Source organism: Globicephala melas, chromosome 14 (assembly GCF_963455315.2).
Source record: "Globicephala melas chromosome 14, mGloMel1.2, whole genome shotgun sequence".
NCBI classification, from domain to species: Eukaryota; Metazoa; Chordata; class Mammalia; order Artiodactyla; family Delphinidae; genus Globicephala; species Globicephala melas.
In genome coordinates, this window is record NC_083327.1 from 37,996,093 (window position 1) to 38,140,271 (window position 144,179).

At 39.9% G+C, this 144,179-nt stretch overlaps 1 protein-coding gene and 1 pseudogene across 2 annotated transcripts; one reads left to right on the top strand and one right to left on the bottom strand.

Annotated features, from left to right (window-relative positions):
- Positions 1 to 46,632: 46,632 nt before the first annotated feature.
- SEC63 (SEC63 homolog, protein translocation regulator) lies at positions 46,633 to 117,939 on the bottom strand. Of its 2 annotated transcripts, none has more exons than XM_070043457.1 (21): positions 117,675 to 117,939; positions 96,639 to 96,738; positions 90,314 to 90,428; positions 88,643 to 88,755; positions 84,725 to 84,786; positions 84,076 to 84,134; positions 82,551 to 82,601; positions 81,413 to 81,521; positions 79,693 to 79,787; positions 79,461 to 79,593; positions 78,017 to 78,109; positions 77,196 to 77,350; positions 75,704 to 75,851; positions 74,286 to 74,368; positions 65,829 to 65,888; positions 65,450 to 65,620; positions 62,107 to 62,265; positions 60,236 to 60,337; positions 55,037 to 55,135; positions 51,333 to 51,437; positions 46,633 to 50,393 (listed from the first exon to the last, which is right to left on the bottom strand). In XM_070043457.1, the coding sequence occupies exons 1-21, from the start codon at positions 117,796 to 117,798 to the stop codon at positions 50,250 to 50,252; spliced, it is 2,280 nt and encodes a 759-aa protein (XP_069899558.1). In that variant the 5' UTR covers positions 117,799 to 117,939; the 3' UTR covers positions 46,633 to 50,249. The 2 variants fall into 2 exon arrangements, with proteins under 2 accessions (XP_069899558.1, XP_030738762.1); XM_030882902.3 differs by having other exon boundaries at positions 65,450 to 65,623; positions 117,675 to 117,938.
- LOC115866873 (large ribosomal subunit protein uL23 pseudogene) lies at positions 96,830 to 97,949 on the top strand (annotated as a pseudogene).
- Positions 117,940 to 144,179: the final 26,240 nt, after the last annotated feature.

The window sequence follows — 144,179 nt, forward strand, 5'->3', positions numbered from 1 at the left end:
GGGCAAAAGGCTCATATGGCCTTTTTCATTTCTATTTTTGCATATATTTTATAATATGTATACTGCATTAATACACGTGTATGTATATAATCTATGACTATACGTATACTGGAAATGTGCGCCCATGGAATTATTTGTGATGGAGAACACAGTCCAAACATTTGGCACCTACTGATGTAAGCAGTGGAGTCTATGTGAGATGTTTAAGCAGCTGAGTGACTAGAGTGGACCCATGTGTTACAAAGGTAACCTTGCTGCAATGCACGAAGTGAGTGACGGGAGGAAGAACTAGGGAGAGGAGCAGGGCTGAAGCCCATGGTCCAGGAGAAGGGTGACAGTGAGGGCCTGAGCAAGGGCAGTAGAGGGTGGAGGGAGAACCTGAAAGTGCAGGAACTCTTTTGGAAGTAGCATCAATTAGAACTTGGTTTCTAGTTGGAAGGCATGGGGTGAGGAGAGTTAGGGATTCTGAAACTGTTATCTTGGGTAGCTGAGGAAGCAGTGATCGCTTTCATGAAGTCAGAATAAAGGAGAAGGAGAGGATGTGGGGAAGGGAGCAAATAATGAGTCCAGTTTTGGAAATGTTGAGTTTAGGGTACCTGTGGAACATGTAGGTGGAGATGTCCATTAAAACAGTTGAAATTCCAACCTGGAAGTTGGGAAGCTAGCCAAGCAAGTCTTTGGGTGCATAACCCCCTCATGTAACCACCCATCCCCCTTTCTGTCCATACATCTCCTTCGATCCCTCCGGAAAACACAGGGAGCAGCTCCACGCCAGGCCCGCTGCTCTCGTGGTCCAGGGAAGGGGCGGCTAACAGAGAGGCCATTCCTGGGCTGATAAGGCACTAGCCACTTCAAGCATGGCCTCTGTCCTGGAGGCTCACACAACAATCCTGATGCTATCACTATCAGCTGAGGAGCTCAAACACAAGGGCACTCATTCTCACTCCCCTCACTGCAGCCTTCTTCACACTGCCTGCCACATTGGAGCCAAGAGTCACCGGAAATCTTCAGTCAGGGGCATCAAGTGGTATGCAGATAAATAAAGTCACCCCAAAAGCCCCCAAGTAAGGCAGCTATCCCAGCGCTTTCCCTCAATGCCTGGACACCAACCGAAACCATGACAGGCCAGTCAAAGCCAATTCACACCGCCCAATGTGAGTGAGAAGAGTGCTTGGGCTATATGTTATAGCCATGTATTTTCAAACTTCTTCATGCACAAACATCACATATTGCCCATCCTCAAATCAGGGATTCTAGGAAAACTTTACAGGTTAACGTTGACAGTGGCTCTGGCCTGGGATTCAAGAATGCAAGCTCTCCATCCTAACCCTGCTACTGTCATAGACCCTACAGCAAGGGCGCATCAGTCTCCTTGCAACGAAGCTTGTTAATCAGTGCACATGCATCCCAACATCAGTGTCAAAATTCAGGTCACAATAATTATTATTCATTTTCAACAGGTTAATCTCTCGAGAATAAGAGGGAACTCCCAGATTGAAGAGTTCAAGAAAATCTTGTTAAAGGGATGAAACTTAGATTAATTATTTCCACTTGAATAGAATCTGTATCCTCAAGACTCCCCCACCCAACTGGTGCACAAAGCATCTTAGGATGTCTCCTAAGACATCCTAAGATGCCTTGTGTCCTACTGGGAGAGGTAGAATGCACAGTGGGAGCTGCGTCCACAGCATAAACTCTGAGGTGCTATCAGTACAACCCTCCTTGCTGAGTTCCATCAACTTCACGAACTTAGTGAACTTGCACCGCTGGGGGAAGAGGAGAGAGGGGGAGACTCCAGTTGACATTTAAAAAGAATTTGGAGACATCAGATCACCTCCTCTGCCCTGAGGAGAGAGTTGGAACCTTTGTGAGGTGGATCCCCCGGCCATCTGGAGTGGGTTCGACAGATATGTGACTGACCTAAAATTCAAAGAAATGTAGGTGTTTGCTAAGTCATGAGAGACCATCATGAGGCACATTTAGCATTGATAGTTTCCAAGGAAATAGATGAAAACTGTCAGTTGAAATCTTAAAACTGCTGTGCACTGAACTGTACACCCCCAAAATTCATATGTTAAAGGCTTAACCCCCAGTGTGATTATATTTGGAGAGGGCCTTTAAAGAGGTAATTAAGATTAAATGAGGTCATGAGTGTGGGAGCCTGATCCAATGGGACTGATGTCCTTACAAGAAGAGGGAGAGACACCAGGGCTACTCACGCACAGAGGAAAGGCTGTGTGAGGACACAGCAAAAAGGTAGCCATTTACAAGCCAAGGGAAGAGGCTTCAGGAGAAGTGAAACCACTAACACCTTGATCTTGGACTTCTAGCCTCCAGAACTGTGAGAAAATAAGTTTCTGTTGTTTAAACCCCTCAGTTTCCGGTATTTTATTATGACAGCCCAAGCAGACTAACACAGGCACTATGAATATTTTCTTCTTTAGTACCAGAAAGAGATCACTGCTGTTTTCATCCTATAGATATATAATCAAAATAAATACAACTTGTTTTTGTGAACTTCCTTGTTTTCTTTATTGTACTGTTTGCTTCCTGTTGTTCCTCATGTTACTTCTGAATCAACCTCCCCCTACTCCTTTCTCTAGTCCGACCAGAACTCATCACTTCAGGGAATGGAAGTTCCATCCCTCTCTCAGACATCGAAGATAGGGTGAAGACAATTACAGGCTCTGCTGATTTGCAGCACTTCGTGTAAATGAGGGCTGCCCAGAATGCCCCCCGTCAAAAGGCATCCTCCTGGAGAAAAAGATGTGTCTTCTGCAATCCCACTGAAATGCCCACCACTGATTTTCTGTTCTGCTATGACACTAAGCCAAAGAGGTCAAAGAGATAAAAATGCTGCCCTAAAGACTTTCTATTCCACTTCCAAGGGCAGTTTAGACACAAATTCACGGAGAGGGGACAGTGGGTAAGTGAAATTGATGGTGCTACAGAGCATCATCCAAACGAGCCCCGCCCAGAGGGGGACGTGAAAATGTTCAGCTCCCTTCATGGTCATGAGACATGGACCTATCACAGCTCCTATGATGTCACATCGTATACATCACGTCTGAGCTCCTTGTCACCACTGAGCCAGGCTTCACGTTACATATTGAGACAGGGTGTCCAGCGAGCCTGACTTCTGGGGCAGACATTCTCTCACCAGAGGACCAAGCTTGCTGTGACATACAATCCTGCGCAGGAGCTGGCAGGGAGCCCGAACGGCAGCTGCAGAACTGTGGGCAGCCCAAGGCACCGACAGCAAACATGGCAGCTAGCTGGGAGAGGCAGGGAACGGCCACTCCCAGGAAGGCAGCCAGAAGTCTGAAGGGTGGCTCAAACCTCCCCAGAAGTAGAGTCACCAACAGGGACATTCTCTAAAAGCTGCTCTGAAGCCAAAGAGTAACTCTTCCAGGAGACACTATGGGAAGGATTCAGAGGATCGCAGTCTCTGTGGGTGAACTAAGCAATATCACCAAGGATTTCAGCTCCGAACCCTCAGACCAGAGACAGGGATGGCCTAGGGCACAGTGGAGCGCTTAGCAAACTTTGGATCCTTAGCTACAACCTTCGCAATATTTGTCATGTCTGAACACCGCCTATGGTGGTTAATTTTAGGTGTCAACTTGACTGAACCGTGGGGTAACCAGATATTTGGTCAAACTCTATTCTAAGTGTATCTGTGAGGATGTTTTTGGATGAGATTAACATTTGACTCTGTAGACTGAGTAAAGCAGATTTGCCCTCTCTAATGTGGGTGGGGCTCATCCAATCAGGTGAAGGCCTGAATAGAACATAAAGGCTGAGTACGAGGGAACTCCTCCTGCCTGGTGGCCTTTGAGCTGGGACATCATTTTATTCCTGCCCTCAGACTTGAACTGAAACATCAACTCTTCTTGGTTCTCAAGTCTTCCAGCTTTCAGACTGGAACTACACCATTGGCTCTCCTGGATCTCCAGATTGCTGACCACAGATTGTGGAACTTCTCAGCCTCCATAATCATGGGAGCCAATTCCTTTTTTTTTTTTTTTTTTGGCCGCTCCACATGGCTTGCAGAATCTTAGTTCCCCAACCAGGGATTGAACCGGGCCCTCGGCAGTGAAAGCACCAAGTCCTAACCACTGGACCACCAGGGAATTCCCTGCCGACATCTTATAATAGATCTCTATCTCTAACTGTCTGTCTATCTATCTATCTATACTATTGGTTCTGTTTCTCTGGAGAACACTAATAATACACCTCCTGTACCATATTTACTTAACACCTACTCAATCTTTAAATAGCTTATTTAAATAAATGCATTTTAAAATGCAACTGTCATATTGACAAGTTTAAATCAAATATTTTTGTTAAAAATATAAATATATAAGCTAACTGTAAAATTAAATACACACTTATTAAAATAATAGTTTCCCTGAAAACACACACTTCTGATGGTAACTGTATATGGCACAAAACTTCTGTCTCTCATTTCAGTCCCTAGCAAATGGAGATCAGCTATATTTTATAGTGAATTTTACCCTACTTTCAAGTGGAAAATCCTTTCCTCTTAGGCATCAAAAGTAATACTCAATACACAATACAACAGAGAGAATGCCACCACTGTGTGCTTCAGTTATCAGTTGCTACACTTACAACTACTCCAAGCTTTGGCTTATTATGTAGGTCTCACCGTTTTGTGGGTCAGGAATTCAGGAAAGGCTCAACTGGGCAGTTTGTCTCTGATCCTTGTGGCATCAGCTGGGGAGGCTGAGACAGGAAGATCCACTTCCAGGATGGTATCTTCACTCACATGTCTAGCGGCTCCGTGTTTCATGCCTATTCCTCTCTCCCCTTGGTGTCTCATCCTCCAGCGCCTCTCCACAGAGCTTTGACTTCTCGTGGCCTGGTAGCCCTGGGGCAGTCACACTTCTTATGTGGCGGCTCAGTGCTCCAAGGGCGAGCATTCGGAGAGTCCCAGAGGTTCCTCCTGTCTGTCCTGGAACGTGACTTCCGCCACATCCTATGAGCCAAGGAAGTCACTTAGGACAGCCCAGAGTCAAAGAGAGGGAATTAGCCTCCACAGCTCCACGGTAGGAATGTCAAAGAACCTGTGCCATCTTTATTCCTTCACCCCATTCTTATGTACTGAAGAAGGAGAGAGTCCTCAGACACAGGATTTCCACATCATGGATAAAAGCGTATCGTCTAAGAACTAAGGCAGGAGCCAGGTCACACGGGAGCAAAGGCATCAGTTTGAAGTCAGGCACACCTAGCTTTGACACCAGTTATACCACTTGCCGGGTGACCTTGAGTTTAAACTCACTGAATCTCGGGGGTGGGGGAGTGTTGTCTGTAAAATGGAATAATGGTATGTTCCAGGGCTATCCTGTGGATACCTATTTATAAGCCTTACTTTAGTCAGTAAGAGTTAATGCTTTTAAGCAAACCCAGAAAAAACTGATGATTCTACAAAGGTATTTTTAAAATACTGTATTTATGATAAAACCTATTCATACACTGAAGGAGAATGAGACATGATACAAAGAGCCTTCTCACTTAGCTTAAAGCTGCAGTTTTTGGAGGAAATTCGCTAGCGAGCATCTTCTCAGAATGTCAAAGTTACCCCCAAATTCCTGCCATGATATTTGAGATGGCTCTGCTTAGTAATCATGTAGGGAGCTAGCAAAACAGAACCATCTTTTTTCTAGGCCATAATTAATCAGGTGTTTGGGGAGGGAGGAGAGAGTGAAATGCATGGCAGTTGGCATGCTCTGATCCACAGGTGTGGTGATCACACCCCTGCAGAGGGGCATTTTGGAAATGCGCTGGTCCAATGCAGGGGGCAGGGTGAGCATTACTGTACTTGGAGGGCAGAGACGAGGGACGCTGGGTGCACGCAGCTGTCGCACATAATGAAGCACTTGCTCACCGTATAGTCACGTAAGTGAAGACCTCGTTTTTCTGAATCTAGAACTAACTTCGTTTTGCGTATAAACATAATGTATTTCTATTCAGCGATAATATTTCCAAGAATTCAATCAGTACATAAACCAAGGAAAGACTGTCTCTATTTTGTTCAGAATTCCAAGAGTTGTTTACCATTTTGGAAAATCATGTCACTGGCAGCAGCACAAGCCTGTGCTATCCAAGTCTCCAGTATCACTCGCCTGTTTTAGCTGCACTGGAGGTAGCAAATGTCAAGCACCTGATCACGTCACTGGCATCCAGAGCCAGGCACCTGCACTGGAAGTAATTACAAATTACGCTGCCTTCGTTCCTCTTTGGATCTCAGGTATGACGTCATGCTGATTTTTCTTAAATTGTGGATGTGGGTGGGAAATTCACTTCAGGATTGTAAACAGGGCATTAAAAATATTTGTAATAAAAATGAGGGTTGAGTGTGACAGGCCTGAGAATCCACTGCTTTAAAAGAAGTTTGTGTGGATCAAAAATGCCTTTCCAAGTGGAAACACCAAGGAATCATTTCCTTTCTGGAACCTGCTGGACCTAGGAGCAGCCCAGCCAGGCCAAGGAGGAGCAGCTGGCGTTGAGGCATGAAAGAACTCTTGCTCTTCAGCCCTCACAGGTGAAAAGACATGGATGCTTCATCAGCTTTTCAAAACTTAAGGCAAGACTCAGCAGACTTCACATGGCCATGTGACACACAAGTTAAGCCTCAGTTTCCTTATCTGTGTAATGGAGATAAAAATAGCCCCTCCCATATTGACTTCCTATGTGGATTAAATCCAACAAATGAGATAAAGCATGATTAGTGCTTCCCTCAGCACCCCTGAGCATACAGTGCTCAATAAATGGAAACATGAATTTATTATTGAGATAGGCTGGGACCTGGGACCTGGAACCCTTTGCTGCAGTGCTTGCACCCGGACAAATGTCTCCTGAAGCAACAAAATACAAAGAAACTATAAGGGACTAAAAATAGCTGTGTGCATGTGCAGCTGGGGCAAATCATGGACCAAAAGACCAAAAACCCAACTGCCACTTCTGAAGAGCCAGGAGCAAAAGAAAGGTGTTGGGAGCAAAAGCAGGGTACTGCGCATGCCCCCTGCACACACCACCACCAAAGGGGTGGGCAAACCACCTAAGCTACCCCTCCAGCCTGACCCCTGGACACACCCCTTACCCTTACCCCATATAAGGAACCAGCTGGCTTGCCCTCAGGAAGCGAGCAAGTGAGCAAGGGAAACTCTTACTTGTCCTCGCTCCCTCCTGCTGCACCAGGGGCTCCAATTAAAGCCTTGCCTGAATTTCTTGTCTAGCCTCTGATCAATTTCCATTGATTAAGGAGGCTAAGAACCCTCGTTGGTAACATTACTGTTCATACAGCACTTTACAGTTTATAATGCTCTTTTCTATATACTGTCTCCTTTGAACTTTATATACATTATCCCAAGTAATCTTCCCAACTTCTGAAATATTATATCCTATGATCTAGTAAAGTAGGGGTAACACCAAAGAGTGTGCATGCCCTTTCCACAACACTATGCTGCTTCCACCCATGCCGACATTATTCATTTACTCATTCATTCATTCATTCAACAAATATTTATTGAGCACTTGCCATATTCAAGGCACGGGGCCTCAGCAGTGGGGACTAACAGGAATACCATCCCTGGGAGGAGGGGACGTTCAGGGCGGCCCAGAGTTGCCACGATACTTGAACTGGGTCACACTGGTAGCCACTCAAAATCCATGCTGCTCCATTTAGATTTATTATGTGCAGCTCTGAGGACAAAAGAACACCCTCACAGGAGGAAGAATTTACTGGAGGAAGAAGCCGAGGGAACTCCTGGGGGAAAGATTCCCTTGCTAACAATTGGAGCTTCCAACAATGGAAGGGGCAGCCCCTTGAGGATGTAGGCTGCATCTTTTGCAGACACTAGGGGAGAGATTGAGGCTGCCCTGGGAGGGAGGCCTTCAAAACCCATTCAGTTAAAGAATCTGGGAATCACTTAGAGATCACTTCTCAGAGTAGAGGTTTTTACTTTTAACTCTTCCCTTCGAATGTCAGATGTTTTTCCCTTAACCTCATTATTTAGGTTATTACTTTAACCTTCCAGCTTCCACAGAGGGGTGAACTGGCTAGAAAATGGTCTGGGACTTCAGTGGATCCATGGTCCCAGTGTAAATTGTCCTTATCCTGTCCCAAATCCGTATTCTCAGGGATGAAAAACAAAACCCCCTGGAAACTGATAATCAGTCTACCAAGTACACAAGCAGAATACATGAAATCTCAACCAAAGGGCAGCCTGGGACTGCTTAATTTTGCCCAGGAAGCCATGTAACTGTCCACTGTTAGAAATCTACAAAGACTGCCTAAGTCTTTGGTCCCATGGAAATATTTTTTCCTCAGGCATGAAAATGCCAAATATAATCATAAAAGCAGTGGCCTAACAGAAATAGATTTTTTAAATGATTATACTTCCCATTTATTCCACCCTACTCTGGTCTCAAGCCAACGAATAAGAACTCAATTTCTCCACACTTGACCCTAGCAGATTTGGGCTGCTTCCAGGGAAACGTGTGTAGAAGACAAACATTTCTGAATGTGCTTTTTCTTTGCTCTGCTATCAGAGAACTTTTAGGTCCTTTATTCTTTACTAGGTTCATGCCAAAAGACTTCTTACTAAAAGGAGGGCAATAGAAAGAAAGGACCAGTCCATTATAGCATCGCGTATCTTTGGCCTCCACACATCATCACACACCATTGCATCCCAACTTCAGTTTCTGACTTCAGTTCCCTGGAGACAGTTTATATTCACCTGGTTTCATTAATACAATACACATTTGTACTGTGCTAAATACTTAGTATTAATTACATTACAAACACTCAATACAAGGGCTATATTTTCACACTGTAGGTGGTGATTTCAGGCGTTAGAGCCAGTTGGTTTTTTTTTTTCCTTCTCATTGTTTCTATGCTTAATTTGTGCACCAAAATTTAAAGCTTTCTACAGCTTTCCACTTGAAGCATCTTTGCAAATGAGGTCTTAAAGTGATATAATCAAACATGCTTGAGTATCTTTTGGCATCTGTAAGGGGGAATTCTCAGTAGAAGTGGGAATGCACTGATGGCTATTGGATTGACTCCCAAATTTCATGGCAAAGTCCCCTAGCATAGGCAACAAGGGCAACAGTATGAATCAAACCAGTGACCATAGGTTTCTCAGGACTGAAAAATGACAAAACTCTATTCCCACAGTGGAGTTCTTTCCTGATCAATAAACCCAATGCCTCACCCAATGTTTCTGAGTTATTTGCTTTAGGTAAATAGCATATCTTAAAAGCTAATTGTTTGATTAAGCCTTGGCATCATCATAATTTCCCAATAGTGAGAGCACTGAATCCTAAAGGCTGTGAAGGAAAGAGGTCAGCCTCTTTTCTGGAAGGCCACAAAGAATGAGAATGATTCTTATTGGCTTATAATAGTTTAGAAATGGCTAGGCCCAAAGGAATTAAGTAACACAACCTCCAAATCCTGGCTCCAAAACAAAAAGTGTGAATGCCCCGAAGCTGGTTTTCACCTTGGGTTTTTCTCCTCAATTCTTCTTTTTTTCTTTTACCAAGGCCCTGTCAAAACGGGATTCAAATCCTGAGGCCAGTTCCAGGCCTGCTCAAAGACAGCATTCAAGGCAGACCCTCACACATGGCCGCTCTAAGTGTTAACATCAGTCTGGTGAGAGGGCTCAGGGCCTGCCTCCGGACACCAGAGAGAAACACACTCCTTGGCGTTCCACCCCGGTTTTCTCATCAGAATGATGATGTCCCAGGATGACTTGTGGACAAATGTGAAAGGGAACATAGAAAATCTCTCCTTCCAAAAGAAAACGAACGACCTATAAAGCTCTGTGAGCTGACAGCCTTGTACTACTGTTGGCTATTACTGAATCCTTTCTGAACTGCACCAGGGGATGTAGGAGGGAGGGTGATGCCCAAGTCCTCATTGGAAGAGGGATGGAATAGGCTCTCTCCTCTGGGTTTTATCTTTGTTCAGTGCCATTTCCCCTGGGCTGGACTAGGACCTAACCAGAGTAATTCTTTGCTCTGCCCAGATCAGCATTTGCTCCCAAGTTTAGTGCCCATCTTCATGAAAGGCTGTATATTTCTTTAGAATGAATTTCAGCCATATGTGTGTGTTTTGAAAGAACTGGGGCTTTTGCTCTAGAATGGTCAGCACAGAGAGACAAAAAGGGCAAAGTCTTTTGTTACCAAATATTCAGCTCACAAAAGTTGAGTCACCATCACAGGGCGAACCAGACAACGTCACCACCTTTCAAAGCACAGCGTTAATTTTCTCACAACAGCCAACTCCACTCCTCTGCTTCTGCACTGAATGCCCTCTGGAGACAGTAAGGCCACCACTCCTCAGTCCAGCCCCTTCCCCAAAGGGCTCAAAGGAGTGTGCAATCCTTCCTAAAAAGCAGCGACACTGGGACCAAGTTCCATTTATGTGATCAATAAATGAAGCTGATGAAAAAGAATGCACACCTGCCTCCCCACAAATAAAAATTTAGGGAGAACGTGTCTGAGTTTGTAGGAGAGTAAAGAGGCGTTTATACAGTTTGGTGCCACCAGATTCTCTCTAAATCACAACTGGTCAAACAGTAACAAGAGCAATCCCAGGGAAGCCCACGACGTGGATCTCGGAATATACTCCTGTTACTCCAGGTGTCACATAGACTCAGTGGAATGACTTTTCAGCCTAATGCAAAGTGAGGATTGCCACTGGGTAATAAACTCCTTTCTGTCCTCAAATAATCACTGCAAGAAGCAGTGATAGTTCACGAAGTAATCACTTCAAGAAGCAAGAGGTGTTTTATCTCCTCAGTGGTGGCAAAGTGCCTCTTCAGATTGAAAAATGCTGATTTATAACAGAATGCAGAAATCCTGCTGGCTGTTCGTCTCCGTCCCCCGCTCCTGAAGGCAGCGATGTTCTTGACTGTGTCAGAACTGCCAGGTTAACCCAGCAGGAAGTTTTGTCTCCAGGTCTATTAGCTGAGAGAAGCAACAGCTCACCAACGCTAACATTTGAAGAACCCAGAGGGTGGAGAGAGAGGTCTGACTCCTGGAAGGAGTGATTTGCACACATCGCCACTTGCCTTCCAGCTGCTGTGGCCAAATAGCAGCGTCCCTCCTCAGGTTGCCCCTGAATGCCACCCACAAGTGACCAACAGCACTGGAGAGTGGGGCACGGGGGTTTTGCTGTGGAGCAGGCTGCTCTGAAGTGCCCAGAGCTCCTCTACCTCCTCAGACATTTATACACATAGGTCCGAATAAGCCAAACTGCAAACAGCCCCGAGCACGTCTCAAATGGCCTGCAGCTCCTCTTCTTTGAGCCTCAGTCTGAATCTCAGCATCTGACAACCCCAGGGTGAGAGTCTGAAGACGTATTAAGGAACGAACCCTTGCCAGAACTGAAGCCTAGATGAGCGCAACAATGAAAAACACTTAGAACCTCGTGGGCTCGCAGCCAAACACTCGAACTTGGTTTGAACGTACCGACGAATGCAGGATTCGCCACAGCGATTTACAGCAGAGACTAGCGTGTGGTGCTCCTGCAAATGCAGAGGTTTTGGGGGGAAAGGTAGAAAAGGAAAATGAAGAAAGAGAAAGCGACAGATGCAAATGCAATCCAAACACTCCGAGCCACTCATTCAACCTCAGAAATTTTACAATTTGAGTGATCCTAATGGTCTTTGAAGCACATTGGAAAATGTCGCAATAGATGTTTGAATTAAAATCCAGTAGGTCTGCCAAAAGACCAATTGTTAAAAATTGGCAAGATTCCAGAGAACTTACTAGGCTGCAGACTGCCCGGGGCTGAGAGAATTGCTAATTCCAGAGAAAGTTAATTATCACCTTATTGATAAAGGGGTAATTTTTAAAGCTTATGGTGTGGCTTTTGTGACTCAATTAAAATTTAGAGTAATTTACTAGACACAGTGGTGGCTTCTGTTACATTATATAGTATAAAACCATTTGATTTTTCTCCCAGGGGCTGTTTTTTATCCCCCTCGCCTCTCCTCACCTGTCTGCATTTGAAGGCAACAAAAACATTAAAAACATGTAAATCTCAAACTAGCCTTTTGAGAGATTGCAGGATTAAGAAGTAAGATGTCCAGGAGGCACTTAAACAAAGCTCTCTCCTCGAAATGTCAGATTTGTCCACCGAAATTAAGAATCACATGTGCTCACACCAAAAGGGACTGCTTTCACAAACTTCATTTCCAAACTGTGAGACCTAATTTTATGCCCTTTGTTAATTTGATGGGAAAAGAGTCTTTCCTCATCTCTTTTCCCTTCTCTCCCACACCATCTGCAAATAAAAGCAGACGCTCCGTGGAAGAAAAGCCTCACGGAAAGAAACTGGAGGTGCTTGGGCTGTCAAGCTCCCAGGCAGTGTCGCCTCCTGCTCTCTCCAGGACGTGTTGATCGGGATAAGCACACCGGGCCATCTGGCGTCAGTGTGGCGCTGCGACTCCCATGGGTACAGACTCGGGGGGAACCTCGTCCCGCAGAGCCCTGCCCGGGGCCCCAGGGAGCCAGTTCCGAGCTCCACCCCTCCTCTGCCTGCCAGGACCCCGTGTTCGCTCTAAAGTGTCTTCAGGAGCGAGTGAACGTGTGTGATGTGTCAGCCAGCCACGCCGAACTGCAGACCTCCAAAACACTCTAAACTATAACTTCCCACGTGTGCGTAAAGATTATTTCTCTCTGAGCATTCCTTGTTTTGATTTAAGGGCACTTCAGCAATGTTTCCTTAAACTTGTTTAAATATTTAAGATCCAAAATTTAGATTAAAAAATACATAAAAGCCGCCACAATATGAGAGGTTTCTGCTTGTGATTTTTCACATCATTTAAAGTTTAAAAATTTCTAAAAATTCTATCTTTGTACTCTGGGGCATCGCTCGAATTTTATAATAAGCAAATGTTATTTCACATTTTAAAAGTCATTATTCTTTCAAATTTTCAATATAAAAGTTTTACAGCAGAGACAGTACCTGGGGCTGGCTTGTGTTCTAACAGCTGGTCTGCTTGTCTTACCTGATGTTGGAGGAGCCCCTGCGACCCCAGCCCACAGAAGCCAAGAACTAGAAAGTGAAACTGCTTCTGCTGGTTTCACTTGCCTCAAAAACACACTACCAAAAGCAGATAAATGACCCAAAGCAATTTACTCTTGTATCTCTTATTGTTTTCTTTCTATTATTGTTCATTTACTTGTCAGTTTTTTTTATTCTTGCTGTTGTCATGGTTTGGGGGGGGTGGGTCTTGGCAGCAAAACAGAAGTCATTTTAGTGGCATAGGAAGAAATTTCAACACGTTAAACATAAAAGAACTGGGTGTTTGCGGAATTTTCACTTTTCTTATAATTCCACAAATCAAGCAGACCTAAATTATTTACCAAGATATTACACAGCCTCTCCACACACACAACGATAAAGAAAACACATTCATATTTTTTTAAATATCTGTCACAAATATGTTTGAAAGGTAGATTGTGAAGCCACCAGACAACTTCCCTAAAACTGAAGGCGCTACATTCACATTTTATCTGAGTTTAGACGATTCACTACTGCTTTTCTAGGTAATCTTCACCGAGCGCTGTTGCTCAAATACCTGCTTCATTTTTTCGGGCTAGTTCTACCAAGCAACACACAAAAAAATGCTGCACATGAATATTGCGCCCCTAGCTAGTTTACTTTTCCACACTATAAATTCCTTCATAGTTATTTTTATGCTTTCACTCCAAATATCCTATCTTATATATATATATGTGTGTGTGTATATATATATATATATATATATTTTTTTTTTTTTAAGTCTTGAGGAAAAAAAAAGCAACTATGTTTCTCACTCTTCAAAAATGGTTCCTCTGGTTGAAAAGGAAGAAAAACACAGTATACAACAAACATCTGGATTCTGAAGTGACTGGATTACTTTCTCAAATACCATAATTTCTGAGACCAACCAAAAAGCCACTTTCTCAGGAAGCTACTGATTGTTGGACCCGCTCGAGTATCATCACAGAATCCAGCGCCTCCTCTCCTTCACTCTCCTTCACCATTACAGGTAATGGAAAGAAATTTTGAGCACCTCAACCATCAATCTAATGACTGCCTGCAGCCTGCACCTCACCCTCATCCACTGTCCTATCCTGCTCAGCAAGCAATCATGCCCCTGGATTCAAGTCACACAAAGCCCTACCTGGGAAGGAGGTGACTCTGTATTTGAACTTGGGAAAACTGCTTCTGACACTGCATAGTCACCTGGTTTTTATCCCCAATACTAACCAATACCAGCAACTAGCAATAAATAGTATTCTCATCTATCCTGGTAAATTAGGAGAAACTAGTACAAAGACATAAAAAATATTCCATCTGAGATATAAAAAACAAAATTCAATTTTAAAAACCACTCTTACATGTTCACAACATACTGATTATAAAAATTAAATTTTAGGTAAATATTTTTATCCCAAGACATACTACAATTTTTTAAATTAAAAAACAGAACAAAGCAAAGGGAAATCATCATGCCAAAAAAAAACTAACCAATTATTTGAGTGCACATTTGGGAAAAAAAATAACTTTCTACATATTCAAATGCAGAGTGAAAGAGTAGTATATGTACCCCAGATTGATAAACTATATAATTCTATACTATGTCTTCCCCTCTGAGATCTGGTCAAGAAATCAAACACTGTATTTTGAGTAGGAGGAACTAAAGTTTACCTGCCTGCCTCAGCGGTTTTAGTGCAGGACACTCGTGCATTGCCGTAAATGTAGGCATGCAATCCAGAAGAACTGAAACAGGTAATCTGTTACGCTTATAGTGAAAAGAGAAGGATCCCATGTCAACGGCACACCCTCCGATTGTGCATCTCCCTTACCTACAGCTCGTTCACCAGAGCCCTGATCAGGTTCTTTACCAGGCCGGGAATGTTGACTCAGAAGACAGATGACTTTCAGTACATGCAAACCGAGTATTGCAAAAGCTAATCTTCCACCCGTGTGTTAATAGCTCACAGTTAGTCTCCAGCAGCCCTGCTCTCCGGCTGCAAACATCTCATTAGACTAATGCATTCAGCACAGGCAGAAAACTCGATTTACCATAGCTACAGCAATGAATTTCCATTACGATGACAGCTTCAACCACATCATGTCCAGAAAACCAGCCAACCACTGGCTTTTAAAGAACACACACATTTTACATGCAGAAAACGAGGCGCGCGAGTGTGTGTGTGTGTGTGTGTGTGTGTGTTTCCTTCCTCTTAGCAGCCCAACTAACAGAAATGTGCAGTGTAGCTTTTTGCTGACACGAGCTGCGAGGTAATGACACTTTTGCTTCTTTGGTAGTTACGTCCTTGTAATAACCTGAATTATGTCACAATTGTCAGAATGGGTGTTTCCAACATTTCGGTTTTCATTACCCCTCCTCTGTTGCCATAGAAACCAGACTGTAACATCATCTCTTTGTCCCAGTCCTGCAGCAGTGTGCCAGCACCGGGCTTATAAGATACTGGTGATCTGAAGGCGTGAATGCTTGACTTTGAACAAATAAAATAAAAAGAATTATTCTAATGACATCGTTGTTCAGGAGAGACTGTGTGTTTGCCAGAGGAGTGTGCCTATACAGGTGAGCACACCATGCTCATACGTACTGACTCTACAGCTGCATACAACACATATGGTTAGTTCTTTTAAACGGGGCACTGACTTGGGCTCCAGATCTGTGTGTAAGTGCAGAAGTGTAAACATGGTTTACACTCATAAACATGAGGCAGAATGGTCCTCACATGGGATAAGGGCTACTATTCATCCTCCATGCCCTATTGTTTTCTCTGTGGCAAATCAATTTATAGTGGTAAAGGGACTTTTTCTTCTTTTCTTTGTAAAGTGGAGCAAGGCTCCCAATTGCCCATTTCATTCACCCCACTCTGGCATTTTATTCCCAAGTATTTCCTACAAGATGAAACATCTGTTTAATATGTGACCACCTGCAGGCTTATTCCTGGGGGTGAACAACAAGCAAATTTAGCCAGGACTAAACATCTACCGGGGATAATCAAGGTTTAGGCCACAACTTGGACAGTTACTGAGAATGAAAAAAATGAAATTACAATTTGAGGTTTTTCGAAATACATATACAGAGTCACAAAAGAAAGAAATAAGAAATCTCTCTCCTCAAATTATAAACATAGAAAAAAATTAAAATTTTTTTGAAGTCAAAGCATTGTACTTATTGAACTTAAATTCACCACTTAATCATCTAATTTTGCTGTTTTGTTTTGTGTGGGAAAAGGCAAGTTTGGTAGTTTTTCATTTTGCTCATTTAATATAAGTTCATTTCATTAAAGGAGGAGGAGGAGAGGAGGGAGGGAGAGGAAGATGAGGAGGAAAGAAAACAGGACCCAATGGATGATTTCAATTTGGCCAGCATTTCTGCTGCAGCCACAGTGGTAGTATTTATGCCCATGGCCTTGAACAGAATCCTACACTACACTCAGTGAAGCACCTTGGCCTGAGATGCTAGACCAGTCTTTGCTTTAAAATATTTCTTCAGATAAATCAAATAAAAATTTCCTAGATAATCTAGAATATTTCCCAATTTCTGTAAAAGAAGAAAAAGGTTTGTCAAGATCTGCCTGAAATAAAGGAGTTTTCAGTTTTCCTACCCAGCTCTAGAGAAGTTGTGATTCTGGTCCTTGGGGTGCACAAGACCTGTCCTTAAGTCAAGTGTGTCTGGGATGCAGGCACTGGCATCACAGGTCAATTGCACAATGAGGCTTAAAATGGAAATTAACTAAACCTGACTTGCTTTTAAAAAGTAGATAGATGCTTGATGGACAGACAGATAGATAGATGATAGATAGATAGGTAGGTAATTTTACTGGGATTTCTTTCTTTATACAACCATGACTGTGGGTCCTAAGTAATTAAGTTCATGTTTTTAAAAATCCTCAATGTTTTTAATTCCAAGAAACATTTAAGTTAAACATGTAAGAGAAAGGAAATTCGGTGGGATGGCTGCATACAAGCTAAGGGGTCTGTTGACAAGACAAAGGGCCCTTCCGAGCTAATGTATCTCCAGGTTTTATACATCCCTGGGCTAGGACCAGGATGCTTAGGCTATGCCACGTTGTTCATTTTCTTTGGTACTGTGGTTACATTTCTGTCGCAGACCACAGGCAGAACGCTCCACCCTTTCTACACAAATGCTACTGGGTTGGTGGTTGGCAAGAGGCGGCCAGAGGGAACAGGTTAATTTGGGGGCATCCCAAGTGCAAACCTACTTAGAGTAGCCTCTCTCTGAAGAGTAATCCCTATGTCAGCTGCTGGTAAAGAGTTCTGGTTCCAACACAAGAATCAGGTGGAGAGGGCTGTGTCCTGGACAAAGGAGTCAGTGCTATGGGAAAAACCATAGCACAGTGCTATGATAAACCTTGTTATCATAATAATAGCCAACATTTACTGGGGAAGTATCATGTACCAGCCCTCTTCATATGTTATCTCATTTACAACAACCCTATGAAATAAGTATTATGAGTACCATCCCCATTTTACAGAAAATGAAACTGAGACTTGAGGACTTTAAATAAGTTGCTTGGGCAACTTATTTAAATACTTATTTAAAGTACGCAGCTGAGAAGTGTTGCCTACAGGACTGACCCAGGCATTTTGTCCCCAAAGACACAGTACTTAGTCATTTGGCCACATGGCCTCCTGGCACTGCCCCTTGTTCCAGCTCTGCCATTAACCCAAAAACATTGGTCGAATGTTATTACACTCCCCTTCTATAACATGGGGATGGGAGTAGAAGACTAGGTCACCTTTGTGGTCTCTTATGGTTCTGACATCCTACAGTCCAATGAATTGCTTTATCTGCTGGTCTGGAACAGGCAAATGCTTTGGGTTGGAGGAGAACTCACTTATGGTTGTGGCTATGGCCATGACTACTGAGGGGGAAAATAACACCCTCTCTTTCATTAGAATAAGATCTGATAAACTAGTGCTTTGGACTGTCAATTTGGGATGGAGATAGAGGGGAGAGAGCATAGAGAAGGAACAGGGAAGTTTTAATGGCCAAGATCCCATTCCTGAAGTAGCAAAAGGAAACCAGTTTCCCACAATCAAGAAGCCCCATGACACTGCTTCCACATCATTCAACACAGAATTTTCCCTGAATGTTCCTGAAAATTTGAGAAGTTTCAGGGTTATGGAAAGTATGAGGCTTATGATCCCATTTTGCCAGAGGGGAAATCAAGGCAGAAAATTGTTAACCTGATTAGTCAGACAAGAGGTAAACAATTAGTAGACCCAGATCTCCTAGTTCCTCCAAACTGCCACTTCTTCAACCCAAAGCCCTACCTTCCACAGGGCCAGATCTTTGTTTAAACTACACAAGCAGGAATCTTTCAAAATTAGAAGCAAAACTGTTCTTTGTAGTGAAGTTAAACGGGAAACAATCTCAATGTCCAATAAAAAGAGATTATTTAAGTTAATGTGTCATGTGTCCATACTATAGAATATATAATGTAACCACCAAAAATGATGTCATAGAAAGCCATGACACGAAAAAACGTTCTCAATATATAGTTGCCAAAAAATGCAGGTTACAAAAGAATATGCAGAATAGAATCTTATTTTGAAAAAATAGAAAAAGATTTGCAAAATACTGGAGCTATGGTAATAGTGATGATCCCTTGGTGATAGGATTATGAGTAATTTTTACCTTCTTAAGCTCTCTTTTTTATATTTCCTATAAAGGAACACCTACTTTATGTGGTAATAAAAAGTTAATGTGAATTAATTGATTAGTGACAATTTTTCCTTATCACATCTGCAAACATATTTGCTTATAATTCTCATAAATCTTAAACCTCAAATTTCTTTTACGTCAATGAAATAAAAATAAATCCTGTGCCTGGTGGTTGTAGGCTACATTCAGCCTTGGCCTTAGCCAGTGCTTCAAGCTTGAAGACTGCTCCCCAACTCTCTCAAGTTATCCTGTTGTCCTCCACTCTGGGCTTCACCATCACCTAATATCTTTGAGCCCATGCAGCGTATTCAGCGCAACTAACACAAAGTCAGGGACAGACTCCCTATCCTTCTATACCCAAGGGCTCCCACGGTCTGTGGGGTCCTTTCACACCTGATGATACTCAGTCTTGTTTTAGTAAAGCCATATTCTAAAGATAAACGGCTTGGTGAGGGGAGAAGGTGATCGAATGAAGTGAAAATCACTCCCATCCAAGGAAAAAATGACTCATTAAAATTCTCTTGGGCCTAAAACTTAGTTCCTTTCAGATGGGGCCTACTGTATTTGTGGCTCTGGGCCTGTGGCCCTGGCTGATATTCAGGGATTGACTTAGTGGAAATATTTGTCTCAGGGTCTGGCAGTTTTGGTGGTAGCAAGTCCAGTGACCCTCATCCCAGGGGCAGTGTCTGGTAACAGGGTTGGTCAGTGAGGGCATGTGCTGACAGCCAGGAGAGCTGCGGGGGACAATAGCCAGGACTTTTCTTTGGTAACTAGTGTGTAGATTCCAAGCTGCCAAGGAAACAGTCTTGTTCTCCACTGAATCCCCAACATGTGTCTGGTCTGTAGTAGGAAATCAACAAATAATTATTGCTTAATGAATAAAAGAAACTAGGGGTTAAAAAGGTGACCTAATCTTAATCAATATTAGTATAGGCCTTTAGACCTGATCCCTTCTCCCTCCCAAAAAGTGACTGACTTTGGATATCTGCCATCAGAAAAAAAAAATCCTAATCTGTTAAAACTGAAAGGATGACTTCCATTTCCTATCTCCCTCTACCTTTATGCTCTAAAAATGCTGTCTCCTTGGGATCACTTCTGCTTTGAGCCATGTTTGTTTGAAACTGATGAATTTTTATTCAGCATTCATAAAGGTGATCTCCAAATACTTTTGGCTATTTGATAGGTTTCCTTTTAGCTCCTAAAATATTTTCCCCAAGTTAAATATGAGCGATCAATGTTGGAATGCTGAGAAACTCCTAGAATTAGAGAAAGTGAGCCTCAGCCATACCTGTATGTATATTCCAAAGAGACAGAAAAAGAGACTTCAAATAAAGTAAAGAGTATATGCAGTTTACTCTTTTTTAACCTGAATAGCCAAAGCAATCTTGAGAAAGAAAAACGAAGCTGGAAGAAACAGGTTCCCTGACTTCAGACTATACTCAAAGCTACAGTAATGAAAGCAGTATGGTACTGGCACAAAAAAAGACACACAGATCAATGGAACAGGATAGAAAGCCCAGAAATAAACCCACACACCTATGGTCAATCAATCTATAGCAAGGGAGGCAAGACTATACAATGGAGAAAAGACAGTCTCTTCAATAAGTGGTGCTGGAAAAACTGAATAGTTACATGTGAAAGAATGAAATTAGAACATTCCCTAATACAATATACAAAAATAAACTCAAAATGGATTAAAGATCCAAAGGTAAGACTGGATACTATAAAACTCCTAGAGGAAAACATAGGCAGAACACTCTTTGACATAAATCACTGCGATATCTTTTTGGATCCATCTCCTAGAGTAACAGAGATAAAAACAAAAATAAACAAATGGGACCTAATTAAACTTAAAACCTTTTGCACAGCAAAAGAAACCATAAACAAAACAAAAAGACAACCTACAGAATGGTAGAAAATATTTGCAAAGGATGCACCTGACAAGGGATTAATTTCCAAAATATACAAGCAGCTCATACAGCTCAATATCAAAAAAAAAACAACCCAATCAAAAAATGGGCAGAAGACCTAAATAGACATTTCTCCAAAGAAGACATACAGATGGCCAATAGGCACATGAAAAAATGCTCAACATTGCTAATTATTAGAGAAATCCAAACCCAAACTACAATTAGGTATCACCTCACTCCAGTCAGAATGGTCACCATCAAAAAACTACATATAATAAATGCTGAAGAGGATATGGAGAAAAAGGAACCCTCCTACACTGTTGGTGGGAATGTAAATTGGTGCAGCCACTATGGAAAACAGTATGGAGCTTCTTTAAAAAACTAAAAATAGAGTTGCCATTTGATCCTGCAATCCCGCTCCTAGGCATATATCCGGAGAAAACTATAATTGGAAAAGACATACACACCCCAATATTCATTGCAGCACTATTTACAATAGCCAAGACGTGGAAGCAACCTAAATGTCCATTGACAGATGAATGAGTAAAGAAGATGTCATGTATGTATACACACACACACACACACACACACACACACACAAAACACACAATGGAATATTACTCAGCCATAAAAAAGAATGAAATAATGCCATTTGCAGCAACATGGATGGACATAGAAATTATCATACTAAGTGAAGTAAGCCAGACAAAGGCAAATATCATATGATATGGCTTATATGTAGAATCTAAAAAAAAAGATACAAATGAACTTATTTACAAAACAGAAACAGACCCACAGACATGGAATACAAACTTATGGTTACCAAAGGAGAAAGGGCAGGAGGAGGGATAAATTAGGAGTTTGGGATTAACACATACACACTACTATATATAAAATAGATAAACAACAAGGACCTACTATATAGCACAGGGAACTATACTCAGTATTTTGTAATAAACTATAAGGGAAAAGAATCTGAAAAAGAATTGATATATATATATATATATATACACACACATATATATACACACACATATATATACACACACATATAACTGAATCACTGTGCTGTACACCTGAAACTAACACAACACTGTAAATCAACTATACTTCAATTTTAAAAAAAGGAGTATATGCAACTTAGCTGATAACAGTTACTTCTTCTGGACCCAGTTTCTACAGAAAGGGGTGTGTGTGTGTGTGTGTGTATGTGTGTGTGTGTGTGTGTGTGTGTGTGTTAAGTAGGAAGGACGTACCAGGGGGCTCAGCTAAAAGAAACTCTACATTTTAAAAATGTCATTTAGAGAATAGCCCATTGGGGGTTGCCTGCAGTTTCAGTTTCTAGAATAAAGTCATTGATCACCTGAAGCTCCATCTCCCTTTATTTGAGGGAAGATCTCCAAGATGGGCCCTTTAGTTACCAGAAGGCAAGAACACAACCATTGTCCTTGAAACAGAACTTGAATGCAGATGATGCCGTCTGAAATTTTTCACTGTCTTTAGATTAAAAAGTAGCTGGTTGGTGAATAAAAAGCAAACGGTTGATGAATTCCCTGTAAGGATAACCAACTTTAGTATGGGCCACAATTTTAATAAGCCCACTTGGTTAGAAGCTGAACCCAGAAAACTGAGTCTGGGGCCAAGAGGAAGGAAGAGAGAAGTAAGGTTGCATTGACAGTAAAAATAACTCAGAGCATTCACTGGCAGGGAGTCCAGTGATCTTTCAGTGAGGCTGACCCAACTAAATGATATGACAAAAATCCTAGTCTGAATCATCCTATGCCTGGCTTCCCACATGGTCACAATATGGCTGCCACTTGCTTCTAGGCCACATACTTCCCCGTTCACATGCAACACAAAGGAGAGCTTCTCCAGGTACCTTCCACAGAGGAGCTAGGAAGCTTCTTTCCTAGAGCAACCTGCTAACATCTCTCTCATCTCATTGGCTGCAATTAGGCCATGCCCCATCCCTGAACTAATGACAGCCACTAATATATGCTGATTGGCTTAAGCCCACCTTTGGAGGGAGTGGGAGGTGGATTCTGCTTTGCCCCAGGGACAGGAGCTGCCTGGGGAGGGCTGGATACCTGAATAATTGCAGTGTTCTTGGCCAAAAGGAAAAGGAATGGGTGCTAAGGGACCATAACCAGCAAGAAGCGACTGATTAGCAGAAGGTAGGGAGGGGGAGATCTGGGAGGAGAGAAGAGCTTGGTGGGTTGGGGGACAAAGAGATGGCAGGATGCTGTGCGCTGCGCACGTGGCCCTCACTCCTACAGCACTCTCAGACATGATCTTCAGGAAAGACCACAGAAATTGTGAAGTGCTTGATGTGGTTGAAGTTCTTGTAGAAATTGGTGAAGATGCTGAGTTTTGCTCTGTTTTGGTGAAGATGTTGAGCACATGAGAAGCCAGGGACAAATACCAAAGGGATTCAAAAACTGTTAAGCCTGGGGAAGTAGTTAACTGTTAAGCCATATGGGGAGAACTCTGGACTTCCCTGGGATGTGAAAATCAGGAATTTAAGGGACAGAAAGGCAGCCAGCTGACAAAGGGGCTAGAGCCATGTAAGTTGGGTGTATATTCAGCTATATTGCACTCTTAAGTAAGGGGGAGGGATCTTCTGGAGATCCTTGACTGGAATTGGTGCTCTCCAGATGAGCTATTCAAGACTGAATGACTCACACTTTGAGAAGAGTGTTGTGAACTATTGGGATTACCTTAATCTAGCTGCACAGTTCACCCCTAAGCTGCATGCATGTGTTTTGTGAGATGAGAGATAAAAGCCAGGCCCCGACTGAAGGGAATCAATGGGAGGGTTGGTTCCATCCTCTTGAACAATGTAGGGGCTGCAGGCAAGCCTCGGGAAAATGGCCAGGTGGAAACTGAAGGAGTTCCAACAGCTTAGGGCTCAAGGGATGCTGTAGGGACTCAGAGGCTACCTGTTTTTGGCAGTGACAGGACATGTGGCAGCACCATCTGGGAATGGGTCCTTTACTGACCTTCCAGTGATGGAGACCAGGAACAACCTCTGGACTAGTACAAAACCCAGAGAGTGTGGGGGACTCTCCAGTGAGGGATGCCCATCTTCTCCTGGTTTGTGGGAGTTATATTCATATGAACACTAAAGGAGATGGGAATAGCAAAAACTAAAATGAAAAGAAAATTTAACAAGAAACACACAAGTTTTATGTGAAGCTCAGTGGCTCAGAGCAAGTATTCTGGCTTGACCCCATCTGTGACCTTGGGTGAAGAAATGCAACTGCTCTGTGCTTTATTTAATTTCTCTTGTCTGTAAAATGGGCATAGTACTACTGTTGTGAGGATGAAATGAGTTAGAATAGATAAAATGTCAAGCTGTTAGAATAGTGCCCAGAATGAATGAATGAATAAATACATAAATAGCTATAATAAGGAAAAGGGAATCTAAATGGCACAAACACACTTGAGAAACAGGAGAAAAGAGGGATAAAATCAACAAAATTGTAGAAGCTGCAAAGCAAATGGGCTGATGGACGAGAGGGATCTGACCTGGTGGACCCACGATATCTGAACCTTTATTCTGAAGTGAGGGGTCCCAGGATGCACACACTTCACACCATGAAAGCCTCTGAAACTGGAGGCTTAAGGAACCTCCAAAAGTGGAAGTGAGAGGGGACTAAGAACAAGAAGACCAGACCCCCACCCCACCCTTATGCTGCTGGTGATGGCCCCTCAATCCTGACCAAACAAAGGATTACTCTATCCTTGAGGACACAGGCCCGCCTGAGGGCAGAGGTGCTGTCCCCAAAACAGGATTCAGAAAAAATTCATATCCTTAATCGTGGGACCCACAGAGCCCGCCACGACTCAGCTGTCAGACTGTTTGCAGGGAGACTTAGACTCCCAGGCAGGACATCAGAGGGAGAAAAGATCTACACACACTGACAGGTGGGGTTCACGTGAACGGCCCAGCAAGATCCCCCTTCAGTGAAGCCCACCAGTGACAAGGCTACCCATACGCAGAAAGCTTCCAATCACATTTTAAGGGGCTCACTAAATTTGATTCTCTGGCCTGAAAGACAGAGACTAAAACCAACAAACAGCAAGAAAAGGAATCTGGAGGAAAAAAAATTTTTTTTTAATTATGATTAATGTCCTGGAAGACATAATACAACATATTGCATCAATAACATGAGAATGGGTTGCTATTTTTTTAAAAAGACATTAAAAGGATAAAAGAGGATCCTTGGAATTAAAAATATGAGAGTAGAAATGGAAAATGTAATAGAAAGATCAAAGGATTTTGTCAAGATAAGAAAGAAAAGCTAAAAGAAGGAATCTAGAAGAAATTAGGGGATCAGTGTAGAAGATGCATGGCAGGCTGATGCCCCCTAAGAAGTGAGATGCATGTCCCTCCTGGCTTTACCCTCCTGCAAGTTTATTTCAGCTAGTTTTTGGCTGTATTTGGATGTCTTCTTGGGAAAACAAGGGTTTTGGAGCTTCCTAGGCCATTGTGCTGACGTAAATAATCTTCAGCAAATTTTGATTGCAGCAATTTTTGTTCCTGTGCTTTAAGATGTATTTTAGAAACAGAGAATAAATTTCTTAAGGCAGATTTATACATCCTTTTAAAAAAACATGCTGTTTTGGAAAAGTATGTTAATTGGAATATTGTTGCTCTCTCATTTGAAAATACTTTAGCAGAAGTACTCTAGAGACATATAGGTGAATCTGGAGCTGGCACAGAAATGAGTCCTGCAGGTCAGAGTTATCCTGTCTCCTTATTCTCAGAGTTTTAGCCCTCACCCACTCAAAGGCCACATCATCAACATCTTAACTGATAAAACTACACTTCAGGTACCACTTTAGGTAAAGTCTGATTTCCAGATGCTAAACCTCTAACCACATCACAAGACCTAGGGACTTTCCACCCAGGACTTACCAACAACATGGGGTGCCCTCACTGTCTCTGGACCTCCCAAGCACTGGCCACAGCATACATCATCGTCCAATTCTTTAGTCAGGGATGGGAGTAGCTCTCCCACTAATAATTTTGATTGCCCAGATAGGTGTGGTGACTCCTCAAACAGGTGATGACATCTGTTAATATTTCACTACAACCAATTTGTACAAAACAAAGCACAACACACATTGTATTACATAAGCTCCCACTTTCTCAAAAAAATGATCATCAGGACCACATATCCCAGGACTCACTCAGAATCCGCCTAAATTTAGCCATTTCTTTATATGCTTGCCTTGCTAAATCCTGTATATTTGGGAAGTTGTCTGGCATACAAATGCCACAGTCTTCCCCACAATATCACATACTCCTCCCTTTTCAGCTGGGATATGATCAGGGCCGTGAAGTTTTGGAGCACCACATTTCTCAGAGCCACCATTCTTACAGTGATATATGCCCAGTCTCTCATATGGTTTTGGTCCTTCCATACATTGGGATTTGTATATTCAAACACTGTTCTGGAGCATATCCTGGGTTCTTGATTCCTAGTCTTGATTTCCCTCCCCACCCACCATCTTCAGGGAGCCATTGAACATCCACAGATGTCTCACATGCCCAGTAGGTAGAAAAAAGGGCAGGCTGCTATTCCTTACCCATTATCAGAGCCCACTCCGTGGGATCTGCATTGAGAGGTGACAGGATGGAACCATCAGGAAGCATCACATGCTCCAGGAACTGTGCCCTTCCACTTCCGCCTGGGCTTATGAAATGTGTATACCCTAAACAAGGGAACAGCCTTATCGGGTGGGTATCTTGGGGTGTCTGAGGGTTAGATTGCCAATCATGAGCTCTGGGTGACCAGTTTCTGGGCATTGTGGTCCCCAACCCTGGATGTCCAGAAATTAGTAGGCCTACTGTGCTCCCACCCACACCCCATGAGTTCAAGGTTTTGGTCCCCCATCCTATAATTATGAGTGTTTTTCCTGACATTTTCTCTTTGTTTATGATATTTATCAGGTGGACCACTGGGGACAGATCACCCAGAGCCATTGATAGCCTGTGACTCTTGTCAGGTTTAACACCAGATACTATGATAGCCCATCCTTCAGAGATTATGGAGTGAGGGGTCTTTCAAACCTGGAAGGGTATTTTTGCTAAGCATTTTCTTGATGTAGATCAACTCTCTATCAAGGCCCTGATCGTCCTATGGGTGCCATAGCCCTGCCTACTAGGGCCATGATTACATTATCTCTCAAGTCATAGCTGGCTCCCTACATTAGCACTGCACAGTGCTAAGGCGAGCTGATTGGCTTAAATCTTATTCCAACTGGTATCATAGCCCAACATGTCCTAGATTAACCTCACCATCATTAAGAGAGAAGCAGGGACTCCTTAAGTTTCTCCCCACAAATAACAGTGAAGGGCTAGTGCTGGCTCACCACCACCTGGGCAGGGCTTGTGGCCCTCCAGAGTCCCAGAGGTGACCACTCAGCCTCCTTTATCCCCAGGCAGCAAACAGAAGTGGTGATAAATGAAATATGAGGTCAGGTCTGCCCCATCTTCAATTCTTCCCTAGTGTCCTCTAAGGCTTGGTTCAGGAGTGTCTGAAGAAGGACAGATCACCAGAGGCAGCTGGTAAGAGTGATTAATTCCAGAATAATGGTGATGGGAAATTCCAGAATGACAAATATCAACGGACCTCGTGAGCTGCCCATCCTGGAGGCATGTCACCAAAGGGGGGGGAAAGAAACTAGGAGGTAAGGTAATGCTTAAACATAATGAAAGTGTTACAGTGCTGGCAGACAATTTGGGGATAAATTTGTGATAGGTACTTAGAAAACCAAGCAAACAAAAAATAGAGAAAAAGAGAGAATTATTAACTCAGAGAGATAAAGAGAAAGAAAAAGAAAATATAACTGTAGTTCATTATATGATTCAATTCTAAATGATATATACATTTACAAAACAATATTATCACTAAGTATTGATTTCACTAAATATTATGTCATAAATTTATTGGGAGGATGGAAGGAGAAAAAGGTGGGATGAGGTCTTCAAGCTAAACCCTCATCTTCCAAAGTAAGAGATAAACAGACTGTACCTAAAATGAAAATAATCAAAAAAGGGCATTATATGCAGATTAATTAGAAATTTAGGCAAATATCAGAAGCAACAACTAAAAACATGGTTATCATTGAAGAGTAGGGACAGGAGACAACTATTTTTGATGTAAATCTTATAGAATTATTTACCTTTTTAATCTCTTTCTCAATAGATACATATATACATATATATATAAAACTTTAATTATAAAAAGCATTAAATAAAAAATTTTAAGCATGCCCATTAAAGTAGAAAAAAAGAAAACCATTGATCTTCTACCTCTGAGAATGGAGGAGCTCACAAATACTAGGAACATGATTTTTTTCACCTAAGAAGAGTTGCCATTTAAAAAAATATGTAATAAAACTCCATCATAAAATAAAAATTAAAAACAAAAATTTTAAAGTAAATCTAATTACACTGTTTTTTCTTTACTCATAATAAAAAATTTCATATTATTACAGACTCTTTATGAGAATACCTACCATCGCTCTCTAGTCGGATATTGGAATTTTTTTTCTTGGAGAGATCCAATGACCAATGTTTTGCCTAGAACAGTGCCTGACACATAGTGGGCACTCCATAAATGTTTGTTAAATGATGAATGAATGAAATTAATTCATTAAACACTTGTGAACATCTAGTTTCCTAGATTCAGAGTTCACTGAACTCTGAATGAGAGGGAGAAAGTTCCTTGAAAGCAGAGACTGTGTTGGATCTATTTTGGGGTCCTGATCTGGGATAAATAATGTGACCCACTGTGTGTCTAGCATGACCCTATTATAGACAGGGATTTTATATTAAGTAGGCACTTTTTGAACTGTCTAGCATATCAGATGCTCACAGATTCCTAACTTCTGAATGCCTTTCCCCTAACTTATGATAAGTGAAATGACAGGGAATCTTTACTCATTCATTCATTCAACATATAGGTAATGAGTGCCTTCTGTGTTCCAGGCACTATTCTAGGCTCAGCTTAACAAACAGACCAAAATCTCTAGCCTCATGGAGCTTACTTTCTACTGCAGGGAGACAGACAATAAGCAAGATAAATAAATAAAATATGTACATGTTAATAGTGATGAATGACAAGGAGGAACATTTAAGCAGGGAAGAGGGATAAAGAGTGTCAGGGTTGCAGTAAGGAGGAAGGGAATTGTAATTAAAATCAGAGTAGCAGGGCAAGTCTCCTGGAGGTGAAGGTGTGTTAAGACCTGAAGGCAGTGAAGCGGAAGCCCTCTGAGCCTCAGCCCCTCCACTACAGTGCATGGAGGGAAGACGGTGAGCAGGGGTATCAGCCTGCTCTGTGGACCCCTCACCCACTGCATGTTGGCAGAGCAGCCTTGGGCAAGTTACCTAACCTCTGTCTGGGCCCCTCAGAGTGGGAGTGATGGCAGCTAACTCATAGAATGGGTATGAAGATTCCCGAGACTGAATTCTTTGCTCTCTTCTATGACTTTCGTGATGTTATCAGAGGAACCTCACTCTCATCTATCTGCTCAATCCCCAAACACACCATCTCCCTCCCTTTACCCATTATATCACATCAGACAATATTAAGTCTGTATTGACCAGCATCAGTAACTTATAAATAGGTTTATAAATAGTTTAAAATGTAGATTTGTAGTCATCACCTTTTTTGTGTGTAAAATATAATTGATTTAAAACATTGTGTAAGTTTAAGGTGTATAACATGTTGATTTGATACATTTATATATTGTGAAATGATTACCACTGTAGCCTTAGCTAACACCTCTATCATGTCACATAATTATTATTCATTCTGGGGGGGAGATAACATTTAAGACCTAGTCTCTTAGCAACTTTGAAGTCACCTTTCTAATAGGCCAAGATTCTTTCCATTTTTATTCTAAAATGGTCTCAAGTTGTAAATCTGCCAACTAACACTTATCCAGAGCTATCGTTTGCCAGATATTGTGCAAGGCACGGGAGAAACAAATACAGACTTTTCTATCCTGGACCCTATGGTCATGAATACCAGCAAAAACACTCCTTTACATCTGAGCTCTGAGGCCAGGCTGCCTGGATTCAAATCCTGACTCGGTCACTTATTAGGTGACTAACCTTTGGCAGATTACTTAACTTGTGCGTGCTTCAGATTCCACGTCTATAAAATGGGGGTAAAAATACGTTATTTATAAGGATTCCATGAACTAACTAATACACTTAAAGTGCTTATAAAAATACCTGGCATGTTATAAGCTCTCAACAGATGTTAGCTTTTAAAATGACATAGATGACCTATAATAATTTTAAAAACATTTATGACATCTAGTTTTCACAGACGCCCTGGGTGACAGACAGCCAACACTCACAAGTCTAACTTGTATAAGTGAATGAATTCCTCTTCCTCCATACATCTGTATTTGCATCCACTGATGTACACGGGGACTTAAAGACTCTTTTGGGGGAGGGGGTAGGAAGTTTTTCCATTTTTTTCTATTTCATTGATTTAGGCTCTTTATTATTTCTTTCCTTCTGTTGCTTTGGGTTTAATTGCTCTTCTTTTTCTAGTTTCTTAGAGTAGGAGCTTAGATTTTTGATCAGAGACATTGCTTCTTTTCTAATAAAAGCTTTTTTTTTTTTGGCTGTGTTGGGTCCTTGTTGCTGTGCACAGTCTTTCTCTAGTTGTGGTGAGCGGGAGCCACCCTTAGTTGTGGTGCATGGGCTTCTCATTGCAGTGACTTCTCTTGTTGCAGAGCATGGGCTCTAGGCGCACAGGCTTCAGTAGGTGTGGCATGTTGGCTCAGTAGTTATGGCTCACGGGCTCTAGAGCGCAGGCTCAGTAGTTGTGGCGCATGGGCTTAGTTGCTCCGCAGCATGTGGGATCTTCCCAGACCAGGGATTGAACCCTTGTCCCCTGCATTGGCAGGAGGATTCTTAACCACTGTGCCACCAGGGAAGTCCCTAATATAAGCATTTTAATGCATAAATTTTCCTCTAAGCACTGCTTTTGCTGCAATCCACAAATTAGATATAATGTATTTTCATTTTTATTTTGTTCAAAGGATTTTAAAATTTACCTTGAGGCTTCCTTGAGGCCCATAGGTTATATAGAAGTGTGTTAATTGCCAAATATTTGGGGATTTTCCAGACATCTTATTGTTACTGATTTCTAGTTTAATGCCATTATACTTCAAGAACATACTTTGTCAGATTTCATTTATTTTTTTAACCTGTCCACCTGCCCTCTATCCCACTGGCCCAGCGGAGGCACCCTGCACACTCTCTAGGCAGCACCACCACTCTTGCCCATAGGCCAAAGCTCCAGGAACCAAAAAGAGGTTTCCATTTTTAAAAGTGTGTTAAGGTTTTCTTTAGGAGCCAAGGTATGGTTTACGTTGGTGAATGTTTTGTGTGCAATTGAAAAGAATGTATTTTCTGATCTTGCTGAGTATTCTATCAATATAAACATCAATTAGGTCAAGTCGGTTAATGATATTCTTCAGATCTTCCTTGTCTACTGTTTTCTGTCTACTTTTTCTATCAGTCCTTGAAGTCTCCATCTATAATTATGGATTTGCCTCTTTCTCCTTTCATTTCTAGTAGTTTTTTCTTCATGTCTTTTTAAGCACTGTTGTTAGATATGTACAAATTTAGGATTGCTATGTCTTCTTGGAGGATTGACTCCTTTATCATTATGTAACATCACTATTTATCCCTGGTAATATTCCTTATATTGAAGTGTACTCTTTCAGATATTAATATAATATAACTATTCCAGCTTTATTTAGTGTTTGCATATTTATTTTTTGTCCTTTACTCACAATATATGTATGTTTTCATATTTAAAATGAGACAATATAAAATGGTTTAATATATAAGCAGTTGGAGCACCAGAAGGAGAAGAGAGAGAATGAGGCAGAAGAAATATTCGAAGAACTAATGGCTGAGAATTTTCCAAAATTCGTGACAGACATCAAACCACAAATCCAAAAGCTCAGAAACATCAAGCAGAAAACGAAAACATCACACCTAGGTATATCATTTTCAAACTGCTGAAAATAAAAGATGAAAAGGAAATGTTAAAGGCAGCCAGAGAAAAAAGGCATATGACATACCCTGGGGAGGACAGGAGACTCTCAAAGAGTAGTCAGAAACATCATTCCAGTGCCCCTTTAGAAGGCCATCAATCCAAAATTATTAAAAAGAAAAAAAAAACCAGAACTGACTTCACCAAACTTAGAGCATCTGTTTTGCAGCAATCTTAAAACTTCTAGTAACATGCCTTTTGAGCACATTAGAGAAGCGCCTTATTCAAAGTAATCCAGGAAAACAAGTCCCCACACACTGTACACTTCTGTTACCAGCTTCTTCATCAACCTGCCTGCTCTGCCCGCCAACTCTGCTAGTGACTTCTGAGCTGTTCCCCCGACAGGCCCTATAGAGAGGGACTGTAGAAGAGCAGGACATCTGTAGGCACATTCAGCTTCAGGGAAGGAGACTAAACATATTGCCAGGTGGGAATGACCCACCCAAACTTCCCGAAACAGGCTGGAGGGGGCGGGAAGGGGGTTTACCACACCTACTCTCACAAGAATTAGAGAGCCCACTGGTGAAGAGACTGGAAGGTATGGCACTGGGGCTGCTGGCACCAGGGCTGCTGGTGATGTTGACCAGCTTCAGCACCTGGAGTCTGGTTTCCATACCCCTGAGAGAGAAAAACCAAAGCAACAGAAAAAAAGAGACAAAGAAAAACTATAATAATCACAAACTGAGTAGGGGAAACAATCAAGGATATGGTATCAGAATGAAATAAGTATGTGTTTGCTAAAGTTAGATGTAACATGATAGACAGGAAAATAGAAAAATAAGATGTACACCATGATACAGAACAATTAAGTGATGGGAAACAGATGTGAATGTGTGTCGGAAGGAGAAAAAGAAATGAAGAGACTGACAGGAAGAAGGCACATGTTGGCTATGGAAGGGTGAGTGGGTCTTCTGGAGCAGGGCTGACTCACAACAGCATGGGGATATGTGTTGTTGAAGGAGGCTGCCAAGGAGGGAAGGCAGGAAAAATGGTGTTGGTACCCTTGTATGCAAGTGATTGAATTAGTCTTCTACCCGCAATCTCTTTTTACCTCAAATGTATTGAGAAAAATTATTAATGTGCTCACAGTGGATCAAGAAACTGATGATTTAAATGATTAGTAGGTACTAATTAGCAGCCATGAGTCTTAAAGGTGTGCAGAAGGGTGTTAAGCCCCCAACTGCTTCTGGCCTCTCAGCTGGACCCAGGCTTCCTCACTTTGCCAAATAACTTTATTTTTAAGGACAGAATCCAATTCATTTTCCAAACAACTACCTCCGGAGCCCCAAGTGGCGATGGCCGTCACAGCAAGGGGACTCCCTCCCTGAGGCCAATTCTCCATCCCATTTGCTCAGATGCCAAATTTTGCATCTCCAATACATTCTATTTTAGGGAGATTAAAAATTCATATCCCCAACATAGTGAGACAAAGGATCTCATTTTGGCAAAAAGGACCGTTTGAAATTATGCCTGGGGGGGATGAGTTATGAAAAAATCTGTCCTAATGCAGCAGGTTGTGATGGCCCTGACTACTAAGTTAGCATTGCTGGAGCCTGGAGACTCTCCCAAGGGGACCAGTAATGATGGAAAATTGCACGTGCTATTAGCCTGTTTTCACACTGGACTTAGCAGCTACTAGAAAGGTGATGGTTCTCTGGAAATTACAGAATAGTTGACTGGATTCTTTTTGTCTCCATAAACCAGTGGAGGAAATGGGATTCTCTCCTTTGCATGATTTCCTGTTACTAATTAGAATATTAAAATCTTATGGAACAAAAGGGTGACCAAAGTCTGAGTTCGAAACTCTGCAGTGACTATATTCACTTAGAAAGAATTAGGTGGGCTTCCCTGGTGGCGCAGTGGTTGAGAGTCTGCCTGCTAATGCAGGGGACATGGGTTCGGGCCCTGGTCTGGGAGGATCCCGCATGCCGTGGAGCGGCTAGGCCCGTGAGCCACAACTACTGAGCCTGCGCATCTGGAGCCTGCGCTCCGCAATGAGAGAGGCCGCGATAGTGAGAGGCCCGCGCACCACGATGAAGAGTGGCCCCCGCTTGCCACAACTAGAGAAAGCCCTCGCACAGAAACGAAGACCCAATACAGCAAAAATAAAATTAATTAATTAATAAACTCCTACCCCCAACATCTTCTTAAAAAAAAAAAAGAATTAGGCAAGGCATTATTTTGAATCCTCATATTTCAATTGTGTGTGACAGAACATGGAGTTGCATTAGAGTTTTATCATCAGAGTAAGAGGATACAGTCCGGGGAGGCTAGGTTTTATGAGACTCAGATTGCTATGAACATGTACCACACATTATTAAATTTTTACCTCAAATCCTCCGAATGCTTGCCCTTGTTTTCCTTTCCTGGACCAATTCCCAGCTCCTCGGTGAACTTGGGTGCCACACGTGTTGGACAAATCCGTGGAGGATGCTCTGCTCAGGGTCCTCTTCCCACCTGCAGTGAGAGGAGACAAGTGGGCCTCTGCCCTGGGGAAGACAAGGACCGCTCCCTGAGGCAAGCATCTCTACCATGGAAAGGTTCACTGTAGAGAACAAAGCGCCTCTCCTGCCAGGAGCTCAGCTGATCTCTCAGACCAAGTTTAAGTGTCTGACAGGAACAATGTGCTCTCCCTGGAAGCCAGCACTTCCTGGGTTCTAGGAGCTTCCTGACCAAAGCTCCAGCCTGGCGGCCAACCCCCTGTCTGTCAAGGTGCTGATGGGAGCCCTCCCCCCCCCAAAAGAGTCATCTCTCAGGCACCAACATATTGCACTTTCATTTATCAGGGTTTCCTTGGTGTTATGGGTTGAATTGTGTCCCTCACAAAATATGATGAAATCCTAACCCCCAGTTCCTCAGAACATGAGATAGGGTCTTTACGGAGGGGATCAGGGTAAAGTGAGGTCATTAGGGTGTGCTCTAATCCAATATGACTGGTGTCCTTATAAAAAGGAGAACTTTGGGGCTTCCCTGGTGGCGCAGTGGTTGAGAATCTGCCTGCTAATGTAGGGGACACGGGTTCGAGCCCTGGTCTGGGAGGATCCCACATGGCGCGGAGCAACTAGGCCCGTGAGCCACAACTACTGAGCCTGCGTGTCTGGAGCCTGTGCTCCGCAACAAGAGAGGCCGCAATAGTAAGAGGCCCGCGCACCGCAATGAAGAGCGGCCCCCGCTTGCCACAACTAGAGAAAGCCCTTGCACAGAAACGAAGACCCAACACAGCAAAAATAAATAACTTAATTAAAAACAAAAGTACCAATGCCACCGTGACACAGGGGAAAGATGCCATCTACAAGCCAAAGACAGATCCTGGAATGATCCTTTCCTCACAGCCCTCAGAAGGAACCAACCCAACTGACAGCTTGATTTTGAAAATCTAGCCTCCAGAACAGAGACAATACATTTCGGTTGTTTAAGCCACCCAGTTTGTGGTACTTCGTTATAGCAACCCTAGGAAACTAACACACTTGGCTTTCTCTCCTCCAAGACTAAGCAGGTCAGGAGCAAGGGGGAGCATATCTACATCTGAGTCAGTCCTATTTTGGATGGGATTCAACAGTGGAGTGAAGGAAACAAGCTCAACAAGGGCCAAGCAGTGTTATTAGGAATATTATAAGGGATCTGGTCCCTCATAGGGGATTGAGTCCTTTGACCCAAAATCTAAATGTAATGGACACATAGACTGTGTGTGTGTGTGTCCCATAGGACAGTGGATGTAAAATGGTTATCCAGAAGTGAGGTCCCCAGAAGGCTCCCACCAGGCTTTGTTCAGGGTGGTGCACAGGTGGTATCATGACTTCCATATTTCTGCCCTACCCAACAATTCCTATTCACATGGTCTTCAGTCAGAAAGTAAACCTCTCTAAGAATCTGCCTGCCAATGCAGGGGACACGGGTTCGAGCCCTGGTCTGGGAAGATCCCACATGCCACGGAGCAACTAAGCCTGCGAGCCACAACTACTGAAGCCTGCGTGCCACAACTACTGAAGCCTGTGCACCTAGAGCCCGTGCTCCACAACAAGAGAAGCCACCGCAATGAGAAGCCCGCGCACTGCAATGAAGAGTAGCCCCCGCTCGCTGCAACTAGAGGAAGCCCATGCGCAGTAACGAAGGCCCAATGCAGCCAAAAATAAATAAATAAATTTACATATTAAAAAAAAAGTAAACCTCTCTGCCAAAATAGCAAAATACAGATTTGTCTATTAAAATAAATTAATGTAAAAATATTAAGCTTCTCGAAAAGAAGTTTCCATAGACATAAAGAGCAGCAGCTTTAGCTGAATTTCATGATCTAAATGACTGGTTGCTTCTTCTTAAAATCTGTCAAGAACGCTGATGGCTTGGGAAAAAAGTCACAGACAAGGTTGTACTTGAGTTTAACTGAAACAAAGCAGAGATTGGATTTTTTTAAAAAACCAGCCAGGTTTTTATAAATGGAATTTAAAATATATAGATAAGAAGACATTCAAAAGACAAAACAGAAATGAATCTCTCTCACAATGAGAGCTTCACGCATTCTTTCATTCGCCCACACCTTTCCATTCCTCCCTCCACATAAATTCATTCCTGGCTAGAGTTGCCAGAAAAAATACAGGACACTCAGTCAAATTCGAATTTCAGACAAACAAGGAACACACACATACACAAACATACATTTAGTATACCAACTGTATATACCTTACACATATATGCATATTTATTAATAAATAGATTTATATATATATTATGTAATATATATTTAGTATAAGTGTTTTCCTAACTATATAATATAAAAATATATTTAATATACATTTTAGTATAAGTATATACCAAATATTGCATGAAACACACTTAAATACTAAAAAATAATCTGTTATCTATCTGAAATTCAAATTTACCTGGGCATCCTTTGTGTGTGTGCTAAATCTGGCAACCCTGATCCTGGCACCAAAGCCAGGCCCCTGACAGCTCCGATGGAAGGTGTGGCGGTGAGTCCTAATGAGGATTATATTTATCCAGTGGGGTGGCTGTACTTCCTCCCTGCTCTAGCGAGAGGCCCTGAAGTTCACGGGGTTACCCCTCCGAGGCAATGACCGTGGGTAGCTGTCGGCCCCCAGGGTGGAGTTTCGGGGCTGAATCCTGAGGACAGTGGGGAAGCCTCCCGCCCCGAGGACGGGGCGCCAGGTCTATCCGCCGAGAGACGAACAACGAAAGCGGCAGTGACTCCCTTTGGCCTCCAGGGGTCCGAGGAGAAGCAGCTCGGTCCTGGGAGTGGGCAAAGGGGACATGGTCGGGGCTCCTGTCCTCCCGTAGCTCGGGCGTGGCTCCGGCCACAGGAGCTCGCGCCGCGGGCTCACAGGAAGGCGCCCCGGATGTCCCGGCTCCTGACGGCCTGCTCCCGGCCTCCTCGGCCGCCTCGCGACCCCTGGCGGCGGCATCTGGACACGCCGCTCACTCGCTGAGCCCGTTCCCGCCTGAATCCCGACACGTGCACGGAGCACCTGCACTGGAGGTGGAGAGTCCTGGGGAAACAAGTGCTTCATGGGGCAGGGCAGAAGAAAGTGACCGTTTCCACCGAAGACACCTCTTTCAGGGTCTTCAGAGACAAGGGAAGACCCGAGCTCCTGGTAGAAAGTCTCCTAGGGACAATCACACTGCTCCTGAGAGCATCTTTGCCCTCGTCTTCCACAGGTATTAGGTAGCTTAATGCTCCGCTGGCCCCATCACTTAGACCACCTTGAGTAAGTGTGATAGGGAATCCATCTTTTTAACTACAAGACTTACCAAACTGTAAGAAAAATACAAGTAGACATCTTGCTCAGTCAAAATTAGTAGTATCTTTTGCTGCAAACGCAAAACAAAAAGATGAAGGTCTTGTGTCTTGTTTTACCTTACTCACACAATGATTCCATCCTCTCCCCTTCTCACAATGCTGTACAGACATTCTCTAGGCAGACAGAAAAATCAAGAGACAGATGTTCCAAGTGAAAACCAAGGGCAAGACATGTCCTAACCACCAAATGACTGTCTCTCGGCCTCCTTCTCCACCCAATGCAAGTTAACTGACAAACACTGTCAAGGTCTTCATGGTGGGTGGTTTTTTTATGTGTCCACTTGGGTTGGCCAAGGTACTCTGATATTTTGGTCAAACACTGGATGTTGCTGCGAAGGTATTTTTTTAAACGAGAATAACATTTCAATCAGTAGACTTGAAGTAGATTATCCTCCATAATGTGAGCAGGTCTCATCCAATCAGTTGAAGGCCTCAAAAGGAAAAAGATTCACTTCCCCCAAGGAAGGAAGGAATTCTGCCTCCAGACTGCCTTTGGACTCAAGACTGCATCAACTTTTCCCTGTCTCCCAGCCTGCCAGCAGCCCACTCTGCAGATTCTGGACCAGCCCAGCCTCTACAATCGTGTGAGCCAGTTCCTTAAAACACCTCTTCCTCTCCCTTTCTCTCTCATACATAGATATAGACATATCTATATCTGGCTGGCACCCTGCTCAGCCCAGACCCATCCCTCTCACCTACTCCAGAACTTGGCTCCAGCAATACCCCTCTCTTGCCTTATAAGTTTTTCCTCTCCAGTAGATGATTTCCTTCTGCATAAAACATACTGTTATTGCTCTCATCTTTTTAAAAAAAAATCTTGATTTTATTTCTCTTCCAGCTGCTACTCTCTTTCTTTGGTCATCTTTGTAACAACATTCCTCTAAAGAGTTGTGTGTGCTCTCTGTCTCCAATTCTCTCCTCCCATTCTCTTTGTTTGCCTTTTTTATTGTGAAATACAACACATATACCAAAAAAAGGGGGAGTGGAGGGTAAAAACAGAACCATACAGCTTAATGATTTATCCAAAACAAATACCCTTGCTACCACCATCCAGGTCAAGAAAAATAGCACATTAGCAAGAGCACAGAAGTCTTCCTAATGCTTTCTTCCACTTCCTGCCCGTCTGCCCCCAAAGGTAGCCACCATCCTAATTTTTATGATCATCACTTCCTTGATTTATTTTATTGCTTTACCTTCTAGGCATGCATCCCTCAACACTGTACTTTAGTTTTACCTGTTTCTAGAACTTTAAATAATAGGATAAAAAAAAATGTCTTCTGTGGCTGGCTTCTTTCATGCAATATCATGTTGGCAAAATTCACCCATGTTGACAAATGTAACTGCATTTCATTTATTTTCATTACTTTATAGAATCCCATTGCACTAGTTATCTATTGTTGTGTAACAAATTATCCCAAGATCTAGCAGGTTAAAACTAACATTAATTATATCACCTATGTCCTGAGAGTCAGGGATCATTTGTGGCTTAGCTGGGTGTTCTGACTTTGGGTGTCTCGTGTAGTTGCAGTCAAGCTGTTGCCTAAGGCTATAATCTCTGAAGACTTAACTAGGACTGGAAGATCCACTTCCAAATTCACTCACAGGGCTGTTGACAAGACTTCGGCCTCTCCATAGGTCTGCTCACGACATAGATTCCCCAGAACAAATAGTCCAAGAGGAAAAATGTGAGTGAAGGCGCTCCCAAGATGGAAGCTGCAATGTTTTTTATAACCTAATCTCAGAAGTGACACACTGTCAGTGCTGCTGTTTGCTATTGATCACACAGACCATCCTGGTCCAGTGTGGGAAGGGACCACCCAAGGACATGAGCACCAAGAGTTAGGGATCACTGGGGACCATCTTGGCGGCTCCCCATCACAACCTTTGTATAAACATAGAAAACTTTATCCTTTCTATAATCAATCAATATTTGGATTACTTTTATTTTGGGGCTATTATGAACATTCTTGTACATGTCTATTGGTGTATATGTGCATGCATTTCTGCTGGATAGATACCTAGAAGAGTAATTGCTAGGTCACTGCCTATGCATAAGGTCAAGTTTAGTAACTAATGGCAAACAGTTTTAGGAAGTGATCTACAAAGTTACAACCCTACCAGGAGTAGATGTGATTTCCAGTTGCTGCACGTCCTCAATACCACTTGGTATTGTCAATCTCTTCAAATTCTGCCATTCTCATGAGCATGTAGTGATATCTCATTGTGGCTTTCATTTGCATTTCCCTGATGGATAAAGAGCTTGAACAGCTTTTTTTTTTATGTGTGTGTTAGGACCTTAGGATATAGTGTTTTGTGAACTGTAGTAGATGTGGAGACATGGCACTCATCTCCTCCTTCCAGGAAGGACTTGCTGCCCAGCAGCTGAGTGGTCCCCAGACGGCCTCCAGCCAGTGGCTCCTTCAGGGTCAGCCTCGACTGTAGAGAACCACCTTGTCCAAGGTCACGCTCTCCCTGGGGAGCCCATTCTCTGACTGAGCAAGGCAGACTCTAAAGGTACAGCCGTACCAGCCTGACACGGGACACAGGACACATTAATGAGCACCCTCCACCAAGTTAGCCTGGGCTTTGCTGGGCCTACATCGAAGTTCATCTCTCTTCTCTGCCCGAACCTGCTTCCTCCCCTTTTTGTTCACAATAAGCATCTTGATTCTTAATAAACATCTTGCACCACAAACTCCTTCTCAGGGTCTGCTTCTGAAGAACCCAGTCCGTGACACAAAGTGTCTTTTTAAGCCTATTGCCCATTTTCCTGTTGAGGTGTCTGCCTTTTTTTTTTCTTACCAATTTGTTGGTGCTTTTTGTTTAGTATGGATACAACTCCTTTGTTAATTGCATGTATGGCAAATATCTTCTCCCACTCTGGGGCTTGCTTTCTTCATTTCTTTATTGTGTCTTTGGACAGAAGTCCTTCATTTGGATGTAATTCAGTTTCTCAATTTTTTTTCCTTTTTAGACATGCTCTTTGTATCCTACCCTAAGGTCATAAATATATTCTCCTATATTCCAAAAGCTTTTATTGTTTTGCCTTTCAATTTTAGACTTATATGCCACCTGAAATTAATTGTTGTATAAAGCATGAGACAGAAGCCATGTATCTTTGTTTTCTTTTTTCCCAAATGGATATCCTATTGTCCCAGCATCATATTTTGAAAATGCCTTCCTTTCCCCCACTGCTCTGCAGCACCAACTTGTCACATATATCAAGTGCGTGAGTCCATCCACACGTGGGGGGCTGTTTTTGGATTCCCATTCTGTATCGTTGGCCTCCTTGTCTGCTCTTGTCCCAATACCACACTGTCATAATTCCCCTTCTGAATTTCAAAGCTGCTTGGAGTGGGGTTTTTGTCTCCAGTTGTTCCACTGAAATGGCTCTTATGAAGATCAGCAATACTTCCTCCTGGTTAATCCAGGGGTCAATTCTCAGTTCTCCCCTTTCTTGTCTTCTCAGTGCAGTTGACACCAATGATGATACCTCCTTCTCCTTGACAGCGTCTGCCGGAACCCCACACTCTTGGTTTTCCTCCCAACACACGGTGTGCTCCTTCTCTGTCTCCTCCGCCATCTCGTCCTCACTCCAGCCTGATAGCGTTACCCCTCCTCAGGGCCCAGACATCTCTCACTTATTTCTTTGTTGATCTCATTCAGTGAGTAAGTGCCGTTTCAACCCAAATTTCTATTTTGAGGTGGACCTTGTTCTTAAGCTCCAGACTTACACACTCAGCTGCCCACCTAACTTTTCATTTGAAGAATCTCAAACCAACATATCCAACACAGAACTTCTAATCTTTTCCCCCGAATTTGTTCCACATCTTGCCTTGATCTTGTCTGCTGACAGCAACTTCATCCTTCTAGTTGCTCAGGCGAAAACCGTAGAAGGATCTTTACTCCTCTCTTTCCCTCATAACAGCACATTCACTTCATTAGGAAATCCTGCTGGATTTACCTTCAAGATATGCACATCCCAAATCCACTGCACCCCACCTCCACGGCTGCCGCCCCATCGAAGCCTCCATGCGGATAAAGGGATAGCTATACAGGTATACCTCGTTTTATGGTGCTTCACAGATTTTTTTTTTCCCCACAAATTGAACGTTTGTGGCAACTCTGTGTCAAGAAAGTCTATCAAAGCCATTTTCCCCACAGAATTTGCTCACGTGTCTTTGTGTCACTCTTTGGCATTTCTTACAATATTTCAAACTTTTTCACTATGATATTTGTTACGGTGATCCGTGACAGTGACCTTTGATGTTACTATTGCAAAAAGATTATGACTCGCTGAAGGCTCAGATGATGATCTGCTTTTTAGCAATAAAGTATTTTTAAATTATGTACGGTTTTTTAGACATAATGCTATTGCACACTTAATAGACTACAGTATAGTGCAAGCATAACTTTTATATGCCCTGGGAAACCAAAAAAATCTTATGACTCACTTCATTGAGATATTCACTTTATTGCGCTGGTCTGGAACAGAGCCTGCAACATCTCTGAGGTACACCTGTATAGCATCCATTGCCTTATAACACATGTAAAAATTCCAGGGAGAATTCTGCAGTAACCTTCTAATTGGTCTTCCTACTTCAACCCCTCTCTCCTTAGTCTTTTTTTTTTTTTAACACAATAGCCAGAAGTATCCTTTTAAGACATAAAAGGATCAAAACCCTGTCACTCCTCTGCTCAAAACCCAGCAGTGGCTCCCCCTTCACTCAGAGTAGAAGCCGAAGTCCTTAAACAACCTGAAAGGCCCTGCCTTCTGCGACCTTGACCTTCAATATCACTCTGAGCTCATCTCTTGCTGCTCTCCCCTCGCTCACTCTGCTCCAGCCGATCCAGCCACTTTGATGGCCTCTTTGATGTTCCCCACACTTGCCAGCCACTCCTGTCTTACAGCCTGTGTGTCAGCTTTGCCCTCTGTCTGGAACACTCTTTCCCCAAATATCTGCACGGCTAACTTCTTCACTCCTGCAAGCCTTGGCCCAAATGTCAGCTTGAGATGAGACCTGTCTTGACCACAAAAAGTGAAACCTGTCCTCCATCTGCCTGACTTGTTTTTCTCTACTTTCTTTTTTCCATCACTCTTATCACCTTCAATTATACTATTTAAATTACTTATCAATTATGTTTATTGTTCATTCTTTTTCTCCTCTTTTAGAATGTACAGCAGGGGTCTTTATTTGCTTTTGTTCTTTTCTGTTTTCTTTGTATCCCAAGCACAGTCTACTGTTAGCTTTGTCCTCCGCCCCTCCCCTCGGCCTCAGGTCCCTGCACCTGGAGCCCATGAGGAACCCGTCAGTGATGGTCTTCCGGGGTAGCCCCGCTGTCGGAAGCAGTGGTGCAAGTAAAGACACGTGGGTTGTACAGTGCAGCCCCTGTGGAGGAAGGTGCCTGGGTCCCAGCTCCAGCTCCGTCACCAACTGTGACACGTCACTTCTCTTATCTGAGTCTTTGTTTCCATGTCTCTCCCTCACGTCAATGCCTGGCCCTCTGTGGGCGCAGCTGGAAGCGTGATCTACTTCAAACCAGAGCTGCTGAGAAGGGGCCTCCCAGGTTCTCAGCACTTGCATACACGCTGTCATGAACTCCCCACGGTAATGCCCCTCCATGGAGGTAGCACCAAGACTAAAATCCATGGATTCTGTTCCCGTACCTACATTCTCTCTGCTTATATTAGGCTGTGGAGAGATTGGGGGACAGGCACTCGGTTCAATCAGATTATCAGTACCTAGCACTAAATGCAAAGAAAATTTTACGAATCATACAGAGGGAGATGGAGGAAGGCTTTTTTTTTAAGATTTTTTTTTCTCGCTCTAAAAATTATTCAACACACTGAAACAGTCACAATTCTACTCAAAACTCAGTTTTAGTATTAGCAAACCTAAAATCATCTAAAGTGCGCTGCCCCATTTGTGTCATTCCTGACGCTCGGAGCGATACCCCGTCATCAAGTCAGCAGACTTGAAAGATGTGGAGGTTCAGTGTATAAAGAAATAATACTGTGAGTCATAACACTAGTTTCATCTCCAATTCTCAAAAGCACTATTCGGAAAATCACAGTAATCCTCATAATTTGCATGATAATGGGCCCGGCTCAGCATTTTGTGAGTGGGGTAGGGAAGCTGGAGCACGATCTCAGGACGGTGAAGAAAGAGCAACTGCAGAGTCCGGAACCAGGAGTTGGTTGTGGGGAAAACAGCAACTCCGAGACATTTGGAAGGGATGCCCTGCTTCCCTTCAACTTGGGGTACCTCTTCTGGTGCTCCCCCTTCTCTCTCTCATATATGCGTTGTCACATCAAGAAGAGGAGGCTCTGGAAAATTTTGGAAATTTGATGTACAGCACAGCCAGCAACAGGAGTCCCAGGAATGTGGCAGAGAATCAAGAAATTATAAAAAGCTGGAGAGGGCTTCCCTGGTGGCGCAGTGGTTGAGAGTCCGCCTGCCGATGCAGGGGACACGGGTTCGTGCCCCGGTCCGGGAAGATCCCACAGGCCGCGGAGCAGCTGGGCCCATGAGCCATGGCCGCTAAGCCTGTGCGTCCGGAGCCTGTGCTCTGCAACGGGAGAGGCCACAGCGGTGAGAGGCCCGCGTAACGCAAAATTTAATTAATTAATTAAAAAATAAAATAAAAATAAAAAGCTGGAGAAACTTTGGATGTGATTATAAAGCAAGTAGACTAATTTTTACAAAGATATAGATGCAGAGTAATCCATATAAATGAGGGAGGCTAGAGTTATCCCAGTAATATTACTGAATGTCTCCTTGGGAGTCCTCAGATGCACTTTAAATAAAAATCATGATTTTTAAAAAGGCACCCATTGAATTTTAGTCACATGCTTAATTTTTCATCGAAATATCAGCAAATTTGACTACCCTCCCAATTCATCATCTCTAAATGACTTTTCACAGTAAAAAAAAAATAATAAATATTCTCTCAAAGGATGGTCAGATGCCAGCACAACTGTTCAGAAGAATATTTCAGCGGTTCCTCAATTATTTCAACCAAAGACACTCCAAAGACTCCCTGGACTTGGATAGCATCTTAGGAAAAAGGGCACCACTAAAGGAAGGGCAGCTGTTCTACAAGGATCCACTCACTTGAAGGCACATGTTCAGTGTGTTGGGAAGAGTGGGATTTTGGGGGCGGGGGGCAGGACACGTTTTGGGTTGAGGTTTTGGGCAAAGGTACAGAGGCAATTATCAAAATCTTTTATGGTTATAATATATAACAGCTATAGTGTTCATTTTTAGACACCCTGTTTGCACTATCACACTGCTCTGGATTCAATTTGGAAAATTCTGTATTGTTTTTAGTTGGTGCACATGTTAAGTGAACGGTCTTCAATTGTAACATAAAAGTATCTTTGACAATAAAACATTTGCAAAAGGTTTAAATGCACACTATTCTTAAAGAACATGGCCTCACTGGTCCTAACGGTCACTAAACAGAACACATTCTCTTTGAAAATAAGTACTCTATACCTCTTTGTAAATAGAAGTTACTATATATTTTGAATTCCAACTTTTCAGAGACAATTTTCTATGAATATCTCATGTTTCTGCAAACCTTGTGAGCAGAGGCACACTGCTTTTGTTCCAGACTATCTTTTTATGTGTGCATAGGAAACAGCCTCGGAAGAAAGAGTATCTCCCTCTTGGGCAGCTTTGCTTGCATACTCTTTTTTTTTGCGGTACGCGGGCCTCTCACTGTTGTGGCCTCTCCCGTTGCGGAGCATAGGCTCCGGACCCGCAGGCTCAGTGGCCATGGCTCACGGGCCCAGCCGCTCCGCAGTATGTGGGATCTTCCTGGACCGGGGCACGAACCCGTGTCCCCTGCATGGGCAGGCGGACTCTCAACCACTGCGCCACCAGGGAAGCCCTGCTTGCATACTCAAAGAGTAGGTTTCAATTCCTCAGCATGTGCAGCATCCACCTGAGCTATTCCAATCAGCCCCATGGAACTTGGGAGACAGAGGAGTAGATGGGGAACAGGAAGCTCGCGCAGCCTCCAGTGCCTCTGACTTGGGAGTCTCCTGTCTTCTGCCAGCATCCATGGCACTGTGGCAGGTTAACTTGTTAGCTTGCACACACAGTAAAAATCTCAGACCCTTCAATAGTTTTTGACATCTACCATCCAAAAATTAATTTTGTAGAATAAAAGGATTTTTTTTGTCCTACCTGACTTCCCACCTCTCTCAAGCAATCTAATACATTTGTATTAACAGACGTGGATTGTCTTTGGGAGTTTGTTGCAAAGGGGCTTAATGTTTCTAGCCAGAAAACCGAGAAGTAAATTTAATATATTAAAGGACACATGTAATAAAGGCTAGGGTTAGACAGGAATACAAAACATTAAAGGGAAGGAGGTAAGCCTAGAAGGTGGCAATAGAAATAAATTACACAGTCATGTCTTTAATTTTGGTTCTTTGTGTCACAAACTAAACCATTCTTTGCTAAAGAAAATTATAGCCCTATCGCCCTCTACCGGAACCAGGCTAGAAACTACAGGGAAATAGTTTTAAAGTTCTTTATGGAATCTGCTCATAATTATCCAGATTTTAAAGTGTACACTTCAGGTTTCCAGTAACCCAGCCTGGCAGGTTAATGCTGGACCATCTAGTGCCGAAAAGAGTGGACAGTCCTTCTCATGCTCACCTGTAATTTGTAGCAGCCACTGACTGCAGGGACCACTAACAGAGCTGTAGACTTTGCTGGAAGTCCCTGGAAGCCACACCTAGCACTTCTGCCCTCACCTGTCACACTTTCTTTCCATGGACAACAGCTGCTTAGAACCCTCCCCTCATCTATTAACCCCATCACCAAACCTACTCAGTTCCACCTCAAAAAATATCACTTTGCTACACAGTGAATGCCAACCCGTCAATTCCAGCAGAGCAGCATCATTTTGTGAACTCAAATGGTGAGTGCCAAAGGTCCAAACCTTCATTTTTGCTTAAATGGCAGTATATCAACACTTCAAAGCAGCATATGCAAATATTTTGATCATGCATTGAAATCAGAAAAGAATGTATAATGCACCAATAAATGTATTATTTATTTACAAATTATAGAAGTGTACAATTGTACAATATATTATGTACATTATAAAACACACAAAAATAGAAATTTAAAAGGCTGAGATTAAATACAAACAACCGCTTTAACATTTTCCCAGTGGACTGATTACCTGCATATTCCTGGGAGGTACACGCCCCCACCTGAAGCCACAGCCCTAAAGCAGGCCAATGATTGCTAGACTTGAATTTTTAGCTCAAGTTACAGAAAAATGTACAAGATCACAGCTTTTTTTCTAGTTTTGCAAAATAGCTCTAGCATCAAGTTTAAATGTGTGAAGATGCTTGATGCTAACTTTTAAAGACATATTTGGGCTAATCACTGCACAGCTGGTAGGTAAAATGTCACATTATGGTTCACTGATAGCTGTTTCAGTTACTATAAGACAGATTAAATAGGGGATTTCATGGAGTTGAATAAGAATATTTGGGGAGGAAAATGCTTTAAAGAAACACTTAATAATAAAGGATGAAGGTTTGCCTTTTTCTTTTTTTAAGCCAACAAGTAGCTAGCACCTTAAAAAACTCCTCTGCCTACAGTGGAAAGACAAACTAAAAAAGGCATTCCAAACAATGGTCATTAGCCAATGCAAATGGATTAAAACAGACTGCCACAAATCTGCCTGCCCTAATACCTATGAGTCATTAAGAACACAAATTCTTTGATTTTTACAGCCCCAGTGTCCAATCACAGACCCAGCCACACTGAAACTCAGTAAATATGTGATGATGAACAACCCCTCAAAAAATATGCGAAGTGCTTGCTGAATTGCATTTGAAGTAACAATTGTTGCTAAAGACCACTCCAGTATCTGGTTTTGATTGGCTGAAGTGAATAACTGGATAAATATTATGGTCGAGAATTATATGCTCAGAGAACCTCATTACATTCCTCAACACCCTTGCTCCCTTTTTCCACATCAGTCCATTGGTGTCCACCCACTCTGTTTCCACCCAGGGCCTGAGCTTCCACCTCGCAGTGGAGCCCTGCAGCCAGACAGGCTCAGCATCCTTCTGCACCCCTCAGTGCAAGCTGGGACAAATACAGTAATGTTCTACACAGAAAACCTTATTCAATGTACTCAATTTAAAAAAAATGTTCACAAACTTTTTTTTTTAATTTTAAAGGACATGAACAACCTGACTTCAAGATTGAGATACACACATGGGGCCTAAATCAAGTTTCATAACACAAAAATTTACAACTGAAAGACTTTCAATTGTGGTCTCCTCTGGACAAGTACCTTTTGTTTTAATAGGTACTTTACCAATTTAAAGAGAAAAATATTATACAATTTAAGTAGCTTAATTTCATAAATAACCAGTTTCACTTTGTATATGCACACTGAATGTTTTCATCTATATATTCATCTATTCTGTTGACAAAACGTCAGTGTTTCTTGATGGGAACAAAACTGAAACTGCACTCAGTGAAAGTTTCCATTTGATTAAATGCAAACCAGGGTAAATTAGTTATTAAATCTCAATAATAGAGAAAGAAAGAAGGGATGTAGAATTCAGAGACTTGCTGGAAAGATGAGAACTATAAAATGAGGCTCAGTTCTTTCACTATTGCAATATGGAAAGAGCTCATTAGAAGAAAATGTATTATTTGGTTAGGAAGTACACATATATCACACAAATGGCAAAGGAAAACAGGCTAGTAGGGTTTCCTAATGAGGTGATGCTGTTTTTTTAAGCACTGTGGTGAGTTACTGGGTTGTAAAACCATCCTCTAGCCTTAAAATCAGAAAGAAGCCAGTTTGAATAACTTACAAAGCCTCTTTAAGACAAAATAGCCACTAGAATAGAAATACTTCTCTTGAAAAGTATCTTTCAAGAAAACCAGGAGTGCGCATACTACACACTGTTTCATTTGCTCGCTTTCCTTGCCTTCATGCCGCCTGCGTTTTCTCTAACCTCTCCTTTCACTGGATGCTACAGGCTGGCTCACTTCCCTCCACCTCACTTAGGTGGCCAGCAGCTTCCCAGCAAAACCTGACTCGAAAATTAAACCCACCCTCTACTTATAAAATGAAACAAATCCTCAGTGGCGCTTCTGCTTCCCAAGGAAGGGTCTCACTAACACCTTTAAAAGAAAAATAGGTGATGGAGGTTCCAGTGAAAAAATTGCTTTGATCGTATTATAGGAAATATTACATCCTAAATTTAGACCCCAAAAACCCCCCCATTCATGTTTTTGGTTAAGTTTCAAATTTTATTTCCAACTACTGCAGTAACAAAATACCAGTGGTAATTCTGCATGGAAAGTGACAACCTTCTAAGTAAAGAAGGTCACAAATTAGTATTCCAAGAGTACTTTGGTCTGTGGAGATTTTGATAGGAGAGGATTATTACAATCAGTCCTATAATAGAGACATGCTTCCTCCGTATCTAGTAATACCTCAATAACTCAGCATGTACACATTTCTGCTCTTTATACGCACTCCCTTCCAGGTTGTACTGTGTGAGAGTGTGAGGGGAAAATTCTTCCCAATCATGGGTTTTTCTATAGTATACAGAAATAGCAATCACATCAGCAGTCATGTATATTATTATTAAATTTTTAGTTGAAAAATAAAAGAATGAGTTATCCTATCATATCCCTTTCTGGGAGTAAAAAGACACACCATTACAAACGTAAAATGAATCAAACTTCTATTTTATTGACAGGAGTCCAAAATGAATACAAAAAAATGCCTCGTTTGCATGTTATATTTTTCCTTAAAAGGCTTCTGATAGAGTCAGGTAGATTAAAAGCTAAGAATGTATTTCAGCTTTTATAATGAACCTTTTAAAAAAGGTTTAATAACATAAGTCACCAATATCAGAGAACATATGGTCCCACAATCATTTTTAGATCTACAGCTTATAAAAAGAATTAGATCCTGTATTGATCTGCTAAAATAGAGGCTTAAAAATGTTTTAAGCCATTAAAAGCCATTTTTATAATCTGATAACTCTGGGCAATTAAAAGAAGGAAAATCCCAAAATGTAGCCCTCTATATTATGTGGAATGTGACAGAATGCCAACTTACGACCAAGATAGGCAAAAATAAAACGTTTAAAGCTATGAATGGAGCTGTTATAAATACTCTTGTATCACTGCAAAATGTCAATAAGTGAATAGAGCTTACCAAGAGATTAAAACTTGAGCAGATGTTACTTAAAACATTTGTGGTGTTTACCATACTTTAACGTTTGTTAAAACTAAAGCTAAACAAAGAAAAGTCGCTCATTTATAGACTGTTTTTCATGTACCTTTACTTTCACTGGGACCATAAATGATCAGATAATACATAGCCCACACTTCTGGACAGTTATAACAAAGGGTTTATTATCATTTGCAGATGAAATAAATGCACCATCCCATACTTGAAAGGCTTTCACAAGCCTTAAGCATTTTTCAGACTGTACCAAGGCACCACCACTGCCTAGATATATTATGCACCCATTTCTAGTAAAGAACTAACACCTCCTTCAACATCAGTTCTGCACTGTTTCTGGTTTATTACACACTTCCAAAACAGCAAAAATTTGCAAATATGTGCAAATACTGTGGTCCATTCATAGTACTGCTTAGTCATCATCTTCCTCCTCTTCTTCCTCTTCCTCAAAGCTATCTTCAAAGCCCTCGCTGTCCTCCTGGTCTTCATCCCCCTCTACTGCTGTATCCCACTGTGGGTGATTTTCTGGCACAGGCTTAGCCTCATGAACTTCCAACTATAAGAAAGAATTAAATGTAGACTTCAGAAACTTGGGGAGGAATAATGGGAGAAACACCTGGTAAAGAAAAGGCTTCTTTGACTGCAGCAATTATAAAGAAATAGATTTTATGCTTTTAACTCTAAATTTCACATACTTAGAACAGATATTCATCCCAGAAATAAAAAGGTGAATCTACTAACACGTAAGTATAGTTAAATTTCTAATGTAGTTTGATTTTAGGAGCTTATACTATTTATCCTGTGGCATGAAAGATGAATAATTGTGATTCTTGAGTGAGAACACTGAGTAATGTCTTAATAAGTCTTCTGCTGATGAAGAAAAACTCAAGTGTGACTTCCAAAGAGGTATTTGCAGCCTCCAGACTCATGAAGTAACATTCTACAGCCAATGGAAAGAAATACAGTATTCTCGTGGGGGAAAAAAAGGTATGTCTTTGCTGGCTCCCTTCTCTTAGGTCTCCAGTATACAGTGCAACAATATTTCTTCAGCACAATCTCTCTAACACAATAGCATGCCTCTTATAAAAAGCTCTGATGGGAGTGTGCTTCAAATGATACACAAATGTATACTCTAAAATGATCAAAAACAAATTAGTTTTGGAAATCAATAAACACTACAATGGAATCTGTGGGGAAAACACATGTGCTTTTTAAAGAAAACAGAACCCATTTGGTGAGGCCCTGTAAAGTTACAGCATATTACAGCACATTAAAATGTATCACGTAAGTTATACTCAAGGTTCTAAATCATTACACTCTGTTAATACAACTTAAGTTTATTATTGAAAGAGTAGTCCATCAAGTATATTACCTAAAAGTATGAGATGACCTCTTTTTCTATTATTCTACATTTCAAAACTAGAAAACCTTCCCCAGTATATTAAGCACTTATTCAAATAGACAACCATATGCAATGCATAGTCATTATTCTTACCTTCAATGGTTTAATCTGATCCAAACCCATATAGGAGTCTGATCTTAGAAACACTGTATATTGATAATTTCCAGGCTTTCCTGGTGCAGGAAACTTCAGTTCTACCTAGAATATAAAATCAGCACTTAAAATCTATATTTTGAGGAGTGGAAGAAACAACAGCTCACTCCTAAAATATTTAGACCAGAGTATTTAATAGCTAGGGTTTACTCAGATGACACAGGAGGTCCTAATAAATGTTACAAAAGTTCTAACAACAACAAATACACACATATATGACGTTTATGTCATATATATACTATACAAAAACAAAACGAGGCAGAATTGATGGGGTTAATTTCTATCTCCACAATTCAAGAAAGCATATTTAAAGCAACCAAGTTCTATGTTGACCATCACATCTTGACAACTTGAAGAAATTAAGTTGGGTATAAAAGTAAAATAAATGAAATGGACTAAAATAGACTTCACCAGAGATGAAAGAGTTCTTGCCAAATTTTCTTATTTCTACGACAAATGCTGTGAGATAATAGAAAATATATACATTGGTCTCTGCCCTCAGTTCCAGGTAAAGAGCTCCTCAAACCCCTGTAATTTCCTAAGTGATAAGAGCACAAGGAGCATCTTTTGTTCTAATATTTGGTCTTTGACTCTGGTTCCTGACACTGAGCTTATAAATCCCTTGGAATTTCCTGGATAAGAATGAGTTCTCTTCTAATGAGGTGGCTCTTGGTGGGCTCCTAGATGAGGACTGGTCACCAGAAAGCCCAAACCATGATGAGAGGCTTAGAACTTTTAGTCCCACGCCCCCAGTCTCCAGAGAAGGGCTGGAAACTGAATTAATGATCAATTATGCCTTTGTGATAAAGCCTCCATAAAAATCCCTGAAGTAGGGGTTCTGGAAGCTTCCGAGTTGGTGAACATGTGCAGGTGCTGGGAGAGTGGATTGCTCAGAAAGAGCACGGAAGCTCCATGCCCCTTCCCACATACCCTGCCCTAGGTATTTCTTCCATCTGGATATTCATCTATATCCTTTATCATATTATTTTCATAATAAACTGGTAAATATGTTTCCCTGAATTCTGTGAGCCATTCTAGCAAATTACTGAACCCAAGGAGGGGGATAATGGGAACCACGATTTACAGCCAGTTGGTCAGAAGTATAGGTGACAACCTGGCACTTGTGACTAGCATCTAAAGATGGAGAGCAGGGGAACAGCAGTCTTGTGGGACTGAACCCTTAACCTGAGGTAGATATCCAGGTAGACAGTGTCAGCACTGAGTTAAACCACAGGACACTCAGCTGGTGTCACAGCGAATTGCTTGGTGTGGGGAAAAGCCCACAAACTGGTATCAGAAGTGTTGAGAGTGTGGCAGTAGTGTTAGAGTAAAGGAGAAACACATGGGAGAAGTACGTTTTTTTCTTTACAGATGTCCAACGCCTTACAAGGTCAAAAAGATACGTTATTTCCTATCATATACTAATGAACTTCAAATACAAACATTTACGAACTCTTAGAAGTTTCTACTCCACTTGGACAAAGGAAGAATACATTTTTATGATGACATTTAGATGTTCTGGTAATCTGCCTCCACTTTCCAAAATCCAGATTTTGTTGGCAAGATTATATATTAAAATTTGCCATTAAAACAAACAAGCTAGGGCTTCCTTGGTGGCGCAGTGCTTAAGAATCCGCCTGCCAATGCAGGGGACACGGGTTCAAACCCTGGTCCGGGAAGATCCTACATGCTGCGGAGCAACTAAGCCCGTGCGCCAGAACTACTGAGCCTGCGCTCTAGAGCCCGCAAGCCACAACTACTGAGCCCGCATGCCACAACTACTGAAGCCCGTGTGCCTAGAGCCCATGCTCCGCAACAAGAGAAGCCATTACAATGAGAAGCCCGTGACCACAACGGAGAGTAGCTCCCGTTCACCGCAACTAAAGAAAGCCCGCGCCCAGCAACGAAGACCCAACACAGCCAAAAATAAATAAATAAAATAAATAAATTTATAAAAAAAACAAACAAGCTAGAAAACATCATGGGAGAATTTTTTTTTTAATTAATCTCAAAGTTTGGCCCCTCTAACTGTAACATCAAACCTACAAATCATAAAAGAAAAAAACTACTAAATCATACCATCAAACACCCAAATAAACCAATGGATAAACAAATGAGTAAATATTTCTATTTTTGCTTGATAAAAACAGCCACAATAGTACAACAAACTGGTGAGAAATATCTGCAACACACATCACAAAGGGCTGATTTCATAATATTTAAACAAAAATAAAGTCCCAAAACCAATTTAGAAGACCAATATAACCCAACAAAAATGAACGACGGTCACAAACAGACACACAAAGAAATATGATTCAAACACACTGAAAGATGTACAGTTTCCCTCTTAAGAGAAATATAAAATTAAACTACACTGAATACAGCCAGCATAGTAAAAATTGATTCAGGCAAGAATCATCAACATATGCTAAAATGAGTGGGTTAAAGACTGTTGGAGAACAGGGTATTCACATAGTGTCCAAGTATCACCCCACAGATTGGAGGAAGACACACTTTTTACAACAGAGAAAAGACTTAACTAAATGATCAACCATCATATATCACCAATATCAGGCAAACTAATATAATGTGCCCCTGATGTGATGCACTAAGAAGGTTATTACATCACCTACGCAGTATTTTTGCCAAAAATATTTGAGAAGAATATAAGCGTGAGTAACCAATAAGACAAATTCAGATTAAGGGATATTCTATAAAATACCTTGCCTGGACTCTTCAAAAATATCAATGGCTGGGACTTCCCTGGTGGCGCAGTGGTTGGGAGTCTGCCTGCCAATGCAGGGGACACGGGTTCGAGCCCTGGTCCGGGAAGATCCCACATGCCGCGGAGCAGCTGGGCCTGTGAGCCATGGCCGCTGAGCCTGTGCGTCCGGAGCCTGTGCTCCGCAACGGGAGAGGCCGCAACAGTGAGAGGCCCACATACCGCACACACACACAAAAAATGTTAAAATTACTCTCAAAAATACCCTTAAGTTGGTACCAACTCTAAGTGTCAAATAAACAAGAAACTACTTCATACATGCACTACTTGGTTAGAAAGGTGGGAAAAAACTTTTTGGATTAAAAATCATCATCATAGATCTTGAAATTCAAAGCCTTGCTCTTGTCCACCAAGTCTGGGTAGACAGAACTTCTTCCTAGAAAAATAACATAAAAAATCAAGAAGAAAAACAAGAAAATCCAAGGGCAAAATATGTTCATCACAAAGCTATATTACTGATGTCACTGACAGCGGACAAAGCAATGTAACAAAAAATTCCACTCTAAAAAACGAATCACCAGTTCTTATATTTGTTTTTTAAGACAAAAGGTATATATCTGAGCACTAACCCAAAGAGGATAAAAATAATAAATTTTTGTAAAACATAATTAAATTCTGGAGATAAGGTAAGGCATGTGTTCTTAGATAGTAACAGTGAAAACTCCCCAAAATAAGTTGAGAACAAGGTTTTAGAAGACTACCAAGTTGTAGTTCAGTACTTTATAAATTTCCAATGAGCTCCCTCCAAAATATGTCAGAGAATAGTTATAAAATGTGTCTTAAATAAAATGTAATAAGCCAAATATGATAAACTGATTTCTACACTGTTTTCTATATTTAAATAATGTTGTTGGATAATTACCTCTTCCATATCTTTTAGTGTGCACACATGATATGGCATAGATATTAATGTCTGTTCCTTCCTATCTGCGATATAAAGCCACCACCATTCTTGTTTTTCCTGCAAAGAAAAATAAATATAAATAACCAAAAAGAGTTAGAGAAATACAATTTTGCCTTGTCTCATTTTAGCAGTATGGTTATCCCTTGGTACCTGAGGGGGACTGGTTCCAGACACGCCCCCCCACACCCACAATGTGGACACCAAAATCCATGAATGCTCACAGCCTTTATATAAACTGGTGTCGTATTTGCATATGATTTGTTTCATCTCTAGATTACTTACAATATCTAATACAACGTAAATGCTATGCCAGTACCCAGCAAATTCAAGTTTTGCCTTTTGGAACTTTCTGGAATGTACCCCCCTAACATTTTCAATCCATAGTTGGTCAAATTCATGGATGCAAAACCCACAGATGCAGAGGGCCAACTGTATTTTCCTTGTTTTATTCGTTGCTGTATCCCCAGCACAGACTCAGTGCCTGGTACAAAATAGATGTCAATAAATATTTACTGAATGAATAAATTGTTCTTAACCATTTGTAGATCTGCTCTCCACAACACTTTTGTATGTAATTTTGGTGTTTTAAATGGCCCCTTAAACGCTATTGATGAACCTCTGTATTAAAAACCTGATTAATTGTAAATGACAAAAGATATGCTAAAAAAGAAAACAGTATGAACTATTACAATATCATTTAGCAAATAATCTTAGTAATGTTACCTAGTAATAAGCAAAAGCCAGAAAGTAGGAATGGAACGGACTTACAACAATATCAGAAATTAATATATTAAAACACATTACTCATAAGAGAGCATCTCAGATTCTAAGAGCCTGTTTATACCTTTTACTGCACATGATTTTAATAAGCTCAGCATTTTTAGTTGTACTTCATAAAAGATTAGGACCAGAAAAAGAGCTGGGGAAAAAAATTGCCACCAGAATGCACAATGGTAGCAGAGAGCACTGACAGGAGACAAAAATCTATTAAAACAAAAATTAGAAGACTAGTCTGGAAGTACAAAACTTCAGTGTGCCCAGCAACTATCACTGTATTACAGCACAGGTCAGTAACTAAACAGTCATCTTCTTCGCATCCACTGTTTAAGAACTGGATAGAGACAATATCTTTCTAAAATGGCTTTAAAAAAAAAAAAGTTTTGTAGCTAAAAATAAACTCTAGGATATTCCAAATAATCAACCAAAAAAACAATAGACTATTCTAAAGTCTCAATTATCCAAAAGAAGGTTAAAAAAAATAACTTTTACTGAAAATAGTTTCGTAGGAAAAATGTTTGTTTCTAAGCCAAAAACACTTGCACTTTCTATTGCATTTCAATCCTAAGATATTAAAATTTGTTTTATTATCTTTCTAATAATGCTACACTAAGTTCAGCTAAAAGTTTTTGTTTAAATGCCTTAAACTACAAGGCACTGCAACATTAATAAGCAGAATAACAGATCACAAGTGCATGATTAACCCAACTTCTGCTCAACCCAAGGGTTAAGACTACCACAACAGGTATATGAGTATATATATGTTCGTCTATGAGTGTTTTGCACACACAAAATGGGTAAAACATAACAGACTCAAAATAGAGTTCAGTTGTACCTCACAGGAGATTGGTTCCAGGACCACGCCACCTCCAGGATACCAAAATTCATAGATGCTAAAGTCTCTTACATAAAGTGTCATGGTACAGTTGGCCCTCTGTATTTGCAGATGCAGAACCCACAGACACCGAGGGCCAACTGTATAAACATCTAGCCTTTGTGAGCCAAAGAGTCTCTGCTGCAACTACTCAACTCTGCCACTGTATTGCAAAAGGAATGAGTGTGACTCTGTTCCAATAAAACTTCATTTACAAAACAGGCCAGGAGGCAGATTTGTCTGTAGACAGTAGTTTGCCAATGCCTGTTTTAAAGCCATCCAGACCTGATTATTTCACTTCTCTAAACCTCACTTTTTTCTCTGTTAAGTAATGAATGCCTACCTCACACTGTGTTGTGAAGATAAACCGAGATAATACAAATAAAATATCTGTTAAACTGCCTAGGACACAGAGCACAATAAAATTACAGTTACATTTATATAGCCACTATGGAAAACAGTATGGAGGATCCTCAAAAAATTAAAAATACAACTACCATATGATTCAGCAATTTCACTTCTGGCAATTTACCCCAAGAAAACAAAGTTGCTAATTTGAAAGGGTATGTACACAGCAATTCACCTCATCATTATTTACAGTAGTCAAGATATGGTAGCAACTGAAGTATCCATTGATGGATGAATGGACAAAGAAGATGTGGTACATATATACAATGGAATATTACTTAGCCATAAAAAAAGAATCGAAATCTTGACATTTGAAACAATGTGGATGGACCTAGAGGATATCATGTTAAGTGAAGTGAGAGAAAGACAAATACCATATGATCTCACTAATTTGTAGAATCTAAAAAACAAAACAAAATGAAAACAGACTCACAGATATAGAGAACAAACCGGTAGTTGCCAGAGGGGTGGGGGTAGCGGGAGAAATAAGTGAAGGAGATTAAGAAGTACAAACCTCTAGTTATAAAATAAATAAGCCATGGGGATGTAATATACAGCATAAGGAATATGATCAATAATATTGGAATAACTCTGTATGGGAACAGATGGTTACTAGACTTATTGTGGTGACCATTTCATAATGAATGCAAATGTCAACTCACTATATGGTATACCTGAAACTAATGTGATGTTGTATTTCAACTATATATCAATAATAATTTTTAAAGTTATGATTATTAATGAAATGAGGTAAGCATCTCTACTATTTAAGTGGTCTGACATTTCATTATCAGAAATATCATTACCAGAACATGTATTGATATGAGAAGCAGAGGGGTATATTCAAAATGTGCATTTATTCTTCATCTCCACTTAGAGAATGCCTCCCACCCTCCACCCCCCACGCACGCTATTTGATTAAAATGAGATTCACTCAAGAATACTATTTATTAAGAAGCTAGTGACTATCTGGGACTTCCCTGGTGGCACAGTGGTTAAGAATCCACCTGCCAGTGCAGGGGACACAGGTTTGAGCCCTGGTCTGGGAAAATCCCACATGCGGTGGAGCAACTAAGACCATGCGCACAACTACTGAGCCTGCGCTCTAGAGCCTGCGACCCACAACTACTGAGGCCCACGTGTCTAAAGCTCGTTCTCCGCATCAAGGGAAGTCACAGCAATGAGAAGCCCAACTCAACAGAGAGTAGTCCCTGCTCGCCGCAACTAGAGAAAGCCCGCGTACAGCAACAAAGACCCAATGCAGCCTAAATAAATAAATAAATAAAAGAAAATTAAAAAAAAAAAAGAGCAGATTTGTTGTGTAAAAAAAAAAAAAGAAGCTAGTGACTATCAATCTATGGCACTGCACCTACGCTCTCTTGATGCACATGGTGAAAGTGGAAAAGATGTTCTACCATGAGTTATTTGCACTTTAAACAAAACTGTTTCTGTTGTGTGAGATTCCCAACCATTCTTAACTTATTAAACATATGAGCTGCAATTAACATGTAAGTCAATTATTAACATAAAACTTTAAGTAATTTAAGTGGGTAGTATGGTGGTTAGGTAGGTACATGGGAAGGTAGACAGGTAGATGTTAGGAAAATCCTAAATAAAGTTTATCTGATAAATGACACTTTGAGATATTTACCATGTAGATGAAATTACAAGAAGGCATTTTCACTGCTAAAATGTTCTAAGGGAGTAAATGAATGCTTTGCTTATTAACTAAGCATGGTCTAAAATGAAGCTGTCTATTATAAGGGTACAAATTATGCAGCTTACAGCATCCCATGGTACCTTTTTTTTTTTGCGGTACGCAGGCCTCTCACTGTTGTGGCCTCTCCCGTTGCGGAGCACAGGCTCCGGACGCGCAGGCTCAGCGGCCATGGCTCACAGGCCCAGCTGCTCCGCGGCATGTGGGATCTTCCCAGACCGGGGCACGAACCCATGTCCCCAGCATCGGCAGGCAGACTCTCAACCACTGCGCCACCAGGGAAGCCCCCATGGTACTTTTAAAACCAATCAATGAGTGGAATTTATTCGCTTGATTTCAGGAGCTTTGGTGTTGGCAGACTACACTGCAATGGGCAAAATGCCCCTAACAGATGGGCTATAGCTCAGGACATGCCAGAAGATCAGTGCACACAGTAAGATGGAATCCTGGGCTGACTTCTCTCCAAGTCAAAACAAAAGTCTGTGCAGAGCCACTCATTTATTATTAGGAGAGCCAAATCACTTAGGAATTTGCCTTCAGCAGCCCCCAACAACTAGAGATTGATGTTCTAGAGCAGAAAGCAGATTTATACATGAAATCACCTGCCAAACATGAGTGGTAAGCACAAGGTTCTGTGGCAAAGCTGCAAGGCAGTCTACAGAACAGCTTCGCTAAACTAAGAGGCAACGAGTCCTTGATCTCTAGCCACAGACAAAATCATCCACAAATGCAATACATCAAGCAGATCCCAAATTCATCTGAAAGACAAACAACATAGCGTATCAAAGAGATCAAAAGTTGAACAGGCCACAGTCACGACATAAACAAGCACAAGGGAACAAACAGCACTGCCATGATCTGTGCTGAGCTTGGGGCTCGGCTCCTACTGAACTTAGTGGGTCCCTCAGCCATGGGCTTGCCTCTTCCCATGGACCAGGGCAATTATCGGAACAAGTCTAGTGGCTACAGGTGGCCAGTAGAGAACCCTCAGAGAAAAACCATGGGGAAAATTTAAGAACATTTTCATCCTATTTAAAACATGACAGAATTGTGAGATTCATAACAGCCATACAGTCATAGGCAAAATATGCATTTGTCCAACTAGGACTGCCTGAACTGCTAATGAAAAATCATCATTAAGCACAACTCTCAGTAATCTGGGTGCAGAAAAGACAGAAGTACTTAAAAAGTTAACAACCCTCCTTTTAAACAACACATTCACTAAAAATGATTTACGTTGAAATATAGCCTTCAAAAATGTGGTCTATCAAGAATAGACCACATTCAGCACATTTGAGCCAATACACACCACAGAGAGATAAAAAGCAAATAAGAAATATCTGCAGAGAATAAGGAAAACACTAGGCTGTGTATAACTCACCTCAGGAAAGTAAAGACTATAAACAGGATGTGTTATCTTCGATTTGGTTTCCAGCAGAGCTCGCTCCTTTCGCTGTATACTTTGTTGTAATTCTTGCCACTCCTGTAAAGTGAAAATTAAATCTTTGAAATCAAGCATGTTTTCAATCATTTTGAGGGGTGTCCGTCTTCTTCCCGATGTTATTCCTGACAATGCTAACTACTACTGAGTTCAGACCCACAAATCTGATCATTTCCCTGCCCCAGACTTACAATGCTTCTTTTCATAAATCAACTCTAACCCGTCTAGTATGAACTACACAGCCAATCATGACCTGATCTGGACCTGTCTCTCCAGTCTCCTGTCACTGTTTTCCTCCCTGCACTTTTTCTTCTAGTCATTTCCAACCGCCTAGGCTTCTCTGACCTCACCAGCTATTTCACTCCTCCTAAACCCTGTTTAGATTTTTGTTTTCTTTTTTCTCTACCTGTTAAATTCCTACTCATTATTCTTTCAGGAGCAGCTAAAGTCTAAAGTATGAGTTCCTGAGTTCCACAGATCGTCCTCTACCCCAGAGCTGAGCTGATCACTCCTTCCTTTGTGGCATCACTGCCCCTTGCAAAACGTGCATAGTCTCTTTGGTACTATAATGCTTACTTACAAGTCTGCCTTCTCCATCAGGCTACTATCATTCAAGGGCAGAAACTATTGCACATTTGGCTTTGCATTCCTATCATCTAACACAGTGCTTGCAGTGTGACAGATAGTGAGTAATTATTTGTTATTTGTATAATTATTTGTCAATTGAATGAACGTATTTTTTGGTCATCTGAAGAAACTAGTTTATCAAAACCCTACTAACCTAGTCACCTCTACTAACCCTAATACAGTCAGAAAGAAATATGTCAACTCTTTCTCAAAACAAGGGTGGGGGAATAATTTCTTTGATAGGTTTTAATTTCCTGGCAATCAACTTAATTATCAAAGTACAAAAACACTCAAGGGCCAGCAACTGCTAAAAACAGTCATCCTTATTTTTCTCCCACCATTCCCAAGGGCAAGTACATTATTTCTGTATACCTTTATCCTTTGCCCTTTTACTTTTTCCTTTTTTTGGCCTCTGCTTTTGCTTCAGAGGCTGTTCAGGGAATCTCTTTTAAATTCCTAAACCATAAGGGTTACTTTTGATCAATGGTCCAGTCAAGAACACCACAAACATAAAGAAAATGGCTGATCAGGTTACAGTTAATTTACAGTTAGCCTCTAAGGACCATTATTTGTCCACCAAATATTCTTTTCTACAGCTTTCTCATAAATCATGTGCAACTTAATGCCATGCCACGAGATTTTTTTCTATTCCCTTTACCCTCACAATCTTAATTCCTTAGTGACAGCCCTTTCCTTAATGTCTTATATACCTCTTGAAACGAGGTGGCATTCCGTAAATGTTAGCTTTTACCTTAACCAACTTCTTGGCGTTACAGCCCACAGTAATGTTTCTTCACCCTAAACATTTCCTGGAACTTCTGAGATCCTCTTCCAAGTAACTGCTACCTATTTCATAATCCACCTTTCCTTACTCATATTTCCAGATAACACAGAAAATTGCCTTAAGAGAACAAACTGACTTTACCTCAGACCCAGGTCCTATCCCATCTAACAATTTAAGATTTAAGAAAATTAGGATTTCCAATCTTGTTAGAAATAATTTTTCTTTATAATTACAACTACCATCCCTCAAAAACATTCTGTAAAAGTAATATAAGATTATAAAATATACTGGTATTGCTTAAGACAAGCAAAAAAAGTAAGCAAGCAAAGGAAAAACAACAACAGAAACCAAAACTATCACCAGAGGTATAATTCCAATTATTTAAACTTATAAGTCTTACTGCTTCATCATCCTTGTTTTGTTTTTCATCTTGCTCTCTATCAGAGTCTCTGTCACTACCATCATCTTTTTCACTTTGAGAGTCTCTATTGGTTTCTTCTTCCTCAGAGTCACTGCCTTTGTCAGAAACTTCTTCTTCATCTTCCTTTACTGCAGCTTCCTAAAAGGAAAAAGCAACCACAAAAGCTCTGAATATCTCAATGAATATACCATTCTGAGTCCCTGAACTAATTTACTGTCATTATAATTAAACTGGCTCAAGATTACAATTTCACTATTCGTGCAGAATTTTAGAGAACTATAAACATTTTTATGTATAAATATGTGGGAGTCAGACTGAAGACTTTTAACATTTGGCTTATCTGTCTTTTTATCAGTTATTTTATTCAGTCTTCATAGTTTGTAAAACAAAAATATTTTATTTCTATTCACAAAATATACTACCACAATGGCTAACATGGCTCATCTTTCACAAACACCAATTATACAATATATTTTATTTGAGAAGGAGAAATGAGAAGTTTATAGTACTGCTTTGGGAATTTAATACCATCTTCAATAAGGAGTATAATGCAGTAAGGAAAGTCACTGTCCCAGACAAAATCCATTTCAAGAAGCAAGAAAAAGAATAGCAAATTAAATGCAAAGAAAGTAGTAGTGAATAATACAGATCAGAAATCAATTAAAGAGAAAGCAGATATGCAAAAGGGAAACCCAAACAAAACCAAACATTGGTTCTTTAAAAAGATTAATAAAATTGATAAATTAGGCAAGACTGATCAAAGAAAAAAAGAGACAATACAGATTACCAATATTAGGAATAAAAGAGACATAACTACAGATCCAAAAGACATTAAAAATAAGGATATTATCAAATTTGTCAATAAATTTGACAACTTAGAGGAAATGGACAAAGTCCTTGAAAAAAACAATTTACTAAAACTGATATAAGAAAAGAAGTGGAATATGTTAAATAAATGGACTCTACAATTAAATCCTTTTTCAAACTCCAAGCCCATATGGCTTAGGTAATTCTTCCAAATAAGAAACAACCCAATCTTATACACCCTTCCAGGAAAAAGAAAGAGAGAATAATCCCTAACTTGTTTAATGAGGCCAGCATAAACGTGATCCAAAACCTCACAAGAATATTACAAGAAAGAAGAATGACAAACCAATATTCTCTCATAAAAACAGATGCAGGAATCCTAAACAAAATATTACTAAATCCAGATAAATATTTAAAAAATACTGTGTTATGAGCAAATGAGATTTGTTCCAAGAATACAAGGACAGTTTAAATTTTTTTACTTCATCAGTATAATTAGTCACATAAACAGAAAGGAGAAAAATCATACAATCATCTCATGATAAAAAACCAAACTGGGAACAGAGGGATCACCTCCTTAACCTGATAGAGAATATCTATAAAAACCCTATACCTAACGTCATACTTAGTGGTGAAATAATGTTTGCTTTCTCCATGAGATCAACAATAAGAAAAGGGTGACTGCCATCTTCACTTCTACTTCTAATCAACATTACATTGAAAGTTCTAGCCAGTACAGTAAAGCAGAAAGGAAGAAACCACATAAAGATTAAAGTAAAGCTGTCTTTATTCCCAGATGGCATGATTGTGTATGTAGAAAATCTTTTTCTTTAAATATCTACAAATAGTTAGAATTACTGTCAATTCATCAAGAATCCTTGATATAAGGTAATATTTAGAAGGCAACTACACTTCTATACACCAGCAATAAACACTGAAGAATGAATTTTTTTTAATGTTATTTGCAATAGCACTAGAAAGGATCAAACACACAGGAGTAAATCTAATGAAAGATGTGTCATATCCTCTGCCAATGGAAATCACAAAACACCGCTGAGAAAAATTAAGGAAGATCCAGTTAATAAAGATAAAGCATAATTATGAATAAAAAGAGTCAATACTGTTAACCTGTGAATTCTTCCCATACTGAACCACAGAGTAAACACAATACCAATCTGAATTCCAGCAGCTTTTTTTGGGTGGAAATTCTCAAGCTTATTCTAAAATTTTAGCTGGAAATGCAAAGGACCTAAAATAGTCAAGACAATTTTGAAGAAGTAAAATAAGAGTTTGAGGACTTACATGACCATATTTTAAGAGTTAAAATAAAGCCACAATAATTAAGACAGTGTGGTACTGGCACAAAAAGAGACAAATAATCAGTGGAATGGACTAGAAAGTCCATAAACAGATTTGCACATATACACTTAATGGCAACTTTTTTACAACAAATCACTATTGCAATTCAGAGAAGAAAGAATGATCTTTCCAATAAATGGTGCTAAAATAAGTGGTCCATAATCCCAATCTCACACTATTCACAAAAATTTAAGATATAACACAGAGCTAAATTTAACAAGTAAAATAATAATACTCATAGAAGAAAACAAAAATATCTTCCGTTCCTTGTGTCCTTGGGACAGGCAAAGATGTCTCTAACAGGACACAAAAGCACTAACCATAAAGACTGATGAAACAGACTTTATTAAAATTAAGAACCATCAAAAGCTCCATTAAGAGAGCTAAAAGGGACTCATATCCAGGATACATAAAGGAATCCTACAAATCCATAAGAAGAAAAACAACCCCAAAATAAAAGAGGATATCCAAATGGCCAGTATGTACATGAAAAGGTGCTCAATATCATTAGTCATCAGGTAAATAAAACCACACACAGGAAACACACACACACACACACACACACACACACACACAGCTGCTGCTACACACTGTACAGATGAATGTCAAAGACACTATGTTGAATGAAAGCAGCCAAACAATTCCACTTACAGGAATTTTAAGAACAGGCAAAACTAATCTATGGTCCTAACAGTCAGAATAGTGGGGAAGGCCGTGGGGGTGGATGGAGGGGTCACTGACTGAGAAGGGTACAAGAGAGCCTTTTAGGGTGCTGGTAAGGTTTTATATCTTGATCTGGGTATCATGGGTACACACAATTGTAAAACTTCAGGAGCTGTACACATAAGATTTGAACATTTTAGGGGCTTCCCTGGTGGCGCAGTGGTTGAGAGTCCGCCTGCCAATGCAGGGGACACGGGTTCGTGCCCCAGTCTGGGAAGATCTCACATGCCGCAGAGCGGCTGGGCCCGTGAGCCATGGCCGCTGAGCCTGCGTGTCCGGAGCCTGTGCTCCGCAACGGGAGAGGCCACAACAGTGAGAGGCCCACGTACCGCGCAAAAAAAAAAAAAACAAAAAGATTTGAACATTTTAGTGTATGTTAGACCTCAATAAAGATGATAATAACAATAATCTTTACATAAGATAATAAACTTACACTCCCAACGACTCCATTAGCCTGCTTTTGTTTCTGTTGCTTTGGTTGTGATAAGGGCACAGGTGTAGGTTTTTTTTTTAAAGGTTTCTTTTTTTTTGATTTAGCAGTTTTCTTGGGTCCTTTACTCTTCTGTTGCCATCCTCCTTTTGTTCTGTTCTTGTTAGTATCACCCTGCTGTAAATTACAACACACATGCACACTCAGAAGTTGTAGCACTAGTTTCATTTGGAAGTCATAGTAAATTTTAGATGGAAATGACTAAACTAATAAATGTTGTAGTAAAGTGAATTACTCTCCCACAGCAATAGAAATCAATCAGAGAACTAAACAAAACAGTTATTTCACCATGAAAGATAGATAGGAAAACTGAAGTTTTTACCCCATCTTCTGCTGGCTGTTCCTCTGCAGCACAGATGGACTGCTCCTTTTCAAATACTTCCTACAGGTAGCGAGAAGAAAAATATAAAGTCTGTCAACCTATATTTATCTTTCCGATAAAGCAATCTTTCAATATATGTTATCAGTAAGTTTTTTAACTGCTGACAATTGCAGGGGGTGGGGACAAAACCATGGATAGACAGGAGACTCGAAGCAATTACTAAATGATGTATGTGTGCAAATATAGCAATCACTAAATGATGCTTTAGAAGTTACCTTCTGAAATATCTCACATCTGTCTTGAATATATTTTGAGAAGTACATTCTACTTAAATTTATAAATGCAATGCCTTAAAATATGTAAACTCATAAGTCAGTCATATTTCATAATTTAAATTTTTATTTTTATTCTAATAGTAATAAGACATGACTATTTTAAAGTTATGAGAATTTGAATATATTACATTATTCTCTAACACTGAAACTTCACGAGACCAATATTAGCTTATTTATGATTTTAAGTGATATTGTTGATATAACTGATATAGCTTAGATATAACTAAGAAGTGGAACACCAAATCTACATATCCTAAAGACATACCCACCCACCAAATAATCCATTTAGAATCAGTGCAGAAGCTATAAATTTAGAATTTGAAATCCAGTAAGAATTTAGCAAGAATCTATACTAGAAGATGACAAGTGATATGGGTTGTGTTTCATAAACTCCCTAGAATTATTAAAACTAACAAGTGAAAACAATAACTGTTGGGCTCAAACTGTTGGCCTAATGCATCAGTCAGCAAACTATGGCTCACTGTCTGCTTTTTAAACAAAGTTTTATTAGAACACAACTATGCGCATTTGTGAGTTCAGCAGTTGCTACAGAGACTGTATGGCCTGTAAAAACCGAACATATCAATTTTTTTAAATTAATTAATTTATTTTTGGCTGCGTTGGGTCTTCGTTGCTATGCGCAGGCTTCCTCTAGATGCGGTGGGTGGGGTCTACTCTTTGTTTTGGTGCGCGGGCTTCTCATTCCTGTGGCTTCTTTTGTTATGGACCATGGGTTCGAGGCGCGCGGGCTTCAGTAGTTGTGGCTCGCGGGCTCTAGAGTGCAGGCTCAGTAGTTGTGGCTCACGGGCTTATTTGCTTCGCAGCATGTGGGATCTTCCTGGACCAGGGCTCGAACCCATTTCCCCTGCATTACCAGGTGGATTCTTAACCACTGCGCCACCACGGAAGTCCTGAACATATTATTTAATAACTGGACCTTTATGGAAAAAGTCTGCCAGCCTCTAGCCTAATTCTATTATCTCTACTTCATTTCTTCACTTATTAGTTGGGTTCTAATGCTTAATTATGCTGAGATACAACTGATGCAAGAACTGAAAGATAAATACTTGATTCTTTCCCTTCCTCCAGGGCACTTTTGCTTTTTCTTTTACTAATTACCTGAGAAGTGTCAACAGTCCAAGGCCAATTTTGTGCTCATTTCTCAGGCTGGGAATTTCAAAGCCTGTAGGCAGTGTAAGTCTAGATTCTAAACCCAATCCTGGCCACTGGCTTAGAGCTTCCTCTTCTCCCAGGAGGCACCTCTCATCCAGAGTCCATGATACAAATGCTTCCTTACCACTTGCTACCATAAAATCAGTATCTTTGATTTGATATGTCCTACTACAAAATATGCTTTTCCTACCAGAGGTTCTAGACATGGGTTTTAAAGGTAGCATAGGTGGGCTCCCTGGTGGCACAGTGGTTGAGAGTCCGCCTGCCAATGCAGGGGACACAGGTTCGTGACCCGGTCCAGGAGGATCCCACATGCCGTGGAGCGGCTAGGCCCGTGAGCCATGGCCACTGGGCCTGTGCATCCAGAGCCTGTACTCCGCAGTGGGAGAGGCCACAGCAGTGAGAGGCCCGCGTACCGCAAAAAAACACACACAAAACAAAACAAAAACAAAACAAAACAAAAAAGAAGGTAGCATAGGTTTCCTACAGATGCCAATAGATCTCAGAGTAGAATAGGCTAAAATCTACCACTGGCTGAATAAAACTGAGCTGAAATACTACAGTCTATTAAAAATGAGTTAACGACTGTAGTTGAAACTTGGGAGTTATACTTGGCTTGGGAGGTAATATAAATATGTAACAGAAACTGAGAAAAACAAGATGCAGGAAACATATACACTATGACTGGATTTAATGAAAAAGAATGAGAAAACTACCAGTATACATATACATGCATGTACATATATGCACTGAAAAGGTCCAGATAGTAAACATGAGCATGGAGAAAGATACAAAAAGATTTACACAAGACTGAATTCTGGTCATCTGGGTATGACAAGGAGGTTTCCTGAGGCAGCAGGAGTGAGATAAGGGATCCATGATAAAAATATCATTTAACTCTGTGGGTATTCATGCTTTAGGCTAGCTAAAGGTATGAGCTTCAAAACTGATGATCTCAGAGTGGTAGAATTTTAGGTGATTTTAATTTCTTCCTATACTTTTCTGCATTGCCTAAATTTTTTTCCCCACACAGCATGAATTTTTCACATAATTAGGGGGAAAAAAAGCTAATTTTACTATACTTTTTAAAATAAAAATAAAAGGGAGTACATTCTCAAGAACTGACTAAAAAGAAGCAGGTAGAGGGCAGACAGCAGAAGCAAGAAGAACTACAATGCTGCAGCCTGTGGAAGGAAAACCACATTCACAGTAAGACAGACAAAATGAAAAGGCAGAGGCCTTTGTACCACATGAAGGAAGAAGATTAAACCCCAGAAAAACAACTAAATAAAGTGGAGATAAGGCAACCTTCCAGAAAAAGAATTCAGAATAATGATAGTGAAGATGATCCAAGACCTCGGACAAAGAATGGAGGCAAAGATTGAGCAGATGCAAGAAATGTTTAACAAAGACCTAGAAGAACTAAAGAACAAACACCTAGAAGAATTAAAGAACAAACAGAGATGAACAATACAATAACTAAAATGAAGAATACACTTGAAGGAATCAATAGCAGAATAACTGAGGCAGAAGAACACATAAGTGACCTGGAAGACAGAATGGTGGAATTCACTGCAACAGAACAGAATAGAGAAAAAAGAATGAAAAGAAATGAAGACAGCCTAAGAGACCTGTGGGACAACATTAAATGGGACAACATTCCCATTACAGGGGTCCCAGAAGGAGGAGAGAGAAAGGACTCGAGAAAATATTTGAACAGATTATAGTTGAAAACTTCCCTAACGTGGGAAAGGAAATAGCCACCCAAGTCCAGGAAGTGCAGAGAGTCCCAGGCAGGATAAACCCAAGGAGAAACACGCCAAGACACAAAGTAATCAAATTGACAAAAATGAAAGACAAAGAAAAATTACTGAAAGCAACAAGGGAAAAATGACAACATACAAGGGAACTCCCATAAGGTTAACAGCTGATTTCCCAGCAGAAACTCTACAAGCCAGAAGGGAGTGCCATGATATATTTAAAGTGATAAACGGGAAGAACTTAAAACCAAGATGACTCTACCCAGCAAGGATCTCATTCAGATTCCACAGAGAAATCAAAAGCTTTACAGATAAGCAAAAGCTAAGAGAATTCAGCACCACCAAACCATCTCTACAACAAATGCTAAAGGAACTTCCCTACGTGGGAAACACAAGAGAAGAAACAAACCCAAAACATTTAAGAAAATGGTCAGAGGAACATACATATCGATAGTTACCTTAAACGTGAATGGACTAAATGCTCCAACCAAAAGACATAGGCTCGCTGAATGGATACAAAAACAGGACTCATATATGTGTGGTCTACAAGAGACCCACTTCAGACCTAGGGACGCATACAGACTGAAAGTGAGGGGATGGAAAAAGATATGCAAACAGAAATCAAAAGAAAACTGGAGGGCTTCCCTGGTGGCGCAGTGGTTGAGAGTCCGCCTGCTGATGCAGGGGATGCAGGTTCGTGCCCCGGTCCGGGAGGATCCCACATGCCGCGGAGCGGCCGGTCCCGTGAGCCATGGCCGCTGGGCCTGCGCGTCCGGAGCCTGTGCTCCGGCAGCGGGAGAGGCCACAGCAGTGAGAGGCCCGCGTACGGAAAAAAAAAAAAGAAAGCTGGAGTAGCAATACTCATATCAGATAAAATAGACTTTAAAATAAACAATGTTACAAGAGACAAGGAAGGACACTACATAATGATCAAGGGATCAATCCAAGAAGAAGATATAACAATTATAATTATATATGCATCCAACACAGGAGCACCTCAATACATAAGGCAACTGCTAACAGCTATAAAAGAGGAAATCGACAGTAACAGTGGGGGACTTTAACACCTCACTTACACCAATGGACAGATCATCCAAACAGAAAATTAATAAGGAAACACAAGCTTTAAATGACACAATAGACCAGATAGATTTAATTGATATTTATAGGACATTCCATCCAAAAACAGCAGATTACACTTTCTTCTCAAGTGCACACGGAACATTCTCCAGGATAGATCACATCCTGGGTCATAAATCAAGCCTCAGGAAATTTAAGAAAATTGAAATCATATCAAGCATCTTTTCTGACCACAATGCTTTGAGATTAGAAATCCATAACGGAAAAAAACGGAAAAAACACAAACACGTAGAGGTTAAACAATACATTACTAAATAACCAAGAGATCACCGAAGAAATCAAAGAGGAAATCAAAAAATACCTAGAGACAAATGAAAATGAAAACATGATGATCCAAAACCTATGGGACGCAGCAAAAGCAGTTCTAAGAGAGAAGTTTATAGCTATACAAGCCTACCTCAAGAAACAAGAAAAATCTCAAATAAACAATCTAACCTTACACCTAAAGGAACTAGAGAAAGAAGAACAAAGAAAACCCAAAGTTAGTAGAAGGAAAGAAATCATAAAGATCGGAGCAGAAATAACTGAAATAGAAACAAAGAAAACAAAGATCAATAAAACTAAAAGCTGGTTCTTTAAGAAGATAAACAAAATTGATAAACCATTAGCCAGACTCATCAAGAAAAAGAGGGAGAGGACTCAAATCAGTAAAATTACAAATGAAAAAGGAGAAGTTACAACGGACACCGCATAAATACAAAGCATCCTAAGAAACTACTACAAGCAACTCTATGCCAATAAAATGGACAACCTGGAAGAAATGGACAAATTCTTAGAAAGGTATAACCTTGCAAGACTGAACCAGGAAGAAACAGAAAATATGAACATACCAATCATAAGTAATGAAATGGAAACTGTGATTAAAATCTTCCAACAAACAAAAGTCCAGGACCAGATGGCTTCACAGGTGAATTCTATTAAACATTTAGTTAGAGAACAGCTAAACACCCATCCTTCTCAAACTCTTCCAAAAAATTGCAGAGGAAGGAACATTCCCAAACTCATTCTATGAGGCCACCATCACCCTGATACCAAAACCAGACAAAGATACTACAAAAAAAGAAAATTACAGACCAGTGTAAGTGATGAATATAGATGTAAAAATCCTCAACAAAATACTGGCAAACAGAATCCAACAACACATTAAAAGGATCATATACCATGATCAAGCGGGATTTATCCCAGGGATGCAAGGATTCTTCAATATATGCAAATCAATCAATGTGATACATCATATTAACAAACTGAAGAATAAAAACCATATGATCATCTCAATAGATGCAGAAAAAGCTTTTGACAAAATTCAACATCCATTTATGATAAAAACTCTCCAGAAAGTGGGCATAGAGGGAACCTACCTCAACATAATAAAGGCCATATACGACAAACCCACAGCAAACATCATTCTCAATGGTGAAAAACTGAAAGCATTTCCTCTAAGATCATGAACGAGACAAGGATGTCCACTCTCACCACTATTATTCAAAATAGTTTTGGAAGTCCTAGCCACGGCAATCAGAGAAGAAAAAGGAATAAAAGGAATACAAATGGGAAAAGAAGAAGTAAAACCGTCACTATTTGCAGATGACATGATACTATACATAGAGAATCCTAAAGATGCCACCAGAAAACTGCTAGAGCTAATCAATGAATTTGGTAAAGCTGCAGGATACAAAACTAATGTACAGAAATCTCTTGCATTCCTATACACTAATAACAAAAGATCAGAAAGAGAAATTAAGGAAACAATCCCATTCACCACTGCAACAAAAAGAATAAAATACCTAGGAATAAACCTACCTAGGGAGACAAAAGACCTGTACCTGTACTCAGAAAACTATAAGACACTGATGAAAGAAATCAAAGATGACACAATCAGATGGAGAGAGATACCATGTTCTTGGATTGGAAGAATCAATATTGTGAAAATGACTATACTCCCCAAAGCAATCTACAGATTCAATGTAATCCCTATTAAATTAACAGTGACATTTTTTACAGAACTAGAACAAAAAGTCTTAAAATTTGTATGGAGACACAAAAGACCCCAAATAGCCAGAGCAGTCTTGAGGGAAAAAAACGGAGCTGGAGGATTCAGACTCCCTGACTTCAGAGTGTACTACAAAGCTACAGTAATCAAGACAATATGGTACTGGCACAAAAACAGAAATATGTATCAATGGAACAGGATAGAAAGCCCAGAGATAAACCCACGCACCTATAGTCAACTGATCTATGACAAACGAGGCAAGGATATACAATGGAGAAAAGACAGTCTCTTCAATAAGTGGTGCTGGGAAAACTGGACAGCTACACATAAAAGAATGAAATTAGAACACTCCCTAACACCATACACAAAAATAAACTCAAAATCGATTCGAGACCTAAATGTAAGACCGGACACTATAAAACTCTTAGAGGAAAACATAGGAAGAACACTCTGACATAAATCACAGCAAGATCTTTTCTGATTCACCTCCTAGAGTAATGGAAATAAAAACAAAAATAAACAAATGGGACCTAATGAAACTTAGAAGCTTTTGCAAAGCAAACGACAAACAAGACAAAAAGACAACCCTCAGAATGGGAGAAAATATTTGCAAATGAATCAACGGACAAAGGATTAATCTCCAAAATATATAAACAGCTCATGCAGCTCAATATTAAAAAACAAACAACCCAATCAAAAAATGTGCAGGGGCTTCCCTGGTAGCACAGTGGTTGAGAGTCCGCCTGCTGATGCAGGGAACACGGGTTCGTGCCCCGGTCCGGGAAGATCCCACATGCCGCGGAGCGGCTAGGCCCGTGAGCCATGGTCGCTAAGCCTGCGCATCCGGAGCCTGTGCTCCGCAACAGGAGAGGCCACAACAGTGAGAGGCCCGCGTACCGCCAAAAAAAAGGGCAGAAGACCTAAACAGACATTTCTCCAAAGAAAACATATAGATGGCCAAGAAGCACATTAAAACATGCTCAACATCATTAGAGAAATGCAAATCAAAACTACAGTGAGGTATTACCTCACACCAGTAAGAATGGGCATTATCAGAAAATCTACAAACAACAAATGCTGGAGAGGGTGTTGAGAAAAGGGAACCCTCTTGTACTCTTGGTGGGAGTGTAAATTGATACAGCCACTATGGAGAACAGTATGGAGGTTCCTTAAAAAACTAAAAATAGAATCACCATATGACCCAGCAATCCCACCACTGGGCATATACCCAGAGAAAACCATAATTCAAAAAGACACATCCACCCCAATGTTCATTGCAGCACTATTTACAATAGCCACATGGAAGCAACCTAAATGCCCATCGACAGATGAATGGATAAAGAAGATGTGGTACATATATACAATGGAATATTACTCAGCCATAAAAAGGAACGAAATTGGGTCATTTTTGATACGTGGATGGATCTAGAGAGTGTCATACAGAGTGAAGTAAGTCAGAAAGAGAAAAACAAATATCGTATATTAACGCATATATGTGGAAACTAGAATAATGGTACAGATGAACTGGTTTGCAGGACAGAAATAGAGACACAGATGTAGAGAACAAACGTATGGACACCAAGTGCGGGAAAGTGGCGGAGGGGGCGTGCTGGTGGTGGTGGGATGAACTGGGAGATCGGGATTCACATATATACACTAATATGTATAAAACAGATAACTAATAAGAACCTGCTGTATAAAAAAATAAAATTCAAAAAAAAGGAGGTAATAAAATTCTCAACAATAATCAATAATTAATCTCTGTATAACACTTTACAATTTAAGAATGATACCCACACGACCTTGTAATTATAATGTTTTATAGGGAATTAACAAATCATCAGAGGAAGAATTAATGTATTTTTCAACTGTGTGTGTGTGAAAAACTAATGTGAAAACTATAAAAATTAATTTAAAATTTCAAAACAGCTAACAGAACCTGCAAAATTACATTTGCAAATCTACAACAGTTTTGACTTTGAGAATGTATAACTTAGAGTGAGAGAATATAAAAGCCTTAACACATAACTCTTAAAGCATAAAACTACAGACTACTTACTGCCATTGTTTGCCTTGTCAATTTAACCAACACTGTAACTAAGGATCCTACTGTGATGTTGTTGCTATCTTCATCATCCAATACTATAAGATAAAAGAAAAACAAATAAATAAAAATCAAGTTCTATGTCAAGGCAAACAGCAAAACAACTTATTCAAATCAATCTGGTATTTCAGTATTTCAAACATACAGAGTTTTAAACCTACTAAATAAAAAATAATTTATTGACTATGTACTCTGTAAAAAGCTCTCTAGTAAATGCCTTCAACAATGTACCCATTTAATCCTTAAATCAGCTCTATGAAGCATTATTATTATTTCTTTAAAGAAGATACTGAGGTTCAGAAATAAAGTAAAATGCCCAAGGTCACAAAATGGCTATATCGACACTGCCAAGTTTCAAACCCAAGCCTTTTAAAACAGAGTGTGTTAGGACTACAACAGCTTTCTCTCACAGTGATATAAAAATAGGATTCTGTCACTCTATTAAATTGTGCAAACTTTATACTCACAAGATCTTACCTATATGAACAAATGCGTGCCTGTAAGAATAAAATAATTAAAACTAGTATTCTGAGCAACAGTAAAGATATTTTAAGGCAAGAACTTGAAAATATTGTTTATATTAAAAAACACTTTAAAAACATTTTTTGCAATTGTTTAATTTTTTAAAACCACATTTGCCACACACAACCCCAAAAGTCTAACAATAAAATAAACTTAACTACAAGCCCTTTAAAAACAGAAACCATTCCTAACACATCCTTGTATTCTTGGTCCCACAAGAATGTTTTCACAATGGCAACTTAGCAAATGTCAAAGCTCAGAACAATGTCACAATGAAGGAATGGAGCAGAAAAATCTCTAATTCTGTCACCATACTAAGATACTATATTTGGCTCTAAAATGGGAACTCACAGGACAATTATGTAGGTAGAAAAATAATCTCTATTTTTTTTCACTCCAAGCAGACAAAGACAGAAGTAAGTCAAGAAAAACACATGAAATGTGGCACAGAGCATGGTGATTCTCAAGATTTAATTAATATAAACAAATTAGGTTTTTTAAAAATTAATTTTAGGACTAAGCAGGTATCTTATACTAACAATAGATATATTTCAAATATCCTTCATTACATCTAGAAATCTCTTTCATTCTTTGAAAAGTTAAGATCTTCTTGAAAGCTGAACTACAGAACAGAAGCATCCTCAAACCTAAGCCCATTAGGAGGATAATAAAAGTAGGGTTCTCAAAACTAATAAGTATACAACATCTTCCATCACAGCAAATCTGACAGGTAAACTACAGTTCTGCAAAGTCTAATTAAAAGTTATTAAATGAAGTGTTTTGAGGGCCTTGAGCCAAATAAACAAAAGCCAATCTATCAAAAGGGAAGCAATGGGAAACCTCCCACTTACCCTGTGATTTTATGTCCATGGTCACATATGGGAAACTCCCAAGGACAGCCATAACCTCTTCATACTTTTCATCTTCAAGGAAGTGCAATAGATTGTGACGATCTGATTCTTTTAAACTCACCAAATCCTGGATAGTCTTAATTTTGTACTAAATTTAAAAAGAGAGAGAAAGAAAATAAATCCCGAAGTCATATAACTTTACATAAAAGGAAAATTATTAGCATGTTTACCAAAACAAAATCCAAAAACTTTTAGAAAAATGTTAAGATTATATACATTTCAAAGCAGAAAATACAACTTCACTGTATTTCATGGCCTTTTTCTCCAAGGAAATTTAAGAATTTTTCTTTTTTTTTTAAGAATTTTTTTTATTACAAAGTTAATACACAGCTACTTTTTTTAATTAGAAAAAAATAAAGTTAGAGGAAAAAAATAATAACATTCATATAAACTCTTGACCCAAGCAAGAATGACTGTCATTTGATTTGTTCAGTTTGCAGACCTTTATTTTTAATTTTAATGATAAAAACCTTTAAGAGTATGAATTTATGTCCAAGTAATAGCTGCATGCACCCTTAAGTTTTACTATGCAGTACTCTCATTTTTGTTATTTTCTAAATACAGCTATCCGTTATTGCAGTAAAACCCAGCCTGGCTAAATGGATACTCAGGAGAGGGTTTTTTAATTTCTGAGTATTCGGTGCTAGTTATTAATTTTTACTTTCACCGATAGGGATTAGCTCATGAGGCATGTGAAATACCTGCTTCTGAATTCTGAAGTTTACAATTATGACTTAAAATGTGATCAAATTTATAAGAGTAACACATTTCCTCGAAAGGAGAGAACTCTGATGCAAATTTCTAATATGTATTTATTAGTTCTGCCTTAACACTATCAAATCCAATGTCTATCTTCTGCCTACTTTGTCTAATATCAATACATACAAAGTAATGTTTAAAATCTACCAAACTTACAATTTCATTCCACTTTTTCTTGTATTTCCTCAAGTTTTCATTTATATTACATTTCTGAAATATCTTAAGATTCATTATCATAATCTATATACAGATTGTATTTTCTAAATAAGAATTATCTGTATTTGATCTACTTATTTTTTGAATGCTTGATTTTTTTTGTTCAGACTCAACCAATAAACTATTGCCCAACCTTTAAGCCACGAATGAAATAAATGGAAAGTATACAGTGCATTTTTACTTAGTACGCTTATTTTTGGCAACATAAAGAAAAAAGAAAGTGTTGACTGCTAAAATGCACTGACCCCCAAAGTAAACCACTACAGTAGTAAAATATTATAAAACAGCTACCTAATCAAGAAAGTATTAACAGAATCACTTGAGGGATGTTTTAGAATGTTTAAAACATTATAAATCTAAGAAGTTCACAGTAACCATTTCTAGAAAAATTATCATTCATGTTACCTTTAAGTGACAGGACAAACTGCTTAAAACTAATTTTAAAGTAGCAAATTACCTTTTTATGATTAGAAACCCTTCTAAGATTGTCTTCTTCAATGTGAGGGAGCTGCAGAAGGGGAGACTTAAACTGCTGAAGGCCTTGCACAGCCATCTGGGAAAGCTTCATGCAGTTTTCCAGGGATGCCAAAGTTGGAGCACGAAACTCCCTTTCTTAGAAAGAATAGAAGAAAAGCAAAAACAGGTCTGGACTTTTTATATGTTCAGGAGTACACAATTCATCACAAAAACAAATTCATGTGAACATCCTTAACACCTCAAATTTTACGATCACAGTGTTGAATTTCCTTTAAAAGTTACTGGGTAAGACACAGAAAATACACAAACTTGGTCAAATGCACATACTGATGTCATGCCAAAAACTGACATCATCCATAACAACAAAACACAACCAGTATCTCTTTTTTAAGGGTCTCTCTTTCCATTACTGACCATAAATAAACTCCCTCGTTCTTTTTTCCATTATGTAAAAAACACTACACGTCAGATGAATCATCATCACATCACTTAAAGAATTACTTCAAACTCATTGTTAACCTAATTCTAAAACTACTCAGAGGAAGGAAAAGGGTATTTTAAATCTCTGCAAACAATAAATAACAATAAAACAATGGAAAATTAAATTCAAAGAACATAAGTCACCATACTTTACATAATAAAAAATACAGGAAAGAAATAAGGAAAACCATGAACAAAACTGGGAAAACTGATTCACCTTACAGACAGAATTATACTAAGCACCCAAAAATCTTCAAACTATGAGTGTAATCTGTATGTGCTTGCAAGAAAAAGTACAACATAATTATGCTTCCTCCTCACCTTCACGGCTCCGGGCCATTATTATTAGTTGGCAGATTACATTAACCATTTCTTGAAGTAGGGCAGGGCATTTTTTCAGCATAAATTGCTGATCTGCAAAACAATAAAACACCTGAAACAAATCATTCTTCTTTTATGATTAAAACACCTTTATCACCTGTAGTCCAAGACGAATGCTAAATTTAAGCTGTCACACACATTTTTCACATGACCTCAGAATATTACAATAGTTTCTCCTCGGCAGCACTATGTCAAAAATCAATCAGAAAACCCTACCTCAAATTAGATGTTTCAAAGGCAAACTTTTAATATTATGGTCTTGGGCTTTATAAATTACTCCCTACCTTTTTTTTTGGAAATAGCCTTAATCTTAAATTTAATCATAATCTTACTGATTTAAGAACTTCAAAATTCTTCTTCCTGTGTACCTAAATTCCTATAATTATGGATAAGTCCAAAGACTAAGACTGAGAATAAATGTCAACCAAATGGAGAGAGGAGGATAGGAGGAGGAGGAGGGAGACAGACACTTTCATTTATACTGCATATAATAGTTAACCATTAAGATCATCCATTGGGGTTGGTACTCAACCTAAAAAAAAATCTGTTCCCTGATTCTAAGATAATTGGTAAAAATGGAGATGGTTTCATATCTGTACAGAACATTAGGAACAGAATTACTAGTTAACTTGCAACTTCAGTAAACAATGCCTAAATAGCGCTCCTTGATTCCATCATAAGCAGCCTATCCTATCATTAATCACTGAGCATCAACTGACCTTGTTTTCAAAGGCATTTGATTGCATTATTGGCTTAAAGTGGTGGGGGGAGGGTTGGTTCATTCAGAAAGAAAATTCCCTAAGGATAATAACTTTCTTTTAGAACTTCCAATTGAAATAATGCAAGTGAAAAGAGATGACACTCAAATTCATGACATCCCTGGAAACACCACTGTCCCAATCCACTGCTTTTCTTTTAAGTAGAATAGATGGCTTCAAGTACTTCTGAAGCTTTAAATAAAGATTAAACAGACACTTCATTGGTAACTACTGCTGGAGTATGATGGTGGTACTGGTGGCAGTGACTGAGACATCTGTTGTGAAAATCCATTTTTTCCTTGCCCCAAAAGGCTTACAAAATCCTTTTTTAAAAGCCATCAGGAATTATTGTATAATCTGCAACTGACTTAACATTTTTCATAGAGAGTATTCTCTCACCTTGAAATACAACATTTTAACATTTGCCAAAACATCTGACTTACTAATACCTTCAAAGAATTTGTGAATTATGTACATAGCATATAGATTTGTTTTTAAAAGGTCCTTGAGTAATTATCTGATTGAGCAAAAAAGAACAGTGACAAAAAAACACTGCACCACGAGGTCTAATTAAATCCACCTCTTCTGTACCACTAAAACCCTACAGATATTAGAATCACAAATACCTTCTTCAAGGGTCTCAGGAATTTTCATTCTAGCAAGATGAGACAGTAAAAGAACTCTGGCCTTCAGGCTATATGGGCAGGTAAGTGGCGGCTCATTCTTCTTTAAATTAATGCTGCCAATTTCTCTGATTAGCTAGAGTAAATAAAATAATTATTTAAAAATGTATACTTAAAAAAGCATTAACCTTATATACTTAAATGTTTATCAAGGAATTTGGGAGACAGGCCTAACCTGAGGTATTAGAATATTATCTGTTGGTCTGCTCGTGGCATCCTTGTTATACTGAGGATCAAATTCAGAGGCTCCAGCCAAGACCATGATAAGACCTAAGAAAACAAAAGAAATATGAAGAAAAATAAATTTGGTCACCCATTAATCCACCTCCCATGATACTTGATTAATCCTAGAGTGAGGCAGTTTTCCAATCACACACAATGCTAAAATCATCTGAACTCCACTATCAATAAGCATTAATCTCTCTCATAACAAAAGCAACATCTCACTTTTTAAAATGTGTGCAATATTACCTATCACAAGTAAATAGAAATACACATCAAATTAAGGGCCCAGAAGCAACTAGGTGCATTAAAATCACTACAAATAGCATCTGTTTCTAGACCTAAGCATGTGTTCCACAGAAATTTATAGTAGGAAGTATTCTATGTGATGTTACTAACTGCTTTGTAAAAAAAAAAAGGGGGGGGGGCGGGGACTCCATGGCTAAATAAAGCTGAGAAATAAGAGTTAAAAAGAGTTTCAGGGGCTTCCCTGGTGGCGCAGTGGTTGAGAGTCTGCCTGCTGATGCAGGGGACATGGGTTCGTGCCCCGGTCCGGGAAGATCCCACATGCCGCGGAGCGGCTGGGCCCGCAAGCCATGGCCGCTGAGCCTGCGTGTCCGGAGCCTGTGCTCCGCAACGGGAGAGGCCACAACAGTGAGAGGCCCACGTACCGCAAAAAAAAAAAAAAAAAAAAAAAAGAGTTTCAGGTTTCTTCACTTCATGACTCCTCAGAGCCTTGAGGAAACTACAATATATTGTAATTTGCAGAAATTTTTATTATGGAACTCTGGAGGGTTTTGTAGGAATAGTGTTCCTTGAAATACACATGATGTGAGGTCACATATATTAGCGTTACCCTCGTTGGCCTATACAAGTTCTTCAATGACTGGCACTATAGTCATCAATCTTACCTTACAGCAGAAAATACATGCAACATCCTCACAAAAAGCAGGACGGTAAAGAGGTTAAGTGCGTAGCTGAATGACCTAGAACAATATTCTTCACCTCTCTGTGGGCCTTGGTTTCTTCATATGTGCCTGACACACAGTCAGCATAGTAATGTGTGTGAGCTAGTACTATTACTACCCTCAAATGTCTGAATGAAAACAACAGCTATATAAATGGTGCCAATGCTAAAACCAAGGATATATAAGCAAACCCACCAGCTAAACAAAGCTTTATTTATGTACTGGTTTAGGGCTTGGGAACCACATTACCTGAGTTCCATCCTAGCTCTGTCACTTACTGTGTATCCTTGGGCTCAGTTTCTTCATCTATAAAATGTGCTTAAAAACAGCACTTATTTATGGGGGCATACAAAGATTAAATGAGTTAATACATGCATAGTGGCTAGCAATGCCTGGCAATGACAAATACTCAAGAAATCCTAGCTGGTATTATTACAAAATTAGCCCACAAGAAGTTTTACCATAAAATTTCTGGAGGGAAAAAAATATGTATTGATATATACATATAGCTGAGTAAAATGGGAATAACAGAACTACAGATTAAGACATATGATAAAGGGTGTTAGCATTTTCCTCCAGCTTTAGCTATAATGAACTGAATATCCCTAAAACTATTAAATGGAATTTCTCCAGTTGAATATATATCAACTCTACATAAACGACTCAGAAAATAATCTAATATCACAGTTACTTAAATTTACTTACGTTTCATATCCATATTTCGGGTTTTATAAACAAAGTATGTATAAATCTGTGTTGTGCGTATTAGAATCTGGTCTCCACTATAGCGTATTGAGCGATACCACCAAGAGCCCTAAAACACAAAATTAAACCAGAAATAAAGCATAAAAACCATGATAAATGTTAATTTTGATGCAGAATGGTCAAATTTTCTAAATGTTCATAAACCAATAAAAAGACCTGCTCTTTAGAACAAATGCCTTTGTTACATATTTCAAATGATTTATTTGGTAAATATTTATGCTGTCTGAGGCCTAAACACCAACCTACCTCGTTACATATATATGATTAAAACATTTAAGTTTCAGCTAGAAATTGTTTAAAGACAAAATAGGAATGAAACAACCCACTGCTATAAGCAACAAGCTGGTTCCTCACACATAGCATGTCTTCAATAAACATTTGACAAATAAGCGAAGAGGCAATTTTATAGTTGATATACTACTTTCATTCACATTATTCCACACAAGTGGATTCTCACACAACAATCCTATGAAGAAGGCAAGACAGGTTAATTGTTAGCCTCACTATGGGACCCATAGGAACTGTAAGATCAGTAAGAATACCACCAGTCATAAGAGTAATAAACAATAAAATCATAAACTTTATGGTACCTCAATATTGAGGTACTATGCAACTGTTTTTAAAAATGAGGTCGTTCTACATGTTGTACCCCTAAATGAAGCAAAAAAAGTCACAGAACAATACATATAGTAAGATCACATTTAAAAAAAAATGTGCACATGTATATATACATAATGCATAGAAAAATATCTGAAAAGGAAGCAAACTTAGCACTGATTATCTCTGACAGAGAAATGGAGTTGGGGGAGGTGGTAACGGAAGATTTTCATTTTAAATTCTAAATACATCTGTACTATCTCATCTGTGTGTAATTTTTGCATCAGGAGGAGATTCACTTTAACATACTAAAGAGATGTCACCTTTAGAAGACCTTTAAAGTATAACTGAATATAAGATTCTTAAAATTCAAGGATTAATGGATTATATTCTAATACAAATTACAATCTTATAAGGAGACTCCAAAGCATGCACCGATTCCCTTCCCTAAAAAATGTTAATAAAAAGAGCTGGAACTTACCACAACAACTGGAAGGATAACCATGAATGCCAATCCATATACAAGTAAGACCTTGAATTGAAAAGGAAAGAAAAAGTTATGGCCTTCACCAGGTAAATGATAACATCCATGAACACTTATTTTGAGGCTTACATGGGGGAGGCACTATTAAAAGCACTCCTCATGCAGTACTTCATTTAATCCTTATTTTCAAACTCTAAGAGGAAGGTACCATTATTATTTTCCTTTTGCAGATAGGGAACCTTCAGCATATATAGTCATCCCTTGGTATCCATGGGGAACTGGTTTTAAGGCCCCAAGGATACCAAAATTCAGGGATGCTCAAGTCCTTTATATAAAATGGTGATAAAAGAGTAGGGCCTCTTTACCCACGGATGCAAAACATGCCGAAAGGGAGGGCCAACTTCAGCTGACCCTTGAACAATGTGGGGCTTGGCTCCCCGACCTCCTTGCAGTGGAAAATCCAACTCTAACTTCAGAGTTGGCCCCCCATTACCTGTGGCTCTGCATCCGCAGATTCAACCAACCATGGACTGTGCAGTACTGTAGTCCGTATTTATCAAAAAAATCCACGTATTAAGTGGACCCACACAGTTCAAGCCCCGGTTGTCCAAGGGTCAACTGTATTATATATCCACACCTTGGCAAGTAGTTAGTGCCTTCCAAATAAATGGTAGAAGCTGGTTTCTTTGCCTAAATATCAAACAGAACACATAATGTTCTGTTTGCAAGTAATTTCTATCTATTGGTCTTAGATTTCTGTCCTACTGCTTGATCCCAAATCTGGTAGCTAACTATCTTTTCTCTTCTCTAGTATTCCCTGAATAACCCCAAGCATAATAAACATGCTTATATACAGCAACTATATACCCTGGAAAATAACATGTAAATAAACAGCCATAAAATAACACTAAATAGCCATTTTCAAAACAAAACATGGATTTTTTTATTGCTTCAAAGATAGCTCCTAGATAAGTATTTTCAAGAAAGGAGAAGTAGGGAATTCCTGAACAATAGGTTAGGATAATTCCTGATGTTTTAGGAGTTGCAGCCTCTATATTACAGACTGAAGTCTGATATCCCACTGTCTCCTGAAGTGCCACATATAATATATATCATTATGTTAGCACACATTAAAATTAATTTAGCCTGGGTAAATGTGGAATAAAAGATAACTTAAATTTTGAGCGCTACGTAAGATAAATGTAGATACCATAAAAAAACAGTGGTTCCCTAAACCAAGAGTAGGACCCAATCTGAAACCACCTCCACAAGAAATCGCCACAACTGTAAGGAATTCCTTAAACAGTGCGGGGGGGCGGGGGGACGGACCCTATACTAGAACACACTGCCCCAAACCAACAACCTAATAATAGGAACCGATTCTTTTCTCCATTATGCAAAAACAGTTTTCACAATACACAGTTAAATTGAAAACAGCACACCAGTATTTTCTTTGTAAAGCTCTCTATATATTACCAACATATATCGAACACATTATAGTGTCTTATTTAAATGTACTCACCAAAATTGAATTTTTCTGGTCAACTATCCAAGCTGGCAGGGCAATTCCAAAGCTTGTGGCTAAAATAGGAAGAATATTTTTGAAGAGTCTCCATTTCCAGTTTTATTTCTTTATATCCCCAAATTCTGTCTCCCCCAGCCCCTCCAAAAAAGCTTTAAGATTATCTTATTATGTGTTTCCATTACACAAAAGTTGATGGACATGGTTTATATTTGAAACTTTAAATTTTTCCAGAAGAAAAAAAAATTCTAAGTATGTGAATTCCTTCTTCCCAGAACACTTAAATTATTTTATATGTCCTGAGTTTATGTAAACACTATGAATATATGAGAAAATGTTTAGTCAGTAAAGAAAAACAGATTTTATTCATCCAATTTTTATCAACTACTAACTGGAAATGAAGAATAATGACAGTGACTACTTTCCTCATCAAATCAATCAAAGTTCTATCTTTCAAACCAATCTCTAGAAAGAAGAATAAAGTAAAAATTAAAGGGAACTCAATTTACATATTTGTTTAACTCCTTGTGGTTGTAATTTTCCTATTCACAAACTAAGAAAATCAAAACATTCTTTTCAATCTAGTTTAACATTTTTATAATATACACATATCATAACCCCAGTATTTTTTAATCATCATTTACCACACCTTGAGGCCCATCTGGATTTCCAAACTCTTCCCAATTTTTCCGGGACTCTTCATCAGTTAAACTAGCATAAAAGGAACAAAGGTGCAAAATTAGAAAGCCACATCTGAAAAATAAGTACTCATATACACAAACTCCATTAACTAACCAACTCACTTCCTAAAGATAATTTCAGAGAATCAAGAAAAGAACTCTCTGAAATCAGAAAAAAAGGGGGAGAGGAAAATAAGAAATTCAGCATTAACAGAAAATGCTAACTATTGAGCCCAGATACAAATTCCTAGTTGGCCCATGGGTTCTCAGGTTTAGCCAGTTCAAGCCAGAAGATGCAACTTTAAAGGCTACTACATTTTCTAAGGAGGCAGGGAGGATTATACGTTACTTTTAAAAATCTTATACACTCAGATATTTCCCAAAATTTCTTCAATGTTCATGTTTTTACTATAATAATGATATATATCTATTTTTTAAATATAAACTTAATACATGATTAATAATAATCCCTCCAAAACTGGTACCACATTCTCAAAGAAAAAAATAATAACACCTATAAAATTCCACTGCTTTGGAAAAGGTCATTTGCATTGTGCTAAGATCACAATTTTCTCCTAAGCCAACTTCCAGCAAGACTAAGAAAATACCTGCTAAAGCAACAGCTTCTTAACCCAAGCAATATGAAAGTGACAGTGATTTTTTAAACACCTAACATGAATATAACCCCTGACCTGGGCAATGGCTCAAGGCACAGGGTGAGAGTAGTTTTATTCCAGGTCCCAGTATAGATGTTAAAAAAAAAAAAAAACATTAAAAGAAATTTTCAATTCCTTCAAAAACTTTACAATGCTGTTAAGGAGACAAGGCAGACACATACACACAAAATGACCAATAACATAATAAGGAAGGCATTCTTGCAGACCAATTGGCAAAAGATTATGTTTATGTCCAAATCTAATTTTAGCCATATTTCTATTTCCCAGAACATATGCACTTAAGATACAATGAATTTTCTATTCAACAAAGCTCCAATTGAGAGAGCGAATGCAGAAGAATCTTCATAAAATTGCAAAATTTTTCAATGATTTGAAAATATTTTTAAACTTACCAATTTGGTCATTTATGAAAACAAGAGCCTTGATGTCTTTAGTCCTTATTCAACTATAACTCCACTTACACTGTTTGACCTAAGGCCGCAGTAAAATACAGGAGCCAATGAAAGGCATTATTAGAGAGACTGCAAGTTAGTAAGGAGTGGTGCTAAGATTCCTTTCTGCTAAGGGAGGGATGTTTTTCAAAAACTTTTGCCTTTGTTTCCCTGTACAATTGTCCACCCCACCCAGAGCTTTAGCTATTGTTTCTTTCAATTTTCTGTCTCCTAATCAGTGTCTTTTCCCCAAAATAATTATCTCTGTCCCCTCCTGACTTTCTAATGATGGCAGCACCATAAACTGTTCTGTTCTCTATACAATGCCCTTACGTTTTGCAAAATAAAGCACAGCTCTCATCAGAGAAGCACTTGATTTTTCAACCTGCATACACACCTGATTAAAATTCCATTAACTCATTCATTAAACCATCTGTACAACTGTTGTGTAACCATCCTGTATACTCAAAGGAATTATCCATTTTTTAAAAAGTCAGTGTAAGAAAGCAACTGATTTTGGGCTACTTATTAGTGCTTCAGTATCCATTCCTAAGACTTAAGGTACTTAAAAGCTATGTGATTTCAGTATAATTTATATATAACAAGCTTAAACAACACCAATGGTGCTAACATAATTTTTTTTAATTCAATGAGTATAAAGCTTCCTAAACATGATTATACCCCTTGACTTTGGGGGTGGGAGGTTATATCATAGATCCTATTAGGAATCTAATGAAACCTATGCCCCTCCTGCCCTGGAAAAAAACGCACATTTACAAACACACATAAATTCTGTATACAGTTTCAGGGACCTCAGTTTATAAATCCTAACCCAGAGAATGTTTTCACTAAATTATATGCGAAGGGCCTGGGTTGGCTATGTAGAGCTAAGTTACATATTCATATGTAAGAACACATGAAAACATACTTTTTAAAAATCAAAATATCTTTAAGGATGTAAATCATGCTGCCCACTTGTTACAAAGTAGTTTAAACATAGATTTTACACCCAAAAGCAAAATCCCAACTATATCCAGAAGAATGAATCAGATATCAATAGTTGGTCTAACTCCTCAAAAATAGCCATACCTCCTTTCCTTTAAGTTACAATCTGGTCTGAAGAAATAGGAATGACCCAGCTTGTTTATTATAATGAGTGAATAAGGGAAGAGAAACCAGCCTGAATAACCAAGGCAAATTCTGAAAAAACCTTGTAGATCATGCAGTTTTTTATAACTGCATTCTACACGTTGCTTGAATTACATAACTTAGGCTGGTAGAGTTATACATACATAAGATAGCAGCTTCAATCACTCAGAACCTATATTCAGTAAAATGCACCCTTTTAACTAATCTAATTATACTTGTACAAGTTACAATAACTCAAAGTTCTGGGTCCCATAATCATTTTACTTCTTCACTTGTCTGATAGACCATCAACTATTTAAGACATTTTACATACAAAACATTCTACATCTTGAACATGTAACTGAGTTAAAACCAAAGGCCATATATTATTCTTCTGTACTTCTTAGAATAGTGACCATACATCATAGAGTCAGATTTCCAGTAACCTGAGAACAAAATCATGAACTTGAAAGTGTTACAATACCTGAAAACTCAGGGGGGGAAAAAATAACTGTACCAAAAGCACTAAAATTAAAACTACTAATTATTTTGGGGAAAAGAATCTGATTAGGAGACAGAAAGTTGAAAGAAACAATAGCTAAAGCTCTGGGTCGGGTGGACAATTGTACAGGGAAACCAAGGCTATCTGACTTCCTCTGGAAATCTTCAGTTCTTCTTAAATTACCTGAAGACAGCAACTAAGGCACTGCAATACTTGTGCAACAAGGGTAAATGCTTAAAGGAGACACTGAAAAAAGGGGAAAAGGAGACACCAACTGAAAGACAGCAATCTGGAGGACATCTGCTGCGTAGAAAAGAAAATGTAGTATACACTTCAGAAGCTCCTGAAAGTATTGCTTTATTACAGAATCATATTCACATAGATAACAAGCAATCCACAAAGGGGGGGCAGGCTAGGCAGAGAGGAGACACGGTCAATATACTTTTATTACGCACAAAAATGCGTAAGATGATATTTCCCAAACTTTTGTCATTCACACTCCACTTTCACAGCCTGCTATTATATCTGCATATCCTATTATTTACTTATATTTTTTAAGTTAGCTTACAAAATTATATACATCACCGAGTCCTCAAAAAACAGATAACATCTTGTCTGTATTTTACTCTTTAATTCAACATAAGAGCTGTGTGGGATATATCTATGATTCCTGAAGAGTCCAGCTAACTTTTTAACTCTTGTAATATTAATACTCAAGGAATTACTTCAAATTTTATATACCCTATCCTGTTTCCCCAAAATTAAACTCATCTTTAGTTTATAGTTTAAATGAGACAAGCTATAAGCCAAAATAAAAGAAATAGATCTAGCCTAACAAAAAGCCTAGAAATGAAAACAAGGTGCAAGTATATCTCTTCTAATCAGGATGCTTTGAAAATAGCTCAATTAACACATCACTTATTACTTAATTTAACCAACTTACATGGCAAAAGCACTACTGTAAGTTATTTAAAATTAAGGTTTGGCTAAATTAACACTTCAGGGTTGCCAGGTAGTTCCATAAATGATAGACTCAACATATGAGGCGCTTAATAAAAGTGTATGACAACTATTTTATTACTACTTTATTCAAATAGAAAACTATCTTTACCACTCTTAAAAATGTGTAACGGGTCCTATAATACTTACGCTGCATAAGCTTTTGCTATCCTCATGAACATAACTTCATCACCTCCTTTATCTGGATGATACTTAAGTGACAGCAAACGATACTGTTTCTTAATTTCTGCTACTGTCGCCCCCTAAAAGAAAAGGCTTTGTTTTAGTAAAAATAAGCACAATGCTGTAAAAACATAATCCATCCCACTTTGAACTTAAAATATTGAACTACTCAATATTTTCAGAAACAGAAAATGAAGTTTTCATCCTATATATACCTTGTCCTATAAATTTCACCCACATATTTTTAAAATAAAAATATTCATTTTGTCCAAGATATTTTATTTTATTGAGCACCTAGTATGTGCCACGCAGTACCCTAGGCACCGACAATTTTAGACTGATACTATATAATGCCATTTAAAGAAAATAAAATGATAGTGACATTTAAATACCAAAGAATGATCACAGTAAATTAAGTCTGGCTGAAAAAAAACTCAAATCAAAGGTTAACTTCCTTTCTAAGAAAAAAATCTGAAGAATTTCTGGTTTCACCTGCTTGTCAATATTTTAATGTTAAGTACATACTTAATAAGTTTACCTTAGTTGTTTCCTAATTAGATTCAATTTCTATGAATAAATTTTTCACATTGATTTTTTATGGCATTAAATTGCCCCCAAACCTTTTAATCTTAAAAAATCCCTCTTGATAACCATGATCATCACAATAAGAAAACTCAGATGATATGCAAACTTTTCTTCTACAAAGCAGAAAACTACAAGATTAACACACTCCTTACTGTGTATCATATGAGTCTCTGGATCAAGCCATCTACTGAGGAGAGACTAGAAGTAAAAAAAAAAAGTAGTATGGCAGAAAAAATGGAAAGGGCACTAGATTCACCTTTGTTACTAAGAAGTTATGGGACCCCAGACAAAACACAAATTTTCCAGGCCTCATTTTCTCCATGAGAAAAAAAGGGTAGATGATCGCTAGCATTCATTTCAGTTCTAACTTTCCACTGATTAACTTAAAAGACCAATTTTCTACTGCGACCCATCACTCAAATTCAATCAAGAAAGTCAGCTAACAGGTACACTCAAGATTAACCTGAATTTCTATGACAAAGACACCAACACACTGCCTTAGTGTCAACTAACACAGGGTCCCATCCAACTAACATAAATAGACTTCCTGCTTCTAATTTTGCATTAAACCAACCTTAGAAATGTCTTTTAAAAATATACTAACTTCTCATCTCATCTTCAGATATTTTTACATCTTAGCAATTACAAACCAACTCTTAATAGGATGGCAATCAACATCTGTGGCTTAAAAAATATATGCTGGGGCTTCCCTGGTGGCGCAGTGGTTGAGAGTCCGCCTGCCGATGCAGGGGACACGGGTTCGTGCCCCGGTCCGGGAGGATCCCACATGCCGCGGAGCGGCTGGGCCCGTGAGCCATGGCCACTGAGCCTGCGCGTCCGGAGCCTGTGCTCCGCAACGGGAGAGGCCACAACAATGAGAGGCCCGCGTACCACAAAGAAAAAACAACCAAAAAAAACATATATGCATTAGAATAATAATGGATTAGGTATCTTTTTTAACTGACCAGAGTCTGATTTCTTTAGGCACAGCTCTATTTCTTTTAGGCTGTGGGCCCAGAGTATTTTCAAGGGACTATATAAAATACTACTTACGGGATCCAAATTTAATACTTCATAAGGATTGTATTCTTGATATTCTCGGTCTGTTTTGGAAACTTTGTATGTAAGGAATAATAACAATGCCCATCCTGCAAGCAGAACTATTTTCCTGTTTAGAAAAAAGATAAGTGAAGTATAAATAAATACAACTATATGGTTTTCCTTTAAGATTCTAAAGACACTATGGCAAGGCATAAAACGATCTTAAGTAGTCTCATGTCACTGTGCTATTGACTCAAATTCTATAACCACTGGATTGTAAGACACAATAAGGACTGCATCTTTTTTCACCTTTGAATTCTCTAGAACCTAGCAGTGCCTGGCATATAATATTCTCTCAGTTACTATTTGCAGAATTTTAAGTAAGAAGTTAATGTACTCATTAACTTATTGGACCCATTCCATTAGATCAAAATATATTAATACTTAGTATTCAGTTAACCATTTAATGTAAAAAAGAATTGCTCTTGACCTTGTAATTACACTTTTAGTAAGATAAACTATGAAAAATAATGGGTCAATTGTGCAAAGATGAATAAGTAGCCTTGTTTATAACAGTAAAAATTTGGAAACAACCTTAAATGTCCATTTATAAGGAACTAATTAAATAAACCATTTATAGGAGACTAATTAAATAAACCAAGATATAGCCACACAATAGAACATTTTTAGCTAACAGATATAGAAAGACATGCATAACAGGTTAAAAAAAGATATAAAAGAACATATAGTTTGAAAAAAAACTAATTTCTTTTCTCCTCAATATGTTCTATTTAGTAAAAATATTTAAAAGATTGATATTATCAGTGTTGGAGAGGCTAAGGTAAAAAGGAACTCTCATACATTCTACACTCTAAAGGAATATCTGGCAATAAGGTTATCAAAAGCCCTAAAGAAGTATATACCTTTTTAACTATCATCTATTCCACTTCAAGAAATTTAGAAGGAAATAAACTAAAATTAAGTTTATAAAGTATAAAAGGGTGGTTACAGGTATAATTCATAGCTGAAAACATACACACATAAATGTCCATCAATACAGTACTGAAAAGATAAATAACAGTACATCCATAGAGAGATACTATCTAGACACTAAAAATATTTGCTGTGGAAGATTATCTACCTTGTACTGTTAAATTAGAAAAACAGCTTTCAAAGCTGTATGTATAATATAATCCTATTCTTTGTAAATAAAAGTTTATTATAAGTAAAAATATAGAAGGTAAATCATCTTTTTTTTTAACATCTTTATTGGAGTATAATTGCTTTACAATGGTGTGTTAGTTTCTGCTTTATAACAAAGTGAATCAGTTATACATATACATATGTTCCCATACCTCTTCCCTCTTGCGTCTCCCTCCCTCCCACCCTCCCTATCCCACCCCTCTAGGTGGTCACAAAGCACCGAGCTGGAGCTGATCTCCCTGTGCTATGTGGCTGCTTCCCACTAGCTATCTATTTTACATTTGGTAGTGTATATATGTCCATGCCACTCTCTCGCTTTGTCACAGCTTACCCTTCCCCCTCCCCATATCCTCAAGTCCATTCTCTAGTAGGTCTGTGTCTTTATTCCTGTCTTACCCCTAGGTTCTTCGTGACATTTTTTTCTTTAAATTCCATATATATGTGTTAGCATACGGTATTTGTCTTTCTCTTTCTGACTTACTTCACTCTGTATGACAGACTCTAGGTCCATCCACATCCACCTCATTACAAATAGCTCAATTTCGTTTCTTTTTATGGCTGAGTAATATTCCATTGTATATATGTGCCACATCTTCTTTATCCATTCATCCCATGATGGACACTTAGGTTGTTTCCGTCTCCGGGCTATTGTAAATAGAGCCGCAATGAACATTTTGGTACATGACTCTTTTTGAATTATGGTTTTCTCAGGGTGTATGCCCAGTAGTGGGATTGCTGGGTCATATGGTAGTTCTATTTGTAGTTTTTTAAGGAACCTCCATACTGTTCTCCATAGTGGCTGCACCAATTCACATTGCCACCAGCAGTGCAAGAGTGTTCCCTTTTCTCCACACCCTCTCCAGCATTTGTTTCTAGATTTTTTGACGATGGCCATTCTGACTGGTGTGAGATGATATCTCGTTGTAGTTTTGATTTGCATTTCCCTAATGATTAATGATGTTGAGCATTCTTACATGTGTTTGTTGGCAGTCTGTATATCTTCTTTGGAGAAATGTCTATTTAGGTCTTCTGCCCATTTTTGGATTGGGTTGTTTTTTTGTTATTGAGCTGCATGAGCTGCTTATAAATTTTGGAGATTAATCCTTTGTCCGTTGCTTCATTTGCAAATATTTTCTCCCATTCTGAGGGTTGTCTTTTGGTCTTGTTTATGGTTTCCTTTGCTGTGCAAAAGCTTTGCAGTTTCATTAGGTCCCATTTGTTTATTTTTGTTTTTATTTCCATTTCTCTAGGAGGTGGGTCAAAAAGGATCTTGCTGTGATTTATGTCATAGAGTGTTCTGCCTATGTTTTCCTCTAACAGTTTGATAGTTTCTGGCCTTACATTTAGGTCTTTAATCCATTTTGAGCTTATTTTTGTGTATGGTGTTAGGGAGTTATCTAATAAGGTAAATCATCTTAATGGTGGTTACCTTTAATGATGAGATTGAATAATTTTTTTATACCTTTTGTATCACAATTTGTTACATTAGGTAGGAACTGTTAAACAAAGACATAAATGAATCATAGGAGACCTAATCAAACAAAACTGAAGTGACCTATTTTCAAATACAGAAAGAAAACATTCCGTGTGTTTAAGCTCTCTTGATAGGAACCTAGCTTAAATGTGTTTATTTGGAGTTTCCAGGATCCATTTCCAACCTACCTCCTTACTTTTATCACCCTAGTATTTCAAACAAAATAAATCCCCATATCCCACAGTCCCCTAAGCTTTTCCCACCATTATGCTTTTGCTCTCTTGGGTCTTTCAACCTAGAATTCCCATTCCCCATTGCTGCGTATCCAAACTATATTCATCCTTCAAGACTCAACTCAAATTATGTACCCTCCAAGAAGCAATCCTTAACCCTTGTTAAGATGATCAATGGGGAGATCATGGTTACAGTCACAAAGAAGCACAAACCATGACCTTCCTCCTCTGGCTAGTTGCAAACTCCTTGAGCACATGGACAGGATCCTATTCAGTTCTGACTAACCTCAGAGTAACAAACAGAGATGGCACTCAGATGCAAATTTCTTTCTATCTGACCAAATTAATGCTCTAAACCTTATTAAGGGCATAATACTACAAGCTGCTTTCCATACTATCTGTATGCCCAAAGACGAAGAGGGAGGCCTACCTGGAATACTCCCACTTTTACCTGGCTATCTAGGGAGAGGTAGTTAAGAACATAGGCTCTGGAGCAAAAACTACCTGAAGTCAAATCCCAACTTTACCACTTATTAACTTAGAGATCTTGGCAAGCTGCTTAGCCTTTTACAATTCAACTTCCAACTTTTAGGGTGGGTCTGAGAATTAAATAAGATTAGGTATGTAAAGCCCCTAAAAGGTGCCTCACAGATAGTAAACAACCAATTCATGGTAGCTATTTGCTGTTATTAGTAACTCTAACCCAAGTCTCAGCTTTCAACTAGGACCTCACTTACAAGGAAATCTTCTCTATCTCATGCCAGTTAAGAGCCCTCCCTCTGTTCTTTCATGGCACACCCTCCCCGCCCCTTACAACCCTTATTAAATTCTATTATCATCACTTGTTTACTTGTTAGTATTTGTTACTCAGGTATATCAGCGCCTAGTATAATACCTGACACATACATAGCACACAATAACTACTTATTTTATGAATAATGAAAATAATTTAAAACAGTAACTTTTGACTCAAACCCAAAGTTTGCTAATACCCTCAATATGCTAAAGAACACTTGAAAATATACTTTATTTCCACACAAACTTAGTAACTCCACATTTTGTTTTGTGAACTTCCCCAAAAGGCTACAAAGCTCAAAAAACAATGATAAAAGTAAAATTGAAAACCACTGAAGTAAAATTTTAAAGCAAACAAGGGTAGAAGAGAAAGGGAACAAAACACCTAGAACACACTACACCCTGTGTTAGATGCTCTTCATGTAGCATCTAGCTCTCTGAGCCAAAGAATAAAGGGAAGAGAGAAGAGGTTAATGACAGAATCCCCAGGCTGATGAAAACTACCACAACCAATAAAACCACGCTCTAATTTCCTGAGAGCCATATCAAAGGTAGAAACATAACAGATTACATCATACTGTGCCCAATTTTTTAAAAACATGTTTGGTTTCTCTTAAAAGACAAACATTTTCCCTACATATGGCTTCAGTAATTAAGTTGAGGTCTTGTGTTTTTTCTTTTAAGCAACTTCCAGAAATTAGAGTATTACACAATGACTACTTAATTTTGAAAGAATGCTTCAAGGTTAAGTAGCAAAAAGGTTTTGATGGTTCCTGACCTTATCTAAAATTTTACCAGTATTATTTAATTCTTCCTTATTTAAACATGCATTAATCTGTACTTCTATTTAAGTAAATCTCTTTACTAATTATTAAAGAGAACATCACAAAGTTGGGTTTTTTTCTTGAAAACTGAGGTTCAGATACCCACAATGTGTTGACCAAGGCCCAAAACAGAAGAGACTGGAAAGCCAAAAATATCTGCCTGCTGCCTCATAAAAGTTTAATTTAAAACGAGAAGCAAGGACTTCCCTGGTGGCGCAGTGGTTAAGAATCCACCTGCCAATGCACAGCACATGGGTTCGAGCCCTGGTCCGGGAAGATCCACATGCCACGGAGCAACTAAGCCCATGCGCCACAACCACTGAGCCTGTGCTCTAGAGCCCGCGACCCACAACTACTGTGCCCACGGGCCACAACTACTAAAGCCCGCGTGCCTAGAGCCCATGCTCCGCAACAAGAGAAGCCACTGAATGAGAAGCCCACGCACCGCAACGACAAGTAGCCCACACACCACAACGACAAGTAGCCCCTGCTTGCCGCAACTAGAGAAAAGCCCGCGTGAGCAATGATGACCTAATGCAGCCAAAATAAATAAATTAAAAAAACAAAACAAAAAATGAGAATAGCAAGGAATACATAGTGAACATGAAACTACTCTTGTAAACACTAATTTTGCCTTTTAGTTTCACACCATTGAAGAACTCTTAACACCAAAGCTAAGATTTCCCTCCCTCTACAAAAGAACTAATCCAGGCACATATGTTGAAAACTATCATCATCATTTAAACCAATTTTTCTTTCTTTTTTTTTTTTTTTTGCGGTACGCGGGCCTCTCACTGTTGTGGCCTCTTCCCGTTGCGGAGTACAGGCTCCAGACGCGCAGGCTCAGCGGCCATGGCTCACGGGCCCAGCCACTCCACGGTATGTGGGATCTTCCCGGACCGGGGCACGAACCCGTGTCCCCTGCATTGGCAGGCGGACTCTCAACCACTGCGCCACCAAGGAAGCCCTAAACCAATTTTTAAAAATAACTGGATCCACTTTTACTAATATCCTCTGCTAGGTCTTGCCCTCCTATCTACTGGATAGATATATGTAGGTAATTCACAGGATATAGTCCTCCAATAATGGCAGCTCTTTCACTTCCTCTCAGTTTCATCTGTTACCTGTAAATTGATGACTTAGGGTGAAGGTCCAAAGCCCAGGCTAACCAGCATACCCGACAGCCTCAAAAAATCAAAGACACCTACTCAAACATGCTAATGGCCTGTTTAAGCAGATGGCCCTGCAAAAATAAAGGGTAACTAGTTTCCTACTCCACCACCTCTTGCTGCAGGAACTTGGTCAAGTTACCTCATCTTCTTAGTCTCAGTTTCCTCATCTGAGAAAAAGCAAAAATATCTACCTTAAAGTTAACATAAAACTAATGAGATAAAATATAAAATCCTAGCACAGCCCCTGGCACACAGTATGTGCTCAAAAACTTCAATCACCATGAAATGCAAACTTGACCCTGTCACCTCCATGCTTTCGATAACCTTTTAAAGATTCCTCCATAGTCTTTAAGACAAAATTCAAATCCTGACACAAGATATACAAGATCTTCCTTCAAGATTTGACTTCTCTTTCTCCCCTCCTCCCCCAAGTCAGAAGTACACTCTCTCTCTTTTGAACTTCTAAACCATTCTCTGTTCAGACTGTTCTCAAATTTACTAATCACAACTTACCCCTACTAAGGTTACAATTTCTTTACAAACACATGTTTTTATTCATCATTATACCCCTATTTTATATGATACCTAGCAAAGAGTAAGCACTAAGTATGTTTTTTACTGAAATCAATTACTTACTTTACTGTAGGAATAATATTTGGCTGAGGTTTTAATAACCGTAAACGATACCACATACATCTTCCATATACTTTTCTGATATTCTTTAATCGATTTTGCTCTGTCAAAAGAAAGAAAAATAAGGTGATAAGTTCAACGATTTCCACAGTGAAGGCAAAACCAGAGTTAAAACCATACTAACCTTCATTATCATGCTAATATTATATTGGAACAAAGTACTCTCTACTTAAACTTTTAAGAAAAATTCACAAGATAGGCTAAATTTTCTACCACTTAGAACAAATGATCTATCTGGAAAATTTTATTCAACTACCAGGCAATCATTTTTCATGTGAGACTTAACTTCTAACTGAAAAAATTAAAAACTGACTTGAACCCGAAATATTTAGTTATATAATCAGTAATTTCTGAGAATTTCCTCCTTTCCCTTCTGCTATAAAAGTAACAAAAAGTGCAAAATAGTTGGAACGTGCACTTTATTAAGGAAGCCAAGCAGAAATGATAGTCTTCAAATATGAAAATAATTATGTTAAATGAGAAAAGTCACCCAAACCCTTAAGAAGTTAAAATAGGTTTATATAAGAGTTATAACAAAAGGTATTATTTTAGTCCCCAGGGAAAAGTCTGCAATTCAATTAAAAAGGAATTAAACCAAAGCCAACATATCATATACTGTTTTACTAAGCTCACTACAATCACTTGGTTTGAATAACTCTCCCAAGTTTAAAAAAAAAATTAGGTAAGTTTTAAAATAAAAATCTACCTTTTCATGAAGATGGCATATAGAAAGCAAAGAAAGAAGCCCATGCCACTCCAAAGCCAAAGACAAAAACAAAAGCTTGGAAGGCCAAGAAGGCAGTGCTAAAAAGCATCCATATCCACACACACACAAAAAGAAGATTGCATGTTACCCACTTTCTGGGTGGCTCAAGACACCCCGAAGGCAGCCCGTTTATCCTTGGAAGAGCGACAAGCTTAACCACTATGTCATCATTAAGTTCCCCTTGAGCAGGGAGTTGGTCATGAAGAAGACAGAAGACAGCAATACACCTGGGTTCATTATGAATGTCAAAGCCAACAAGCACCAGATCAAACTGTCTATGAAGAAGCTCTACAACATTGACATGGCCAAGGTCAACACCCTGATCAGGGCTGATGGAGAAAAGAAGGTATGTTCGACTGGCTACTGACTATGATGCTTTGGATGTTGCCAACAAAACTGAGATCATCTCAACTGAGTCCAGCTGCTTAATACTAAATAAAAATTTTTTCACAATATTAAAAAACTACAAAACCAAAGTCCTTAAATGAGATCTCAGGTAAGTAAAAGAACTTTGCATATAATAGAATGTTCCAAAGCTGCCATATAAGAAGCCCACCAACCCTGTTATCACCATGCTTCCAGGAAAGAATCCACATGAGAGAGCTATGTGGCAGGAGGTATCAGAAACAGGTGTGGTGAAGAAGGATCCATGTAGAGGGAGGGGTGGTGGCAGAAAAGGAGACTGGTAACATGCAGGGAGAATTATCAAGTAAGTTAATATATTAAGGATAACTGCAGTCAGTTTTTCACTGTCAGAGAAGGGAGTTACATATGTGAAAAATTAGAAAACATGAAGTAACTCTGTGGTATTAGAGTGGAACTGAAGATATGAGTAAGAACTAGTTAATATCTTTTAATATAGAAATATAGATGTAGATCTATACATACACATTCTCTAACTCTATTAAGTGAGCCTAGGAACGATGACATCTCAATAGCAGTGAGCACACCTAGCACCCAGATCTTGATTTCTAAATAGCATTCTCTGCTAATGGGAACCAGAGATCCAAGTATCTTCCCACAAAATATTACAAAAGGGAAAGAATGATTTTACAGTGGGGAAGTGTGACAGGCTGAATAATTGCCCCCTGTCAAGATGTCCACCACATCCTAAAACCCAGAACCAGTGAATATATTATCTTACATGGCAAAAGGGACTTCACAGATGTGACTAAATTAAAGATTTGAGATGGGAAGATTATCCTATATTATCTGGGTGATCCCAATATAATCACAGGGGTCCTTATAAGGAAGCAGGAGGGTCAAAGAGAAGATGATGTAACAATGCAAGCAGAGGTTGGAGTGATGTTCTTTGAAGATGGAAGGAGAGGTCACAAACCAAAGAATACAGGCTGTCTCCAGAAGCTGGAAAAGGCAAGGATTCTATTCTAAACCCTGCAGAAAGAACCTGCCCTGCCAACACAATCACTAGCCCAGTAAAACCACCCTTGGAAGTCTGGCCTCCAAAACTATAAATTTGTGTAATATTAAGCCACTAAGGTTGTGGTTTGTTACAGCAATGATAGGAAACTAATACAAAAAATCTGGTGGACAACATTTTCAGGTGATCGGTGAACATCACCAGCAATGAGACAAAATGCAATCATATACCATCTAACAGAATGCAATGAGAAGAACACAGAATCAGTTTTGTGAAATTCTTCTCTAAGATACATAACCTGAATCTAATAATGAGAAAATACCAGACAACCAAAATTCAGGTCCATTCTACAAAATAATTGGCCTATGATCTTCAAAGTCAAGGAAAAACTAAAGAACTGTTCCAGACTGAAGGAGACTAAAGAAACATGTCAACTAAATGTGATGATGTGTGATTCTGAAATGGATCATATGCCATAAAGGACATCATTGAGACAAGTGACAAAACTTGAATAGGTCTGAAAATGAAATGGTAGTAATGTAAATTTTCTGATTTTCACAGTTAAATTATGGACACTTTTGAAAACACCACGGGTGATTTTTTAATCTGGATTTCATTAAATTAAGTCTCCCATTTTAAGTATGAAACCAAGGAAACATGTTATAAGAACATGCTGAAGTCTCTATTAACCACATGGCTTGACCTATTCAAAGGAATAATATTCTCCCAACGTTTCTGTCCAAGAGAAAGTACACATGGTTTTCAGCCCCCAAAGTCTTGCACGACGTATACACGCACCTTGTATGCCTCACTCTTCCAATCCAAAATTTATATCTTAACCTTTTAGCAGAATATTTAAATAATCAGTAAGTACTATGGGGTATAGTTTACACAGTAACACAGTAATATCCAGCACCACTCAATATTCATAGTACACATTCCAAAATTCTATACTAATGACCTCAAGTCAAAGTAACTATCAAAAGTAAAGTCCTTTGGGCTTCCCTGGTGGCGCAGCGGTTGAGAGTCCGCCTGCCGATGCGGGGGACACGAGTTCGTGCCCCAGTCCGGGAAGATCCCACATGCCGCGGAGTGGCTGGGCCCGTGAGTCATGGCCGCTGAGCCTGCACTTCTGGAGCCTGTACTCCGCAACGGGAGAGGCCACAACAGTGAGAGGCCCGTGTACCACAAAAAAAAAAAAAAGTAAAGTCCCTCCACAAGGAGGGATGGATTGGGACTTTGGGAACAGCAGATACAAACTATTATATATAGAATAAACAACAAGGTCCTATTGTGTAGCACAGGGCACTATATTTAATATCCTGTAATAAACCATAATGGAAAAGAAAAAAAAAGTAAAGTACTTTGAGAGTTTTTTAAAGGCACTTAGAATAAAAAGAAATTCATTTATCAACTTCTAGTTTATAGAATTACTAGTTTCATGGCCAGCAAAAATTACCTAAGTAATGTCATTAACTTATAATATAGTTTTTAAAGAAATTATTCACATTTATAGAAAAGGGAAATTACAAGGTCATAAAACAATTCTGTGATTTAAAAAAAAATAACAACATATGATGATTGCTCTCAGCAATCATGAAGTTTGTATGTCCACGGGAGTAGTCCAGGCTTGGGGGCAGGTTATTATGGTTGTGCTTCACAAGCTATACAGTGCCTTTGCTAAAACAGTCATATCCACCTGTAATGCAGAATGATCTGTCAGTCTGTAATATAACTGAGTGAACCCCCCTTAGCACCATATTCCTAGAACCTAAAGAGCTGAAAGAATGTTAGCCAGATCCGGTCTTCAAACCTGTGTGCCTGCTTACTACAAAAGAATTTTTTAAAAATCATGTACCCTCGGGCTTCCCTGGTGGCACAGTGGTTGAGAGTCTGCCTGCCGATGCAGGGGACACGGGTTCGTGCCCCGGTCCAGGAAGATCCCACATGCCGCGGAGTGGCTAGGCCCGTGAGCCATTGCCGCTGAGCCTGCGCCGTCCGGAGCCTGTGCTCCGCAACGGGAGAGGCCACAACAGTGAGAGACCCGCATACCGCAAAAAAAAAAAAAAAAAAAAAAATCATCTACCCTCTTGTAGAGTTCTAATTTGACATCTAAAATTTTCATCGTAAGTTTGAAGAGTTCCAAAAGATGTTGTTTCTGACATAAGTTGATATTTTAAAATAAAATAGTTTCATTGCTTTTAAATGTACCAATGAAATCTAAAAATCATAATGGCAATTTCATATCCACCATCATCCATTTACAGAAATTTATGAACAAGCTCTTCATTCTACTTCCCCCACATAATTTTATCCTAATGTAATATATTTTTATCCTGGTAAGTCATTTCTTATAATACTGACACATACTTCTTCAAGTTAATTTGTTTTATTCCCTGTGACTATTTTTCCCAAATTTTTATATTGAAAATTTTCAAGCCTTCAGAAAAGTTGAAAGAATATTACAACGAACAATACCCTTCACCTAAACCCACCAACTATGAACATTCTGCAACTCTTGGCTTTATCTCTAGTTCCTTCTTTCCCTCCCTCTCCCCTTTTTTTAGAATAAGTTGCAGACATCAAGACACTTCACTTCCAAATGCTTTGGCACGCATGACCAAAGAACATCAGTAATTTCACCACAGTGAAGTTTAACACATCCATAAGGTTTTTTATGTGCTAAAATTTCTGCTGCTACTTTTATCCGTATGTGTGTGTGTGTTATCAAGGCAACATAAATATTACAAATTGATAAACTATTAAAATAAGAGTAAAATATCCGTTACGCTTTCACTTATAAGCAACTTGTAAATATCCCATATGTTCAAAGAGTTGAAACTCTAAACACTGAAACTTAGTTTTAAAAATAAAAAGTACACTGTTGTCAATAATGGCACAATGTTAGGTAAAATAGCTTTATCTTTTACTTTAAGTATGTTTTTTCAAAACTTGGAAGTTGCAGATTATCTTCAGTTATTCAATTTATAGAAGAAACATGCTCCATAACCTAACTGACAAAGGCAGTCCTCACTGTTAAACCAATCAGGCAAACCAAACTTGGTCCAAAAAGTCTGACTTCATTTTTCAGTTCAAATAAATATATCAATATATTTTGAGGATTATAAAAATCACTGAGAAATAAATTTTAGAATATACCTTGCAAAATAGATTACTAAAATTAATAAAGCTAAATGATATAGAGATAACATAATTTACTTAAAAGAAAAAAATGTACCACACTTCTTTCTAAAATTCAGTGACTCCTAAAAACTATTCCTAAATCCCTTAAGGGGTCCAAGAAAATAGTACCAAGAATCAAAAGGTTATATTCAATACCCCAAAAAGTCTAGAAGACATTATATATCAGTTTTCTAGCTACCCAAAGTCTCTCTGCAGCTAGTTGAGAATATATTATTACCTCAATGTGATGACCCTGGCTCACTCGTTGTTGGGACAATTTCGTTCTTTTATTTAAAAAAACAGGAAAACACGTTTCACTGTAATAGTGCAGTTTGGTTCCTAGAATACTTCAAAATAGAAAAGGCATGAAAATGATCATTTGGAAATGAAAAACTGAGAATTCAGTGCTCCAGACCTCCAAAACTATCGCTTACCTAGTCACCCTAATCTCAAAACAGACTAAGAGAAACTAAAGCTTCTGTTATGCTCTTAACCTGAATCTGAATAGTTAGCCATAGTGTGTCATTCTCAAGGCCAGGTCAGAACTGTTTGGATTTGGGATAGATAAGACATTTAACGCTACTCACCATCACTACCACCCAGTGCACACAATCACAGATTACCTAAATTGGAAGGATTTCAGAAACCTGGGTTCAGTTGCCACCTACCCCCCTATGCATACCCTGGCAACAGAGAAGGAAACCCAGAAAGCAGCTGAAAATGTTTGGATCAGAGTAGAACCACCCCACCAGAACCAAAGTTCATAATCCTCAGGAATGCCTAAGGATTATATAAGTGCAACGTAAGTGCAAACCAATACAAACCAAGTGGTTCAAATAGATTCAGCTGGTGCTTGACTGGACAGCAGCATACAACTATACCATATGCTTACCCACCTCAATTTTATTTTCCCTTTAGAGTACTGAAACGAGTACTATAGAGCAGTTTTTCAGCTCAGCACTATGGATTTTGGACTAGGTAACAGTTGTGGGGAGCTGCCCTGTGTATTAGAGTATGTTTGGCAGCATTATGGTCTCTACCCACTAGATGCCAAGAGCACCTCCCCACTGGAGACAATATTAAACACACACACACCAAAACACATGGCTATAGCGGGGTCACGGAAAGCAGCTGAATGCTATGGCCTGAAGACAAGGGACACAGGGAGAAGAAAGGAAAGGTTGGGAGAATAAACAGAGGTGATAAGGCAACAATTCTCTTTTTCCATTCCCCTACAAGTATCCTTCAGGCAAAGAGAATCACTATATATTTGAGTACTTATGAACACCTTGAGGGAGGGGGAGGTTGGGGAGCTTGATTATTTTAAAAGAAGAAAAAAGCCAGACAACAAAAAAAAAGCTGGAGGAAGAAAGCCCACAACAATCTCAATTAATAGTAGTTTAGCACACTTCAGAGGTCATCTGAAGGCAAAAATATTAAGATATTCCATAATTATCCCTGGGGGTATATCTCACAATTACAAGTGTTAAGCTGTCATTGTAAGCAACCTTTGTAAAGACCACTTAAAAAATTTAGCAAGTGGCTACATTATGGAGATTAAAAATATATACTTACAGGATGATCAAACACCTAATGTTATATAATACTGCACTTGTGGCTTGGAATAAAATTTCCAGTGATGGTATCATATTCAGAGCCCAAAAGTGCTATATCACAAACGTAGATGAAACATATATATTCTGAAAAACTGTTAGATGACTCCTAAAATAGCTCTGGTGATCACAAAGACACTGAGGTTGAATACATGAGGAGTTTGAAAATAATTGTTTCCTGAAATGTAAGGGGATAAAATTGTATTTTTAAGTACTATATTTTACAGTATATGATTTTTAAATATGTTAAGTAGATACGACTTCATCCTTTAAAGGGTATATATCCATGCTGGCCAAAAAACTTTTTTCACCTCATTAAGAAATAGGAGACCTTGTCAACTTCTCTGCTTAGAAACTTTCAATAGCTTCCAACTGCACCTAAAATAAAATCTAAGCTTCGTACCAGGCTTACAGACATTATCAGCATCCCAGCTCCCTCTCTGACTTTATCCCTGATTCTTCTCCTCACCTGCCACACTCTTGCCACTTTGTTCTTCTCTGTTCCTGGAATATGTCCAACTCTTTCTTCCCTTGAAGACTTTGAACACTGTTTCCCCAGCCTGAAACAGGCTTTTCCACTCAAATCAGATCTTTGAATGGCTGGCTCCCTTTTGTCACTCAGCTTGAAGAAACTTTCTCAGGAAAATTTTCTCTGAATATTCTACTTCTCTACACAGTATTTATCACTATCTGATTTTGTTTGTTTATTTGTTTAGATGTCAATCATCTCCCCCACACTAAGATGTAAGCTTCAAGAGAGCAGGGATCCTGTCTATATTGTTCACTCCCATATTCCATTGCCTAACATAATGCCTGGCAAATAGTAGGTGCTTAACAAATATTTGTTGAATGTTTTAATTACCTCATTTAGACCTCCCAACCACCCTGGGGGTACGTATGTATGGATGGATGATTACACTTCAAAACAAAATGAAAAAACCTGAGGCTCAGTGAGGTTAAGTAACTTGCCCAAAGTTACAGACGGTACCAAAGGAATTGCAAATAACCACTAAAGAATACAGATGAGACTTGTGCCCAGGTTTAAATTCATAGGCCTGTGCACATAATCACTTTAACTGTCTTTCCTAATGAAAGAATAGTTAGATTGCCTTGACAATTCTCAAAAGCAGCTAAAATATATTATGTCCCTATTCTCATTAACTTAACCAGACCAGACTATATCTCCGAAGCAGAAAATGTAATACGAAGAAATTCAAGTCAAAATATTTAAGAACAAGGAGTAGCTAAAAACAACTGATTAGATGACACCTCTAAACTTCTGAAACAGAAGTTTACAGACCAGGGATTCCCTGGCGGTCCAGTGGTTAGGACTCGGCGCTTTCACTGCCGTGGCCCGGGTTCAATCCCTGGTGGAGGAACTAAGACCCCGCAAGCCATGCAGCGTGGCCCAAAACAAACAAACAACAAAAAAAAAAACAATAAAAATTTATTTTTAAAAAAAAGTACTACAGGGCTTTCCTGGTGGCGCAGTGGTTGAGAGTCCGCCTGCTGATGCAGGGGACACGGGTTCGTGCCCCGGTCTGGGAAGATCCCACATGTCGTGGAACGGCTAGGCCCGTGAGCCATGGCCGCTGAGCCTGCACGTCCAGAGCCTGTGCTCCGCAACGGGAGAGGCCACAACAGTGAGAGGTCCGCGTACCGCAAAAAAAAAAAAAAAAAAAGTACTACAAATAAAACCGCCACAAGGACTTCAGTATTAAAGAGTGTGGGACAAGGCAATGTAGCACATAAATTTGAGGGGGAGGGGATGGTAAACCAGTTCTTTTTCGTTTGTTTTAGCTCAATTTGCTACAGAAGTGTCACGATCCAAAAGAAAAGCAAACCATCCCTCATATCTGTAGGACACAGGGGTTTTTGTGAGCCGTTTGTCTCTAAGCCAGAAGATAATACTAAGGAAAGAAGGGGAGTCTCAACTGCAGGAACGATTCATTTCAAGCTACATTTCTTTTTTTTTTTTAACAGATTTTATTTATTTATTTAGGCTGCATCGGGTCTTAGTTGCAGCATGCAGGATCTTTTGCTTCGGCACATGGGCTTTTCTCTAGTTGTGGCGTGCAGGTTTTCTCTTCTCTAGTTGTGGCGCGGGCTCCACAGCTCGTGGGCTATATAGTTTGTGGCACGCAGGCTCTCTAGTTGAGGTGCACGGGCTCAGTAGTTGTGGCGCGCAGGCTTAGTTGCCCCACAGCATGTGGGATCTTAGTTTCCCGACCAGGGATCTCAAACCCGCGTCCCCTGCATTGCAGGGGAGATTCTTTACCACTGGACCACCAAGGAAGTCCCTCAAATTACATTTCTTAAACTGAACTAGAGGTGCAAGATAGTGGAGAATTCTAAATGAACTATAGTGTGCTGCAAATGGGTCCCCGAGAAGGATGCTATGTCTCCTTAGCATACTCTCAAACATGACCCAAGACCCTATTAAAGGGTCCTCTCTACCCTGCCATCTCATCAGCCAACAGCACAGCTACTCTCCTAGCTACCTTACTCTTCATCCATTCCTCTACCATTACCACTCTATTTTTCTTTTCACCTTTATCTCAAGTGATAATCCATAGCCCAAGTCAAAGGTTAATTATTTCTAAGACAAAACAAGAGAAAAAGAAATAGAGAAACTCAAATACTGTTACAGTAAAGAAATACTAGCTTTAAAAAAAAAAAATGGCAATTTAAAACACAAGGATGGGGTTTCCCTGGTGGGGCAGTGGTTAAGAACCCACCTGCCAATGCAGGGGACACAGGCTTCAAGCCCTGGTCCGGGAAGATACCACGTGCCGCGGAGCAACTAAGCTCGTGCACCACAACCACTGAGCCTGTGCTCTAGAACCCACGAGCCACAACTACTGAAGCCTGTGCACCTACAGCCTGTGCTCTGCAACAAGAGAAGCCACTGCAATGAGAAGCCCGCATACTGCAACGAAGAGTGGCCCCCACTCACCGCAGCTAGAGAAAGCCCGCACGCAGCAACAAAGACGCGACACAGCCAAAACTAAAAATAAAATTAATTAATTAAAAAAAAAAACACACAAGGATATATGTCCCACTGGGACCTTAAACACTACATACCCCAAAGTAAAGACAATTCACTGAGCTGAAAGGGCCTGCAGACATAAGAGGTACAGAGAATGTCTTCCTCCTTCTATGGCTATGATTGGCTCATTCCATCATAGCCAATCTAGCCAAAGATTCTTTGAATAAGCTTTTAGACATTAATACAAATTCATACAGTAAACTGAACATATACGTAAGAGCAGAAGGAAGAAAGTATTCACCATTCTGACACCCAGATAATAATCAATAATAACATTTTAATGTGTTTCTTTTGTAGTCCTCTTTCAGAGAACATCTGGGAAGGAGGAAGGAAGAAAGGAAAGTTGGCAAGGTTGAAGTTACATACTCAGGAAAGACTTCTCTACGAACAAGATAATTCCAGCAACTAATTTCTAGGGGCAATGTGCTTCCCTCAATCAGAGGGCTGTGGGGCTGCTTCAATCAAGGCCCTCAAGAACACTTCTGCAGTAATGATGACATCTACTACTTCTCCCCAGTGCAGCAGATGCCCAAGAGATAGTTTCTCAGACAGAAGAACAAGCAGGACATACAAATGCTAATTTAAGGGCAGCACTCTATAATGTACCAGCGTACAAACTGACAGACACAAACACATAAAGCTAAAGTTTGTGTTAAAATCACATTACCTGTAATTTTTAATTTCTAAATATCTCCCATGTTTAGAAACTCAATGTAAACATCATTTAATGACTACTAATAACCAAATGAATTGACACCATAATATACCTACCATCCTATAATTCGACATACAAATTGTTTCTGATTTTTTGGTATTATGGGCATTTAAATAGGATGTTCTGAGACTCAATTTCCAACGCAGGGGTGGGGAGGGTCCCCACACCTTCGACAAGTAATTCTTGGAATACCAGCTAGGTGTCCGAAAATTCAACTCAGTTCTGACACTATCTACTCAGAGTTAGCATCAGACTCCACAGGTTGAGGGCTCAGTCCCACAAGACTGTACATCCATGCCCCCCTACTTTAGATGCCAGTCGCAAGCCCAGGTTATAGACTGGGCGGTTCCAACCACCTCCTCCTTTGGTTTGATTAATTTGCTAAAGTGGCTCACAGAACTCAGAGAAACATTTCACTTACTATATCACCGGTTTACTATAAAAGGATACAACTGAGGAAAAGCCAAATGGAACAGATGCATAGAGCAAGGTTTGGGGAAAGGGTGAGGAGCTTCCATGCCCTCTCTAGGTGCACCTCTCTCCCAAAATCTCCATGTGTGCACCAACCCAGAAGCCTCTCTGAACCCTATCCTTTTGGGGTTTTATAGAGGCTTCATATAGGCACGGTTGATTAAATCACTGGCCATTGGCATTTGAGCTCAATCCCTAGCCCCTCTACCATCCCTGGAGATCAGGGGTAGGACTGAAAGTTCCAACCCCCTAATCACATGGTTGGTTCTCCTGGTGACCAGCAGGGTCCCTTTTCAGTGCTTCCAAAAGTCACCTCATTCACATAACAAAAGATACCTGTATCACTCTTAACACTTAGGAAATTCCAAGGATTTTGGAAGTTGTGAGCAGGAACTGTGGACAAAGGCCAAATATATACAAGAACCATACATCTGGTCATTCAGATGACCAAAACATATTTTTATAAGTCACAATATCACAGTATCTTTCTTTGGTCCTATGAGTATTTAGAACTATATCCTTAGAACAGTGTCCCAGAAGTGGAATTACTAAATTTAAAATTTTTAACATTTTTATAGCTTTCTTCTAAAAAAGGAAGTAGGACTATACATTCTTTTCAGCAGTTGGCATGAATGGCACCATCATTCTTCAGCAGCCAGTATTAAATCCAATTTTTACTAATCTGTACTCAAACTCTTGAAGGCAGACATTGTTGTCATATACATAATCAGCCCTGCCCTTTCCAGTTGCCAAGAATATAGCAAGCACTACATAAATATTTGTATAGAATGTAGAGAACACCTTTATTAAATAAATATTGGTGGGTACCTACTATGTGCCTGGATGTTTCTGGACACTGATACAGCAGAAAACAAAACAAAAACCCCTGCTCTCACACACCATACTTTCTAGCAGAGGAGAAAGCAATAAACAAATTAAGTAAACTATATAGTATATTAGAAGATGATAAGTGTTATGAAGAGAAATAAAACAGAAAAAGGGAAGAGCTTCTTTGAAGGTAGAAAAAAACTTAACAATTTTAAATAAGGTGCTCAAAGAAGGCAACACTGAGAAGATGGTGTTTGAGCAAGGACATAATGGAGATGGGGGAGGTCGTAATGTGGCTACTAGAGAAAAAGCATTCCAGGCACAGGGAGCAGCAACTATAAAGGTTCAAAAGAAGTGTGCCTCATGTGCCCTAAGAACAGCAGAGCAGCTAGTATGACTGGAATGGAAGAAACAAGAGAGAAAGTATAAGAAATGAAGTCAAAAAGCTCATGAAGGACTTCACAGGCCACTCTAATGACTTTAGCTTCTACTGTGATTGAGATGGGAGAGGCTTAAATGGTTCTGAGCAGAAGAGTGACATGGGCCAGCTTCAGTTCTAAAAGGATCACTCTGCTACTATTTTGAGAAAAGACTGCAAGGAGTAAGGGTAGAAACAATGAGACTAGTTGGAAGGCTAATGATAATCCAGGCAATAAAACAGGGTGGTGGTGGTGGTGGTGGAGCAATAAGAAATGGTCAGACTAGATATAATAATTTGAAGGTAGAGCCAACAGGACACACTAAAAGTCTGGAAGTGACATATGAGACAAAGAGATGAACCAAGAATAACTCTAAGGCTTCTTGCCAGAACAGTTGAAGAAACAGATGTGATTAACTGAGATGGAGAAGACTATAAGTCAAGAAGGTTGGGGAGAGGGGAGACAGAAATCACATCAGCATTTTGCATATTAAGATGTCTATTAGATATGCAAATGGAAATGTGGACTCGGAACTTACATATACAGAAGTCTGGAGTTCAAGGAAAGAGTTCTAGACTGGAAATATAAGTTTTTATGAGTCACACAGCTGATATTTAAAGCCATGAGACCAGATGAGATCACCATAGGAATAAGTGTGGATGGAAAAGAAGTCAAGGACTCAGCCTTGAGGTATTCTAAAATTAAGAGGTCCTCACTAGTAAACTATGCTCAATAAGTTATCCCACAAAAATAGAGACTACCCACATGTCTAGAGCCAACTGATTTTTGAAAAGGCTATTGTTCATTCAATGAAAAATGAACAGTCTCTTCAACAAATACTGCTTGAAAAACTGGATTTCCACCCCTAGGAATATACCCCAAAGAACTGAAAATAAGAACTCAGACATTTGAATGCCAATGTTCACTGCAGCATTATTCACAAAAGACAAAGAACAGAAACAACCCATGTGTTCATCAACAGATGAGTGAATAAAAATGTGGTATATCTGTACAACGGAATATTATTCAGCCATAAAAAGAATGAAGTTCTGATACATGCTACAACACGGATGAATCTAGAAAACATTATGCTAAATGAAATAAGCTAAACACAAAAGGACAAATATTGTATGATTCCACTTATATGAAATATCTAGAATAGGCAAATTTACAGAGACAAAAAGTAGCTTAGAGTTTACCAGGGGCTGAAGGAAAGAGAGAATGAGAAGTTATTGCTCAACAGGTACACAGTTTTATTTGGGATGACGAAAAATTTTGGAAAGATGATGGCTGCACAACATTGTGAATGTAATTAATGCTAATGAACTGTACATTTTAAATGGTTAAAACTACAAATTTTATGTTTTATATACATACTACCACAATAAAAATTTTAAAAGAAAAGTAATATATCAAGTAATATCTCAAGTATGTCCCTTACCTTCCTATTGCTACCACCATTGTTTGGGCCCATATTATTTCTTGTCTGCTTCTCAATCTCTATACTGTCTCATCCTATGAGATGTTATTACATTAACTTGCATATAGCACAGTTGCAAAAGTGTTCTAAAATGTTCAAAATGACACACTGTCAACCAAATCACATATATACTCTTCAGCTGAACATATAAGGTTTTCTATATGACTTAATCAAGTCTTCTGGCCTTTTCTCACACTTTTTCACTCTGGGAACTCTGCTGCAACTGGTTTGATCTGTACTTTAAACATGTTTCATGCTTTCCAGGCTCTACACTTTTGCTCATGTGACTTCTTCTTTGCACCTCCTCCCTCCATTGCACCCATTAAATCCTTCTCATTCTTTAACAGTCCAGTCAAAATCAACTTACTCTGAAGAGCCTTTTCTCACCTCTAGATACCCACTACCACCCCCAACTAGATGCAAATACTTTATCCAACTAACTTCCATAGCACTTGCTTTCACTTCTCTTACACTTTCTTTGTTGTGCTTTGGATATAATAATTTGTGTATCTGTCTAATCCTAATTCTCCCACCCCATCCAGATTATAAACTCTATCAAAAGACTATATTTACACTGCATTCATCTTTGTACCATCTGCTGCTCCTAGTACAGGCAAACAGTGAATGCTCAATCAATAACTACTAGATTTAACTAAAGAGGCAAAAATCTAAAGTGAAAAACATCTGGAATCTACACAAGAAAATTCCTTCATCCATACTGACAAATATAATTCCAAAATGTAAGGAACACCTTATGTTACCAAACCCAAGTTTGGGTTTGCTCACCTGCCACAGCAAAGCCAATTTACTGACGCTGGGTTGTGGTGAAGGAGAGTACAGCATTTACTGCAGGTGCCAAGCAAGGAGTAGGGTAGTTTATGCTCAAAAGACCCAAACTCCCCAACTGTTTTCAGGCAAGGGTTTTTAAAGGCAGCATCTGGGGGTGAGGGCTGCAAGTCACCACAGGGTTGGGGGCGGGGGACAGGTCTTAGTTCCTGAAGAACAACTCCAAGAGATCCTTCAGATAGTTCTGTATATCCCTTGAGGAGGAACTAGGACTCTGTTTTATCCCTGAACTATTGTCATTACTTTTTTTGTTTAACTGCTTTTCCTTTGTTTCTGCATTCCCTCACTTCCCTACTTAGTAGCTACCTATGCCTACTCTTTGGAACTCAAGGAAGGCCTAGGAGACTAAAGTCTTTTTCTACAAACAAGAAATGGGGGACATGGAGGGGCTTTTGTACCTGGCAGGGTCCTGCTTGGTTTCAATCCCCCTTTCCTTTGATACTCCTCAATCTTGAGGGGAACAGATATGGGACAAGAAAGGGAATAATGTTTTGAATAGATAGGTTAATCATAAACTCGGCAGAGGAACTCGGGGTTTAGGGGGACTTGGTTTCGCTTATTAAGAGAATGAACAATAATGCCTTTCAACAATGTGACGGTGAGATGGTGTAACAACATTTGTCATGAACAGAGTCTGGTAATGGGACGTTTTTTTAAAAGGAAGTCTGAGTACAATATGGATATATTTGTTATGACCTGTAAAGTATAATTAAGGGAATGAACATCTGAAAATTTTATTTTATATGAAAGTAAGCCTATCTTTGTCTTTCAGGTTCTCCAAGATCAAGCAAGAATGCAAGATGGCCTTTAAAAACAATTTTATAAATGCATTTACTAATCCAATGTCTGTCACCGCATTTATAAAACCTAAATGTTGTACTATAATTCATACTGCCAAGTTTCCTCTATGACGTGGGACTTAAATGTGTATATGCTCACGTCTGATACCTTTTCTGTCCAGACAGAACCCAGAGGGAATGACTACTTTAAAATGACTCAAACTTCTCAGATCTCTAATACCCCTTCAAAATCTAAAATCTTAGGAAGACTATATGTTCTAAGTGGAATATGAACATTCATAAAATATACTCCTTTGAACACAAAACTGATAACTAGCTAGTTTTTTCTGTTAAAAAATCCACTCAACAAGAGATTGAGATAACTCTACTGTAATTAGAAATTATCTAGATAAATCAATAGATAAAGCCAACATTTCATTTTAAATAAAAATGTTCATCCCCATCCTTTTCCCTGCACTCAACCCTAAAACTGATAAAAGTTAATATGTTATTATTGGACCAATCACCAAACAGCTTTTAAGAGGAAGAGAAACAAAACAGAAATGAATGAAAAATTCAAAATCTGCACTCCAGGGCTTTCCTGGTGGCACAGTGGTAGAGAGTCCACCTGCCGATGCAGGGGACACGGGTTCGTGCCCCGGTCCGGGAAGATCCCACATGCCGCAGAGCAGCTAGGCCCGTGAGCCATGGCCACTGAGCCTGCGTGTCCGGAACCTGTGCTCCGCAACGGGAGAGGCCACACAACAGTGAGAGGCCCGTGTACCGCAAAAAAAAACCAAAAAACAAAATCTGCACTCCACTCTCTCATTCCCTCCACGGTACTTATATTCCACAAACAGCCCATGCTATCTTAGAATTCTCTTTCTAACCTGCTCATTCCCCTATATGCTGACATCTCAAAGGACTAATAAGCCTCTGAAATGGATTCCTTCTCCATCTAGTTTTTCCCCACCCAGACACCACCACCTCCCACCAAACCATTTTCCACTCAAAGCTCCACAAAAGCAAAACTGACCATGTAAATTATCCTACTTAAAAACTTCCATTATTTACCCAATAACTTATAGGATGAAGTATAAAATGGTTGATTTGCTCCTAAGTGCCAATCACATTAAATCTTTACCACTTACTGAACATCTCCACGCTTTTGCATATGCTTTCCCCTACAACTGATGCACTTCTCCCATTTACCTTTTAAGACCTATCTCAAATCAACTCCTCTACATTAAACACCCAAATCCCCAAACAGAATTATTCTCTCCTTCCTCTGTGCTCCCACAGCACTTTCCACTTATCATTTTAATACTTATTATAATGTGTTATAGTAATTACAGGAGAGAGTATAAGGTAGTGGCTAACAAGAGAAGCTTTGGCATAAGATGGATTTGGGTCCAACACTCAATCTTCCACCTAGTAGCAATATAGCTTTAGACAAGCTGGTTACCTCCTCTAGGGCTCAATTTTCTCATTAATAAAATTGGGATAACACTTGAGTCTAGTTTAAAGTGCTATAGTGAGTGCATTCAGCACTACCCATCCTTGAGGCTAGTCAACATTCAATGAACAGCAGCAACGCTGAGGTGAGGATCACAATTATCTGTCTAAGACTGGAGGAGGATGTGGGGTCTCCCCCCAACAAGAAAAGGGACTATGTCTAAAGTCATCCCAAGGGGATGCACACACCAAAATGTTTAATCACTTCTGGGTGATTTGGGTGATGGAATTACAAGCAATTTTTGTTCTGTTCCTTTGATCTTTTCTGCACTGAGTATATGCAACTTACTAAGAAAAAAGCTATAAGCCCTTAAATACCTGATCCATTGGCCTTCCCTCGTGGCGCAGTGGTTGAGAATCCGCCTGCCAATGCAGGGGACACAGGTTCAATCCCTGGTCCGGGAAGATCCCACGTAGCTCTAGAGCCCGCGAGCCACAACTACTGAGCCTGCGTGCTGCAACTACTGAAGTCCATGTGCCTAGAGCCTGTGCTCCATAACAACAGAGGCCACCACAGTGAGAAGCCCACGCACCGCAACGAAGAGTAGCCCCGGCTCGCCACAACTAGAGAAAGCCCACGTGCAGCAACGAAGACCCAATGCTGCCCCAAATAAAAAAATAAATATAAAAAAAAAGCTTTAAAAAAAAAAATCTGATCCATCACCTAGAAGCAGCATCTAGCACAAAGTATTATGCTCTATAGATACTTGCAAAATGAAGAAAATTCTACAGCATATTTAGTTTTACAAGCATGCATGTTTATATGCATTTATTTCTTTGCTTCTCATAATCACTTCTTGGGTAGGTAGGGCAGGTTATTATTATCACCCCTAGAAAATGAGGATGAGAGTTCAGAAACAACTAAACAGGGACTAGACTGGAACTTAAAACCAAAACTTCTAACTTCAAATACAGCGTTTTTTACTTTACTACTAAACACTAAAAGTGAACTCCTACTCACATTCCCAAGTCAGAGAGCTAAATCACTTGTACACTATTTGAGAGGGAGCAAGCAAAGAAGAATAAAGGAATGTAACTTTTTTTAAAAAAGTTTCATTAATCCTTTCAAACAATGGGGGAAAAAATCTGAGTACATAAGTGTACCAAATCAAACTGTTCCACAAAGTCTAAGTAACCAGCAAAAACAGCAGGAGCTAAGAGCCCCAATATGTGTCAGACACTGTTCTAAACATTTTACATATATCTATTTTATTAATTTAATTCTATAAAACAGATAACTACTGTCTCTAGTTCACAAATGAGTAAACTAAAACACAGAAATTAAATCACTTGCCTAAGATAACACAGTAATTGGCAGATCCAGGTTTCAAAACTTGGCAGTTTTGAAAAAGTAAGATCAAGGAGTCAAAAAAAAAAACCTCCAAAATCTGGGGAAAGCAGTGATATATTTTATCTCAATTCAAAGGATCTATAATCCTTAACTTATGGAAAGAATAAAAGCCCTCTCTGGATTATTTGAATTTCTAATAATTAGAAACAGTTATTTTCTCTTGTCAAATATCATTATAAACCTATTAAAGTTGCTTTAACAAAAATATTCTACTTTCAACTACAAGAATTTTACAGCCCTATTCTACAGTAAGTACTTCTTAGCTTTGTAAAATAAAAAAGCTAAGACATTAGAGGTTTTTTTGTTTTCAGGAAAGTGCACATATCAAAAGAAATACACCACCTCCCAAAATGACAACTCCAACAAAAGACCACTACCTACCTTAGCAACACTACTCAAACCTAGTTACAATTTACAATTACATACGGACTTTTAAAAAACCAATACATAGCACCCACTCCAGACCAACTAAATCACAATATCTGGTGATGGGTCTAAGTGTTTTTAAAAGGTCCCCCAAGTGATTCTAATGAGTAGTCAGGTTTAAGAACCACTATTCTAAGGAAATCCAAACCCTCCATATTATTACTTCACACAGAGCTTTTGCCCATAAAGGTCTGAAAAAGTATTCAGTCATCTTATTCAGCCAATTTGCAAACAACCAAGAGAGTAAGATAAATAGGACCCTTCAACTACCAAAAGGGGTATTAATTATAAGCACACTTAGCCCAACGGATTAGACAAAAATCAAGGCAAAAGGATTCCAATGATAATGTTTTGGATAACAGAGTAACTTCAATTAACACGTCAAATATGCCAATGACAAAGCTATTTCTATTTGTCAAACCCTACATTTTCCAATCTGAAATGACGCCATACTTTCTGATGGACTCAAGAGCCCAACAATTCCAAAAGAGCAACGTTGAAACAACTGTCACCTTGAAACTGAAAGCCCCCAAATGTGTCATCTTTTAAAAAAGCTAAACAAAGATTAAACTCAACTTTAATGCTGTACAATTGCTGGGTAAATCTTTTTATGCTTTCATATAGAAGATACCCCTGAAAAGTCAATATTGCCATAAGAACTCTGAAATTCAAAATTACACGCCTAGATGTTTGCAGGAACATAATTTGGTGACTCGGACTGATAGAAGGCTACTTATAACCTTTATTCATAGTCATATTTTGCTGTTGGGATATTAATTTGATTATTGGTGCTGTTTTCGACCCTTAAAGGCTTGTTAGGGTAGGCACTATCTTTCTAAAATTTGAAAAACTCTGTAGCATACCTGTCCTCAAGCGTTTTGAATAAAGCATGTGGATCTGTAGTAGTAATTTTGAATAACACAACAGGATATTTTAATATTTGATTTTTGAAGCTTACTTAGTTTTCCTGTGAAACTGTAAGTAGCTAAAAGCACTGAATCAGTCTTAAAGCATAACAAGTTCCGATTTGATTCCATGTTTCACTGGTAACAGTGTCCCCAAAGTACAGTATACCACCTGGACAACTCAGACTCCCACCACACCCAACTTGAGAGAATCTGTTTACTCAAGTTAGCATAGCTCTTGTGAAACAGAAAGCCTTCCCTAAATGTTCTTACTCAAAAGCTACTTGTTACTGTTAACGCTACCACAAACAACCTACTAAGGCCTTGCAGTTCTATCGGTTTTAAGAATATCACCTGCCATATATCCTAGTAGAGTGCAACAAACGGAATCCAAAACCCAAACATAAAATGCCTTGCAAAGAATCTAAATAATTCTGTGTTCTAATCCGATGTTGTTTAATGTGAAAAGATTCAGAACTAAAAGCAAACGTACCAGCTACCTCACAACTGGACTACCTAGAAGACTTAATCCTTCCTTCATACTTGCACTTTTTCCGCCATAAACAGGAAACTCCAAAGAAACGGAAATAGAGAGAAAAGCCTAATTTTTCCTAAGGGGAATAACGGCATTGCTTCCAACCCCCCCCCCCCAAGTGTGAGTGAACAAATGAAAAAGCAACGGGGGAAAGGCACGGGGGGAGGGGCGGTTGGCGAGCTCAGATGGAGTCCTATACCTGCCACCCAGCTCACAAGGTGCCCGAAACATCTGTAACGACCGCTGCAACAGGGAAACTGGGCTGTGGGGGTAAGAAGACCGTGGCCTGGGGGCTCAGAGTGGAGCCTGCACGCTCGGCTTCCTCCTTGGCCAACTCTTCTCTCACCTCCCAATTCCCATCCTCCCTATCCCACCCTGCTCCCTCCGTAAAGAAAAATACCCAATAAAACTGGAGGCAGAGAAGACAAAGAGGCAAAACGAGGCTGCAAGGAGCGTCCAGAACAATGGGGGACAGGGTGCAAAGCGAAACTCCCGAGGAGGACAATGAAGGGGGTGGAGAGGAACCCGGAGAGGCACAGAGGGAAACACCGCCGAGTTCGGGCCCCGCCAGCGGCGGACGCCTGGACTTGAGGCCCGGCCGCGCGGGCGGTATCACCCCGGGCGCGGCGGGCTGGGCCGGAGCGGGTGGGAACGGCGCGGCCCGGTGGGGCCGGCGGAGCCTGCGCGTGTCCACGGGCTGCTGCCGGCAGGACTCACCGGCATTCTGATCTCGGGGCCAGAGGTAGTATGTGGCCGGGATCACGATGAGCCCCACGAAGGAGGTGAGGAAGTAGAAGAAGGTGTTCCCGCTGTCATCGTACTGGAACTGCTGCCCCGCCATGGCACCCCCTCCTCCGCCTCCCTCGTCTCACCACCGCCGCCACGACCCCGCTCTGCTTTCGAGCTCCCAGCGCCCCGGCCGCGTGTGGCGTAGCTCCTACGCCGCCGCCGCCTCTCCTCCCCGCCCCCACGCTACTCTCACGGACCCGCCGCCGCCACCGCCGCTGCGGTCCCAGCTCTCGCGAGAAGAGATAGCTCCCTCCCCGCGCGGTTTTTCCCTCCTCTGCCCCCCGCCTCTCCCCAACCAGCTCGCAGAGAGAGACGTGGCGCGCGCAGCCGAAGGATTCTGCGAGCTCCCGCCCTTAGCCCTGCCCGCTTAGCCTCAGCTCCGCCCCTCAAGCTCTGGTAGACCCTCCCTGAAGGCCCCGCCCCTACCCCTAAAGTCCCTCCCCCTCCCTCCTCAGTTTCCTTTCCCAGGGTCCAGCTCCGGGTCCTGAGGGTCGGTTTACAGGGTCCCAGCCGAGGCTTCCCGGCCGAGCAGTGGGCGCGGGCGGTTCACCTGACTGCGACCGGGTTCGCACCCATTCGAAGCAGCGGTGAGGCTTCCTTGCCTCCCCTGTCTCCCATCCCTACCCACCCTGTCCTGCACTCTCACTTTTCAATTTCCCTGGTTGATAAGAATGTTTCCTTAAATTCCGGATCCGCTCCTCCAGTTTGGAAACACTGGTCGGTCAGAATAGGGCGCGGGAGCAGGGCGGTGGGGAGGGATGGTGAGGGGTTTGGCTGTAGGGGTTTTCTGGCAAAGCAACGTTTGCTATTAAGAGACTGCAATCTACATTGCGCCCATTTTGCAGATGGAGATTCCCCAAGCCGGTAGAGATGGTCACCTACCTATCCCAGAGCTAATAATATTTATAGCATTTTCTTCGACACAGGCAGTAGGCAAAGACTTTTATTGCTTTAAATCATTCAATGGTCTGCGAACCCCTTGGAATGAATCAAAGCATGCCCGCTCTCCAGATGGGGAAATGGAGGCTCAGAGAGATTGCCTAAAGCGAAGCACAATAAAGAAACGTCTGGGGATTTAAACCCAGATCACGGTGACGCCACAAAGCCAGTGCCCTGACCACCGCCTCGTCGCCGACCTTCGCATTTCCCTGAGAGCGGCCGGCCCTCGCGTGCGGAGTGTGGGCAGGAATCCGCGCTGCGAGGAGAGACGGCTGGGGGAGCAGTCGCTCTCCGCGGCCTCTGCCCTCGCCAGCTGTGAGATCCCAGACGCTGGTGTCAGCTAAGCTGGGAGCTGAGGGGGCTGGTGCCCTGATCCGTGAATGACCCCCACGGTCCCGCGGCAGCCCTGGCTGGAGCCTATCCCAGCATCTCCACCTCCCCTCAGGGGACCAAAAGGAAAGGCCCACCCGAGTCACCTCACAGAGTCGTTGTGAAGATTAAAGGGAGTTATAGTGAAAACTGGAAAACCAATGCAATAAGCAAATATTACACTGTATTTTTAAAAACTCATTTTAAGGCTCTATAGTCTATTTACTAGGTTCCTTTCAATATGCCTTCCAGTATTGGAAGAGAAATCTGGTCACATGTCATCTTTTATTTCATGTCCTCAAAAATATTATTTATCATAATCAGTGACGACTTCCTTCATAATAGATTATATTCACATGTATTCTGTCTTCCCTCTCAAATGTCCTAACTACCCATTTTGAAAGGAAATTTCAGAAAATCATTTGCTCTGCATTCCCCTCCTCACTTTTTTCTGTGTGAAGTTTTCAAAGACTATATTAGAGGGGAAGAAATAAAACAGAGAGGTGAGGGGGAGAGGATTGGACAATGAAGTCAGCACAGCACTGTGATCACCCAAGGCTGATATGCCCAAAACAATCTGCCTTGCTTCAGAAACAAGTCTGTCATAAAATTGGCTCAACTGCAGTGCGTAGGATCCTGAAGTTCCTTTTGTTTATGCTGAATTTGTTATTAAGTCTTGTTTTAATAATGCTGAACTGGTTGTTTTTTATTACCCTGATTATACATTTTACTCTGCATTTGGATAAAGATAATACATCAGTTTTATAACCTTGTGTCAATATAAATTATTCATGATAAATATTCCCCTTCTGACTTTTTTTTCTGCAGGAGTAATCTTTTCCCTGCAGTTTGGGGTCATGCATATGAGTGGTTTGTACAGAACTGAACCATGAAACCAAATTTTGAACAAATCACATTTATTTGCTAAACTCCATACCTATATAAATATGAATTTTTAACCAAATTAAACGATTAAAGATTTGAAAATGTATAAACACAGTCTGTCTTAGAACTTAATGCTATTCATCATAGATAAACTCAGATCACCCAAATATTCCCCAAAGCAAATCTGAATCATACCTTTAATTAATCACAATTTTTTCTGACTGATTTTTTTAATTGCTTTTTAAACAGTTGTTTCTTTTAAGATATCATTTCAGTGAAATATTTAATAGTACTGAGTGAATATGGTAGAACCAGAGCTACAAACACATTTTGTTTAGTCTGATAGGACATGTTAAAAGACATTTTTGTATTTCTCTATATGTGTCTGTAAAGGATTATTTTAATCAATTTCATTTTAATTTCCTCTCAAGTGTAGAAAACCTGACTATTTTTTGGTTCCTCCTAATAATTTGCTTTTTCCTTAAAGTGAATCTTTCCTTCCTTGCAAGTCATGCTTGTAACTACTGGTGTTGACTTAACATTTATACATACCAAAATACATTTGTGTAGCTATAGTCAACATGATTTAATTTTCTGCTTATTGTAGTTAGCCTCAAAGAGACTGGAAAGAACCAAATAAATAAGTAGGTACATGCAATTATTTCCAGTCTTTTCCCCCTCTCTCTACCCTACAATAACCTTCACTGTCAAAGCCTAGCAAATCATCTTTAATGTTATGCCTCTTATTACTTTGTTTCAGTGCCAGGATTTTCTCCATTAAGAGCTAAATCTCTTCTGATACAAAATGAACAATTCTTTTTATTTGATCTTACAGAAATGAAAAGTTATGCCCATCATAATGACAACAGTAACATCAACACAGTAACCTTTGTACAACATTTATTATTTACAAAAAACTTCCTCAGCATTATTCCAGTTGAAATGTCAAAGCATGACCCACATGTTGGAACTTTGACTAGGTAAAAGGTACTAACCGATTGCAATCCTTTCATTCCCTAGCTTCCTAAGGCCATTATGACCCAATGAAACCCCAGTCTTACACTTGGAGAGAATGTGAAGGGAGGTATGGGTTAGAAAGACATTGGAACTGGATTATGCTCCACTCTGAAAGCATGAAAACAATGTTAAAAGAGGAATTGAGGGCTGTGGTTTTCTTTAGTGTTGGGATCAGGTTTGCATTTGGGCTCCTCTCTTTTCATGAGTATGTTGGACTTGTAAATATTGTTCTTGTTCTATACCTACTTTTGTGATTACAAAGCTGAGAATTATTGTACTAAAACCAGTTGTCAACGATGTATCAACAAACTTAGGTTATTCCTTTATGAATTAATTTTATGCATTACCAACATATCTAAACTGCTTAAAGAAAAAATGATTGACATTTCACAGTGGGCCATAAAATAGCACTTAATGAAATTTTCCGCCCAGATTGAAATATAATTTGGAAGAGTGGCCATAAATAAACAGGAGAGATCACTATGGGCAATTTCAAGTTTGTATATTTGCGTAAGGAGAAAAAAAAAATCTCAATAGAGATTAGAACTTAAGGGAAAACATAAATCATCTTGTTGAAAAACAAATATTTGTGGATCCTGAAGTTTATAAAATTGGGGAGCCTTAATTAATAAAAAAATAAAATTATGATTATAAAATTAGGTACAAAAGTTCATATTCACTATGAACTCTGGTGATAATGATGTGTCAAGGTACGTTCATCATTTGTAACAAATGTACCACTCTAGTGGGGGATGTTGAAAATGGAGGAGGCTCTGGGGCCAGGAGAGGGAGAGAGTGGGAAATATATGAGAAATCTCTGTACCTTCCACTCTGTTTTGCTGTGAACCTAAATCTGCTCTAAAGAAAGTCTACTAAAAAATAGCTAATATTGGGCTTCCCTGGTGGCACAATGGTTGAGAGTCCACCTGCCGATGCAGGGAACACAGGTTCGTGACCCGGTCTGGGAAGATCCCACATGCCGCGGAGCGACTGGGCCCGTGAGCCATGGCCGATGAGCCTGCGCCTCCGGAGCCTGTGCTCCGCAATGGAAGAGGCCACAACAGTGAGAGGCCCGCGTACTGCAAAAAAAAAAAAAGCTAATATTTATAATAATTATAATTGCTATAGGTTTGTGTTCTACAAACAAAAGAATTCTGATAAATTCTATTTTTGCATGATTTCCATCAGGATTCTTTTTAATATGGTAACATTTACAATTGTATAAACTGTATATTGAATATATTTCTACTGAGAGAGATTTTTCCTTTTTGACAAGGCTCAATGACAACCAAATTCTCTGCTTACAATTTTAACATCTCATGAGTGGAAGAATTTTCCACAGAGTAGTTTCTGACTCTGTACGTTTCAAACAATATTTCTCTCTATTACCTACATACTTCAGGTACCAGGCCTAGTGGAATATATTCATATCATTAATCAAGATGTATCACTCTTTCATGTTGCAATGCTCAGTAAGTTTGCCCCAGGGGTAGAGGTGGAAGAAGTATTCCTGGAAGCGCTAACAACTATACACAGAAGTAACTGTGAACTACATAAAAATATCACCCTAGCTCCAAAATGAATGTACCCCTTACTTTCAAATATACAGATTATTATAAGGAAGAAAATCAGTCATTCAACATTTAACATTCATTGAAATCACATATACTATTAGCGAGGGTGGGGAGCACAGGAATGTTTAAGACAGGGTCTCTGACCTCTGGAAACTTGCCTACAGTCTAATGAGAAGGGCATACTTTTTTCAATAAGTAACAAAAACCAGAGGAAGGAATTGATAAATGCTGTAAGGAATATACAAATAAAATTATTTCCAGGTTCATAGGAAAGAGTCCTTTCTCTTGGCAGAGAGAATCAGAAGACTTCAAGGATGAGGTGGTAATTGAGCTAGGCCTCGAAACTTAAATAGAAATTAAAGGAAAAATTCCAGGTGGAATCAGCTCAGAGAACATTTGAAGAATAGCATGAAGTCCAGTCTGGTTGTAAATGGCAATCACAGAAGTGGGAAAATACTTTTTAAGTCTAGCTTCCAGGTTACAGGCAACATGTTAGCAGTATTGCCATTTAAGGAGCTTTGTTAAAGGAGTCCATAAGTGGGAGATATTGCAGTCTCCTTTAGATACCTTAAAAAAAAGAGAGAGAGAAAAAGAAATGGTTTTAACTAGCATGGTTTAAGTAAGGGCCTGCAGAAAACAAGAAGGTGAACTAGGTCATGATTTCTACTATTTTCTTCTTCCTCCTTTACCCAGCATATAGTTTCCACTCTTTGATATCAATCAAATCTGAAGATCTAATACAATAGTTATGTCCCCAAAAAGATTTCTCTGACATAACTTACCTCACTCTGCTGGCTCCTATATTTCACATCGTGTTCACTCTCTACTTCCAATCCTGCTTTCCCACCTCTCTCCTGCCTCACATCTGTTCTCTACACAGCAGCCAGGGATCCTTTTCTTCTTTTAACTTTCTATTTTGAAATAATTATAGATTCACAAGAAGCTGCAAAAACAGTAGAGACAAGACCCATTTACCCTTCACTGCTGGCCTGCACAGGGCTGAGTTGTTATGGTCACTGTGGGGTCCTCAGCTCTCATGGCTCAGTCAGATTAGCACGGACTCAGAATAGCCATCCTAGAGCTGACTGATAGCCAGTGAGGAGGTGTCAGCATTAGCAAGCATTTCCAGTTCACCAAAAGTTTGGCGTGTGCCCTCCCTGCCAATGTCAAATAATCAGATCAAGGAAGGGAAACTTTGACCTACAGGCTGACTAGATTCAACCCTCATTTTAATCTCTGATTCACTGGACAGGTTGGCTAGAGACCATAAATATTAAATACATGAATAAACTTGCCTTCCAGGTTCAGTAGTTGCCTTGCTTTATGGGTAGTGACACAATGGCCAGACCAATCTGACAATAGAACTCTAACCCACAACCCTTACAGCAAGCAATCCAGGAAGCCAAAACACAACCTGTTCAGCAATTGGCCCAGAGCACCAGGACTAGCTTCCCAATTTTTTGCCCCCATTTGCTAATTAGGATCAACCAGCCAAATGTGCTGCCTTAATCAGTCATGCAGGATACCCAACTCCTAGTCAGCCTGTCTCTAGCTTCTCCATCAAAGCACACTGAAGCCTTCCCTTTTTTCACCGTAAATCTTCCCCACTCCCCTGCCTGGCTTCGAGTCTCTGCCAAACCCAAGCAATGGTGGCAGAATCTTTTGCTATAGCAAGGTCTGAATAAACAGCCTTTGTTTGTTCTCATTTGGAAGACCTTCACTTATTTCCACATTATGTAAATACTAAATGAATTGCTTTTAACAGTTGTTAGGTATACATAGTATTACACACATAGTAGTAGTCTAGCATAGACGTCTTCATGATTTGCCAAGTGCCTACCTCTACTCCCACTAAAACCTAGACACTGAGGAAAAAACAGCCAACCAACCAGCCTATGAAATCAAACTCACTGCCTGAGTCTGAGACAGGACCACAGAAATAAAAAGGCTTTTTAGAATCTAAGGAATGTTCTTCCTTAGCAGGGATTACCAATTTGATCCTTATAATTAGCGCTTCTGTATGCCTATTCACCTGTTCGTACGGATAAGAACTACCAAACTTTGTGCCATATACAGCTGTGCTTTTAAAATTGTTTTTGACCATTATTCGTAGCAAGAGATATATTTTACATTATGGCTCAGTACAAGTGTCATAAAAGAATACTTAACCCTCACCATGTGCAATGTGGTGTGATATTTTTCTATCGTACACTATACATTTATTCATATTAAATGTATATGTAATAAATTATACTTATGTGTGAAATGCTTTATTAAAGAAACACTGGGGCTTCCCTGGTGGCGCAGTGGTTAAGAGTCCTCCTGCCGATTCAGGGGACATGGGTTCGTGCCCCGGTCCGGGAAGATCCCACATGCCGCGCAGCGTCTAGGCCCGTAAGCCATGGCAGCTGAGCCTGCGCGTCCGGAGCCTGTGCTCCGCAACGGGAGAGGCCACAACAGTGAGAGGCCCGCGTACCGCCAAAAAAAAAAAAAAGAAAGAAACACTGAACTACGGTCTGGAAGATTTCTGAAGATGCATGGAAAAGCTCAATCATAGAATACAGATAAGGTCTCCTTTGACAGTAAGTATGTTCTTGAACATTCTTTTACCAGGTGGGGAGCTTCTCATTTAAAGAAATGCTCTAGCACAGTAGTTCTCAAACTTTAGTTGCAGGAGAATCAAGGCCTAGAAGGCTCATTAAAGCTCAGAATGCTGGGCCTCACCCCCAGAGTTTCTGAATCAGGCTGTGGTAAAGGGCAGCCTGAAAATTTGCATTTCTCACAAGTTCCCAGGTGATGCTGAAGCTGCTAGTCTGGAAACCACACTGTTTTAGTGAATCATTTTTATAAATCAAATCATCCTTTTGCACAATGACTAACCACTTCCCAATTTGTCTGTTTGTCATATGTTGAGTTTACTGAAGCAACATATGTTGTAGTGGTTAGATGCGTGTGACTATAATTTGTGTCTGAGCAGAAGGTCAAAAGTCAGGAATTAAGGGAGACCATCTGTTTGCTGATTCCTTCCTCCAGCCCTCTGGTGCTCCTTTCCAGAGTTATTTAACTACTCATTCATTTATTTCACAAATATTTGTGACCCTGTGACAAGATCTGTGCTAGGCTTTAGATTACCATCCACCTGAGCATTTTATAAGAAAACAGTTCCCTTCAGAAAGCTGTAGAATGGGGACTTCCCTAGCGGCACAATGGTTAAGAATCCGCCTGCCAATGCAGGGGACACATGTTCGATCCCTGGTCCGGGAAGATCCCACATGCCACGAAGCCACTAAGCCCATGCACCACAACTACTGAGCCTGCACTCTAGAGCCCACAAGCCACAACTACTGAAGCCCACGTGCCACAACTACTGAAGTCCACGTGCCTAGAGCCTGTGTTCTGCAACAAGAGAAGCCACCGCAATGAGAAGCCCACAAACCTCAACGAAGAGTAGACCCTGCTCGACCCCGCTCGCTGCAACGAGAGAAAGCCTGTGCACAGCAATGAAGACCCGACACAGCCAAAAATTTTTTTTAAATTTAAAAATAAAAGCTGTGGAATGATGCTGAGTCCCTTTTTCTGTTCTTTTATAACCATTTTGTTCCTGATGGGTGAGGATCAGGTGCCCTTCCAGAAACAGGAAGATGACAAAATCAGGCAGCTGTTGCAAGTTTTAGAGCTCCTGATTCACTGGTCTTTGAAGGCAGTGTTTTCCAAACCTCCTCTCTGAGGAGGAGCAGAGAACCCAGGTGCTAGTTAAAATTATAGCTCCCAGGCCCTTGGCGATTCTGACACAGTTAGCTGGGGAGGAAGCATGGTTGTTATATTTTTAGCAATTACTCCAGGTGAGTCCTAAAATCAAAGAAGTATGGGAAACCTCGTTTTAAAACACACTATTACATATAAAATAGATAACTAATAAGGACCTACTGTATAACACAGGGAACTCTACTCAATACTCTGTGATGACCTATATGGGAAAAGAATCTAAAAAAGAGTGGATATACGTATATGTATAACTGATTCACTTTGCTGTGTCACAGAAACTCACACAACATTGCAAATCAGCTATACTCCAATACAAATTTTAAAAAAATAAAATAAAACTATCTTTGAATACAATATAGACCCTAGAATTATATTAACTGAAAGAAGAAGGTATTCACAGTAGGTAAGTGGTCCTCAAACTTTGCTGCGTGTAAGAACCACTTGGGGAATTTCCAATGCCTAGGTCATTCCCTATATCAATTATATCAGAATTTTCCTTCCTATCTCCCTCGTGAGTCCAATTGGCAGCCAAATTTTAAAACCAGTACAATCATTTATGTAAGTTAAACCCCTCTTCATACTGAAGCACTTTTCACAGTCTCTTCCTATTGCAGTTGCTTTCCATCATCATGAAAAACTACATCCTGTTTAAATATTGGGGACTTAAGTATTGGGGCAGGTGAAGTATTATCAGGTGATCTTGAGTGCTCTTGTTCTGCTGATGCCAGCAGCCTATTAGTTTTTGAAAGCTCTGGACTAGATCAGGAACTACCCCAAAGCTTGGTGGCTTCAGGGATTCTGCTCAAAGATTTAGACTAGTGTCTCTCAGATTTCAATGCACATTTGAATCGCATGGAGAATCTTAATAAAATGAAGGTTCTAATTCAGTAAGTCCAGAGTGTGATCCTTGCGTCCACATTTCTAACAAGCTCCAGGTAATGCCTATGCTACTGGACCACAAACTACACTTGGAGTAGCAAAGCTGTAGATCGTCCCCCAAATCTAGTGTCAATAAATAAAAGCAGGAGTATATATAGCTATGGCAAATAAACTAAGATAGAAGGGACAGTTGACTGTGACTCTCGTGTAGGCAGGGCACAACAAAGCTTAGTGAACATTGTAAAAATGGTGTTTGAGGGGCTTCCCTGGTGGCGCAGTGGTTGAGAGTCCGCCTGCCGATGCAGGGGACACGGGTTCGTGCCCCGGTCCGGGAAGATCCCACATGCCGCGGAGCGGCTGGGCCTGTGAGCCATGGCCGCTGAGCCTGCACGTCCGGAGCCTGTGCTCCACAACCGGAGAGGCCACAGCAGTGAGAAGCCCGCGTACCGCAAAAAAATAAATAAATAAATAATGGTGTTTGAGGCAACACAGGTGGAAAGAACTGCAGACCAAATCTGATGAGACAGATTTGAGATAGTCAAAGTTCAACTAAAGAGTGTGTCCAATACTGAAAAATATGGCCAGGGTGCAGATGGAGAAAAGCAGGGTAGCATAGAAGGTAAGAGCTTGGGTTTCCAAATCAGCTTAAAATTTAAATCCTGGCTCTACCTATGTAACCTTAGGGAAATGGCTTAATTTCATCTGTGAAATAGAAAGAACTTTGTGTGTGTGTGCTTAGTAAATTACAGGTTGCCCAGCCCAGGGCCTGGCAACTGTAGGTCTTCAACAAATGATTGTTACAACTATACAGCTGTAGCCCAAGTGTGCAGGGCTTCACCAGATTTGGGTTCATTCATCCAATCTTTTTTTTTAAATTTTATTGGAGTATAGTTGATTTATAATGTGTTAGTTTCAGGTATACAGCATAGTGATTCAGTTATACATAGAATATTCATTCTTTTTCAGATTTTTTTCAGAATATTGAGTAGAGTTCCCTGTGCTATAGAGTAGGTCCTTGCTGGTTATCTATTTTATGTATAGTAGTGGGTGTATGTTAATCCCAAGTTCCTAATTTATACCTCTCCCCCGCCATGTTTCCCCTTTGATCACCATAAGTTTGTTTTCAAAATCTGTGAGTCTGTATCTGGTTTGTAAATAAGTTCATTTATATCATTCATCCAGTCTTGATGGCTCTTCGTTCCTGCTTGGCAGGCTGTAGGAAATCCAGCCTAATGCAAAAGAGGGAGCTCTCTTGTGTGACCATTTTGGACTTGCTCATTGCTCTCCGCCATGGCTAATTAGGTTACAACCCTGCAGGTTTAGACTACAAGAGAACCCAGAGAGGCCACTGCCCAGCCCTCACCACCACTGCTGTCATTGCCTAAATGCTAGATCCTTTGCATCCGATTGTTGAAATCCATGCCATTGCTTTTGCAAAAAGAATATATCCTAGTATTACTATGTTGTTTGTCCAGGATTTGGTGATGGCAGTAGAGTTCTCTGAAGTTAGAGTAGGGATAGAGGAACAAGTGGAGCGGTCCACAGGAAGGATTCTTGAGTGCCAAAGGATCACAGAACCTTGAGTCCACACACATAGGCACCTTGTCCCCAGAGCACACAAATGAAGTGGAAGTTCCAGGGTCAACCACCGTTCTATCCAAAACTGCTCACTACTGGTTCCTTAATGCTAAAGCCTTACGGCTGACAACAGGAATATTCACTAAGTGCTTTACATATTTTAGCTCATTTCATTCTCAAACAGCTCTATGAAGTAGGGACTAGAAGTGCTCCCATTTTCCACATGAGGAAACGGGAGGCTTAAACAGATAAAGAAATATGCCCAGGGACACACAAGTGGTCAGCAGTCAGCCAAGCAGTCTGACTCCAGGACAGAGATGTTCCTCTTTGCCTCCAATCCCTATCTTGCTCCCTGCACGAGATTCCTCTTACCAGTGTGCTTTCCCAGAAACCTAGCTTCTACCTGGAACCCCCAGTTAATCAGACATGTCTGTATATGTCTTAGCCCCAGTTGTGGACAGGGTTCAAGTACTTTGCCCAGAGGGCTCCCCAGTTGTGATGCATGTCAGTGAATGCAAATAGCTACAAGGTGAAGAGGGTCACCAGGCTTCCTTCTCCTAGAGTATCTGACTCTCACCTCTGGCCCAGCAAAGTCACCCAGTTATGGAATTAAGATGATAATGATGGAGCCAGTTTGTAAAGGGTTTGAAGATCAAATCAGAATAAGGAATCTGGACTTTAATCTATGGGCAAATTCTATGACTATATCACTAATAAAATGGACAGGGCGTGAGGAGGATAAAAAAGGGGAAAAGGAAGAAAAGATTTAATTTCAGGTCCGTTTGCTCAGGCTGTCAATGCTATGTGTTCCAACACCAGTGATGAGGGCAGCCCCAGGTGCTTCAGATAGAGTTCCATCTCCAATAAATGAACGTAAGAACAAGTGAAGAGTTGCTGGACGGTCGGATTAACTAATACAATGTGATAGCTGCTGTGATTCACCCCTCACTTGAAGGTGTCAGATAAAGATGTCCTAAACTGGAATCAGGCAGGGAAAGAAAACTCAGAGAAGAGAGGGGATTGTAGTACACCCCAAAATCTTTGGTCTGTGAATAAGAATGTAAATCTCTAAGATGTGGTTTCTCAAATTATTTGACCATTGCCTCCTTTTAAAAAATAGGCATGACAAGGGTCTACAGAAATGCACTTTGGGAAATGCTGGTCTAGTAGTTTTAGCAAAATAGTTGCCACCGATGGATTACTTTATCAAGAGTAGTTGCAATGGAGTAGTTGGGAGGGGAGAAGCCAGTGTGTAATGATTAGAAGGAAAAGGAAAGACAGAGACAAGCATCTGCACTGTTCTGTCAGGAGGGGAAGGAACAGGAACGAGAGCTGGAAGAAGGGGCATGGATCGGGACTGAGAGACTGAGCGAGAACCAATTGCTGAGGTTTTTTTCTTTTTAAACATGGATGACTTTGCCATGTTTATATGACATGCTCTCAGTCCCTCTGTTTTCTATCCCTCATAAGATGTTTCTAGCTGCTCTTCTGGGTGGAACATTATATAAATCACCCCTGCTGATCTCCTCTGGGGCTGGGCCCCTCCTGGGCAGCCATGAACTTCCCATGCCTACAAGCAGGGGCCCCTCAGTTTTAGATACAGCCTTATCTCCAATCCCTACAGAAGGTTTAGGCAATAGTTTACTCAAAGGTCCAGGAGAGAAGTCCAGAACCAAGCTTTACAGAGGATGGGAGTTAGGGAGGAGTGTAGTTAAGGTACCTATCCTCAGTTCCCTAACCAAACACTTTGCCCCCAGGCAGCATTCACAAACCAAATCCCCACTGCAGGGTTTTCTGAAATCTTACAGTCTCATAGCCTCTAGCTTTGGTGCTCAATGGCCAGTGAAGGGTCAAGCTCTGGTCTCATGGATGAAGGGAAGAATAAATGCTATCATTTATGTGTGTGTGTGCTTGGGGCGGGGGGCTTGGATTATTGGGGTTTTTTTGTTTTTGGGGGGTGCGCGACTTACGGGATGTTAGTTCCCTGACCAGGGATTGAACCCGTGCCCTTAGCAGTGAAAGCATGGAGTCCTAACCACTGGACCACCAGGGAATTCCCTCATCTGTACTTAATGGGTCTTACATCTGGGGACATTGCTAATCCCTTCTGATCTCTAGCATCTAAAATCAAGTACATTTAATCACCTTGAAGAGTGATTTTCAAATGCTGTGTAGTCACCTTAAGACATTCATCTTTCTCCTAGTAACTGCACTCTGACTCTATCTTAAGAGCTAAGATCTGGTCTCATTCTGTTAAGTTGATGAATATCTCTTCCCTGTGTTAACTAAGAGGGATCTGAAGGCTGATGGCTCTTCCCTGATTCCTGGAGTGTGAATATGAAGGTCTATTAGTGACTGGGAGTTAGAGAATAGGGAAAGAATGGGGAGGAGAAGGAAGGTACCTCTGGAGTGAGTGGAATTGAAAATACAGAAGAAGGGACAATTTGAAGATTTATTTATGAGCACTAACCTGTTTTTAACTCTAATAATTAATCTAGTTATTAATACGCTTGGCAAGAAAAATACTTACAGAATTTATCATCCTAAAAAAAGTACAAAACTCTAAAAATGTGGGTACTAGTTCTGAATATACCATTACTAACTTTGTGACCTTGGGCAAGTCACTTTACTTTGCACTTCACAATTGCATGTGTTTGCTTTTGTCTACAGAATGTTATAATATTACACACCTTATCTCTCTCACAGCAATACCATGGAGGTCAAATCAGATTACATTAAAATAGTTATAATTACTTTCATTTGCATAGTACTTTATCATCCACAAAGCACTTCTGCGTATATTATTCCATTTTCATGAAAGAGCTTTGAAAAGTTATAAAGTGTTATCAAAGGATAATACTTAGGTTTATATTTAAATATCAGCTCCATCTCTCTCTACTTCAATTTTCTCAACAGTAAAATGGGGATAACAGTGGTATCTACCTCGTAGGTGGTTGAGGGGATTAAAGTTATATCACCCCGAAAAGAAACCTTGTACCAATAGCAGTCATTCCTCATTCTCTCTCATCTCCCTCCAGCCCATGGCAACCACTAGTCTACTTCCTATCTGTGCGAATTTGTCTTTTCTGGATATTTCATATAAATACAATCATATGCCATGTGGTCTTTTGTGACTGGCTTCTTTCAGTTTGCATAATGTTTCTAAGGTTCATCCATGCTGTAGCATATACCAGCACTTCATTCCTTTTTATGGCTGAGTAATATTCTAGTATATGGACATTCCACATTTTGTTTATCCAATCAGTTGACGGATATTTGGGTTGTTTCTACTGTTTGGCTGAATGATACTGCTATGAGCACTCATGTATAGGTTTTTGTGTGGTTGCATGTTTTCAGTTCTCTTGGGTACGTACCTAGGAGAGGAATTGTTAAGTCATATAGTAACTCTGTGTTTAACATTTTGAAGAACTGCCAAACTGTTTTCCAAAGTGTCTGAACCATTTATAATTCTGTAACAAAGAACAAACCTGACTCCACATTGGATCTTAGTCCTTTAGCTCTAACCTTCTTGTTCTGTTGCCTGTGCTTAGTCATGCTGGTTCTGCAGCTTTGTAAAGGAATGCTTCCTATTATAGCCTGAAATATACATAATAGCCCATACTCAAGGCTCTTCCTCCCAGGCCTTTAAAGGTATAACACTTTTCATTCATATAGAGATAAAAAGTTGTGGAACAGAGAACATTTGTCTTGTTGGAGGTTTTCAGGAACTTTGTTAGCAGACCTATATAGATAGCTGTAAGAACAAAGGATCATCACACTCCTCCCAGGGTCTGGCCTGCGCTAAGAAGTTGGCAACAACCAGCCACAACCCCTCCCCTTTTAGTATAAAAGAAGTCTGAACTCTAACTCCAGTGAGATGGGTTTTGGGGACAGTAGTCCACGATCTTCTTGGTCTCCTGGTTTTCCAAATAAGATCACTATTCCTTGCCCCAACCCCTTGTCTCTCAATTTATTGGCCTGTTGTGTGGCAAGTGCTATAAGCTTGGACTGGTAACAATCCCACAGCAATCTGTAAGGGTTACAATTTCCTCACATCTTCATGAACACTTGTTATAGTCTTTTTTAAAATTTTAGTCATCCCAGTGGTCATGAAATGATAACTAATTGCGGGTGGTTTTTTTGTTTTTGTTTTTTTTTTGCTGTGTTAGGTCTTCATTGCTGCACATGGGCTTTCTCTAGTTGTGGCGAGCAGGGGCTACTCTTCATTGTGGTGCACAGGCTTCTCACTGCAGTGGCTTCTCTTGCTGCAGAGCATGGGCTCTAGGTGCGTGGGCTTCAGTAGTTGCAGCACTGTGGGCTCAGTAGTCGTGGCTCATGGGCTCTAGAGCGCAGGCTCAGTAGTTGTGGCGCATGGGCTTAGTTGCTCTGCGGCATGTGGGATCTTCCCGGACCAGGGATCGAACATGTGTCCCCTGCATTGGCAAGCGGATTCTTAACCACTGCACCACCAGGGAAGCCCCCTACTAATCGCGGTTTTGATTTGCATGTTCCCGATGACTAATGATGTCGATCATCTTGTCATATGCTTACAGGCCATATGTATGCCCTCTTTAGAGACAAGTTGATCCAGATCTTTTGCCCTTTTTAAAATGGAGTTATTTGTCTTATTATTGTTAAGTTGTAAAATGTCTTTACTCTGGTACAAGTCCCATATTAGATATAGGATTTACAAATATTTTCTCCCTTTCTGTGGGTTGTCTTTTCACTTTTTTGATGGTGTCCTTTGAAACACAAAGGTTTATAGCTTTGATGAAGTCTGGTTTATCTATTTTGAATTCACTTTTGAAATTTCTTCTCTTTAAGACCAAAGATGATTGATCTTTGTCCTATTGCCCCAAGAGCTGGCATGTCATTCTTGTCAGGAGCTGCTGTGATATAGGCAGTATGACTATATATTCAGCCTATTTCTCGTGTTCTGTGCCATGACATGTGCTGCTTCCTTACTTGAAATTCCATCTCTGCCTCCATCTTCTCTGCCTAGCCAGGTCTTTATTGCCCTTGAAGACTTAGCTCAGACATTTTCTCCTCCTGTTTGGGGATCCCCGGTCCCCCCACTTCAGCAGAGGGAGCCACGTCCCATTCCTCACCGCAGATGGTGTGCAGTTCTGTCTTCCCTCATAGAAGTCATCAAAGGCAGGAATTTGGGTTTATTGTCTTTGTTATTTGGGAGTGGAGTCTAAACGGGTCTGCATTTGAATTTCAGCCCCATAATTAGCTGTATAAATCTGGGCAATGCAATATTTCTGATCCTTGGTCATTTTTATAAAATGAAAATAATTTCTAAAATAGGATAATTGTAAGATTATAGATATAGTAATAAAGTTAAACTATTTAGTTTGCTGGATTCTTAATAAGTCCCAGCTACTGTTTTTAGCATTATTATTATTATTTCTTTTTAATGTGGGAGCTAACAGTATCAGGCACATGGTAAGTTCTCAAGAAATGTTAGTTTTCTTATTTTCTAATTCCAGCTCCAATAATGGATGTCTGGTGGCAAAGAGAACCACTAGAGGCCTGTCATATCTCCTGTGTGGGCACCTCAGCTACACTCCTTTCAAAGTTTCCAGGGAGCTGTTTCCTGATGCATCTTGGAGCATGTGATGAAAACAATGAACCATACCCCCATAAAATGCACATTACCCAATAGTTTGTTTATTATTTTGGTGGGATTTCTGAATGCCTGAAGCCCATCATGGGTCCAGGGACTAAAGGTTAAGTAGATTTTAACAGATTTTACAGCCAGTACTGCTCACTTAGTCCTCTTAAAAATGAGCAACCTTTACCATACCATCCAACAATGGCACTCCTTGGTATTTACTCAAATAAGTTGAAAACTTATATCTACACAAAAACCTGAACATGAATGTTTAGAGCAGCTTTATTCATAATTGTCAAAACTTGGAAGCAACCAAGATTTACTAGATGAATGGATAAATAAACTGTGCTACATCCGCACAATGGAATATTATCCAATGTTAAAAAGAAATGAGCTATCAAGACATGAAAAGACAAAGAGGAAACTCAGATGCATACTACTAAGTGAAAGAAGCTAACCTGGAAAGGTTACACACTGTGTGATTCCAACTAAATGACATTCTGGAAAAGGCAAAACTATGGAGACGGTAAAACAATCAGTGGTTGCCAGGGGTTAGGGAGGGATGAACAGATGGAGCACAGGGGATTTTTAGGGCAGTGAAACTATTCTGTATGATACTACAGTGGTGGACACATGTCATGATACATTTGCCAGAATCCATAGATCTTACAACACAAAGAGTGAACCCTAATGTAAACTATTTATCTCTTTGGGTAACGAAGATGCGTCAATATAAGTTCATTGATTGTAACAAACATACTACTCTGGTGCCAGATGTTGGCAGCGGGGGAAGTTGTGCGCGTGTGAGGGCAGGAAGCACATAGGAACTCTCTGTAAACTCCACTCGATCACTCAGTTTTGCTGTGAACCTAAAATTACTCTAAACAATAAAGTCTTTTTTGTTTTTTAAACAAGCGCCTGGCCCTGTAGAGTGATGCCCGGTAGCTGTGCAACCATCTTCCCAGGAAACAACAACACAACGTACAAATATATTTTTTTGAGAGATACGTTCTCTGGAACTTTGGCATGACTCTCTGGTATCACCGTGGGCATGAAAAATACCGTTCTCTTTGGGGTTTCGAGAACTACTTAAACCAAGCAATAACCAGATTGTTGCAATCTTCCTGGGAATTTTTATTTTCTAGTACAGAGGATTACCAGCAGATGGCAATCAAAGAATATGAAACCTGAGTTTATCCTATTCAAGATATTTGACAAGTGGTTGAAGAATGATAAGATGATAGATTGAAGGTGGGCAGACCACTGCATTCGACCGGTTTTTTTTGTTTGTTTGTTTGTTTTTTTCCGGTACGTGGGCCTCTCACTGTCGTGGCCTCTCCCGTTGCGGAGCACAGGCTCTGGACACGCAGGCTCAGCGGCCATGGCTCACGGGCCCAGCCGCTCCGCGGCATGTAGGGATCTTCCCGGACCGGGGCACGAACCCATGTCCCCTGCATCGGCAGGCGGACTCTCAACCACTGCGCCACCAGGGAAGCCCTGCATTCGACTTCTTGAATACCAGTTCTCCATAGAGCCACAGTTTCTTATGCTCCAAACAAACAAGTCTTCTTCCACCAGGAATTGAAATAAATGTCTAGCCACAGAAGAGACACCAGGGACAAACTCCTAGATTTTTTTAGTTAATCAAATGGGGACTCTATGTGAAAATGAATTAGAAGAGCTTGTTTTTATTTAGACATTGCATTTCCTTTAGATTTTCTGCTTACATTGTGAGCCAGGGTAAATGTTCTTTGGTATAAAACTGAACATTTGTGTAAATGAGTTCCTAATGATAGAAAATAGACAGCTGTAGTAGAATAGAGCTGCAAAATCACCAGAGGGAAGGAATTTGCTCAAAACCGTCCGGTGTGTGTGCGTGGGAATGGGAGTGAGAAGGGTTCGTGAGGGTGTTCTTACCAAACTTAGGATTTTACAACCGATTTTACAAAAATAGGAATTTCTTCTTTCCTCCTTTTGCTTCTGGAGATGTACTAGTAAGTAGATTCTCAATTAAATCAAGCATTCTCAATAATGTGTCTATTAAGCATGGAAGACTTTGTCCCTGTTGGGTAAATTCTGGTATTTATGCTTTCCATTTGCTAAACTCACCGTGAGTCCACAGAGAGAGCTGCAGTATAGCAGAGCCTACAGAATATGAATATTGCTAATTTGTCTATTGAGACAAAGAAAATTTTGGTTTATAGTTTACAGTTCGGGCATATTTGATGGCATAAGAGAACCCCGTTATACATGGCATGTGGATCATCGCAGAAAATGATTAATCTGTTTTGTTTTGTTTATTGACAATATCTTTATGAAAAAAGCCTCATAAAGCACTTGAAAAAAATAGACCTGGAGAGTTTGGGGAATATTCAATGTTTAAGAGAAGCAATGAACAGTAAATAATATTTTTTGGACTCCTACTATGTATTAGGCAATATTATCTCAAGACAGATAAATTATTTAGTCACATATTTACAGATTACGAAACTAAGGTTCAAAGAGATTCATAATTTGCCAAAGTTACATAGCTAGGAAGTAGCTGAGCTGGCATTTGAACCCAGGCCTGTTTAGGTAAATGTAAGTACTTCCCTACATTGTAATTTTTTATCTTATTCTGACAGGTGATGTTAAGCGTTTGAAACCTAGCTAATTCAGAAATTTAACCAAATCAGCTGGGTAACTGTGAAAGAATCAGAGTCCCAGGTCATTCCCACAGAGGTTCTAATTCAGAAGATTCAGATGGGGCCCAGGAATCTGAGTTTTTAACACGCTTCCCCTGCCCTCCCAGTGGTTCTGCAGCAGGTAATCTTCTGACCTCAAACAATTGAAGAAAACACAGGCCCGACTCAGTGGACCAACTTTTCATGATCAAAGAATCCTCTGAGGACCTGATGAAAGCCCTGAACGATTTTTTGAGAAAAATGCACATTTTACACCCAAAACTTTGCATACAACTTTAGGGAGTTCACAGATACTCTGAAGCCATGGACCCTTGGTCTCCTACATGTCCCAATTAAAAGTGGCCTAATAAGAAGCCCCTTCCATCTCCCCACCGAAAGATGTCACTCTTCAGCCTCAAACAGCCTCAAAAAGCCGCCTCAAACAGCCTCAAAAAGCCACCCCAAAAGTTGCCAGTGTTTTTATTTTTTTCCTTTCTCATCAACTACAAAAGAAAGAGTTTCCCAGGAAAATGAGTTTACTGTTTGTAAAGGAGCTTCCCCTGTAAATAGAGCAGACTCTGGTTCGGTGCTTCAAAAAATTAGGTTGAAACAAATGATAATATTTTCTGCAATCACGATGAAAGCTGATCTGGAAATTAAGGTGTTGCGATTAAAACCAACAGTAGGGACCACAGATTAATATGGGCACAACCAGAATGAAGGATCATGAAGTTTACTTTCCCAAAAGCCCCTTCTCTAACTTCTTTTCAATCTCTAGGTTTTCTCTTAGGTCTCCGCCTTAAAGCTAGCTTTTGCATCATTAAGTAACTAAAGGCTTATGCAGCATATCTTTTGAAACATGTACATAAAAGACAGAGTCCTCAAAAATTTTTACCACTAATAGGTTCTGGATTCTGTAAAATAGGAAAAGCATAAGGAGAACATGTAGTTCTCTGTGTAGGACTGGCATCTTGATAAACCTATGGCTAGAAGTAAGAGGGGAAGTGTCTGCAAACACCCTGATTTGTACATAAATGTCATATGTTTACTATCTTTTCTGGGGAAAGAGTCCATGGCTCTCATCAAATTCTTAAAGGAATCTTGAACTAAAATTTAAAATGTAATCATTTGTAGGAGGAGTCTGGTCTCACAAGACCAAGACAAGCAAACAGGGTGACAGAGCCACGTGGTATGGGCTTGGTGAGCATCTTCTTCAAACATAAAGCAATAGTCAACACTGTATATGAAGTATGGACACAGCATTGTCAGAGCACGTGTCCTGATTTTGGTGCCCTTCTTCACCACTCTACCGGAAGGTCCACTTTTCCAGAAACATGTTTTCCTTGGTATGAGAACAGAAGCATGTATTTTGGATCAGGAAGACTTTTATCAGTGACAACGCAGATTATACGTACCTCTCTGACACCGAATGTACTTGTAAATCAAGAATAATCATTCCTAATTCATCAGGTTACTGGGAGGCAGAAATGAAATAGCATATGTAAAGCTCCCGGCACAGTGTCTGCACAGAGGAGGCACTCAGAAATGTTTGTTTTTGTCCCTCTTGCCCACCACCACACTAAGATTTCCCCCATGACAGGAACGCTGAGCTCACACTATCTACTGCTCAGCTAGGGCTGCACCTGACAGCCTGAAGGAAATCAGGTTTCCTTAGGAATTCCCACTTTCCAGTCTCCCCTCTGTCACTATTGTAAAGGTAAGCGAGGACCTCAGGCACAGAACATGCCTGAGGCTAACAGGAAGTCACAAGGGATGAAAAGACATCATCCCTCTCCTTGGAGTTGCCAGACCCTAATAGGGCAGACAGTGCCAAAAATTAGTTAGCAGAAGCCACAGGGCATGGAATGCTAACAACACACATATAAGCACCAATATTCTACACACATGAAAACAAGTTGTGATAGAAAGGACAAAGCCATGTGGAGTTGATTTAGGAAACTGTCACAAAGAAAATAATTATTGAGCAATATTTTTTAAAGTAGGGGAAGGGATATAATTTGAGACAAAGAAAGAGGAGGGGAAAAAGCTAAGAAAGGAGGCTAGAGTGCCATAGGGGCGGGCTTAGGAAGGAGGTGGGCATGGAGCAGATTTGCGGGGCAGCAGGAGAAGCCAGACTTGAGGGCCTGTGAAAAGCTGACAGCAGTTCTGTGTGGGGGAAGGCAGGCAGCTAATTGGTAGAGACCCTTGAAACCCATGATTAGGAGTTTTAATTTAATTCAAGAGGCAATTGGAGCTATTGTAGGCTTCTAAGAAGGGGAGTGATATGATCAAAACGATGCTTGAGGACAATGGTTCTTGCCGCTGTGAGCAGGGTGGATTAGATGAAGGAGACTCTCAGGCCGGGAGGCTGATCTGAGGTTATTCCAGGAATGCAGGGTTACAGGCACATGGCCTAGAGCAGGGCTCTGGGCGTGGGATGGAAGGAGCAGAACCGAAATATATTACGGAGGGTAAACATTCATTCTTTCTTTTTAGAACCAGACACTGGGTTAGGTGCTGTGATAATATGGGGAACAGGCACAGAGGCTGGGATGGGGAGAGACAATTAGGCAATTATAATATGGTGAGAAAAGTGCTGTGACCATTGAACCAGAGATATATAAGAGTGCATAGCAGGAGCAGCACTTAACAGTCACGGGGAGGGATACAGGTGGTCAGGGAAGCCTTCCCTGAGGAAGTAGAGTTTACCCTGGCAATTTAATGAAGGATCGGAAATTAACAGACTGAAAAATCACTGGGGGAAATGTTCTAGGCAGGAAGCCTCAAGATGAAAGTGTAGGAGTGGAGCCATGAAGGGAAGGAAAGAATGCTTTCTAGAAAGGCTCAAAGGAGCAAGAAGGGTGGGACCAGACCAGGAAGGGCCTTGGGTCTGCAATATGAACTGTGGACTTTATCCTTAGGGCAGTGAAAGGCCAGGAGAGAGACATGGTTCATGTTTCATCTTAGAAAAATCTCTCCGGCAATTGTGGGAGAAAAGGATTGGTGATGATTAGGATAGGAGACTTGCATAGTCTAGGCAGAGATGATTGGGAAATAGAGACGGAGACATAGATATTTAGGATAGAGAATTTATGGGATGAGAAAGAGATTGAGAGGAAGAGAGTATTAGCAGGATGTCATTAGCCCAGTGAGGGAAGGTCATTCACTAGGGTCATACAGCCAACCTGTGGAAGCATCAATGTTAGAATCCAAGTCTCCCATTCTTTTTGGGTTTTTGTTTGTTTTTTGGCCACACCGCAAGGCTTGTGGGATCTTAGTTCCCCCACCAGGGATCAAACCCTGGGCCCCCTGCAGTGGAAGCATGGAGTCCTAACCACTGGACTGCCAGGGAATTCCCACCTGATTCTTTTTAAAATAAGTATCTTTCATACCTCTCCTCATCATGCTCATGTTTTCCTTTACATTGTCCAATATACCTGTATGATTTGTAATGGTTTTAAGCTCTTTGTCTGCTAATTCCATTACCTCTGTCATTTCTGGATCTGTCTCTACTGGTTGATTTTTCTCCTTGGTGTGGGTCATATTTTCCTGTTTCTTTGTATGGCTGGTAATTTTTATCAGATGCCAGACATTGTGCATTTTACATTGTTGGACACTAGATTTTGTTGTATTCTTAAAGAGTCTGGGACTTTGTTCTGACGTGCAGCTAAGTTATTTGAGTTTGATCCTGTCAATGCTTTCTTTTAAGCTTCTTTAGGGCAAATTTAGAGGAGACTTTAGGACTTCTGCTTTCAGCCATGATGGAGTAAACAGGGACTGGATCTACTCTCCCACCTGAAACAATAATAATGCACCAGATTAAATGTATGAAACATTGGTCATCAGGCAATGAAGGACAGTGATCCCTGAGAGATAGGAAACGAATGAGGTGAGTCCTATGACTGCCCCAGCATTCTGCCTTGAAACGTTCCCAGGCCATAGCACAGAAAAGTCGAACTCGTGTGGATCCTGCTGGACTCGTGAATCGAGGAGATGGAGCTGAGAGTCTGGGGAGATAAAGGCAGCTAAAGTTCACAGGACAGAGTGCCAGAGAAGAGAGAGCTGAACAAAGAAAGAACTCCAGAGATTTTCAGAAAATCACCTTCAAATATTCAAGAGTATTTATCAGCACAAGCATGTGGAAAAATGATCCAAGGCTGAAGAAAGAACGATCTAACAGGATCAGAGAGAATACTACCTGGCACTTGCTCAGGGCTAAGAATAATGTCTGTTCCCACCAGCCAGCATAGAAAACCTCATAATTCATGGAGCATTGTTAGAGTCCTCAGAAGGTCTTGCCTCAATAATGGGGAATGATTATTAGTCCTGGACTAAACACTACTCTAGTTTACTCTAAAATATCATAAATGCGAGGGCCCAAAAGAGCAAATGATTTCTAAGTAACTTAACTGCATTTCAGAACAATGTTGAAGAATATTTATAAAAATTCAAAAATACCCATCATCCAACAAGGTAAAATTTCTAATGCCAGTCATCCAATCAAAGATTACCAGGTATGTAAAGAAACAAGAAAATATGCTCTATTCTGACGAGAAAAAAAATCAATTAATTGAAACCAATCCAGAACTAGAGGAAATGTTAGAATTAACAGAAAATATTAAAACTGTATTTTCCGTATGTTCAAAAAGTTACGTAGAGACATGGAAGGTATTTTAAAAGACCCAAATCTAGAGATTAAACCTGAGATAAATTATACACTGCATGAGATTAGTAGCAGATTAGACATCACAAATTAGTGAGATTGAAGAAAATATTCAAAATGAAATATATAGAGAAAAAAGAAATTTAAAAAATGAACAGAGCATCAGTGATCTGTGGCACAACTTCAAGCAGACTATATGCACATAATTAAAGCCTCCAAAGAAAGGGAATGGGTACAGAAAAATATTTGGAGAAATAATTTCCAAACTTTGATGAAAACTACAAGCTCACAGATCCAAGGAGCTCTAAAAACAAAACAAAACAAAACAAAAAAACCCAAGCATGAGAAACATAAAGAAAACTACTCCAAGGCATACCATAATCAAATTGCTGAAAATCAGTGATAAAGAGAAAATCATAGAAGCAGGAGAGGAGAAAAAATATATATTATATACAAAGGAACAATTAAAATGACAGCAGATTTTTCATTGGCAGTTAAACAATGGAACAACACTTTAAAGTACCGAGAAAAAAAAAAAACCAACAAACTGTCAGCCTAGAATTCTACATGCAGCAAAAATATCTTTGAGCAAACCACAAAAAAAATGTTTTCAGACAGACAAAAGCTGGAAAAATTCATTACCAGCAGAACTGCACTACATAGGACTCAATATTGTAGAGTTAATTTTGCCCCTCTACAAGAGCAAGCACTCTATCTAAGGTCTCTATTCTGACTGGATGAAATACAGCTACTCCTAACCCTGTGTGGGCTTTGAGCATTGATCATCCTTACCGTTTTCACAAGGCCGTTATTCCCAGGCCTTGCAGGGTTTCCTCTTAATACATGTTCAGATCAGTACTCAGCCAAACACTCAAAGGGGGCTCCCCTGAAGCTCTCTTTTTGTTTACCTCCCTCCACTCTGGTACTGTATGCCACAAATTCCCCAGACTCTGATCTCTGTCTTTCAACTTGGCAAGACTATCAGGTTGTTTAGATTCCTTCTTCTTGCAACCAGACAATGAGCTAGAGTGCTGATAAGGCATTCCTTGTTTCGTTCCCTTTTCTCAGGGATTACAGTTCATAACCTGTTGTCCAATGTCAGGAAACTGTTTCAAATATCTTGTCTGGTTTTCCAGTTGTTTATGGTAAAAGGAAATTCCTGTAGTATTTAATCCTTCATAGACTGCAACAAAAATCTTTCAGGTTAATTTCAACTCTTTCAATTGTCATTGTGCTCACTGTCTTTGGGATTCAAACTCTGCCAAGTAAAATGCGACTCTAGTCCAGATTATAGGGGAAATTTGGGGTGGGTGGGGGGAATGTTTACCTGGAGGGGGACCTGAATGAATGAGGGGCAGAAAGAAAGCAGAGAAAGAAGTCAGGATGATGTCCAGGTCTCTGACTTGGGTGTTGAGGGGGTGGTGGTGCTATTAAAATAGCATGAGTAGAATCTGGGCATGTTGACATTGAAGTTTTGATAGACGATAACTGAAATCTTGGGAAAAGAGATCTGGGCTGGGCTGGAAAAACAGATTCCAGTGTTATCATTGTACAGGTGACCATTCAAGTGTGGGAATAAATGTAATTAGGAAGAGAGATATAAAGGAAAAGAAAAGTAAGTCAAGGGCAGAATCTTGAGTAATGACATTTTGGAGGATAACAGATAAAGAGAGAGGTGTACAAAAAAGAGACTGAGAAAGAGCTTTGGGAGAATTGGAAGAAAACCTGGAAGAGAAAAGGATGATCAGCTATATGAATGAAACAAAGATAGTACTGAAAATTGACCATTTGCCTTGGCAGTTATGAGTTCAGTGGGTTCAGGGGGTTACAATCAGGTGAGTCATGGGCACAAGAGAGGTTTGGTGCAAATGCTGGGAGAGTGGAAGAGGGAAATATTTGATTTTCATGAGTGGGGGAAGTTAGAGAAGATGTTGTGCAAGAGGAAGTCTTCAAGTTGGGTCTCAAAAAATGGGTAGAATTTTGAAGGCAAAGACTGGAAAGGGCAGTGAGATGATAGCTTTTCAATTTCACCATCTCTACCATCACTTACACAACTTTTGATGGAGTTGCTAATGAGTTGAGAAATAGTTCTTTCTATACCGAAAAATAAAATTTTTAAAAAGAGAGTGTGGGACACAGAAAAGCAGAAAGGAAGAGTCAGGATAATTCACTATCTGGATAATTTGGAGAACAAGTGAATCACGCCAACAAGATTTTAAGAAAACAGGGACAAAATCACTTCCTTGATCAGATGCGTCACAAAGGGAACAAAAACAAAAATCATCCAAGCGAGTAACTCTGCTGACTCCTGGACTTCAACCTGGGATTTGAAGATCCTGGATAAGCAGGATTCCTACATAAAGGCTGGCAGTCATGCTGGCTTGCAGAGCTTGCCTACATTTTAAATAAAACTGTCAGATTAAGCAATGCCTGGCTGAAGTATATTATTAATACAAATTCTTAACTGTCAATTAGCTAACTTGC

Bases quoted from the DNA above. Each gene is read 5' to 3' on its own strand.
- SEC63 (XM_030882902.3), bottom strand. From the start codon at position 117,798: ATGGCGGGGCAGCAGTTCCAGTACGATGACAGCGGGAACACCTTCTTC. The intron at 90,429-96,638 runs GTAAGTAATTGA...TTTTCTAAACAG, and splicing joins AATATTATTCCTACAGTAAA to GAAAATAGTTCTGCTTGCAG. The intron at 75,852-77,195 runs GTAATTTGCTAC...TTTTAAATTTAG, and splicing joins GGGTTTCTAATCATAAAAAG to TACAAAATTAAGACTATCCA.